The following is a 144,179-nucleotide window of genomic DNA, read 5'->3' on the forward strand; positions in this document are numbered from 1 at the left end:
CTGGAACATGAGGCATCGTCGTGAGAGGCTACCACATCGCACCGTCAGCTGTTACAGCTACCAAATACCGTTACTGTGACGTATAGCGAGATAGGATTCATGTCAGTTAATGTGGAGCCAAATTAACAGTGATACGCGTAGAGTGGAGAACAGAACTTAGGCAAGCAGTCATGATCTTTCACCTTTCTCTTCTTGTTCTATTAGAGCCTAGTGGTCACTCATTTAATCAGTCAAATTTGTGAGAAAACCTCTCGTGGTGATAGAAGAAAAGTAATCAAACTTGTTTCCTGTCTTCCTTCAACCCTAGTCTTTCTTTGACTACTTATGAATAAAAAACAATTATAATTCTTCCTTTTTGTTGTTGTATTTGTATTAGAAGTTCAGGATCGCTTTTCTTTCAAGCTTATGTGACGCTTGTGGCGAGTCTAACATTGGGTCGTCTTTATAAATAAACTGATGTTTCTGGATCATGATTTTTAGTTTCATAATTTGTGGGATTACTTAGATTATAGTCGATACGTTAATACCCACTATAACATAATTGTTAATTGACATTTAGTAACTAAAATGCCTTGAACAACTCAGTTGAATTTCCTTAAGCGTAAACAAATTTTTTACGACAAGATCAACGGACTTACCATCAATTAAACTGACTTTTTCCAGCCAGGATAATGTTAATTTGGATTGTAGCTTCTTCTGGACATTAGTCAGAAAGCTTTTATGTTAAGCATTTGGAAAAATTTCGATGATTAGGAATGAAAGAGGGCAGTTTGTGAAATAATTAATGGTAAGTTCGGTGCATTTACTAATTTATATTCTTATTCCAGCTTCTGAGTTTGTTCTACTCTTTGCTTTCTTTCCGTGTTGACTTGTGTAACGGCATTAATGATCACTTACTGTACGTCATAGGATAGTAGACAGAGTCGATGAGATGATAGAGACATAATTAATTAGGGAAATTGAGTGAATGAAGACGAATTGGAGTTAAAAGGAGAAGTGTATAGAAAATTCAGTCGCGTTTCTGATGCTCGTGCACCAGCATTACTGTCCATCCGACCAGTATATATAGTTGGTTCACAAGTGGCGAAACAGTTATTAACAGTAGAGAATATTTTGGCCACACTATGTGTGTGGATAGCGAGTATAGCCGGTAATGCTGAAATGTAATTCATAGGGACTTTGGGAACCATGTACTCGGACGGTGCAGACATTTTGTTCATTGAGTTCGGAAGTATGGACACCTTGTGACTGATTTCGGTGAGTGGGCCTAGTTGAAAATGCGTCTTTGGAAGTAGGTATAGCAATGCTATGTCGAAGGAAGGAACAGCTCCATTATAATTAAGAGTGTTAGTGTGGCGGTAAAAAAAAAAAAAGAAATGATTTATATTTTCGGTCCAAGTAAAAGCGGTTGTTGGGCCTCAGTGTCACAAATAATTGTAACCGAATTATGAAAAATGAGGTGGATTTCAGAGAGAGTGCAGGTAAAGAATCATTCCTTTCGTACACGGCACATTTAATCTTGTTAAACAGGGGCGTTAGAGTCACTGTGCAAGATTATGCACTTCTGATCTTTGGGAACTAGAACTGTGTGTTTTCCTGAGAGAAGTTTACCATCTAGGTGTGCCAGACACCTAGCGTTCCGATGTGAAAGTCGCACAATATGCAAGACGTTGGAGTAATCGACTGATTAGACGCAGCCAATTCACTCATGCGTGTAAGACGTTTGACTGAGAAATTGGTGAGTTAGCAGGTCTTGATGACGATGGCTCTGACGGTCGAAATGAGGAGTGTGTTCCTGAAAACAGCTGAAAATATTTAGTATTGTTGCCCATTACGTGTTTATATATAAAATTTGACAATATATGTTTTCTTAATATGGATTCGTTTATTAAAAAAAATTCTTTATTCTGTCCAATAGTTTTATGCATCATAACCCACCACCTTATACATTAGTGGGTCTTAAATCTGCATTACATTTTTATCAATGTTAGCAGCATTTTTACTTTTATTTCTAGTTGTTAGTGAACTTACTTTCTACAGGAAATGATGAGTTAGTTTCTTAATGGGTAAGATCTAATGTCTAGGCTTAACTAACTAATCTAGGGGCTACTTCCTGCAGCGTTACAGGCGTGCCAGTTATATAAACCTACTTTTTAGGCTGTGTCCACTGAGCTAAACCCAATGGGCATGCCCCTGGCACCGGGCTGGTCTTTTGGAAGATCGCTGCAGGTTCTGTTTGAGACGTTCTTTCTACTATTTACTGAAAAAGATTAATAACTACTAGGTCAGTATCGGTGCGCAGTTGTCATATTCGGGTGTTTGCGCTCCCTCCCCCTATTCCAGAGCGTGGCGGATTCGTACCGTCACGGCGATTGGCCAGTCTACGCCCTGGCGGAGTGGGATGGGTCGCCTTGAGTCATGTCGTATTTGGTGGTTCATGTATTTTCCCTTCGATATCCTCGCAGAATGTTTGCTGACACCTCGCTGGCAAGGCGGTCTATTATGTCGAATGTGGTAGGGTCTCCGATTAGCTGATATGTGTCGTTGTTTGGTAGCTGGTTTCTTAAATCACTGGCTACGTCATCGAAGATAGGGCACTCGTAGATCACGTCATCCGGAGTACCCTGTTCGGCTCCGCAGTCATACGAGGGGGTAGCCCTTTTCCCGAATCGGCAAAGGAATGCCGGGTGTCGTCCATGACCTGTGAGGAAGTGCAACAGTCCCTTGCTCGGTTGGAGATGCGAGAGCTGGAGGCGTTCTTTGATGTTTGGGAGCAGTTGGTAAGCCCTTCTGCCTGTTTCCTCTGTGTCCCATAGTTTTTGCCATAGCTCTTCTCCTCTCCTCTTAATTGTAAACTTGTCCCCCACCCGCACACCCAAGATGCTCTCAGTTTTTTCTACATCTCTCCTTTTTACCCAATACCAGACTGCCTGTTCCCCGATTTTAATGTCCAGGGGACACACCCCCATGAGTGTTAGTACTGCCCCTCCCGGACATGTTGTGTATGCTCCAATGGAGCGTAGAAGCATGTTGCGTTGCACCGTCCTCACAGCCATAGCGGGCACGACCATCGTGAGCCTGTGTGCCCAGACTCCAGATCCGTAACTCACGATGGAAACGAGAATGGTGTTGTGGTACAGATTTGTGAGTTCTGGTGGAAGATGAAATCTGCTGTGATGAGACTGTTCAGGGCTCCTAATGATCTTTGTGTTGCAGTTTCAATGTGTTTGTCGAAGTTCCACCTTTCATCAATTATCACTCCTAGATACTGGACCTCGCGACGCCGAATCACCGGTGAGCCCTCAATTCTTACTCTAGGATTCCTGGCGAATTGGCCTTTCAGTAGTAGATATGTCGACTTGTTAGGGGCAATGGTCATTCTCGTGCTCTGGCACCACTATGTGAGAATTGTTAGTGTCCTATTGATTTTTGGTTCAAGGTCTTCGCGATTCCGGCCGCCAACCAGCAGAAGGAGGTCGTCTGCGTAAGCTATCGCCTCTAGCACATCCACACTGTTCTCCAAGCTCTCCAGGAGAGGCTCCATATTTATATCCCGAAAGAGCGGCCCCAGGACAGAGCCCTGTGGACACCCCTTCGTAATTTTCTTAGCAATTCGCCCGCTAGGGGACGACAGCCAGACCTCCCTTTCCGTGTAATAGCTCCTAAGACAGCCGTATAGCGGCCCTGGACACTCTTTCACCCGCAGGCAGGAGAAGAGCGAAGGCCACCACAGGTTGTCGAAGGCGCCACTGATGTCCACCATGATGCCAACTATGTACTTATGCGGAGACGACCCACAGACCTCGGCCGCCAGGGCAATTGCATCACACGCAGATCGCCCCTGCCGAAAACCGAATTGCCTGTCACTCATCCCGCACAGCACTCGGTGTGCCGTCAGTCTGTCAGCTAGTAACCTCTCCAGCAATTTGCCTAACAGGTCCAGACAGACAGATAGGTCTGTAGGACTTCCTTCGGATCTTTGTCCTGCCCTTTTTTGAAGATTACGACTTTGGCCTGTTTCCAGATTATGGGGAATGTTCCGAGGCGCAAGGCCTCATTGTAAATTCTTGCTAAAGGTGTCACTAGTTGAGGAGCGAGGTATTGCTCCACCTCCGCAATGATGCCGTCTGGTCCCGGGGCCTTTCGTTTCTTTAGTGATTTTATGTGTGCCGCCACTTCCTCTTCTGAGAAGGGGTAGACCATGGTGTTGTTCTGGTATTCTGCCTGCATAGCCTGCCTAATTAGGCGTTGTTCTTCAGTGTCTTCTTCAACTCTGTCATCAGGGAGGAAGGATCGGAGGAGGACCTCAGCAGTTTCCTGCCAAGACCCAGTCATCCGGTTTCCATCCCTGACAGTGGAGAGCACCATTGGCGATCTGATTTTTTCCCTTACTATTTTATAAGGAGTGCCCCAGGGATCCATAGCCAATTGGCTGTGCACGTATTTTTCCCAGCTTTTCAGCCTAACTCCTCTCAGTTCCTTCTGAAATGCTCTTTGGCTTCTCTGTACGTTTGTAGCCGTATTTGTTTTTCTGCCCCAGTCGACAGTTCGCTGGTAATACCTCCTCGCCCTCCTGATAGACTGACGCATCTGCCCTAGCTCTGCAGACCATGGTGATGGAGAAGCCGCAACGGCTCTCCTCCTGGTTGGTACAGCAGCCTTTACCGCCCTGGTAAGTGCACCCACCAGATCTTCGGCGTGTTTATTGACATCATCGTCATCTTCTGGCCATGTCGGGACGTCAAAGTCTCTTGCAAGGTGCTCCCAGTTGGTCTTGTTGTAATTTAGTTGTCCTTCCCACCCTATGTCGAAGTGGCACTCTCGCTCTGAGATTGTAAATGTGATCAGGTTATCGCTGGTTGTATCTCCGTCACTGACAATTCATTTTTGTACATTGGCAGCGATGTTGGCTGTCATCTTCGTAATGTCAATGTTGGTTCCCTCACCTCCACCTCCCGTGTAGGTGGGGGGAGTTTCCTGGTCTCTTGGCAATGAGAAGTTGTAGAGACATGATAGTCTCTTCCAGCTTGCCTCCTCTCTCATCTGGAGTGCCAATGTGCCACAGGGGGGATTTGGCATTCACATCCGCCACCACAACTGCCTTTCAGCCCCTCAGCACCGTTGCCACCTGCGTGAGTTGGTCGAGGTACACTTCAATGTCTGTACCGTACTGAAAGTACATATTTATTAAATACATGTGAAATGCCCCTTTGAACAATTTATACAAGACTGTGCTTAAACTGACACACAATGTTTAGCACCGTTGCCACCTGCGTGAGTTGGTCGAGGTACACTTCAATGTCTGTACCGTACTGAAAGTACATATTTATTAAATACATGTGAAATGCCCCTTTGAACAATTTATACAAGACTGTGCTTAAACTGACACACAATGTTTTTAGCGCAACGCAATCTATCAAAGATCCCTGCAAAAGAATGGCCCTGAGTAACTTTAACCTATACCTTTCACAAATCACTTACCTCACAAAAATCTTCGTTATTCGAACTACTGCAATACAGCGAGCGCCACTATTGCCAGCTAAATAAAAGATTCAAACTACAGAAGGCACTAACTACTGATAGGGATAGTTAGCAATATGTAATTTCAAAACTCCGCCATCTCTCTCCTCACATCCACCACTGCTGGCGGCTCACCTGTAACTGCGCAACGCTACGCGCTGTTCACATCCAGCTGCCGCTGCCCAACACTACAATGGCAGACAACAATGCAAACTAGCCACAGGGTGATTTTCATACAGAGCGCTACGTAACGTTGCCAATAAGAAAATATAACCAGCCTACTTACATAGCCCCCATGCTCCCCACAAAAAAATTTTACAAAATATTTTTGGGCAGTGGCCAATAATGATTTGAAAAATTTTTTCATAATTACAATAACAAAGATGTCAAATGCACACACTTATTTATACAATGTTGGTCAAAAGCTAAAATTTTCTCACAGTCTGTGGGGCGGCGAGTGAGTAAGCAAATTGCTTGTGAAATAAAGTTTGTTATTTAAACGTGGGAAAAACACTGCACTTCCCGGCTTTTGGAATGTTGTATAATGCTGTCTTTCGCCGTTCTCAACACTGGCTCTCTCTTTGCTTTTTGGCACCCAGAAAGTGATTTAACGAAACGTGGAGCCTGTAATGAGAGTTCCTAGTGCCCACTTAACCTGAGAATATTATTATAGCTGCAGCTTATAGCTCTGAAGAAGTAGGAGATTGTTCGGGATTTCTAATCAAAAACAATTTTCCAAAATAGTTGAGTATATTCTGAAATTCACTGATAACATCACAATTATCCCAACAGCCTAACAAACAGAGCAGTTCAGAGTCTAATTCGCTGATGCAACTATAAATGTCCGAATTGAATGTCAAAAGAATGCTCGCCAAAATTTGATGATAAAATCTCATCAAACGCCACGCTAAAATGATTGGTAGAATGTCTGTCCCGCGACGGCACGTGAAAATACAACAACACGCAAACTGAAGCTAGATAATGAAAATCATTCCAAAAATAATCCTTCATTTGAAATGTTTTCACAGTTACGCGTATACATCGTAACTCAATACGGCACCCGAGGCAGTTTGTAGCAGCGCTACCGTAGCGAAGCGACTCCCGACACAGCTGACGTGCTAGTCAGCGTCTGGAGAGAACTGGGGCCTTCCTTACTCGCGCAGTGCTCTTATATATATATAGCCTCGGTGCGGACGGCTAAGAGAACGCCGGCTCTAACTTGGCTCTCACGACTGGCCGCTGGGCTAGTAACGCACCACTTCAAGTTACATAATAATTTATAGCTTCTTTTGCTGATGGCTTATGAAACTGTTAATTTAATCGTGCATTTAGCACACAGGTAAGTATTTATAATAAAATTATGACGTGGCTAAGTTAAATATCTTGGGCGAGAGAAATAATTAAGTTACGCTGCACGCAGCAGATGAGCTCTGAACTGGTCCTTTTGAGATCCGCTATCGCTATAATTTTATAGGTATTCAAAAGAAACTTTTCACATCTTCATAGTCATAGCGGACCTCCAACCTATTTAAATCTAAACATCCTAGTCTTATTCATTAGCCTACTTAATCTATCTTGCTTCCTTCAGTTTTGAGATGAAAACCAGAAAATCATGAATTTCCACTAAAGTCTTAATTTGTGAAATCCAAAGTACTGTTTTTATTAAATCATTATGAAAGATGAGTCTAAATATAAATTTTGAAGTCTCTAGCTCTTTTCTGTTGCGCCAATGATTTTTTCAGAAAAACGTCCAAATTTCAAAAATGGCTGAAGTTATCGAACTGATATTTAATACACATTAATTTAGTATTATTCCTTACATGCTGGAAAAGTTTCAGATCATTTGCTTGAATTTTAAGGTATTGCGCAACATTTATGACGTCAGAGCTAGTTACAGCAGACTGGCTGGCACACAATGGAAACTGATATGAATTTACTACAGCGTGAGTAGGCTGCTTCCCTACATCACCCTCTACTTAAATTTTTTGTTTATGAATGTTAATGAATGAAAAAAAATTTAATTACAAAAAGGGAAGCAAGAGTACAGTTTAACTCCCTAAAAAAAGTCAAAATTGAAATATAAACATGTAGAAACATTAAAGAAAACTGATTATCTACATTAATTATTTAAATTGTGGGCATGTTCACTGCCTTTTAAACAATGTCAGTACTCAAAATTTTAACCGAAGTCACTGAAATATTTCGGCATACATATTGCCTTAGACCAACAAACACATAATAATTGAAAAATTATGAAAATCTTAGACCCATTAAATACATTAAATACACTTTTACATACATAAATTCAAAGAAAATAACATGATACATAAACAGATGATTATCTCTTAGCAGTCTTTTCTAAACCTGAAAGAAAAGTTCACAAATAATTTTTACACACGTGGTTGTAGCCGCTTTGGCTGGCGTCCTACACTTCCATTCACAAGGGTAGAGGAGGGGAAGTTGCTATGGTGTGCGTCCTTCACGTTCTCTCTAAATTACATGGGAGAAAGGGGAGGGGTCACTGTGAGTTGTGTCCAAGTCACTCCACACTTTCACGCAGCTACCAGGCTACCATTATCTGGTGTGTCCTGTATAACAAACAAAAAGAGTGCCTCAGACTCTGTTCACTTAACATCTAAGGGTGGGTCACAATGAAATGGGTATATGTACATTTTATCCTTCAATATTTTGCTGGAACAAAGTTAACAGAACTTTTTCAACATTACTCTCGCGGTTACTTAAATGTCATAAAATCGGTACACAAATGGCTCAAAACGCCGTTAGTCACGTACGAGAGGAAAATCTATGCTCAAGGCATACAATCATGAATCCTATTTAACATCAATTTATTATTTCTGGGCCGGAACACTGAACCAATGCTCGGTACATTCCTGACAAATCTGCATTTTATTTACTTAACTGACTCATCTTTGATTACCTTATTCTTAGAGATAGTATGAGTATATTTGATTAGTGGTTGTTTTCTCAGCTTCTTTGTACATGTGAGTAACTTTTGGTAATAGTACAGTTCTGAGTGTTCAAAACACACTACGTTTAGTTGACTACAAAATCCACTTATTGGTCCTCTGCTGTTGTGTTAGTTCCACATCTGCAATTAGGTACTTACTTACTTTGAAGTGTATTTATGCTGAGCTAAAATTAATGTTTCACGTCTGTCAGTATGTTACTTACTTATTTTGCTAGTGTATGTACTTATTTAACACTCACTCTATTAATTTTTAAGGCATAGGATAGCACGTTTATTTCATATTCATAGTGTATTGCAGCTGATTAGTTTGCTCACGTGGCAATCCATTTCCACTTGATCGGACGCTGAAACCTCAGGTAGTCTCTCTCAGACCTACCTCTAAAGTGCCTCAAGTAATTATGGACGAGCATAATGCTAAATTCCTTAAACCTATAGGACACCATGAGCTGCTCTGTCTCATCTAACATAAGGGTACCTATGGTCGCATTCACGCCTCCAACTCATAACCTCAATACGTGTAGGTGTATCCTGTCACACACTACACTAAAATAATGGCCAGCTCCAACCTTATAAATACTTCAGGGACGTGTCCTTCACGTCTCAACCACAAACACTGCTCAGTTCTATTACACTGCCTTTCCTTGCTACACCAAGTGAGTTTAATCTTACAACTTATCTGCATATTTTTCACAACACTAAGCAATCTCTTTTACTATTTCTTAGTTAGCTCTAATGCATACACTAGGTTTCACTACCACTTCAGATCCTGCTTGTATATGAACTCATATATCTTTTTAAATTACTGTTGGTGGACCATTTCCAAATAAAACAACACTTTATACTTACTATATTACCAGGGTACTATACATAATTGTTACTCAAATACATTTGCATCTTAATTATGTCATACTTCTCTATTGTTTGTCACTATTAGGTTTGTCACATTAGGTATTTTTCTTCACTAATCGGTAGATAGAATGGTTACGTAACTCATGGCTTGATAGCCATGACAGAAAAATTTCATGTCTGGAAAGAAGAGGTCGAAATTTTTTTGTGGATAGGAAAGATGAAGAATGAGTGAGACCTGAAAGGGAAAGAAGATCTCACACAGCTGGGACTGCACAGCTGCCACACTGTGTAGAGGTTACAGAACAACCTCCTCCCTACAGCCTTCATTAGCTGAATGCTGTATTAATATACATGACGGAAAATTTAGTATTGCAAAGAAAAGGTCGAAATTTTTTTTAGGACAGGAAAGAGGAAGAATGAGTGAGACCTGAAAGGGAAAGAAGATCTCACACAGCTGGGACTGCACAGCTGCCACACTGTGTAGAGGTTACAGAACAACCTCCTCCCTACAGACTTCATTGGCTGCCTATGAATCTCTTTAGGTCAATCACGTTCCTTAGACCTAATAGCTTCTTACTTTTAGGGTATTCTAGCCTATATGCATTGGCATGTGGTTTTCCTATGATTCTGAAAGGTCCTTGGTATATGAACATGAATTTCTTTGTTTCTGCATTTACCTTCTTGGATTTTTCTTTGGTTTTAACAAGGACTAATTGACCTATTTCAAAGCTAGTAGGTACAGCTTTTGCGTCATGCCGCTTCTTCCTTTCCAACGCTCTTTTTCTCATATTAGCCCTAGCCTTTAGTTTCTTTTCGTCTGTGGATATTTGCGTTAGAATAGGGAATTCTACCATATCTGCTATCACATTGTGAGGTTCTTGGCCAAACATCAATTCGCAAGGTGCAAAACCAGTTGCATCATGTCTTAAGTTGTTAATTACATTCTCAAAATACTTAATGTGCTCTGCCCTACTTGAGTGTTTCCGAGCACAATAAGTTCTACAAAGCCTATTCAATTCCCTCATAATACGTTCACTCATATTTCCTTGGGGGAAATGTTTCACGCCGGCCTTATCTAGACATTCCTTAAATCTATCAGAAGTAAATTGAGGCCCATTGTCTGACAGCAAATTCTTCGGAACGCCAACGTTCACGAAGAAGTCTTTTTCCAACTTTTCAACCAATGTTTTTGCATTCGCTCTTTTAATTGGGTATAGCTTAACATATTTACTGAATCCATCCACAACAACAAAAACATGGGTACAACCACCTCTCCAAACAGGAAGAGGGCCAAACAAATCACAAGCCAGTAATTCTAGGGTTTCAGTGGGCTCTACTGAATGCATATCCCCTTGTATTCTGCTGTTAGCAGCACGGACCTTCTGGCACACTACGCAAGATGCTAGACGCTTGGCCACACGGCGGTACATGTTGTCAAACACAACCTTTTCCTTTAATTTTGCAATGCACTTCTTTGCACCGTAGTGCCCATACCTCAGGTGTACATAGTCGATTAGCAAGTCTACATGTTGTGAGGGAAAGCACAGCTTCCACTCAGAAACACCTATCTTTTTCCTCCTAAACAGAATACCTTTATGCAAACAATAGTATTGTGAAACCTTAGGATAGTTCGCATTTCCTAAATAGCTCTTCACTAATTTCAGTTGGTCATCTGCATTCTGCTCACGTCTCAAGTTCTTAATCACTCTCTTTAATGCACCTTCTTCCTTTACTTCGTGCAATGCAAACATTCGGACTTCATTTAGGTCTGTTGCTGTAATCCCCGCGTCATCACAGAGCTCCGCACTTCTAGATAACCCATCAGCTACCAGATTGTCTTTCCCTTGAATATATCTAACCTCAAGGTTAGAGATACAATGACCATCTTACCAACCGAGAATTCCTCAACTTACAGGTTTTTAAAAAGGTCAACGCCTTATGGTCACTGTAAACAATTATCTTGTGACCTAATAAATACTGCTCAAACTTTTGTACTCCAAATACAATGGCTAATGCTTCCAGTTCGGAGATGCCATAAATTCTCTCTGCTGCCTGTAAAGATCGACTTGCGAAAGCTATAGTCTTGTGCACCTCTTGCTCGTTCTCTATTTCTACCTGGAATATTTCCACAGCTATACCATAGCCACTAGCATCAACAGACATACAGAATGGCTTTTCAAACTCAGGATGATGTAAAATTGGACTATTAATTAAAGATTGTTTAAGCACCTCAAACGCCTGTTGACATTCTGCTGTCCAAACCCAAGGGGTATTCTTTTTCAGCAGGAGGTGAAGACAGGGAGCATTAAAAGCCTGGTCACTAACAAAACGCCTATAGAAGCCGAAAAGACCGAACATTGATCGCAACTGCTTCTTGTTTCTGGGAGCCTCAAATTTTTCAATGACTGCTAGCTTGCCTGGGTCAGGCAGAATACCTTTTCCACTTATCCTATATCCCAAGAAACCTATTTCCTCTTTAACGCACTCTGTCTTTTCAATCTTTAGTTTCATACCACCTCTCTCAATTGCCTCTAACACTTCCTCTAATAAAGCTATGTGTTCTTCCCAGGTAGGAGTTGCTATTAACAGATCATCTACGTAGACTGTTATTTTATTACTTAAAGCTGGTCCTAAAACATGGCACATCACACGTACGAAAGCACAAACAGAGATATTAAGTCCGAAAGGTACCACACGGTATTGGTAACAAACTCCTTCGTACAAGAAAGCTGTGTACTTTCTTGAACTCTCCGCCAGTGGCAAGTTCCAATATCCACACGTGATGTCCATAGAAGTTAAGAATTTTACTCCCCGGAATTTTTGCAATAATTCGTCCATATTCTGCGGTCTATCACTTTCCCTAACCACTATTTCATTTAACCAACGAGCGTCCAAGACCAATCTGACACTCCCGTCTCTTTTTGGTACAACAACAAGAGGATTATTGTACTCACTGACCGCTTTCTCAATCACACCCCACTCCAGCATTCTCTGTATTTCCTTTCGAACCGCCTCCTTCCTAGCTACATGTATTTGGTATGGCTTCCTGAAAAACACTTGGCCGGGTTTCACTTTTAATTGACATTCATAACCTTTGACTATGCCAGGTCGATCTGAAAATACCTTATGATGCCTTTTTAGAACCTGTCTCAGTTCTTCCTTTTGATTGGCGGAAATCTTATCTATTTCCTGCAATTTAGCTTCTATTTTGTCCAAAATAATTGCTTCTTCTTCTTCTGTGTTCAACTTACTGTTACTAAGATTAACACCTTCGTCCCAATACCTCCTATTTTTCAGAACTCGTATAGGCAGCTCCCAAGTTTCATGATCAGTTACTACATGTTTATCACTAAAAGGTACTATAATTACTCCGGTTATTGGCAAGACCATTTTTAACTGGCTTCTTTCAAAGTCAACAACACTCTGATGTTTTGACAAGAAATCTATGCCAATTAAAACCTCAATACTGAGATTGTTTACAATTAAACATGGATGATCAATTAAATTACCATTAATGTTAAAGGGTAGTAAAGCTTCTTGCTTTACCGTTTTTGATACCTTGCCAGTAGCACCAATTATTCTTAGTCCTGATACCCTCATTACCGTAAGCTTGTCTTTACCAGGTAATGCATCAAAGAAGGACTGAGATATTGCACTCACCTCACTTCCACTGTCTAAGAGACAACGTACATTGATGCCCAACATATTCACTATTATTATAGGGTGGCTTATTCTAGGTTGTACAGGTGGTTCCTCAAATTCATCTAGTAGTTCCTTTTGGATTTGTCTCCAACTAAAGTGATTGACATCTGTCTTCATTACATTTAGGTCACAGTGTGTAGGGGTTTCCGGAATTATATTTTCAGCTGCCTTTTTCAGTCGGTCTATTAATTTTAAATCGAAACACCGCACGACTTCATTACATTTCGTTTGCTGAACATAACCCAAATTACTGTAGTCTGAGCGATTCTGCGTCTCCAGACCGGGCATAGCACTAGTTACAGCTAAACCACTTTCACCATTATCGTCGGTTTCCTTCTCAAGTGACAACTGGTCACAGCTACTGGGTTCATCGACCCTCAACAGCCTACCCTCTACATTCTCACTTATCTCCTGTCCTAAGTCTATTAGTACATTATCAACATCCTGCACAGGCACTTTAGATAAGAGCACATCATCCTCATCGTAAATATAAGCATGAATTTCTTCTGCTTCTTCACCTGTCAATTCAATATTTTGTAGCTCTTCCCTATTGTTACACTGCTGCGCCTTCTCTTTCTCTTCCCACTTAGAAAGTGTTTCTAACACGGTATCTATCAAATACTGTGAGTGATCTAATATTTCTGTTGTATCTTTAGATGCTACCGACTCTTCATCCACATTTTCAGTTTGAGTATTCTGATCTGTCTTACCAATTCCCTTAACTACTGGCTTAGGAAAAGTAACCGCCTGGTGAGCGCCAGTGTCCTCATAGACGGGAACTAGTTTTCCTGCCTCGGCCTATTGCTGTTTTCTTTAGTTTCATTATAATTGACTGGCACAGCATTGCTTTCCGTACTGTTGTTTACATGCATATTTCTGCTCGGAACAAAATTATTATCTTTTGGACGCCATTGTTGGTTCTGATAATTATTTCCCCAATTCCTACCTCTCTTAGGATGGCGAATACCTACTGTTCTGATGTTTACATTACCATTTTGCTCATTCCTAAAATTACTATTATTGTTAGTGGCATTTCTGTTATTACGTGCCTGCTCCTCATTGGCAGCAACACGTTCTACACGTTCCAAATATTCAATGAAACGATCAAGATTGTCTCTAGGGGCCGATATAATTCTGGTTTGCCAATACCATGGCAGTTTGGCTTCAAGACCTAATATAATCATTTCTGGCCTTAGCTTTTCCGCCAAATGTGACAAACGTGAAATCCATGACCTAGCAAATTCTTTAATTGATTCCTTGCCTGCACTGAAGCGTTTTCCACTCCAAAATTCTCTTAACACTTCATTTTGCTTATTACTAGACCAATATTCATTAATGAAAGCTGTTTTAAACTCCGCTAAAGTTTTACACTTCAACATAACATCAGCGGACCAACGCAAGGCGTCACCTGCTAAATGGCTTTTAATAAATGAGAGTTTCTCTCGTACAGACCAATTTGGTGGAATTACATCTTCAAAATCGTTCCAGAAATCTAGCGGGTAGATATTTTTATCTGGATCAAACCGCAAGAACTGCCGACACCCGATAAATGCGGCGTTTGCAGCTACAACTTGTTGTACACTACCATTACCAGAAGTTACTGAAGCTACTTTACTCTCAATGTTAGCAATGTTAGTATTGATATTTTCTACTCTCAATTCAACATTATCTACTCTTTGTACAATATGAGTAGTATCACTTTTGATTGCATCTACGTCTGCTTGACATATGTTTACTTTAATATTAACATCTTTAAATCTATCTGAGCACAGTTCAGATTCCGACTCGATCTTTTCTGTTAATTTGTGCTCCAGCTTCGCATCTTCCATTTGAAAGTCTTTGCGAACCTCAGCAACTTCAGATTTAACTGTTTTATACATTTCAGAAAATTGTTGAGCAACCTTTTTCTTAATATCCTCATGGTTGTAATCAATTTTATAATTCAAACTGTCTAGATCCTCTTTCAACTTATTGCAACCAGCCTTGAATGTATCGTCCATTACCTCCAATCGTTTATTAAAATTAGTTTGACTGGCCACAATCCTGTTATTTACCTCAATTATATCAGATTTTAATTCAGCATTACTGTTTTTGACCTGTTCACTTATTTCAGATTTTAATTCAGCTGTCATTTGTGCATTACTGGCAGCGATTGCTTGTAATATAACATTTAGATCAACAGCCCCAGCATTTTTGGGTTGCTCACTAGCTGGCTTTTTATCACACTCAGGTGACGAAAAACTAGCTCCAACACCAGAATCATCAAAATTAAATGAAACTTCTGATTGATTAGTCCTGTCTAACTTCTCCTTCTTAAACTCTACCATCTCTGATGACTGTTTCATTTTTAATTCATCAGAGAAACTATCATCCAATAAATTTACAATTTCTACTTTCTGCTTTACTACAGGGGTCTCTATTATTGAATCATTACCCCTTCCCACACTACTGTCAGGAGATAATACTTCATATTTTACTTTAACATTACCACTTTTATGCATATTTACACTTGAACCGTTGTCTGGATTTACAGTTCCCTCCTCAGACATAGGTTCTGATATAAGTTTAACCTCAGTTTCTTTTGGCGGTTCCATTGCCGACAGTCTCTTAGTGCAGGTTAGTAAAATTTTTAACAGTTTTCCACTTAACTTAGTTCCTTCTGCACGACGTTGCCGTAGCCAGCGCGGCGTACCAGGATTCCTGATGCGACGTGGCACGTTGAACTGCAGACGGCACTCCGACGGCTGTGGTGTGTTTACGTGGCCCGTAACTGCAGGCGCGGCCCCCGGCTGCTGCGGCGGACGACTGCGGTACGGCGAAACTGGCTTCTCGCGATGCCAGCCGCACCGCTAGACTCAGTGCCAGCTCCGTCAATCTAGATGCGTTGTTGATTCAACTGCGTTGTCCACCTGCCTATGTAACACTTTCACTGTTCTATACTCAGTTGCGTGTCGCATTTCACTCGCGAATCCGAATAGTTAAAAATCACTTTCACTTAGTTGATTTCCCGGCCGATGCACCATATGTGGGGCGGCGAGTGGATATGCAAATTGCTTGTGAAATAAAGTTTGTTATTTAAACGTGGGAAAAACACTGCACTTCCCGGCTTTTGGAATGTTGTATAATGCTGTCTTTCGCCGTTCTCAACACTGGCTCTCTCTTTGCTTTTTGGCACCCAGAAAGTGATTTAACGAAACGTGGAGCCTGTAATGAGAGTTCCTAGTGCCCACTTAACCTGAGAATATTATTATAGCTGCAGCTTATAGCTCTGAAGAAGTAGGAGATTGTTCGGGATTTCTAATCAAAAACAATTTTCCAAAATAGTTGAGTATATTCTGAAATTCACTGATAACATCACAATTATCCCAACAGCCTAACAAACAGAGCAGTTCAGAGTCTAATTCGCTGATGCAACTATAAATGTCCGAATTGAATGTCAAAAGAATGCTCGCCAAAATTTGATGAGAAAATCTCATCAAACGCCACGCTAAAATGATTGGTAGAATGTCTGTCCCGCGACAGCACGTGAAAATACAACAACACGCAAACTGAAGCTAGATAATGAAAATCATTCCAAAAATAATCCTTCATTTGAAATGTTTTCACAGTTACGCGTATACATCGTAACTCAATACGGCACCCGAGGCAGTTTGTAGCAGCGCTACCGTAGCGAAGCGACTCCCGACACAGCTGACGTGCTAGTCAGCGTCTGGAGAGAACTGGGGCCTTCCTTACTCGCGCAGTGCTCTTATATATATATAGCCTCGGTGCGGACGGCTAAGAGAACGCCGGCTCTAACTTGGCTCTCACGACTGGCCGCTGGGCTAGTAACGCACCACTTCAAGTTACATAATAATTTATAGCTTCTTTTGCTGATGGCTTATGAAGCTGTTAATTTAATCGTGCATTTAGCACACAGGTAAGTATTTATAATAAAATTATGACGTGGCTAAGTTAAATATCTTGGGCGAGAGAAATAATTAAGTTACGCTGCACGCAGCAGATGAGCTCTGAACTGGTCCTTTTGAGATCCGCTATCGCTATAATTTTATAGGTATTCAAAAGAAACTTTTCACATCTTCACGGTCATAGCGGACCTCCAACCTATTTAAATCTAAACATCCTAGTCTTATTCTTTAGCCTACTTAATCTATCTTGCTTCCTTCAGTTTTGAGATGAAAACCAGAAAATCATGAATTTCCACTAAAGTCTTAATTTGTGAAATCCAAAGTACTGTTTTTATTAAATCATTATGAAAGATGAGTCTAAATATAAATTTTGAAGTCTCTAGCTCTTTTCTGTTGCGCCAATGATTTTTTCAGAAAAACGTCCAAATTTCAAAAATGGCTGAAGTTATCGAACTGATATTTAATACACATTAATTTAGTATTATTCCTTACATGCTGGAAAAGTTTCAGATCATTTGCTTGAATTTTAAGGTATTGCGCAACATTTATGACGTCAGAGCTAGTTACAGCAGACTGGCTGGCACACAATGGAAACTGATATGAATTTACTACAGCGTGAGTAGGCTGCTTCCCTACAAGTCCATGAAGACAGCCCAGATTGTTCATCACAATAGTAATTACAGTTTTTTTTTCACAAAGTCTCATTAATAAAATAAATTGCACACAGAAGTAGTGGATTTCCATGCAGTCTTGAAGAAGTAGTGTTGTCCTTCCAACGGAAAGACAGTGCTGACTCTTGACATGCTGACAGGTAATGGGCCACAACAGAGCAAACCCACAGCAGAGTCATTCGACGTTTTGAAGAAGATTTTTTGGGTAGGTCATCACAGAGTAGACCCACTGTAGTCCTGGTAGAGATTGTGGTATTGGTGGGCCACCAGAGGTGCAGACCAACTGCAGTCCTCGTAGAAACAATGGTATTGGTGAGTCAGCAAAGGTGTAGACCCACTGTAGTCCTGGTAGAGATGGCCAGCAGCCATCCGTTGTGACTGTGCGGGTGCACAATCACCATCGAAAAGTCTTGCAGAGAATATAGCAAGTCCATAATCACCACTTGTGCACTCACAAAGTTTTTTGGAATTGTCCTTAGAACCAGCAATGCTGTTATCCAGTCCCTTGCTGAATTATTAACACATGTGAAAACACTAACAGTCACAACTTCTCACATTTTGTGCATTACTATGACCAACAGAAATGTGTGCAGTGAAATGAACGCTTACAAGTTACATAATTTTATTAAATGGTGTCAATTACGATGTTATAACATAAGAATACAATTACAAAGATACAAAATACACCATTAAAAACATAATAATACAGATAACATTTGTGGTAATATGGGCTTTACAAAGGAATTGAACTAACATATACATCAGTGTTACAGGAATTATGACATGAGTACATACATAAAAGATCAGAATAACTTGCGAAACATCAACTTCACACATGAGCATTAAAACGAAACTGAATACATAATGTCTAAACATCTTTACAAAGAAAATACCATATTATTAATGCAAAGTATATTTGAGGATAACAGTATTCCTCATCATAGTGAATGCAGCTGAGTATTAGAAAAATTCTACAACATAAGTCTTATCAGATAAACATATAAAGACAGGAAGAACATAATTACACACGGGTACCCAAACACATAGTGGGATAACACAAAAGGAAAGGACAGGTTTGTTTCATTGCAGTATTTTGCAAACAAAACTTTCTTTGCTTCTTGGAGATCTCCCTTCATTCATCATTATTCCCAAAAGTCCTATCTAAGCCTGCCTTCTGTATTCTGTTAACATCCTCTGTCAAAAATAGTTTTTCTCCACTGTACAGTATCCTTTTTTTTTGCCCAAACCATTTTCATATATCTTCTCAATACATTTCTTCCAAGTCATCATAGTTAGTTTCTTATATAGTCTACTCCCTCTTAAGCTAACTTAAATCTACTGAGCTCAGATATATATACCAAGGGACGAGGCAATGCAGCATCACATAAAACAATTAATATAAACAGCAATGAGAAAAACGCAGATTTGCGAAGCAAGCAGCATTAAGAAATTAGCAAAGCAATTGTAATATTACAACTAATCTAAGGCTATGTGCAGCAAACAGTAAAAATAAATTAGTAGTAAACTGGCTTAACAGCGTAATACAAAGTCAAATTCAGTAACACTATGCCTGGCAAACAGCAGTAACTTATACCTAAATATGACATAGCTCAAGCAGAAAAATATTACAGTAAAAACAACAATGCAGATAAGGGAAATGTATATTCACATCTTAATGTCTATGTAATTAAAGTGGTGCACCGCACCAACTTATTGTAAAAAAAATTTTACCATATACTTGAAAAGAAAATTGTGTGTCCAGTTACTGTTACTAGTCCCTTCTTATTGTTCTTTCCTTTCCAAGTCCTCCTTTTTTAAAGAATGTGGATTACAAAATAATTTAATAGATCTGTTGACAGAAAGTGTTCAAATTAGCAAATGCATCTAAGTTTATTTTATAAAACTAATGCTGCAACACAGCTGGAAACCAGATACCAAATGAAATAAGCAACTACGAAAAGCAAAGCATAAAAATATCATTCAATAGTCATGTGACATTTCATAAGTTAGTAGAAATGCTCTCAACTCTCATAGAAAAACGCTTGTCGTAATCAGGTGTGCAGATGTAAAAATATTTCTCGTAATTTCATTAGGCATTTCAGTAAATATCATAAATTACGAGCTCCACAGTATGCTTTCAACAAGGAAATGTCAATAGCGAAGATAATGGCCTCCCTTTTCTTTTCTACCTGTGCTTCCGGAAAGGCACACCCTAATGGCTTGTTCTCCAGGTGTCTGACACAGCTGTGTGCCAACGACGCACGTGCAGGTGGTCACTTAACTTTCTTACGGAAATATTTACGACAGCAGTTTCTGCTACAGTGACAGTCTCATATAAAAATTTCACAGGTCGAGAATTTACATTGCAAATGTGTAGAAACAAAATCCTATGAATATAACAGTGTCCAAAAAAATTTTCGCCGGCATTGTGATACATTCACACATTTACACACATTTCATAACTCAAAGTACGATTCTTGTTTTCCAACATCCATTTTCACAAGTCAAGAGTCCCTAACTTCTATTCATTATTCATATACATATTTGTCGACACTTTTTCAATATTTCATCTTAATAAGTATGTAGCATAATCTAATTCCTCATATAACATCGGCTTATTGATCATAAACATATCTCAACAGCATAATACACATTGTCGTCGTAAAAATAACATCATCACACCTCAGTCAAATCTCAAAATCTTCGTAGCTTCCTCCAATAATTTCAAAACCTAAAAATAATTCTCTGCTCATTTAAATAGTGTCATCTACCTCAAACGCACTTTAAAAACCATGATCTCATACCAAATATATCATTCAAAGTTCTCATAATATCACAATGAGTCTGAAAAAATATGAACAGTTCACAAAGTACAGACAAAATACAGTTTCGTAAGTGTGAAGTTATAACGGTCTAATTACGTAAACATCTGTCACTGACGTAAGAAAAAAGTTTGTCTCTCTCAGTTAAATGATCAGATAGCTGTGTAATTTGTGTTAGAGAAATATGGTACCGATGTGTAAAGTTGTATAAGCAGATACCATATTAGCTAGGGTTCCTTGTGCTTGCCAAACACATGGTACACAAAGTAAGCATGTACCCCCCTGAGGATTAATGTAATTATACCCTCAGATGTTACAGATTACAGCAATGGAATGAAATGTATCAGGGAAAACCTTTGTATCATTGTACTTCAAATATCTTTAAAAATAAATGATTTAAGTACAAAATTAATCACTCAAGTACGTGTCATGTAGCGCTAAATATGCGTCTTGCTGTAAGATAATCTCTGTGGAAGTGTCGTAGTTATCGTCCCCCAAAAGCTAAGTTCTGCAGAAGTCAATGTACTGACCTCATGATAAACAAAAGTGAAATGCTTTGCATATAGATATCATACTTATTACGCTTATTGCCGTGATGAAGAAAGTACTGTGCTGTAACGTATTGTTGTGCTACAGAAAAGGCTGTCTCCTTGTAGCTACACCACAAAAGTTACTACTAAAACATGTTTTACTTTCCAGAATAATACAGAAAAACTGTGCAGATATAAAACAGAAACACCGCAAAAGCAACATTGTAAATTGTTGCTCATTAGTAGCGTCATGATAAAATCGTGTAGCTGTCACATAAACTAACCACTGTCTCATCTGGCATCTCACTGAAAGTACCTTAAATCCAGAATCCACACTCAAGCAAACCAAAATGTTGCATGAAAATTTCATTAGCAGTGCCGGTATATGTTCCAAGTATGTGAGCCTTATAGTCATTACATAATCATGCAACTAACAAGCAAGAATGCACACACACAACAACACTGTGTCGTCTGTTCACAATAACAATGCGTTCGTAATTTCTGTTTAAATAAGTTCTCTTGGTTCTTGACTGGATTTTTAACTTCAAACATTGTTGCATGGTAACAGTTTCTGAAGCATACTAGTAACGTGAAGTGAAACGTTTTATGTCAAAGACAAAGTTAGAAAGCAGATTATCTTTCAATAAGCGGTTTTACATGTGAAATGTGGTGTAAACCTTTTCCTCTTCTCAGTATGCAGAGTTTCAACTTGAATGCAATTATCATGCGGTATTCGTCCGTAAAGAATACGGGAATTTTGCTCGAGGCTAGCGTCAATGTTATTTTTCCCTGAGCCAGCCGGCGCACTCGGGTGCCTGCGGTGCGAGTCATTGTCTGTTTCTTTGTTGGCGCGCGTCGTTACTGGGATTAGGAGGCCTAACTTCCACAAATTCGCCTTGCTGAGAGGGCCCAGCTCTGTTTAAAGCTCGCCAGTTCTGATGGAATTCAGGTCTGTCGTTTTGTCGGTGGTTTCCATAGTTTCTTTCTTGTCGGTCACGTGGTGAAGAATTTCTCCCTGAATCGTAACTGCGCGCTGGACCGTTTTCGTCTAAAGTTATTCTGTCTCCCTTGATAATAATTATTTTGGTTCCCATATTGTCTGTTTCTCTGATTGTCTCTGTGATCGTCATTACTGCGGAGAGGTGATCTTTCCCTGTAATTATTACTACTCTACCAACGGTTGTCATACGGGTGGTGTCTATTTTGGTCACGATTTGTGTGGTGAGAATAGCCTTGTCGCGTCCAGTTATCGTTTCTATCGTCACGGAATTGTGACGGATGTGACCTGTAGTGATTGTTTTCCTGTTTTCGCATCCCGGCACTGTCTGTGTCAATTTCTAATTCTTGTAAGAGTCCCTGAAAAGCTTCAATGTCGTCTTTGCAACGTCCTGCTAAAATAATATGTCGTAAATGTTCAGGCAGTTTGATTAAGCAAATGCGGATGAGTTCTGAGGGGCTGTATGGGTTTGACAGGTACTGATTCTTGTGCAACATGTCTTCAAAATATTTCACAAGACTGGAAACTTCAAATTGTTCGAAATGTTTCATCATTATGATGCCATGTTTTACTCGGTCTTGTGTGGCTTGAGACCAATATGCTGAGAGGAAGGCATGGTAAAATTCTCCTTCACTGTGGCAATCGTGAATGACCGATCGCATTCTTACAGCTGGTTCATTCTCCAAGTAGCCACACATAAATTCTAATCTGTGTTCTAATGACCAGTTGGGAGGGAAACAATGAGAGAATTGATGGAGCCACGCTTGTGGATGAATGTCGTCGGCAGAATTTTTAAATGTTTTGAATTTATGTATAGTAATGAACAGCTTATAGTCAAAGTCATCGTGTCGGCGAGTAGCATATCAGTCATTATTACGTCGTGTCGGCGGTTCCATCTCAAAATTCGGTCCACCTTGCCAATTCCTTTCATAATTACCGAAATGCCCTGTGTTATTATTTTGTGGCTTTTCCGTATTTCTAAGTTCCTCTTCCCGTGTTGGAGTGCGAGTGTCCTCTGAAATATGTAATTCTTGTATTACCTGCGTCAACTGATCTTGTACTTCCCGGATTTCTCTTTTGTACTGTGTGTTGATTTGATTTTGATTTTGTTTGAATTTTCTAATTTGTTCGTACTCTTCTGTGTCAGTGGAGGCTACGGGTCTTGGGTCATTCAGATCATCATCTACCTTTGTAGATAAGTTAGTGACCTGATCCGAAAGTTCCGCTACTTTCTCCGATAGTGAACACATTTCCTCAGTGTGTTTATCTGAACCAAGTTTCAGAGTGTCCATTTGTGTTGAAATCGAATCTACTGTGTTCTTTAAGTTTTCCTGAGTTTTTGCCAGTTGCGTAACCGAATCGGTAGATGCAACTGAGTCAATTTTAGCCCACAAGGTCTCATGATTTTCATGAACAATGGTTTGCAGCTCTTTTATGGCTTCTTCGTGATTCTGTAATGCATAGGCTGAAAATGCTCACAAATTTGTGTTTTTACGTCATTACAGACTTTTTGACATTTCGATTCGATGTTATGTAACTCAGCAGTTAAATCTTCACGTGTTTGTTCAAGTGTGGTGTCTAACTTTTGAAGATTTTGTTCCATTGTGTCTAACTGTTGCTATGTTTGTCTCTGGTGTTGTTTCATTGTGTCTAACTTTTGCAGCTTTTGCTGTGTTTGTCTCTGATTTTGTTCCATTGTGTCTAACTTTTGAAGATTCTGTTCCATTGTGTCTAACGTTTTAAGATTTTGTCCCATTTGTTGCATTAATTGTAATAACAATGCATTAGTGTCTGGAATCTGTTCCTCTACGCTTTTCGGCAGTGCATTTGCACCAGCAACATTCACATTTTGACAAGCAGAACATGTGTCTTGACTTATTTGAGAAAACGGTGAGGACGCAAAACCTGAATCTACAGTATTTGCAAAATTGTGTCCTATCATTTCGGATTCCTGAGGCGAGCTGTTGCGGAGCGATCGATCGACAATGCTTCCCTGTTCACTACCTGTTTGACTGTCTACACCATTATTTGCCGCCCGCTCCATTTCCTTATGCACAATTACCAAATTACAACTTCGAATGTCTGTTAATTCACTACCCAGTGGTGCTGATAAGCTACGCTCGTCGTCACTATTATTTCTCATTTTACTTTGAAGCCTAGTGTTACGTTTTTCACACGCCATTATTGTCACAATATTTCACACGATAACACAGAAAAGCACAATTTGAAGAGCAAAAATAAGAGAACACATTAACAAGGTACTGAAAATAATATCTAGTTAACTGCAGCTGCGAAATACTTGGTGCAAATCTACATGCATGCCACAACTGTTTTACTGCGCAACAATGAAAAACCACAACTACCAAGGAAATTCTCTCTATAATTACGCGCTAGCAATAAACAAAAGCTACACTAATTACACAAACTACAAGAAAAAATCAGAAGATTCCAGTGAGGTATCCTCGGCTAAGGGTCGACACATGAAACGTCCACTTAGAAGAATTGTATACGAGACTGTGCTTATACTGACACACAATGTTTTTAGCGCAACGCAATCTGACTATCAAAGATCCCTGCAAAAGAATGGCCCTGAGTAACTTTAACCTATACCTTTCACAAATCACTTACCTCACAAAAATCTTCGTTATTCGAACTACTGCAATACAGCGAGCGCCACTATTGCCAGCTAAATAAAAGATTCAAACTACAGAAGGCACTAACTACTGATAGGGATAGTTAGCAAATGAAAGATATTAATAGAGAACAAACAATGTATTTACCTTAATATCATCACAAGTCATAATATATGTAATTTCAAAACTCCGCCATCTCTCTCCTCACATCCACTACTGCTGGCGGCTCACCTCTAACTGCGCAACGCTACGCGCTGTTCACATCCAGCTGCCGCTGCCCAACACTACAATGGCAGACAATGCAAACTAGCCACAGGGTGATTTTCATACAGAGCGCTACGTAACGTTGCCAATAAGAAAATATAAACAGCCTACTTACATATAAGTAGGCTGTTTATACACTCGTGGAAATGGAAAAAAGAACACATTGACACCGGTGTCTCAGACCCACCATACTTGCTCCGGACACTGCGACAGGGCTGTACTAGCAATGATCACACGCACGGCACAGCGGACACACCAGGAACCACGGTGTTGGCCGTCGAATGGCGCTAGCTGCGTAGCATTTGTGCACCGCCGCCGTCAGTGTCAGCCAGTTTGCCGTGGCATACGGAGCTCCATCGCAGTCTTTAACACTGGTAGCATGCCACGACAGCGTGGACGTGAACCATATGTGCAGTTGACGGACTTTGAGCGAGGGCGTATAGTGGGCATGCGGGAGGCCGGGTGGACGTACCGCCGAATCGCTCAACACGTGGGGCGTGAGGTCTCCACAGTACATCGATGTTGTCGCCAGTGGTCGGCGGAAGGTGCACGTGCTCGTCGACCTGGGACCGGACCGCAGCGACGCACGGATGCACGCCAAGACCGTAGGATCCTACGCAGTGCCGTAGGGGACCGCACCGCCACTTCCCAACAAATTAGGGACACTGTTGCTCCTGGGGTATCGGCGAGGACCATTCGCAACCGTCTCCATGAAGCTGGGCTACGGTCCCGCACACCATTATTCCGTCTTCCGCTCACGCCCCAACATCGTGCAGCCCGCCTCCAGTGGTGTCGCGACAGGCGTGAATGGAGGGACGAATGGAGACGTGTCGTCTTCAGCGATGAGAGTCGCTTCTGCCTTGGTGCCAATGATGGTCGTATGCGTGTTTGGCGCCGTGCAGGTGAGCGCCACAATCAGGACTGCATACGACCGAGGCACACAGGGCCAACACCCGGCATCATGGTGTGGGGAGCGATCTCCTACACTGGCTGTACACCACTGGTGATCGTCGAGGGGACACTGAATAGTGCACGGTACATCCAAACCGTCGTCGAACCCATCGTTCTACCATTCCTAGACCGGCAAGGGAACTTGCTGTTCCAACAGGACAATGCACGTCCGCATGTATCCCGTGCCACCCAACGTGCTCTAGAAGGTGTAAGTCAACTACCCTGGCCAGCAAGATCTCCGGATCTGTCCCCCATTGAGCATGTTTGGGACTGAATGGAGCGTCGTCTCACGCGGTCTGCACGTCCAGCACGAACTCTGGTCCAACTGAGGCGCCAGGTGGAAATCGCATGGCAAGCCGTTCCACAGGACTACATCCAGCATCTCTACGATCGTCTCCATGGGAGAATAGCAGCCTGCATTTCTGCGAAATGTGGATATACACTGTACTAGTGCCGACATTGTGTATGCTCTGTTGCCTGTGTCTGTGTGCCTGTGGTTCTGCCAGTGTGATCATGTGATGTATCTGACCCCAGGAATGTGTCAATAAAGTTTCCCCTTCCTGGGACAATGAATTCACGGTGTTCTTACTTCAATTTCCAGGAGTGTATTTTCTTATTGGCAACGTTACGTAGCGCTCTGTATGACAATCACGCTGTGGCTAGTTTGCATTGTTGTCTGTTATTGTAGTGTTGGGCAGTGGCAGCTGGATGTGAACAGCGCGTAGCGTTGCGCAGTTAGAGGTGAGCCGCCAGCAGTGGTGGATGTGAGGAGAGAGATGGCGGGGTTTTGAAATTACATATATTATGAGTTGTGATGATATTAAGGTAAATACATTGTTTGTTCTCTATTAATATCTTTCATTTGCTAACTATCCCTATCAGTAGTTAGTGTCTTCCGTAGTTTGAATCTTTTATTTAGCTGGCAGTAGTGGCGCTCGCTGTATTGCAGTAGTTCGTGTAATGAAGATTTTTGTGAGGTTAGTGATTTCTGAAAGGTATAGTTTAATGTTACTCAGGGTCATTCTTTTGCAGGGATCTTTGATAGTCATATTGCGTTGCGCTAAAAACCTTGTGTGTCAGTTTAAGCACAGTCATGTATAAATTGCTCAAAGGGGACGTTTCACATGACGCCAATTGGTGATTGAAGTTCAATAACATTGCAGTGGTCGTCCGAAAGATGTGAGAGCACTGTTACCCGCAGTACCTTATTATAATGGTGGCTTTCGGGTCATCCCCGAAACTTACTACTTGCCAACTCTCCTCCACCACTCTCCAAAGCTCCTGCATGACTATCCTGCTGTTGTGTGCGTCCAGCTGCCCTATCTGTATTTCTGTAGTCATGGGAAATATGTATGTACGTATGATTCTGGAAAGGTTTTCGGCCAGTCGTAAGCTATTCTCCCATTAGATAGAACAGATTGATTGTATATTTCGTTTACGTTGAAGGCTTCATTTTTTCTTTCAAACACCTTTTTTACCAGGTCACGCAGGGATTCGTTTAAGCAATTTGACTTCTTTACTTCGTTATAATTGTATTTTCGTACTACTGCTCGTAACGCGTCTCTGTCTTGCACGATGATGTGTCGCCAAACATTGAAAAAAATCCCCTATCATATTTTGTACATTTCAATGACATCATTTTCCAACGTGTAAGTTATCATAATGCAACCCATAATATGAGCGGATAATCTTGAAAATCTAATTTTAAGTGATATGTTGTAAATTCTGCACCTCAGAATTTCGCATGAAAATAATCTTGTTCCATTTATTGTAATTTTGAATATTCAATACGACCCTGAACACTATAAAATGTTAGGCGTTCTTCACGGTCGGTACCACAGGAATGAATTTATAAAGAAAGCACCGTTTTCGTATTTTGATTTATTAATTTTATTTGCTCATAATTAGTTTCAGAACCACAAAATGACTTGAGAATGGTCTAGTAGGCAAAAGCTAGTTGGGAACAAATGAAATTAATATTTCAGACTTGTGATCGTGGCCTTCGGACGTAAGCTACTGTTATGGTTGGCAGATATTTTGTAAGTCAAGGCAGATACAAGTTTATAGTGAGGTGCAACTGCGGTGATATCGCCAAAGCTTAGCTTTCTCTCCAGCGACTATGATTTAATAAACGAAAAGCGACAGAGGTAATGTTACAGCTGGTGGTTTGGAATGCATTGTTTAAAAAATCATTAATACAGTAGAAGTGAAAAATGCCACCTTCTTTTAATCTGATGTTTGTTGGGAGCGTTAGCAATGTCAATGGACACTGCCTTCAAGCAACTGTACTCCGGGAAATATGTCGACGCCTCTTAAAGCATCATCTCGGCAGTGGGTTAGGAGACCTCTGCTACCTACTAACTCACTACCTCACTACCTCACTACCTCAAACTGATTTTCAGTTTACAGTAACTTTTATTATCACCACTTAGTAAAAATTTGAGACATGCATTATTAGTTTTCCGATTATTAAACTGAAAATGGAACTTACCCGTCTTATCCTAGTGGAAAGAGGAGGATCTAAAATATTGGGCACTATTCGATTTTCAGTAGAAAATCAGTTGTAAAACTGTTTTTAAAGTTAAACTTAACATAGACAGTGCACTGTAAGTCATAGGTATCCCATCTTCTAGCTTTCAAACTAGAAGTGCAGCACACAGGCCACAGTGAGCCGTAGTCTCAGTTTATAAAATAAACTTGCAAAAATGGAAAAATTAGTCATATTTGTTGTCATTGTCAAAATTCGATGACCTCAATTACGGCCAATTAATGTTTTATATTAATGATATTCCTTAATATTTTGATCTGTTATGTAAACATGTGGTTTATTTTTTTAAAATGTTGAGACTATGGATAATGCCTGTACACATTTGTCAATTGCCGTTTTGTAGAACACCACATAAAGTTTCATCACTTTATGTAACTTCAGTACGACCCTATCGTGGTATCGTGACATTATCAGTTGAAACCCTCTTTTTTCAGTAATATGATGAATTGTACGGAAGTTAATAATTTAGCCACTAACAAGTGTCAAGCATTTCTTTTATATTTTATTAACTTATAAGCATTTGCGTAATTAGATAGTTGACTGCCAACGCCGTCTAGCGATCATCGCCTCATCAGCTTACAGAAGTTAGCCCCCTCTTCACTATAGTACTGGCCGATAACCTTTACACTGTGTGTTTTTCAAATATTATATTTCTTGATCATTGTTATGGTCATCAACTACAGTACTATTCTAAAATACACTATGTGATCAAAACTATCCGGACACCCATCAAAACATACATTTTTCATATTAGGTGCATTGTGCTGCCACCAACGGCCAGGTACTCCATGTCGGCGACCTCAGTAGTTATTAGACATCGTGAGAGAGCAGAATGGGTCCTCTGCGGAACTCACGAACTTCGAACATGGTCAGATGATTGGGTGTCGTGCCATACGTCTGTACCCGAGATTTCCGCACTCCTAAACATCCCTAGTTCCACTATTCCGATGTGATAGTGAAGTGGAAACGTGAAGGGACACGTACAGCACAAAAGCGTACAGGCTGACCTCGTCTGCTCGTCTGTTGACTGACAGACATCGCCGACAGTTGAAGAGGGTCGTAATGTGTGTAAGTAGGCTGTTTATGTTTTGTTTATGTAAGTAGGCTGTTTAGATTCTTATATTGGTAACGCCGCCGCCACGTAGCGCTCTCTGTATGAAAATCACTGGCTGTGCTGTGTGCAGTCTGTGGCCAGATTCCAGACACTAATACATTAGTATTGCAATTCATGCAAAAAATGGAACAAAATCAGAAACAAACACAGCAACAGTTAGACATAATGGAACAAAATCTTCAAAAGTTAGACACAATGGAACAACATCAGAAACAAACACAGCAACAGTAAGACACAATGGAACAACACCAGAGACAAACACAGCAACAGTTACACACAATGGAACAAAATCAGAAACAAACACAGCAAAAGCTTCAAAAGTTAGTCTCATTGGAACAAACTCTCGAACAAACACGTGAAGATTTAACTGCCGAGTTACATAACATTGAATCGAAATGTCATAAAGTCTGTAATGACGAAAAACACAAATTTGTGAGCATTTCCAACCTATTTTTTCGCGTCATGAAAATGCATTACAGAATCATGAAGCAGCCATAAAAGAACTGCAAACTATTTTTTATGAAAATCGTGAGACCTTGCATACTAAAATTGACTCAGTTGCATCTACCGATTTGGTTACGCAACTTTCAAAAATTCAAGAAAACTTAAAGGACACAGTAGATACTCTGAAAATTGGTTCAGAAAGACACACTGAGGAAATGTGTTCATTATCAGAGAAAGTAGTTGAACTTCCGGATCAGTTAAATAATTTATCTACGAATGTAGATGATAATCTGAATGACACAAAACCGGTAGTCTTTAATAACGCAGAAGAGTGCGAACAAATTAGGAAACTGAAACAAAATCTCAATCAAATTGATACGCAACACCAAAGAGATATCCGGGAAGTACAAGATCAGCTGACACAGGTAATACAAGAATTACATATTTCAGAGGACACTCGCGCTCCAATACTGGAAGAGGGACATAGAAATACGGAACAGCCACAAAGTAATACCACAGGACACTTTGGAAATTATGAAAGAAATTGGCAAGGTACACTGAATTTTGAGATGGAACCGCCGAAACGACGTAACAATGACCGACATGCGACTCGCCGACATGATGATTTTGACTATAAGCTGTTCATTACTACACGTAAATTCAAAACATTTAAGAATTCTGCCAACGACATTCATCCAGAAGCGTGGCTCCATCAATTCGCTCATTGTTTTCCTCCCAAGTGGTCATTAGAGCACAGATTAGAATTTATGTGTGGCTATTTAGAGAATGAACCAGCTGTAAGAATGCGATCGGTCATTCACGATTGCCACAGTGAAGGAGAATTTTACCATGCCTTCCTCTCAGCATATTGGTCTCAAGCTACACAAGACCGAGTAAAACATAGCATCATAATGATGAAACATTCCGAACAATCTGAATTTTCCAGTCTTGTGAAGTATTTTGAAGACATGTTGCACAAGAATCAGTACCTGTCAAACCCATACAGCCCCTCAGAACTCATCCGCATTTGCTTAATCAAATTACCTGAACATTTACGACATATTATTTTGGCAGGACGTTGCAAAGACGACATTGAAGCTTTTCAGGGACTGTTACAAGAACTGGAAATTGACACTGACAATCGCGGAACGCGAAAACAGGAGCACAACAATTTCAGATCACATTCGTCACAATTCCGCGATGACAAATAATATATGACAAGGCTATTCTTTCAATGTAAATCATGACCGAAACAGACACCACCCGTATGACAACTGTTGGCAGAGTAGAAATAATTACAGGGAAAGATCACCTCTCCGCGGTAATGACTATCAGAGAGACCATCAGAGAAATAGACAATATGGGAACCAAAATAATTATTATCAAGGGAGACAGAATAACTTTAGACGCAACGGTCCAGCACACAGTTATGACTGAGGGAGAAATTCTCCACCACGTGACCTACAAGAAAGAAACTATGGAATCCACCGACATGACGACAGATGATATGATCGTAACGACAGACCTGAATTGCATCAGAACTGGCGGGGTTTAAACAGGGCTGGGCCCTCTGGGCAACGTGAATTTGTAGAAGTTAGGTCTCCAAATCCCAATAACGATGCGCGCCAACAAAGAGACAATAGGCAATGACTCACACCGTTGGCAGCCACAAAACGTACTTATGAAACTAACAACGCAGCTGCTGTAGCTAGTAATTACGTAAAAATGGAAGACATTAGGGACATCTTACTCCAGGAACACGACGTAAAACATAACAACATTGCATATCCTGTGATTCACATTACTGTAAATGACGTAAAATTTATGGCAGTACTTGACTCTGGCAGTCCCATTTCAGTAATTAGTAAAACAGCTTTTAGCAAGTGCAACAAATCGAACGATTGCCCCACACTTCCGTTACGTAAGATTAAATTACAAGGTGCAATCTTTGGAAAAAGTGTAGATGTACGCCAACAAACCAACTTAGAATTCTTTTGTCAAAGCCACTGTTTCTCTATGAACTTTCTTATTGTTCCATTATTGTCGACGGAAATTATATTGGGAGTAGACTTTTTGAATGAATACAAAGCAATCTTAAACTTTCACGATGCTGAAATAAGTTTAGAGAAAAAAGGTAAGTCAATAGTTTTGAAATTTGAAGATTGGCTCTCAAACCATGACGAGGAAATTAATCGGCTTTACCTTCTGTTAGACAACAGTTCGGAATTTTCTACGGAACTAGACACTAACAATCACTCTGCAAGTACTGACAGGGATGACATCGACGGCATATTTGAAATTAATGAGTTAATTCAGAATAAAATTCAAACAATTGAGAACTGTAATGACACTGATAGGCAGGACCTTTTTGAGATTTTACAAGCACATTCCACAGTTTTTACTCACAAAACAGGAACAATCAAGGGATTTCAATACCAATTTCGTGTTTGTGAGCATACTAAATTTTGTGTTAGACCATACGTAATTCCAGCACCTTATAGGGACCGTGTTGTAACAGAAATCCAATCAATGCTTGATGAGGGCATTATTGAGCCTGCAGTAAGCTCATACAACAATCCGTTACATGTTGTTGAGAAGAAAAATGGATCGATCAGGCTTGTCTTAGATTCGAGACAAATCAATACTATCATTATTCCTGAAACAGACAGGCCACAGACGATGGAAGAACTTCTTCAAAAATTTAATGGTGTAAAAGTGTTGTCTTCCATTGATCTCAGATCCAGCTTTTATCAGATCGAACTTCATCCAGAATGTAGAAAATACACAGCTTTCCATTGTTTCGGCGTTTGTTATCAGTTTCGAAAACTTCCTTCTGGTTTGAACATTTCTTCGGCAGCATTCATTCGTGGGCTAAATTCCATATTACCTGAGTTCTTAAAACGTCACATCGCCTTATATGTGGACAATATTCTGATAACAGAAGCCTCATGGGAACAACATAACCGCATCCTCAACAGTTTGTAACGCCGGAAATGCATATCCTTCTATTTCCATCTATTGTGCTATTATTTTTTTTCCTTGCTTTGTTACTTCAAGATATGACATTTCTGTCTCTTTGTATATTGTAATTGTTTTACTATTTGTATATTTATGCATTTATGTCGATGTATAATTGCTTTGTTTCGTAAATATTATTTGTATTTTTACGCTGGGTCTGGCCTAGGGAAAACTGCTATCGAACGATTACATCGATAGGTCATGTGAAGAATCAAAGTGTGTAGGATCTTTGATAGTGTTAACTCTGCCGCGTGGAGCGCGGGCTGAGCAGAGAGAGTGTGGCGGGAGTAGCGAGTGGAGCAGGTGTGTTGTGTGACGCTCCCGCGAGTTGCCGCGCTTTCGGGGTTTGGCAGCATGTAATTGCGATCGACTTGCGATGATAGTTTCTGACATGGTGTCGCGGACGGGAAACATTAACTAGCGCACATCAAGAGCCCGTTTCGTCTGGTGACCGTGTCGAGAAGAAGGCGCGCTAACATCCAGCTTCTGCAACAGCGACGGCCGACAATGAGTGACTGTCGCCACCTCCTCGACCGACGGCTTCAAATCTTCAATCAACCGACGAGGAAGACTAGACGCACGTAAAGTTTTAGAACTGTATGGCAGACCTCAGCCTTTCAAACTGTTCCATTTTCGTCACTATAATTACAGCAACTTAGCATGAACTTTTGTTGCTCATTGTCCCAATTGCATTACCAAGCAGAGTCCCTTCCTTTTCCGAAATGAACAAGAGTGTCGTTGAAATTCAAACGCCAGCATTAAAGTAATATAGCTAACTCGTTTTCATTGCTTTAATTTCAAAGTTCAATTATGGCATTAATAGCTGGCTACAATATTTAGATTACACTAGCACAAATTAAGAGTGCGAGTTTGGTTACCGTATTTTAGCTTACCTGTGACTGCAGCTCAGCTTGGTACGTACTAAATTTTACTATTGTTAATTGTTCAGAATCATTTAATTCAAGTTCAAAGTTAAATCTCTTATTTCTAAATTGCGTAGATTCAAGTAGCTTTTGAAATGATTGTTGAGGTAGTCCAAGACTAACCGTATTTTACTGAATTTCGATGTGCTTCAGAAAGAAAGCTCACTATTAACTTCAGTCACTAAATTAACTTTCGATTTTCCGGTTTTATTAATTCTTTTGCTAAATTAAGTCAGGGTGTAGCGAAATTTATTACTTCTGACAAACTTTCAGTTTTCACACTACACGTGTCAACCTTCAGTTGCCACGCTTCTAGTGCTAATTATATGTGTAATAACCTTTCTTTTTCAGTTACTATAGTAATTGTCCTTAGGACTGGCGACCGTGATTTCCCCCAAATCTCAAATACCTAATTACCGCTAGTTAATTGTTAATGTAACGGCTGCACATTTACTTTCTTCATTAACTTTACCCCTTTTCAAAATTAATTTCCACCAGTTTCATTAGCACATTTCCTTTCATTTAGATGTAACCCTTTCCTCCCTCTTTACCGTCAGGTTAACTTCGGTGATGATTGCTTTTCCAAAACTCCCATTAGGTACACGCGGTTTCATTTTTCACTGTCATTAAGGTCGGTAAGTGAGGGGGAGGTTATACATGGCGACCTGGTGACAGGACAATCTTCGGATTTGAGGTTGTTCTGGACACGAATTTTGCATTGTGCAAATCTCGTAACAAAGTACTGGTTACGTACAGGCCGTTACGTCAGTGAGAATAACTAGTGGGAGTAATCCTAATTATATTTGAGATTTGTCATTTATATTGAAAATTATTAAAATGAGTGAAGGCAACAATTACCAAAATTTGGTAGACTTGGATACGGAACAATCGGTCGAACAGTGGGAAACGCGCACGGCGGTTCCCATTGTTCAGAGGCAGGCGGCTAGCATGAAAGACGCGACCACCGAAACGCAACAAAGAGCAGAAGTGGCATTCAAAACTTTAGAAAATGTTTCGGAATCGGAAGCGAAAAGCAAATCTGTACCCCTTGATGATGAATACGGGGGAACATATATAGAGGAAACAGCTACGGAAGTAAAACCGGTAGTCTCCGGGAATTTAACTGATTTATTGAATGTTTTGATTAATGAAATCAAGAGTCAATCGGCAGAAATTATAGCTATGTCTGCCAAGCAAGAAGCTCAGTCTGCCAAGCAAGAAGCTCAGTCTGAAAAAATTGAACGAAAGCTAGACAATCAGAACAAAGCTATTAATGTTGTTAACAACAATGTTGGAGTTGTTAATACAAAAGTTGATAAAATCAAAGAAGATATTGTTGTAATTAATACCGAAATCGGTAATCTTAAACAGGAACTGATAGGCGTTCAGGCGGAAATTGTGAGCATAAATACTCGTTTTGATTCCGAAATTAGCAGAATCGAGAAAAGTGTAGGAGAAGCAGTTGCTCCGATCATCGAGAATAAGGTGACGGAACAAATTCAATTAGTGAAAAAAGAGGATCAACAGAAGGTGGAAACTTTAAAGGCTTTAGTGTCCGAAGTAGACACTAAAGTGAGGGAGCAGGCTAATACCTGCGAAGAGAAAAAGAGGGAAGTGGAAACGCTTGCGACAACCACTTGCCAAGTAATTACGAGAGTGTCGGAATTAGAAAAGAAACTTGACGAAAAACAGAGCTATGTGCCAATCTGTGCACATAGTTCGGAATTGTTGACGAAAGAGGAGCGGTTCGACCCCTTGAAAAAAGGCGGTATACACGCGACGGATTTCATTAAAAATTGTGAAAGAGTTTTACCCAGATCATGGACTAATGAGAGAAAAATTAATGCGGTTATTGATGTGCTGTCTGGTGATGCCAAGCGTTGGGGCTTAAACCTCAACATTACGAACCTGACTTTTGACGAGTTTAAAAATTTGTTTCTGGCTGAATACTGGTCAGAGCAAAAACAGCAAAGTGTCTGGCGCGAATTTGTCGTATCGAGGCCTTTCGATGCGAATTCGCGCGGTTCGATGAGGGAGTTTTGTGAGGGCTGGATCCGCAAGTTGGAATATTCGCGTGATCGCCGCACGGAATCCGAAATAGTCTGAGAACTCTACAAGAAGCTTCCAGATGATACAAAACGCTACGTAGGAAGCAATTACAGGACAATCAATGATTTCCTGGAAAGAGTTGAGGACGAGGACAATTGGCGCAATAATCGCGACAGTGGTAGAGGCCGTGGTAACAACAACGGGTACCACCCCAACCATAACAACGATAACCATGGGAATAATGCATACCGCAGCAATAACAATAATGGTTCGGACCGTAATAACAATCGGTACAATGCAAATAATAACAGGAATGACAGAAACCAGTATCATACTAACGTGATACGGGCTTCACAGAGTAGTAATAACGCCAGAGGGTGTGATCAGCCGCCTCAGCAGCATCCGGGGAGCGTATCTGCTGGGACGAGACAGGGAAACCATTAGCCGCGCCGGTGAGGGGCCGAGCGGGCGTGGAGAAATTTTGGCGGCCCAATAACATGAGAAAACCCAGGTATCGTCATTATGAAAATTCCGTGTGGAATAATCAACGGCGGGAGTGTGTGCCAGTGTTAGGAGAAAGGAGTGCGCCCACAAGTAGTAGATCAGCTGTATACACGGCAGTAGGTAGTACATTCACTGTCAGTGAGAACAATTTAAGTAGTATTCCGGAAATCGATTATAAAGTGGCAGCTGTAATACCCACAGCGGAACTGGAGATTGAGTTTAAGAATGATTCGCAATTGTTGAGAGAAGATCAGATGTCGGATAACACGTCCGTCATCGAGCGAGGGGATGCAGAGAGGGATGAGGTCTGGTTAAGGCAGTTCGGTCGCTTATACGACGAACTAAGAGATTATAGGGGTCTGTATGGGAGAAGTGTTTATGGGGAGCGCGTGCAGGATTTGCCGCGTCTCGTCCCGCAGGAAGATAGTGTTTATGAAGTGATAGAAAGTTCTGGCCCTAACCGGCAGACTTTACCAGAAATAGTTGATGTTAATGGGGAGCACGAGCAAGATTCGTCGTGTTTCGTCCCGCAAGGGTTGGATGTTGAAGTAGTAACGGAAAGTTCTGGCCCTAACCGGCAGACCTTACCGAAAGTTGTAGTGGTAGAAGTAGCCGACCCATCCGACGCAAACCTCCAGTTTAAACATTGTGAAAGTAATAAGGAGAAAGATTACGAAAATTTTAGTGGCAGCCGGACACGATTGGTAGAAAAGCACGTAGATTACAGCGTGTATGAGGTTAGGGCTGACGTTATACGGTCGGACGATAGCAGTGTGGGTTGCGCAGATCCAGAGGAAGTAATTGCAGATACTACTGAGCACATTCCTCCAGGTAGATTGGCAGATGAGATCAATCTGACCAAAGAGGAATCAACGAAGGTGTCAATTAGTGAACTGATAGGAAAGCAACACTCGCTGGATGACGAGTTACAGTAAAAGGTTTCGGTATTGGAGGCGAAGCTACAGACTAAACCTCAGGACAAACGTGTTGAAATTAAAACTGTAAGTGAACAGAGGCTGAAAAAGCCGCCAGATAAGCCGGATTTAGGATCAAAGCCGGATGGTTTTTTCTGGAATGACCTGGATATAGACGAGGATTTACTGTGGGAAAATAAAGAAACAGTCGAGGACAAGTGTAGACAGATAGTAGTGTCTGTTAATATGCACGACCTACAACTAAACGTGTTGATTGACACCGGTGCAGAATTGAGTGCTGTATCTGGGAAAATATTTGAGTTACTGAAAGACAGACCTGGCATCGTAGTTATGCCAGTAACAGGAGTGAAAATTATCGGAGCTACTGGGAAGGCCAGTAAACCGGTCACAAAACAGATTTTTGTCAACTTCGAGATATGTGGGGCACGATTTCAACAAGAGTTTGTCGTCGTGCCAGACTTGACTACGGAAGTAATTATCGGGTTAGATTGGCTATTAAAGTACCGTGCAGTGATTAACTGCGAAAGCAAAACTTTGACATGTACGTCACAAGATAAAACAATAGTAGTTAGTTTTGACGAGGCAGGAGACGGTGTGCATAGGCAATACCAGCCTATACACATTGTTAACTGGCCGGATGCTATTGACGTAGGTATGAATTTGAACTACTGTAATGTGAGGAATCTCGGCATTGACAATAATGTAGAAAGTGAATTGGAAAGTATTGTAGACGGGGTGTCAAACGTAACACACGAACAAAGACGAGGCCGACTTTCCCGTACCTATTGCCATCACAACCATAGGGCATGGGGCAAATATGAAGCAGAATTTAAGAGAATTATGAACACCTTGAGACATGAATCGACGGGATTTTCTCCAGAGGAAATCCTGTTGGATGACAGAAGTAAAAGTTTAGTGGAAGAGATAATCAAATTCCCTCCACGGATTGACATTAGTATTGGTGTGATAAAAAGATCGTTTGCGAGAAGTAATGAAGCTAAAAGCCGATGCTCGCATACGTCGTAATGACGCTAAAGCGCGTTTTGCTAAGTTTGCAATCGGAGACTTAGTACTTGTAAAAGCTCATGAGAAATCGAGCGAGATAGACCATGAAATCTCTAAATTTAAGTTTGTTTGTAATGGACTATATAAAGTCATTGGTATACCTCACACAAATGCTTATTGCTTAGAGTATCCAAGCTCTGGAAAACGATTAGGTATACGGAATATTGTAGACTTGAAATTGTACCAACCTAGGATCGATTAATACCACACAATGGGTAATTTGTACAGTATGTATATATAGAGTGTAAGATTTAAGGATGTGCCATGTTACGATGCTTTTGCCTGACCTAGAGGTAATTAAACAAGTTGTAATTAATAAATAATTAATTTTGACTAAATGATTTAAGAGTAACTGATTAGTAATCATCTGAAAAATCCAAGCTGCTAGTTTAAGTTTTCAGCTGAGTCACAGTAGATTAAGGAATGTAAATATGATTTTGTAACTTGCTGTAATATTTCATGAATGTGTGTTTTTATTAGTCATTGCCGATGTACTTAGATGCTGTTTTAAGTTTCAGGCTAGTACATGCGTGCGATGATGGACAGTGTTGAGTTATCCACTGTGATAGTGTTTATGGACTCCTTGAGATTACTCGGGAGTGAGTTTTTCCGAAAGAATTCAGTGAAACGGACGTTCTGGAAACGCCGTTACAAGGGCGAGTGAGATCAAGCGTGCCGCACAGGCGGGCGCAACAATACTGGCAAGGCTGAGCCGCTGTCGGCACTTGTGTCCCTGTCGGCTCTTGTGCCGCTGTCGGCATTCTTTGTACTCGCGAGTACGGAATGTGGAGTTGCTTTTCTTCCCGGACAGCTGATGTGAAAGAATTCTGCTGTCAATATTTATGTTTTTGTCGATCTGCTGTATATTATTTCTTGTTTAGCGTGGACTTTCATGGCGAGATTATTAATTATGAAAAGGTTATAAAAATGTGTATTCTATGTAATTAATAATTAATTTGTGTATTTAGATCTACTTGTTTTTATGACCATGTGCTCTGATTAATTTTGTAAACAGTATTCCATTTCTTGATAGTGTTACGGATTTTGACGATTTTGGGATAGCTAAATCATTTTCTATATTTTCTATGAATTTTAATATGTTGTCAACCTGTTTTATTTTGATCAAGATGACAGAGTGGAATAAGATTAGGAGTGTCTCCACTCAATTATTATTGTCTAAAAATTGGTTTATGGTTGATTAGACGAATGCTAAATTTTTTTGATGTTTTGAGCATATGCATTTCCGCTGTTTCTTATTCGGGACATTTTCTGAGTCTGTTTACGTTACACGAACATCCTCAGACAATGTGGGGCACGTGTAACGCCGGAAATGCATATCCTCCTATTTCCATCTATTGTACTATTTTTTTTCTTTGCTTTGTTACTTCAAGGTATGACATTTCTGTCTCTTTGTATATTGTAATTGTTTTACTATTTGTATATTTATGCATTTATGTCGATGTATAATTGGTTTGTTTCGTAAATATTATTTGTATTTTTATGCTGGGTCTTGCTAGGGAAAACTGCTATCGAACGATTACATCGATAGGTCGTGTGAAGAATCAAAGTGTGTAGGATCTTTGGTAGTGTTAACTCTGCCGCGTGGAGCGCGGGCTGAGCAGAGAGAGTGTGGCGGGAGTAGCGAGTGGAGCAGGTGTGTTGTGTAACGGTCCCGCGAGTTGCCGCGCTTTCGGGGTTTGGCAGCATGTAATTGCGATCGACTTGCGATGATAGTTTCTGACATGGTGTCGCGGACAGGAAACATTAACTAGCCCACATCAAGAGCCCGTTTCGTCTGGTGACCGTGTCGAGAAGAAGGCGCGCCAACATCCAGCTTCTGCAACAGCGACGGCCGACAATGAGTGACTGTCGCCACCTCCTCGACCGACGGCTTCAAATCTTCAATCAACCGACGAGGAAGACTGGACGCACGTAAAGTTTTAGAACTGTATGGCAGACCTCAGCTTTTCAAACTGTTCCATTTTCGTCACTATAATTACAGCAACTTAGCATGAACTTTTGTTGCTCATTGTCCCAATTGCATTACCAAGCAGAGTCCCTTCCTTTTCCGAAATGAACCCGAGTGTCGTTGAAATTCAAACGCCAGCATTAAAGTAATACAGCTAACTCGTTTTCACTGCTTTAATTTCAAAATTCGGTTGAAGTATTTATAGCTGGCTACACTATTTAGATTACACAAGCACAAATGAAGAGTGCGAGTTTTGTTACCATATTTTACCTTACCTGTGACTGCAGCTCAGCTTGGTACGTACTAAATTTTATTATTGTTAATTGTTCGGAATCATTTAATTCAAGTTCAAAGATAAATCTCTTATTTCTAAATTGCGTAGATTCAAGTAGCTTTTGAAATGATTGTTGAGGTAGTCCAAGACTAACCGTATTTTACTGAATTTCGATGTGCTTCAGAAAGAAAGCTCACTATTAACTTCAGTCACTAAATTAACTTTCGATTTTCCGGTTTTATTAATTCTTTTGCTAAATTAAGTCAGGGTGTAGCGAAATTTATTACTTCTGACAAACTTTCAGTTTTCACACTACACGTGTCAACCTTCAGTTGCCACGCTTCTAGTGCTAATTATATGTGTAATAACCTTTCTTTTTCAGTTACTATAGTAATTGTCCTTAGGACTGGCGACCGTGATTTCCCCCAAATCTCAAATACCTAATTACCGCTAGTTAATTGTTAACGTAACGGCTGCACATTTACTTTCTTTATTAACTTTACCCCTTTTCAAAATTAATTTCCACCAGTTTCATTAGCACATTTCCTCCCTCTTTACCGACAGGTTAACTTCGGTGACGATTGCTTTTCCAAAACTCCCATTAGGTACACGCGGTTTCATTTTTCACTGTCATTAAGGTCGGCAAGTGAGGGGGAGGTTACAAGTTTGTTACGTATTTTTGCAGAATCTGGAATTACAGTTAGCTTGGAAAAGTCTGAATTCGGTAGGACAAAGGTGAAGTTTTTGGGACATATTATTTCTTCTGAAGGCATTCAGCCGTATCCTGAAAAGTTAGAAGCAATCAGAGCCATTCCAGTTCCATCCACAAAAAACCAAGTCCGCAGTTTTCTAGGTCTCATAAATTTTTACCGTCGTTTTCTGAATACGCAAATTCTAGTTACACCAAAACTTTGTTCTCTCACTGGAAAAAATACTATTTTTAACTGGGACGAACAAGCACAGTTGGAATTCAATTCTTTGAAAGAATCGCTACTTAACGCGCCAATACTAGCTCATCCAGATCTGTCACAAGATTTCTGCCTTATCACGGATTCTTCTAAAGTCGGTCTTGGTGCCAACCTATTTCAAGAAGCCATTGAAAATGACACTACTGTTCAGAAAACCATTGCTTTTGCTAGCCGAGTGCTAACAAAATCTGAAAAAAATTATCCCGTTACTGAATTAGAACCTTTAGCTATCGTTTGGTCATTTAACAAATTCCGTTTCTTTCTTTCTGGTAAGCACGTAAAAGTATACAGTGATCATCGTGCATTACAATTTCTTATGTCTTCAAAATTAAATCATGACAGGTTAAAACGTTGGGCATTGTTTCTGCAAGAATTCCGCTTCACAATAGTCTACATTCCCGGCAAGGAGAACATTGTTGCAGACGCGCTGTCACGCGCACCGGCTGGGCTTGAGAAAAGTAACACAGAAGGCAACCTCGAGAAAAATTTCAGTATTCTTTATATTCAGAAAGTCGCCTTTGAAAACTTCATCACCACATCTTTAAAGGACATTGCTCATGAACAAGATAAAGATCCGATTTGGAAAGACATCAAGAGCAAATGGCATGAAAAGACACACACACAGATTCGGCATTATTATCTGGTTAGAAACAACATTCTGTTCAAACGCTGCACTGTTGATGACAAGCTATGGGCACTTTGCATTCCAGACGATTTTGTTAATAAGCTCATTTGGTACATTCATTTCAGCTACGCACATTTTGGCCCACGAAAATGTTATCATATTCTTCGAAAGACTTGTTATTTTAACAATATGGAAAAGCGAATTCGATGAGCCTTGTCTATTTGTAAACTTTGTCAAAAGGCGAAACCATCTACCATCTCACATCGTGCTCCGTTGTTTCCTATTGTTCCTTCTAAATTAAAAGAATTTGCTGCTGTTGATCTCTTGGGACCCCTTGTCAGAACATCGAATGGATTTTCGTATGTTCTAGTCGCTGTTGAACTTACTTCAAAATTTGTTTCTTTCACTCCGTTACGTAAAGCCACTGGACGGTCTGTATCCAACGCCTTTGTTAAAAATTTCTTACGTGAAGTTGGCCACGTTGCTAAAGTCATTTCAGATAATGGACCGCAATTCAGATCTGCTGTTTGGTCACGCATGCTTCGGAATCATAAAATCAAACCTGTTTTTATTTCATTGTATTCACCACATTGTAACCCCTCCAAACGGATTATGAAAGAAATCAATAAGCTTTGCAGACTTTATTGTCACAGAAAGCATCAGCATTGGGACAGATATTTACACTTATTTCAAAACGTGCTGAATGAAATGCCTCATGACTTCACTGCTTTACCACCTACTCTTGTACTGAAGAATGAAGAACCACCGAACAGAATCAGAGAGCTTGTACCTTTCCCGAATACACGTAAACTTTGACACAAAGACATAATTGATTTGGCTCTTAAAAATATAAAATCTGCAGCAGATAAAAGGAGAAAACTACACGGTAAATCAAATGCAAAGAAATTATATATTGGTCAGAAAGTTCTCATTAAAGCTCATTCATTGTCACATAAGAAGAAACACTTGAGTCACAAATTCTTTCTAGTTTACAATGGACCTTACAGAATCCGACGTATACCACATGATAATTGTGTTGAGGTTGAAACTCTGCGTACTACAAAGAGTAAAGGTTTACACAACATTTCACATGTAAAACCGTTTATTGAAAGATAATCTGCCTTTTAACTTTGTCTTTGCCATATAACTTTTCACTTCACGTTACTAGTATGCTTTGTCAGACTTAGAATCTGTTTGCGGTGTTCCTGTTTCATATCTGCACAGTTTTTCTGTATTATTCTGGAAAGTAAAACATGTTTTAGTAGTAACTTTTGTGGTATAGCTACAATGAGACAGCCTCTTTCATAGCACAACAATACGTTACAGCACAGTACGGTCTTCATCACAACAATAAGCGTAATAACTAAGATATCTATACGCACAGCATTTCACTTTTGTTTATCATGAGGTAAGTACATTGGCTTCTGCAGAACTTTGCTTTCGGAGGAAAATAACTACGACTTTTCCACAGAGATTATCTTACAACAAGATGCACATTTAACGCTACAGGATACGCATTTGAGTGCTTAATTTTGTACTTAAACCATTTATTTTTCAAGATTTTTGAAATACAAAGAAAGTTTTCTGTGATACATTTCATTCCACTGCTGTAATCTGTAACACCTGAGGGTATAATTACATTAATCCTCAGGGGGGTACACGCTTACTTTGTGTACTATGTGTTTGGCAAGCACAAGGAGCCCTAGCTAATATGGTATTTGCTTATACAACTTTACACATGGGTACCATATTTTTCCAACACAGAATTACACAGCTACCTGATTATTTAACAGAGAAACAAACATTTATCTTTACTACATCAGTGACACATGTTTACGCAGTTACAGAGTTGGATTACTTCACACTTACGAAATTGTATTTTGTCTGTACTGTGTGAACTGTTCATATTTTTTCGGACCCATTGTGATACTATGAGAGCTTTGAATGATGTATTTGGTATGAGATCATGATTTTTAAAGTACGTTTGAGGTAGATGACACTACTGAAATGAGCAGAGAATTTTCTTTAGGTTTTGAAATTATTGCAGAAAGCTACGACGTTTTTGAGATTTGACTGAGGTGTTATGATGTTATTATTACAACGACGATGTGTATTATGCTGCTGAGGTAGGTTTATGATTAATAGGCTGATGCTACAACAGTTATTTGATTATGCTACGTATTTATTCAGATGAAATATTGAAGAAGTGTCAACGAATAAGGTAAGGAATAATGAGTAGTGGTTAGGGACTCTGGTTAGTGATAAAGGATGTTGGAAACCAAGAATCATACTTTAAGAGTTATGAAATGTGTGTAAATGCATGAATGTATCACAATGCAGGCGAAAATTTTTTGGACACTGTTATATCAACAGCATTTTGTTTCTACAGATTTGTAACGCAAATTCTTGACCTGTAAAATATTTTGTATATGTGACTGTCACTGTAGCGGAAACTGCTGTCGTAAATATTACCGTAAGAAAGTTAAGTGACCACCTGCACGTAATGCGTCGTGGGCTCCCAGCTGGGCGACAGTCACCTGGAAAAAAAGCCATTAGCGTGTGCCCCTTTCAGAGGTACAGGTGGAGAAAAAAAAAGGGAGGCCTTTATCCACGCTATTGACGTTCCTTTGTAGAAAGCATCGCAAAAACGACATGGTCGAACTTGAAAACATATGATTACACTGTGGAGCTCTTAATTTATTATATTTACTGAAATGCCTAAAGAAACGACGAGAAATATTTTTATGTCTATACACCTGATTATGACTACTGTCTCTCTAGTTGAGAGATTTTTCTACTAACTTATGAAATGTCACATGACTATTGAATGATATTTTTATGCTTTGCTTTTCATAGTTGCTTATTTCGTTTGATATCTGGTTTCCAGCTGTGTTGCAGCATTAGTTTTATAAAATAAACTTAGATGCATTTGCTAATGTGAACACTTTCTGTCAACAGATCTATTAAATAATTATTTTATGAACCACATTCTTCGAAAAAGGAGCTCTTGGAATGGAAAGAACAATAAGAAGGGACTAATAACAGTAACTGCATATATAATTTTCTTTTCGAGTACTTGGCAATTTTTTGTAGAATTAGATTTTGTGGTGCACCACTTTAATTACATAGACATTAAGATGTGAATATACATTTCCCTTGTCTGCATTGTTGTCTTTAGTGTAATTTTTTTCTGCTTGAGCTATGTCATGTTTAGGTATAAGCTGCTGCTGTTTGCCAGGCATACTGCTACTAAATTTCACTTTGTATTACTCTGTTAAGCTAGTTTTACTACTGATTTATTTTTCTTGTTTGCTGCACAGTGCCTTATCTTAGTTGTAATATTGTTGCTTCACCAATTTCCATTTTTTTGTCATTGCTGCTTGTGTTAATTGTTTTATGCTGTAGCATTGCCTTGTCCCTTAGTTTAGCATCTGATCTCAGTAGATTTAAGTTAGCTTAAGAAGGGGTAGCCTATAAGAGAATGAGTTGCGATGAATTTGAAGAAATGCACTGGGAGGTTATATGAGAAAAATACAGAAGGCATGCTTGGATAAGATTTTTTGGTGGAAACAAAGGATGAAATAAGAGGAAAGAAGTTTTGGGGTGAACTGCAGTACCAAATGTTACACTGAAAACAAACCTTGTCCTTTCCTTTTGTGTTATCCCACTATGTGTTTGTGTACCCTTGTGTATTTGTTTTCTTCCTGTCTGTGTAGTTTCATAGAATTTCTTCTTCTTCTAATACTAAGCTACATTCACTATGATGAGGAATACTGTGAATGTATGCTTTCCCGGCGTATACAGCTGGCGAAGAGTTCTCGGGCTTCCAGCCGGGTGGCGGTGTCTTCCAACTGCGACGTTTCGACGAGTGACATACTCATCATCTTCTGGCGAAGTGCCGAGACTTTGCGGATGCCGGTCCCTTTATACCTGCGGTGTGCCCCCCACCACCTGGCCGCGGGAGGCTGGGTCCAGAGGAGCCGGCGGGCGAAGTGTTTCATGGACCACGACCTTACATCCCGGAAGGTTTACCAGAAGCTATCCCAATAGCTCCCGGCTCGGCACAGCACCCTGGTGTTTTCGAAGTCAAAGGTGTGGTTTTCTTTGATGCTATGTTCCGCTATAGCAGATTTCTCTATCTGTCCAAGTCGAACATGCCTGATGTGTTCTTCGCACCTTTTAGAGATGCAGCGCTGCGTTTGACCAATGTACTGCACACCACATTCGCAGGCAATGTTGTATATACCAGGTGTGTTTAGTTTGAGTGGGTCTTTAGCTGAGCCCAGCAGCTCTTTCGTCTTCGGCGGTGGTCGGAAGACGGTATTTATGTTAGATTTTCTTAATAGCCTCCCGATTTTGGCCGATGTGGGCCCCAAATATGGGAGAAAGGCGAGTCTCTTGTTCACTTCCTCTTCCTCAAATTTGTCAGCCTGTCTCCTCTTGAAGGCCCTGTCAATCTGTGTTTCACTGTACCCGTTTTTCCGAAATACCTCTCTTAGGTGGTGTAATTCGTCTGAGAGGCTTTCTTTGTCACAAATGACGTGCGCCCTATGTACCAAGGTGGTCAGTACTGACTGGCGTTGCGCCGGATGGTGGCAGGTGGTTGCATGGAGGTACAAGTCTGTGTGCGTCTTTTTTCTATATACTGAATGGCCCAGCCTGCCATCCGCTTTCTTCCTGATCAGTATGTCCAGGAATGGAATACAGCCATTCTCTTCTACTTCCATCGTGAAGGTGATATTTTCATGTATGCCGTTTAGGTGGTCCATAAACTCCTCCAGTGCCTGCCTGCCATGCTGCCAGATCACGAAAGTGTCGTCCACATAGCGGAAGAAGTGCCTGGGTTTACGGTGAGCAGTTCGTAGTGCCACCTCCTCAAAGTGTTCCATATAAAGATTCGCGATCCCTGGAGCAAGGTGAGATCCCATGGCCACTCCATCCACTTGTTCGTAATGCTCTCCATTGCACTTGAAGTAGGTGGTCGTAAGTGCATATTCAAAGAGCTTCACTGTTTCAGGCTCGAAGTGTTGATTAAGGAGCGCCAAGGCGTCTTGTAGCGGTACTCTTGTGAACAAGGAGGTGACGTCGAAGCTCACGAGTAGGTCATCACTCTGTATTCGGATGTCCTTCAGTATTCTAACGAAATCCGCGGAGTTTTTCACGTGATGACTGCAGTGTCCCACCAGTGGTTTCAATAGTGTCGCCAGGTATTTGGCCAGTCCATAACTGTGCGAGTTGATAGTGTCCAGAATCGGCCGTAGAGGCACCCCATCTTTGTGGATCTTGGGCAATCCATACAGGCGCGGTGTCGTTGGCGCTCTGGGATACAGCCGTTTCTGCACTGCCTCTGGTAGATCTGAGTCCTTCAGTAGCGCCACGGTTTTCCTGGTCATCGTCGATGTAGGGTCCTTGTTGAGTTTCCTGTAGGCTGGGTCTTGCAGCAGAGAGCAGATTTTCTGTTGGTAGTCGACTGTGCGAATCAGCACCAGTCCCTTGCTGAATTATTAAAACACATGTAAACATTAAGAGCCCCAACTTCTCACATATTGTCCATATACTATGACCAACAGAAACGTGTGCAGTGAAATGTAACTTACAAGTTACTTAATATGATGAACTGGTGTCAATTGCAATTTTATAACAATAGAATACAATTACAAAGGTACAAAATATATCATTAAAGAACATAACAATACAGATAACATTTGTAGTACAGGCTTTACAAAAGAATAGAAAGAAACATATACATCAGTGTTACAGGAATTATGACATAAGTACATACATAAAAGATCAGAATAACTTTTGAAACATCAACTTTACACATGAGCATTAAAACAAAACAGAATAAATAATGTCTAAGCATCTTTAAAAGGTAAATAACATATTATTAATGCCAATTATATTTGAGGATAACAGTATTCCTCATGGCGGAGAGTTCTCGGGCTTCCAGCCGGGTGGCGGTGTCTTCCAACTGCGACGTTTCGACGAGTGACATACTCATCATCTTCTGGCGAAGTGCCGAGACTTTGCGGATGCCGGTCCCTTTATACCTGCGGTGTGCCCCCCACCACCTGGCCGCGGGAGGCTGGGTCCAGAGGAGCCGGCTATTGTAAATTTGACAGATAAGGTGCTAGATGCAGCCACAACTTCTGTCCTCACGAAAGGGTTAAACTTTGCACCTGTACCAAGGACCATACCGAAACGGGACATCATCAGCAGCGTAGAGGAAGCAATCCGGGGCCTACCCAAGGAGGAAGCTGAGCAGATCCGAAGGGAGACCTGCAGGATCATCGACAAGTCACGACTCCCTAAAGCTAACATTTCTGCGCCGGAGCGAGAGGCTATCCGCGCACTGAGGGATGATGCTGACATCATGGTCCTCCCAGCAGACAAGGGAAATGCGACGGTGCACCCGCACAGTCACAGCATATGGCTGCTGGCCATCTCTACAAGGACTACAGTGGGTCTGCATCTTTGATGGCCCACCAATACCCTTATTTCTACAAGGACTACAGTGTGTCTACACCTTTGCTGACTCACCAATACCGTAATCACTACCAGGACTACAGTGGGTCTACTCTGTGATGACCTACATACCAATATTCTTCAAAACTTCGACTGACTCTGCTGTGATTTGCTCTGTTGTGGCCCATTACCTGTCTGCATGTCAAGAGTCAGCACTGTCTTTCCGTTGGAAGGGCAACACTACTTCTTCAAGACTGGATGGAAATCCACTACTTCTGTGTGCAATTTCTTTTAGTAATGAGACTTTGTAAAATAAAAACTGTAATTACTACTATGATGAATGATCAGGACTGTCTTTATGGACTGTGAGAAAATTTTAGCTTTTGATTAACATTGTATAAATAAGTGTGTGCATTTGATATCTTAGTTATTGTAATTATGAAAAAATTTTTCAAATCATTATTGGCCACTGCCCAAAAATATTTTGTAAAATTCTTTGTGGGGAGCATGGGGGCTATGTAAGTAGGCTGTTTAGGTTCTTATATTGGTAACGCCGCCGCCACGTAGCGTTCTCTGTATGAAAATCACTGGCTGTGCTGTGTGCAGTCTGTGGCTAGTTTGCATTGTTGTCTGCCATTGTAGGGTTGGACAGCGGCAGCTGGATGTGAACAGCGCGCAGCGTTGCGCAGTTGGAGGTGAGCCGCCAGCAGTGGTGGATGTGAGGAGAGAGATGGCGGAGTTTGAAATTTGTAAAAATTGATGTCATGAACTGCTATATATATTATGACTATTAAGGTAAATACATTGTTTGTTCTCTATTAAAATCTTTCATTTGCTAACCATCCCTATCAGTAGTCAGTGCCTTCAGTAGTTTGAATCTTTTATTTAGCTGGCAGTAGTGGCGCTCGCTGTATTGCAGTAGTTCGAGTAACGAAGATTTTTGGTGAGGTAAGTGATTTGTGAAAGGTACAGGTTAATGTTAGTCAGGGCCATTCCTTTGTAGGGATTTCTGAAAGTCAGATTGCGTTGCGCTAAAAATATTGTGTCAGTTTAAGCACAGTCGTGTACAATTGTTCTAAGGGGACGTTTCATGTGTAATAGGCAGACATCTATCCAGACCATCACTCAGGAATTCCAAACTGCTTCAGGATCCACTGCAACTACTATGACAGACGGAAGGTGAGAAAACTTGGAATTCATGGTCGAGCGGAAGCCACACATCACCCTGGTAAATGCCAAACGACGCCTGGCCTAGTGTAAGGAGCGTGAACATTGGATGACTGAACAGTGTAAAAACGTTGTGTGGAGTGACGAATCACAGTACACAATGTGGCGATCCGATGGCAGGGTGTGGGTATGGTGAATGCCCCAGTGAAAGTCATCTGTCAGCGTGTGTAGTGCCAAGAGTAAAATTCGGAGGCGGTGGTGTTATGGTGAGGTCGTGTTTTTCATGGAGGCGGCTTGCACCCCTCGTTGTTTTGCGTAGCACTATAACAGCATAGGCCTACACTGATCTTTTAAGCACCTTTTTGCTTCTCACTGTTGAAGAGCAATTCGGAGATGGCGTTTTCATCTTTCAACACGATCGAGCATCTGTTCATAATGCACAGCCTGTGGCGAAGTGATTACACGACATTAACCTCCCTTTAATGGGCTGGCCTGCACAGAGTCCTGACCTGAATCCTAGAGAACACCTTTGGGATGTTTTGGAACGTAGACTCCTTGCCAGGCCTTAACGACCGACATCGATAACTCTCCTCAAGGCAACATTCCGTGAAGAATGGGCTGCCATTCCCAAAGGAATGTTGCAGCACCTGACTGAACGTATGCCTGCGAGAATGGAAGCTGTCATCAAGGCTAAGGGTTGGCCAACACCATATTAAATTCCAGCATTGCCGATGGAGGGCGCCACCAACTTTTAACACATTTTCAGCCAGGTGTCCTGATACTTTTGATCACATAGTTTATCACTTTCTAATAACGTACTCATGACGCTCTCTGCTATGAGATAATAAAAATACTGATTAAACTGGGTTAGTTATTAAGTTTAACCATATAACGCCTAACATAAGATGATAAATTCTACATACATATTCATTCTAGTGGACAACTAATTTTCAATTGCCCTTTCTTATCTTAATGTACATCTTTCTGTTTTTTTCCCTTCGTTCAAGTTGTCAAAGATATGAAGTTATTTTACATATACGGTCTGTATGGATGTTGTTATATTAAAAAACTTTATGTACACGCTATGAAAATTATAATAATCTAGAATGTCTTTATGGTACTTGTCCTGCATCTACTCCCTATACACTTTTGAATGTTACTATAATTTTATGTGCAGTTTGTAATTTGGTGCTGTAATTTTGATTTGTCTAAGCTGTTACACGTTGCTGTGTTGTTATGTGGAGTTTTATATTGTATCTAAGATCTGAAGATGGCTCACGCGTAGCTGAAACTAATAACCAAAATAAATATTTATTTGTGGTCTTAGCTTTGAGGATTTCTAGCCCTTTACATAAAAAAATGGTAAATGCTGTTGGTGTCCCAATCAGATCAGAGTGTGCGGAAGGGCTTATAGGTCTCTCACTATCCTTTAGACAATCTTCCAACCTACCTGGATAGACTTCAGGTTGTCTGCCCCTTACGCTGCGATGATAGATACTGGTTTAGCCGATAAAAGCAGCTTTACGAAAAGTCAACTAAGTACCTACCGCGCAAAGGCCACATAACTCTAGTCCATGGGCAGTCGCTGAAAGTTGGTGAAGCTACCGTGAGTTCGAAATTATTGTGCGAGTCATTTGAAAAAAAATGTCTAAAGCATCCTTTAAGTTTTTTTATTGTATTTAAAACGTGGAAAATGGCTATCTAGTCCGTATGTAACATTCCGACATCAATTATTCAGTGTTACTGACAAGTGCATATAGAAATCAGCCAGAAGATATTTAGTCCGACCAGATATTTTGAACGTCCTGAACAGGCAGTGACCCACGACTAAAAGCGAGATGACACATTAAGTCGTTCAGCAGGCTTCTTGTAATGAGGTGCTCGCCAAAATGTCTCGGGCTGTACGAAATACGCCACGAGGAGTTCGTGTACTACATGAAATGTTCATATGTGAATATCTACTAAAATTAGTTTTGCCACGTTCTTCACAAAAATACGAAGCCCTATTTCTTCATATCAATATGGTATTTTGAAACTGATTTTGCTTTATGTAGGAATGTACTGTCATTCTTCAGCTGGTTAAAAAAATCTTTGCGGGACATGTCAAAATTTATTACTATTTGAAGCTCTGATTTTGTAAGTTCTAGTGAACACCTGTTCCTAACATCAGTCTACTTGTTCTTCATCATCGAAAACACTCGTTCCACAAATGCATTTGAACGTGGTATACTTAGTATAAAACACATGAGCCGCGAAATACACTCCTGGAAATTGAAATAAGAACACCGTGAATTCATTGTCCCAGGAAGGGGAAACTTTATTGTCACATTCCTGGGGTCAGATACATCACATGATCACACTGACATAACCACAGGGACATAGACACAGGCAACAGAGCATGCACAATGTCGGCACTAGTACAGTGTATATCCACCTTTCGCAGCAATGCAGGCTGCTATTCTCCCATGGAGACGATCGTAGAGATGCTGGATGTAGTCCTGTGGAACGGCTTGCCATGCCATTTCCACCTGGCGCCTCAGTTGGACCAGAGTTCGTGCTGGACGTGCAGACCGCGTGAGACGACGCTTCATCCAGTCCCAAACATGCTCAATGGGGGACAGATCCGGAGATCTTGCGGGCCAGGGTAGTTGACTTACACCTTCTAGAGCACGTTGGGTGGCACGGGATACATGCGGACGTGCATTGTCCTGTTGGAACAGCAAGTTCCCTTGCCGGTCTAGGAATGGTAGAACGATGGGTTCGATGACGGTTTGGATGTACCGTGCACTATTCAGTGTCCCCTCGACGATCACCAGTGGTGTACGGCCAGTGTAGGAGATCGCTCCCCACACCGTGATGCCGGGTGTTGGCCCTGTGTGCCTCGGTCGTATGCAGTCCTGATTGTGGCGCTCACCTGCACGGCGCCAAACACGCATACGACCATCATTGGCACCGAGGCAGAAGCGACTCTCATCGCTGAAGACGACACGTCTCCATTCGTCCCTCCATTCACGCCTGTCGCGACACCACTGGAGGCGGGCTGCACGATGTTGGGGCGTGAGCGGAAGACGGCCTAACGGTGTGCGGGACCGTATCCCAGCTTCATGGAGACGGTTGCGAATGGTCCTCGCCGATACCCCAGGAGCAACAGTGTCCCTAATTTGCTGGGAAGTGGCGGTGCGGTCCCCTACGGCACTGCGTAGGATCCTACGGTCTTGGCGTGCATCCGTGCGTCGCTGCGGTCCTGTCCCAGGTCGACGGGCACGTGCACCTTCCGCTGACCACTGGCGACAACATCGGTGTATTATGGAGACCTCACGCCCCACGTGTTGAACAATTCGGCGGTACGTCCACCCGGCCTCCCGCATGCCCACTATACGCCCTCGCTCAAAGTCCGTCAACTGCACATACGGTTCACGTCCACGCTGTCGCGGCATGCTACCAGTGTTAAAGACGGCGATGGAGCTCCGTATGCCACGGCAAACTGGCTGACACTGACGGCGGCGGTGCACAAATGCTGCACAGCTAGCGCCATTCGACGGCCAACACCGCGGTTCCTGGTGTGTCCGCTGTGCCGTGCGTGTGATCATTGCTTGTACAGCCCTCTCGCAGTGTCCGGAGCAAGTATGGTGGGTCTGACCCACCGGTGTCAATGTGTTCTTTTTTCCATTTCCAGGATTGTTTTTGTCACTTTTTGTGGAGGCACTAGTGTGAAGAATTTTCCCACTTAGACGCAACATCACCATCCTTAGTGATACAGTTAGTAAAGTTATCTTTCACTTCACAAAATTCTTCATATAGCTGATCAAAGTTGATCCATCTTGTAAATTAAGTTCAAAATCACAATATTGTAATTCCCCATTCGAAGAAAGAGGTTCCAACCTTGCATACTTATTACTAGCTGAGAAGTCATAATGGTTTTCAAGATATTTGAACAATGTGTCATAGAAACAATCAAATCCACATGAAATCTTATTAAGAGGTGTTGATGAAATCTCTCCCATTAATTTCTTGGTTTCACTCCCATAGAATTTATCCTCATTTCTTTGTGTAATCTTCTTATACATCATGCACAGAATGTTATGTGATTCAATGACGCTTAGCTCCTTTTTCTCCAGGTATCTGGATACTGTTTGCTTTTGACCTATATTTGACACAAAATGCAAGTAAAAATCAGGAATAATTCCTTTCACTGGGACTTCAGCTAAAAATACTGATGCAAATTGCTTTGCACAGGCACCAATGCTCCTGAAATAGCTCTTTATAGCTGGCCAGAACTCAATCAATCTTTTAATGGCAGGAGTTAAGGACAGCCATCTTGTGGGCACATGCCTTTATATATCAGACCACTCAAAATCCATAAGTTCAAAAAATTATTTCAGTTCCTCACGCCTTTTAGCTGATACTGAGAAATGATTATAGATCTTCAAAACAAGATTCTCTACATCCATTTCCAGCTCTTCCAACGGCATGCTTCATATCATTATGGACCATGTGGTTTGAACAACTGGCTTTCTGCAGATTGGAATTTAAGGAAAGCGTAATTGATAAACAGATTGTTTCCTGAAACTTCCTGGCAGATTAAAACTGTGTGCCCGACCGAGACTCGAACTCGGCACCTTTGCCTTTCGCGGGTAAGTGCTCTACCATCCGAGCTACCCAAGCATGACTCAGGCCCCGTTCTCACAGCTTTACTTCTGCCACTCTCTCGTCTCCTACCTTCCAAACTTTACAGAAGCTCTCCTCGCAGGCGAGCTTCTGTAAAGTTTGGAAGGTAGGAGACGAGATACTGGCAGAAGTAAAGCTGTGAGGGGCTGGTGTGAGTCGTGCTTGGGTAGCTCAGATGGTAGAGCACTTACCCGCGAAAGGCAAAGGTGCCGAGTTCGAGTCTCGGTCGGGCACGCAGTTTTAATCTGCCAGGAAGATTCATAGCAGTGCTCACTCCGCTGGAGAGTGAAAATCTCATTCCAGATTGTTTCCTGCCAAAATTCTCATTAGCATTGCCGGCACTATATGCAGTTAAATTACTAATATTTAGTGAATGGCTCTTCAAACTATCAACAATTAACTTTGCCACTGCATCTGAAGTTTCACCAGGCTGTTCAAGAAGTGTCTACAGTTTGTTCTGTACACCTAATAAAGGTTCACAGTATCTTATACAAATTGGGAACATCATTCTGTTGCCTCTATTCGAAGCGTCTGAGAAAAACTGATTTCGAAGCATCTGAGAAAAACTTACTATTTTCAGGAGATTTTAGAATATTAACAAAGTCACTGACACTTTTAGGTGCTAATACGTTTCAACATTTCTGCCTTCGTCTTGCCACAGAAAAGTTTTACAGCGGTTTCTGAATCTGTGAATATACATGACGTCAATTTATTGCTACAATCCAAACTTGAATAACTTATGTTGTGTTTGACTGTGTGATACAAAAGTCCTAACTCACAAGCTATGACAACGTTGTCTTCAGATTTCTTAGAGTTCACAAATTATTTGGAAACTTTCGTGGTTTCACTACTTGCTTTCTCCTTTAACTGATTTCTTTTGTACTGAGCGTGTTGCTTGAGATCAAACTGTCCACCATCAGAAATGCTGGATTCCTTCCTGCACAACGAACAAAAAGCATGTTTATCAGAAGTTAAACCATGCATAACCCACGCGAAAGTATCTTCCCATTTCTTTAAGTGCACTAGACTGTACTGCTGTTGCTTGCCGCGTTTCTTCTTCACTGGTGAACTCATTACAATTCTTGAACAAAAGTAAATGAAGAAAACTAGACTTTCCACAGTATGGATTCAAGAAATTATCCGTGAAACGAAGTTTATTAGTTTACAAACATCTGTAGATGTACACATAAGAATCGGAAATAAGTATATCGACAACATTATCGATTATGAGATCGAGTGATCGTCAGAAGTACCAATTTAAACGTAGACCAGCCTGAAATCTATATCTGAACGGTAATAATAACAAATGTAACGAAATTAATGTGAATTTTTGTTATATGTATATTAAGGGTGGAAAATTGTGTTGGGTTCTGCGATAGTTTAGAGCCAAATATTTAAAAAACGGAAGAAAGTGCTGTACGGGGAAATAAACGTAAGGCGAAATTAACAGTAAGGCGAAATTAACAGTAAAAAATCTTAAGAATACGGGAAAAACGTACAACCTGGCAACCCTAACTAAAATAAACCATTCGGAAGGAATAATCTTTCACAAAACACTCAGTACTGTAGTCGTTCTTCAACGACACGACAACCAATCAAAATGCGCCAATTTCTTCATTTTGGTACCAATTTTATCAGCACAGTTCAACATACGTTTTTACTAGGAGACGGCTCCCGAGCGGCTATCTCGATTCATAGATCTGAGGCACGAAACACTACTCAGCGGCGCGAGAAATGCTGAATTCCTATTGGCTAGTATGTTAAGCAGCCAATCAGATCATTTCGAGCACTTCTATACTCGCGGTATTTCCAATGTCAGCAAATCAGATTGCAACAATCAATTTAACTAGAAATCTCGTAATTTCGAACGTAAATAAAATTTAATGAAAACAAAATACTATTCCTTTCCACAAATAAATTCCTAATAAATTTAATACTCAACTCCCCTTCTTGCTGCCTTTTACAAAATGTATCTCATTCGGATATACGTCATAAATTCTCCTATTGCACAACAACATTCTCTCGTATACCTTTACATAGTTTACAATATCACGTTCTCACTCTACGTATGTCAAAAAAATTTGTTGTTCAAATGCGTGTGAAATGATATGGGACCTTTTAAGTAGGCTGTTTAGGTTTTCTTATTGGTAACGCCACGTAGCTCTCTGTATGAAAATCACTGGCTGTGCTGTGTGCAGTCTGTGGCTAGTTTGCATTGTTGTCTGCCATTGTAGTGTTGGGCAGCTGGATGTTAACAGCGCATAGCTTTGGGCAGTTGGAGGTGAGCCGCCAGCAGTGGTGGATGTGAGGAGAGAGATGGCGGAGTTTTGAAATTTGTAAGACTGGATGTCGAACTGCTATATACATAATGACTTTTGAACACTATTGAGGTAAATACATTGTTTGTTCTCTATCAGAATCTTTCAATTGCTAACTATACCTATCAGTAGTTAGTGCCTTCCGTAGTTTGAATCTTTTATTTAGCTGGCAGTAGTGACGCTCGCTGTATTGCAGTAGTTCGAGTAATGAAGATTTTTGTGAGGTAAGTGATTTGTGAAAGGTACAGGTTAATGTTAGTCAGGGCCATTCTTTTCTAGGGATTTTTAAAGTCAGATTGCGTTGCGCTAAAAACATTGTGTGTCAGTTTAAGCACAGTCTTGTATAATTGTTCTAAGGGAACGTTTCAACCTAACTGCTAAGTTCATCAGTCCCTAAGCTTAGACACTACTGAACCTAAATTATCATAAGGACAAACACACACACCCATGCCCGAGGGAGGACTCGAACCTCCGCCGGGACCAGTCGCATATTCCATGACTGCAGCGCCGTACACCGCTCGGCTAATCCCGCGCGGCTCTACGTATGTCCTCCATTCACTCTCTCAGTCCCTCCAAAACACAAACAACCAAAACGCATTAAAAGAGTGACCTTCCGAAGTACTACGAATTACGTCAAATTTGTGGTAATGAACCCACACACAATTGCCGAACATTCCTCTTGGTTATAGTTTCAATTGATACTATAGTTGAGTTACCAATAGAATTTGGTATACGAAGTATGAAAAATATAAAGTTTAATAGTACTTCTTCAAATGAGCAAAGAGTATGTGAAACGTACTGCAAGCAGCGCTAAGCAAGTGCACGGCTCGCAGGGCCCAATAGCCAGCGTCGGCTGTACCAGAGTGAGAACCAATCATCTGCCCTCCTCCAGGCTTCGTGGCAAGCTGCGCTTTAAATGCAAGATGACAACTCGCTATGATGTGCTACGTTACAACTGCCTACCGCAATTTCCCACTGGTGTAGCAGAAATCTGATGGCACAGTGGTTTAAAAGTCCGCCGCTCGTGGTCTCGCGGTAGCGTTCTCGCTTCCCGAGCACGGGGTCCCGGGTTCGATTCCCGGCGGGGTCAGGGATTTTCACCTGCCTCGAGATGACTGGGTGTTTGTGTTGTCCTCATCATTTAATCATCATCCAGGAAAGTGGCGCAATTGGACTGAGCAAAGATTGGGTAATTGTACGGGCGCTGATAACCACGCTGTTGAGCGCCCCACAAACCAAACATCATCATCATCACAGTGGTTAAACATTTGGACTAAGGGAATTTGCAATTTGCAGAGTAGTCGTTTCGACATATTCGGTGATTACGCACCACTGCCCCAACGGGAGACCATAACTGTAGGTGGTGGTGGAGATGGGAGTCACTTTCTGGGTGTACATAGCGGACACCTGCTTCTCTAGTAACTCGACGACCCCCGCTGCAGGCGTACAGTTCGACGCTCAGAGGCGGTCTCCGGTCGCTACGTGTTCAGTAATTACGCCGGGCGTCCGCTCATCAGGCGACGCTAACTGCGGCGCAGTTGTACGCCGTCGCTGCGGCCCATTAATCATGCGGTAATTAACACACGAGGCGCCGGACTGGTGGCCTCGCCAGCTCCGAACACCGCCCCCCAGCCGGCATCGTCGCCTCTGCAGGCGGAACAGAAGAACGCCGCGGCGTAAGGTGCGCTAAGGCGTGCTCTGTTCGAAACGCACTTGCACAGCATGTCTACGTCTACAGCTACGCTCCTCAAGCAAATGTGCTGCGCATTGCGAGGGAAGGGCGGCGTATAGTGTAGTACTAAAGTTTTCGATTTTCTTTCATATCCAATTTGCTAATTTGAGCGTGGGAAAAAATGAGTGTCGTCATTCATCCAGATAATCCTACTTACGTTTTCCCCGTTACTTCTGAGTAGTTACAATCCTAGAACCGCGTCTTTCAATTCATTCGACGTTTCTTCTCATAAAGGGTGTTTCAAAAATGACCGGTATATTTGAAACGGCAATAAAAACTAAACGAGCAGCGATAGAAATACACCGTTTGTTGCAATATGCTTGGGACAACAGTACATTTTCAGGCGGACAAACTTTCGAAATTACAGTAGTTACAATTTTCAACAACAGATGGCGCTGCAAGTGATGTGAAAGATATAGAAGACAACGCAGTCTGTGGGTGCGCCATTCTGTACGTCGTCTTTCTGCTTAAAGCGTGTGCTGTTCACAACATGCAAGTGTGCTGTAGACAACATGGTTTATTCCTTAGAACAGAGGATTTTTCTGGTGTTGGAATTCCATCGCCTAGAACACAGTGTTGTTGCAACAAGACGAAGTTTTCGACAGAGGTTTAATGTAACCAAAGGATCGAAAAGCGATACAATAAAGGATCTGTTTGAAAAATTTCAACGGACTGGGAACGTGACGGATGAACGTGCTGGAAAAGTAGGCGACCGCGTACGGCAACCACAGAGGGCAACGCGCAGCTTGTGCAGCAGGTGATCCGACAGCGGCCTCGGGTTTCCGTTCGCCGTGTTGCAGCTGCGGTCCAAATGACGCCAACGTCCACGTATCTTCTCATGCGCCAGAGTTTACACCTCTATCCATACAAAATTCAAACGCGGCAACCCCTCAGCGCCGCTAGCATTGCTGCACGAGAGACATTCGCTAACGATATAGTGCACAGGATTGATGACGGCGATATGCATGTGGGCAGCATTTGGTTTACTGACGAAGCTTATTTTTACCTGGACGGCTTCGTCAATAAACAGAACTGGCGCATATGGGGAACCGAAAAGCCCCATGTTGCAGTCCCATCGTCCCTGCATCCTCAAAAAGTACTGGTCTGTGCCGCCATTTCTTCCAAAGGAATCATTGGCCCATTTTTCAGATCCGAAACGATTACTGCATCACGCTATCTGGACATTCTTCGTGAATTTGTGGCGGTACAAACTGCCTTAGACGACACTGCGAACACCTCGTGGTTTATGCAAAATGGTGCCCGGCCACATCGCACGGCCGACGTCTTTAATTTCCTGAATGAATATTTCGATGATCGTGTGATTGCTTTGGGCTATCCGAAACATACAGGAGGCTGCGTGGATTGGCCTCCCTATTCGCCAGACATGAACCCCTGTGACTTCTTTCTGTGGGGACACTTGAAAGACCAGGTGTATCGCCAGAATCCAGAAACAATTGAACAGCTGAAGCAGTACATCTCATCTGCATGTGAAGCCATTCCGCCAGACACGTTGTCAAAGATTTCGGGTAATTTCATTCAGAGACTACGCCTTATTATTACTACGCATGGTTGATATGTGGAAAATATCGTACTATAGAGTTTCCCAGACCGCAGCGCCATCTGTTGTTGAAAATTGTAACTACTGTAATTTCGAAAGTTTCTCTGCCTGAAAAAGTACTGTTGTCCCAAGCATATTGCAACAAACGGTGTATTTCTATCGCTGCTCGTTTAGTTTTTATTGCCGTTTCAAATATACCAGTCATTTTTGAAACACCCTGTATCTACTTGTTAAAGATTTCAAATACTACAAAAATACTGCATAATTTGTTGCACAGGCGACTAGCACACAAATTCCTTTACAGATGCATTTAATTTTCCAAGAAACCTAACTAATCTTGTCTTTCATCCGAAATCCCGAGTACCAATTTTGCGTTATCGGGTCATTTCATCTCACTTCTTAAAATTATGCCTAATAACTTATACTACGTGAGGTGATCAAGATGTTCACCAGTAATTGTTTAAACAGATATTATGTGCTACATTAATTATTGGTTTTATCTCATACTAGATGAGTACACCGTGTTACCAGAGTATGTGTTTATTTCAGTCTTATCGTATTACTCCATCGCCTACTTCCCTTCACCTTCCCCTCACTCTCCATCAACTTCTTCTTCTCCTCCAACCCACCCCCTCGTCGTCCATCTGCTCCACTATTACTCTACGTCCATATTCCACTGCCCGGTCTCTCAGTCTATCTCCTCCTCTCCTTGTTTTTCTCCCCCACTTTCCATTCTCTGACCATCTCTTCCTCACCCACAATTATACATTTTCTCCTCTCCCTCTCTCTCTCTCTCTCTCTCTCTCTCTCTCTCTCTCTCTCTCTCTCTCTCCATCTCCTCCTACAGCTATCGATGCCGTTCTTCTGTTCCCCACGCTGTCTGTACATTTCTTCTTCCCGTCTTCTCTCCCCACATTATCACGCCCATTGCAGTAGGAGGCTGGCGGTTTTTATCTCCGCAGCATTTCATTCCAGACTGTAACTGAAACGTGTACCAAATTTGACTGAGATTGTTCCAGGGCATTAGGATCAGCTTTTTACCTGTGGCTTTGCCCGCGAATATACGTGTGAAATATGCGTCACATACATATTTAACGTATTTCACATGAATTTGTACACATCTTTCACCTGTATCCGTAGCGAATTTCGCAGTACTGTATAGTTTTCACGCAGATCAACATTTATGACTTCACATCTTCTGAACAATAATATAATTTGGCAGGTACATTCAGTAGTACATTTTAATATCGTTATGCGAAATGTGTTGCGAACAGAGTTAGTAGTAAAGACGACAAATTAAAACGTCTTGCATGATGATCAAGTTTTTAAAGCGTCTCAGAGTTCGTGACATGTCTGCTGAACTAAATGTCGTACAATTATACACACATGTAAAAAGTTTTGCATCACCTCGGTTCCGAGAGTTCCGGAACCTCGACAGAAAACTGGAACAGACATTAACATAAACATCATTTGCGCCCTTTTTATTGCCCATGAAAACCACACATTGCTTGTTGTAACACCACACAACAACAACATCAGAGTTGGTGGTCCCGATTGCTGTACACACTGCTACCTCTAATACCCAGTAGCACGTCCTCTTGCATTGATGCTTGCCTTTATTCATCTTGGCATACTATCCACAAGTTCATCAAGGCACTGTTGCTCCAGATTGACCCACTTCTCAACGGCGATTCGGGGTAGATCCCCTAGAGTGGTTGGTCGGTCACGTCGTCCATAGACAGCTCTTTTCAGTCTATCCCAGGCATGTTCGATAGGGTTCATTTCTGGAGAACATGCTGGGCACTCTAGTCGAGCGATGTCGTTATCCTGAAAGAAGTCATTCACAAGCTGTGCACGATGGGGGCGCAAATCGTCGCCCATGAAGACGAATGCCTAGCCAATATGCTGCCGATATGGTTGTACTATTGGCCGGAGGATGGCATTCACGTATCGTACAGCCGTTCCGGCGCCTTCCATGACCACCAGCAGCGTACGTCGGTCCCTCATAACGCCACCCCAAAACATCAACTATCCTCCACCTTGCTACACTCGCTGGACAGTGTGTCTAAGGCGTTCAGCCAGACTGGGTTGGCTCCAAACAAGTCTCTGACGATTGGCTGAAGGCATATGCGACACTCATCGGTGTAGAGAACGTGATGCCACTCCTGAGAGCGGTCCATTCGTTTTGTTTTTGGGCCCATCTGTACCGCGCTGGTTACAAAGATGGACCTCTCCATGGTTGTTGGGAGCGAAGCTGCGCATCATGCAGCCTACTGCGCACAGTTTGAGTCGTAACATGCCGTCCTGTGGCTGCACGGAAACCATTATTCAACATGGTGGCGTCGCTGTCAGGGTTTCTCCGAGCCATAGTTCGTAGGTAGCAGTCATCCACTGCAGTACTAGCCATTGGGGGGCCTGAGCGGGGCATGTCATTGACAGCTCCTCTCTCTCTCTGCATCTCCTCCATGTCTAAACAACATCGCTGTGGTTGATGCAATACAGTTTTTGAAGTGTGAATAATAGTTCTGGTTTACTCAGTGATTTATCTGAATACTGTCTGCAAACTATGCGGCGAATACAGTTCTTAGTAAAAAAAAAAAAAAGGAGAGAGAGAGAGAAATTAAAACGTAATGCTTCATGCAAAGACAGCAAAAATATATTAAGTGATCAACTTCTTTCCTTTCGTCATTTTGTCGGGGCCGTCAGCGAGAAGTTTCGTTAAGATTAGAAATTATGTATAAAGTTCGTTTCATGTCTCTAATTGCTCTCATCCTCAAATACTGGATGACTCAACGATGGGTATTCGCGCGTCATGTCCTATACTGTTTTTCGCCCCACCAGTTTGTTAGATAGGTACTTCTTACACCCGTAGGAATGTGTTCCAATCTATTGTTTAGGAGCGGATGTGGAAAATACATGAATACTACATACGTATACACACATCCATTTTTATAATATGTATTGCAATACAAATTATTGCAGGCAAGTCTTCGAATGAAGCACTTAACATTCAGTTTGAATTCACGATATCCATGAATATATTGCACAACATGAAAATATCATTTATCTTAAAGAGATGCACATGGGACCTGAAGATGACATAGTGGAATGCCGAAACTGGTAGTTAAAATAAAATGAAGTAACATCTCAATTACACGGCTCTTGGTGAATTTCACTGATCATTACTTGCCCACTGATGTCCCCAGTCCATGATGGATCAACAGAGACTTTTAACATGTCTTCATCCACATTATTTCGCATTCAGGTTGTACTAGCTTTGCTAGGTACTATAGCAGAGTTTACTGCTATTAACATGTCTGCACTAATGGCGTTGGACCCGTCTTCACGGTATACATTACGTTTTGAATTTAGGATTTCGTTGCTGTTAACATCTTGTACAGGTAGGATTCTGTCCCTAGTAGTATCTCGCCATTGTTACCGTTCATAAGCGATACAAATTCTGAGACCTCCCTAATGACGCTCCTGCAATTAATTAATCGTATATTAACAGCTTCTGTGATCTGCCATGACGAATGCCATTCCTTTGAACCAATGACGAAAATGTTCTTTAGCTTCTGATACCAGACTATCTTATCGAGCCTGTAGAGGGATTTCGCTATCGTAAAAAAAACCCACATGCACATGAGACATGTACTCCACAACCCTAGTGTCTGCTGCCTGCTTGTTGTGCTCGCCGTGATCTATTACGGGTCCCCGACAATTTCCCACTCGATAGCGGAGGTAGACAAATCCACATCCAAGAGCGACACAGAATCTTCTGAGCCTCTGGTTTAAGCCTTTCACTTGGTTCCAAACTAGACTGCGATCTGTTATGGTACCGATGATGCAAAACGCTATCTGTGCTTCGACCCAGCGAACGGAGCTAGCAAATCAGGCAACAGCCCATAGGAATCAAGGATGGCCTCTGAGTCTAGGTGGCAGTAGTCCATGCTGACTTGAGAAACAGTTTGCAGCTGGATGCCACCAGAGTTCTCAATCGCGGCTGGCAGGACCTCCTTCATATCTCTTACGTTCCCCATCTGCTCCCCCTGCAGCACTGCCCTCTAGGACAGAGGAATAGAATTAACAATGGCAGTCTTTCCCGACCTGCAGACTGTTTCCCTAAGGCGCTCCACCACCTGCGACACTTTGGAGCCCCTAATGATAAGAAATCTCAGTTGCAGTTGTTCGAACCTTTTGGAAAGATCAACCCCCAGTATCCCTGAGGTAACCCACGAGGGTGCAGATGAAATTTCAGCAGTGAGCAATACCTCAGACCTGTTTTCAAAGCATAGGGAAACAGCCATATGTGCAGTACGCACTTTCGCTTTCCACCCAGAGATTCGTGACGATGCCACTGTTCGCTGTGCAGTCAGGGGCCCTATTCTGTGTCGTTCATACCGATCGGTGCTGTAGGTTAGCCTCGGTCGTGACGTCATTTTCAGTTCTTCGTCCGAAGTTACTATTCTGTAAATTTCTGAGATCGGTTACCGATCGGTCGTCCTGCCGATTTTTCGACAACTGTACCTGGAGGTTTTGAATTTCGGTATGGCGACATGTCGAGACTTTTAGACCATCTCGCGTCACAACTGCGGTATGTGGACTAACGTTATCCTGTTAAAAAACACCCCCCCCCCTGGTAATTCTGTTCATGAATGGCAGAACGAGAGGTCGAATCACCAGACTGACGAACAAATTTGCAGTCAGGGTGTGTGGGATAACGATGAGGGAGCTCCTGCTTTCATACGAAATCGCACTCCAGACCGTAACTCGAGATGTAGATCCAGTGTGTCTGGCACAGACAGGTTGGTGGCTGGCCCTCAACTGATCCCCTTGTAACCAACAAATGACTGTCACTGGCACCGAGGCAGAACCAGTTATCATCGGAAAAAACAACAGACCTCCAAACTGCCAGCCCATTAGCTCTTGATTGACACCACTGAAGTAGCAAATGGCGGTGGTTTGGTGTTAGTGCAGTGCACACTGCTGGACGTCAACCTGGAAGCTGTCGTTGAAGTACGCGATTTCTAATAGCTTTTTGTCACTGTGGTGCGAAGTGCTACTCACATTGGTGCAGCAGATGCAGTATAATACGCCAGAGTCATATACGGAGCACGATGGTCTTCCCTCTCCGTAGTACAAGGTGGCCGTCCGTAGCTCGGCATTGTTGCGACCGTACCTTCTCGTGATCACCACTACCAGAAACCATATACAGTGGCTGCACTGCTGCCAAGTGTTTCCGCAATATCGCAGAAGGGACATCCAGTTACATGTAGCCCTATTACACGACCTCGTTCGGACTCAGTGATATGTTGGTAATGGCGTCTATGTAGCCTTAAGGGCATTCTCGAGTAACATCAACTCACCACGTCCAGTCTTAAAGGTAACTAACTCTCACGGCCGCTACAGCGCATATTGCTACGGCAGATATTTAAACTAAACTTCATTAGTATCATAAATGTGGCGCTACTAATGTCACTCAGATGTAAGAACACGCCTACCAACTTCCGTTTACATCGCTCAACTTCTTCGTGTTGCGATTTCTTTTTCCGTCAGTGTATTTGTAGCCGACAAGGCTACAACGACATTACCTCAGTCTGATGGAACTGTGTCACCTTTGCGTACATTAAGGGAATTATGTAAACTTGTAGACAAATCGAAGCAATGTAGTACCACACTGCTCACACCGTACGAGCGATCAGCCGTTCTGTAAGGACATCATGGGCCAGTGGCTCCTCTGTACATCATCACAGCCCTTTGGAGTGCAGTGTGAACGCTGTTTTGAAGCTGGTCGATAGCATGGACCTCCAACGATCGTTCAAAGCCATTCAACGAAATGTGAACGCGATCCGAAGCAGTAGTGGGTTCTTGGGCTTTTTCAGCCATCCTAGGGGCTTGATGACTGGGTGGCTGGCGGGGTGGGATGGGGGGGGGTTGGGAGGACTAGCAGTTCACAAGTTCACAATATGTTCAGTGTCACCCGCCCGCCTTTACTGAGCACTTCAAAAAAAGAGAAAATGTTGATGAGAGCCCTAAGCCCTTCCGATCATGCTACGCTGTTGCTCTCCCACCTGCTGCATCTACAATTACATCCATACTCCGCAAGCCACTTGACGGTGTGTGGCGGAGGGTACCTTGAGTACCTCTATCGGTTCTCCCTTCTATTCCAGTCTCGTATTGTTCGTGGAAAGAAGGATTGTCGGTATGCCTCTGTGTGGGCTCTAAAATCTCTGATTCTATTCTCATGGTCTCTTCGCGAGATATCCGTAGGAGGGAGCAATGTACTGCTTGACTCCTCGTTGAAAGTATGTTCTCGAAACTTCAACAAAAGACCGTACCGAGCTACTGAGCGTCTCTCCTGCAAAGTCTTGCACTGGAGTTTATCTATCATTTCCCTGATACTTTAGCGATTACTAAATGATCATGTAACGAAGCGCGCTGCTCTCCGTTGGATCTTCTCTATCTGTTCTATCAACCCTATCTGGTACGGATCCCACACTGCTGAGCAGTATTCAAGCAGTGGGCGAACAAGTGTACTGTAAGCTACTGCTAGCAGGGTGTCCGAAGTGAATCAGCAATGTTGAAGTTCGTAACCAACGGCCCCAGGAGAGTGGTAGCTTCATTGACACACCTTGTGCCATCTACTAGACCATTTCGTAGCGGTTCTGAGGCGGCATTTTGTCTGAACTGTTTTCCATGGGCACCCACAAGAAAATTAGGTGTTTTTAACTCTGTGCGTCGCAGTTCTGACACCCATCGCAGAGGCGTTAAAAGAAGGGTTGAAATTTGAGTAAGAAGGGGTATTGTAACACCAAAATGAATATCCTTCTATTTCCATCTATTGTACTATAGATTTTTCCTTATTTTGTTACCTGGACATATGACATTTCTGTGTCTTTATATATTGTAATTGTTTTACTATTTGTATATACATATTTATGCATTTATGTCGATGTATAATTGTTTTGTTTTGTAAATATTATTTGTATTTTTACGCTGGGTCTTGCCTAGGGAAAACTATGCTATCGAACGAATACATCGATAGGTCGTGTGGAGAACCAAAGTGTTTAGGATCTTTGGTAGTGTTAACTCTGCCGCGTGGAGCGCAGGCAGAGGGGAGTCTGGCTGGAGTAGGGCAGTGGAGCAGGTGTGTTGTGTGACGCTCCCGCGAGTTGCCGCGCTTTCGGGGTTTGGCAGCATGTAATTGCGCCCGACTTGCTATGATAGTTTCTGACACGGTGTCGCGGACGGGAAACATTAGCTGGCGCTAGTCAAGAGCCCGTTTCGCCTGGAGCACGTGTCGAGAAGAAGGCGCGCCAACATCCAGCTTCTATGCCTCTGAGCACTATGAGACTTAACATCTATGGTCATCAGTCCCCTAGAACTTAGAACTACTTAAACCTAACTAACTTAAGGACAGCACACAACACTCAGTCAGCACGAGGCAGAGAATACCCCTGACACCGCCGGGAATCGATCGCAGCGTATCCAGCTTCTGCAACAGCGACGGCCGACAATGAGTGACTGTCGCCACCTCCTCGATCGACGGCTTCAAACCTTCAATCAACCAACAAGGAAGACTGGAAGCACGTAAAGTTTTAGAACTCTATGGCAGACCTCAGCTTTTCAAACTGTTAGTTACATATTTACAGCAACTTAGCATAAACCGTTGTTGCACAGTGTCCCAAATGCATTACCAAGCAGGGTCCCTTCCTTTTCCGGAATGAACCCAAGTGTCGTTGAAATTCACACACCAGCATTAAAGTAATATTATTTCATTTCACGGCTTTAATTTCAAAGTTCAGTTAAAGTATTCATTTCTGGCTACTATATTTAGATTACAGAAGCACAAATTAAGAGTTCGACTTTTGTAACCATATTTTAGCTTACCTGTGACTGCACCTCGGCTTGGTACGTACTAAATGTTACTATTGTTAATTGTCCAGAATCATTGAATTCAAGTACAAAGTTAAATGTCTTATTTCTAAATTGCGTAGATTCAAGTAGCTTCTTAAATGATTGTTGAGGTAGCCCAAGACTAACCTTATTTTATTGAATTTCGTAGTGCTTCAGAAACAAAGTTCACTATTAATTTCAGTCACTAAATTAACTTTCAATTTTCCGGTTTTACTAATTCTCTTGCTAAATTAAGTCAGAGTGTAGCTAAATTTATTACTTCTGACAAACATTCAGTTTTCACACAACACGTGTTAACCTTCAGTTGCCACGCTTTTAGTGCTAATTATATGTGCATTAATCTTTCATTTTCAGTTATTATAGTAGTTGTCCATAGGACTGGCGTCCGTAATTTTCCCCAAATCTCAAATCTCTAATTAACGCCAATTAATTGTTAACGTAACGACCGCACATTTACTTTCTTTACTAATTTTACCCTTTTCTCAAAATTAATTTCCACCAATTTCATTTGCATTTTTCCTTTCATTAAGATATAACCCTTTCCTCCCTCTTTACCGACAGATTAACTTCGGTGACGATTGCTTTTCCCAAATTTCCATTAGGTACATGCGGTTTAATTTTTCACTGTCATTGAGGTCGATAAGGGGGTCGATGAGGGGTAGGTTACAGTATGACGAACGTACCATAGGTTGTCATGTCCTTGGTTGGTTGTGCAGTATTTTCATGAAATTCAGAGGCAATGTGATATAACTTTTGAGCTAATTTCTCGTGGAGAATTGCGGTCAGGCAAAGAGTACTTTAAAACTGTACACAAATAGTCTCGACCGCAAAAACTTTGGTTCAGATGGAAATCGGTTTCGATCATTTTTGACCATCCTCAGAGCGTCGTAGTGAAATACGAATACAGATGCATTTAAAGGGGTGTCTGATGATATGACGACCTAAGGACGGTAAAAAACTAACCGAAACCAGTTATCATGAAACAAACTTTTTGCAGTCGAGGCTGTTTGTATCCATTTTTCAGCCAAAGTGATATGTTAACCCACATTACAGCTCATATGACATTCTGATCACTTTTTTTTCGCTTGTGTCAAAATATTGCTGCTCGAAGCGTCGCAGAGTCCGAGGGTAGGTTGCAGAGGGCCACGCTTTTGTTCTATTACACAAGATGTTTTCAGGCACGTTTAAGCCAAATCTGATGCTTCTACGTCTTAAAGGGAGACAATTTAAAAAAAAAATTGTTCAAATGGCTCTGAGGACTATGGGACTTAATATCTTAAGTCAGTGCCCTAGAACGTAGAACTACTTCGATCTAACTAACCTAAGAACATTAGACACATCCATGCCCGAGGCAGGATTTGCGTGGTTCCGGATTGAAGCGCGTAGAACCGCTCGGTCACCGAGGCCGGCGAAGACTATTACTTTTCCGTCAACATGGTTGTAAAATTCTATGTACCGACTTCACAGAAAATTCTAGGAAGTTCTGGTCTTCCGTTAAATCAGAAAAGTGGCTCGAAACAGCATATCCAGACACTCCGGGATGATTATGGCATTGGAACAGAGAATGACACGCGTAAAGCTGAAATACTAAAGACCTTTTTCCAAAGCTGTTTGAGAGAGGAAGACCGCACAGCAGTTCCTTCTCCAAATCCTCGCACAAACGAAAAAATGGCAGACATCGAAATAAGTGTCCAAGGAATAGAAAAGCAACTGGAATCACTCAACTGAGGAACGTCCACAGGACCTGACGGGATACCAATTCGATTCTACACAGAGTACGCAAAAGAACTTGCCCACCTTCTAACAACCGTGTACCGCAAGTTTATAGAGGAACGGAAGGTTCCAAATGATTGGAAAAGAGCACAGGTAGTCCCAGTCTTCAAGAATGGTCGTCGAGCAGATGCGCAAAAGTATAGACCTATATCTCTGACGTCGATCTGTTGTAGAATTTTAGAACATGTTTTTTGCTCGCGTATCATGTCGTTTTTGGAAACCCAGAATCTACTCTGTAGGAATCAACATGGATTCCGGAAACAGCGATCGTGTGAGACCCAAGTTGCTTTATTTTGTTCATGAGACCCAGAAAGTATTAGATACAGGCTCCCAGGTAGATGCTATTTTCCTTGACTTCCGTAAGACATTCGCTACAGTTCCGCACTGTCGCCTGATAAAGTAAGAGCCTACGAAATATCAGACCAGCTGTGTGGCTGGATTGAAGAGTTTTTAACAAACAGAACACAGCATGTTATCAATGGAGAGACGTCTACAGACGTTAAGGTAACGTCTGGCGTGCCGCAGGGGAGTGTTATGGGACCATTGCTTTTCACAATATATATAAATGACCTAGTAGATAGTGTCCGAAGTTCCATGCGGCTTTTCGCGGATGATGCTGTAGTATACAGAGGAGTTGCAGCATTAGAAAATTGTAGTGAAATGCAGGAAGATCTGCAGCGGATAGGCACTTGGTGCAGGGAGTGGCAACTGACCCTTAACATAGACAAATGTAATGTATTGCGAATACATAGAAAGAAGGATCCTTTGTTGTATGATTATATGATAGCGGAAAAAACACTGGCAGCAGTTACCTCTGTAAAATATCTGGGAGTATGCGTGCGGAACGATTTGAAGTGGAATGATCACATAAAATTTATTGTTGGTATGGCGGGTACCAGGTTGAGATTCATTGGGAGAGTCCTTAAGAAAATGTAGTCCATCAACAGAGGACGTGGCTTACAAAACACTCGTTCGACCTATACTTGAGTATTGCTTATCAGTGTGGGATCCGTACCAGATCGGGTTGACGGAGGAGATAGAGAAGATCCAAAGAAGAGCGGCGCGTTTCGTCACAGTGTTATTTGGCAACCGTGATAGCGTTACGAAGATGTTTAACAAACTCAAGTGGCAGACTCTGCAAGAGAGGCGCTCTGCATCGCGGTGTAGCTTGCTCGCCTGGTTTCGAGAGGGTGCGTTTCTGGATGAGGTATCGAATATATTGCTTCCCCCTACTTATATCTCCCGAGGAGATCACGAATGTAAAATTAGAGAGATTCGAGCGCATACGGAGGCTTTCAGACAGTCGTTCTTCCCGCGAACCATACGCGACTGAAACAGGAAAGGGAGGTAATGACAGTGGCACGTAAAGTGCCCTCCGCCACACACCGTTAGGTGGCTTGCGGAGTATAAATGTAGATGTAGATGTTGTGGAGATGGAGAAGCGATTAGTATGATTAATCAATTATTCAAAAACAGTCTTATGTCTTTATCGCATTTAGTAATTTTATACTGCCAACCGGTTTCAACTCGACATAGTGGTCATTTTCCATTGGTAGACTGCTGGTGGTGTCACTCCTAGTTTCCTGCCGTTATGTAGGCAGGAGCGACACCATCAGCAGTCGACCAATGGTGTAAACGCCTAGAAGATGACCCGGCGTCGGGTTGAAACCGGTTGGCGGTAAATAATAATAATAATAATAATAATAATCCCCGTGGAGGCCCGGGAGAAGAATAGGCCTCCGGTATGTTCTGCCAGTCGTAAAAGGCGACGAAAAGAACAAACCACTAATAGGGCTAACCCCCCTTTTAGTGTGATTACTTGGTTCAGGACAGAACTAAAGAAGCCTCGGACAAGTGCCGTCATGGTCGGGGACGACGCTTGAACCCTATGCCCGCCCACAATGGTAACGACACTGCTAGCCAACTGGAAAAGGATTTAAATCCGAATAGAGGTGTTTTGCAGGATATGCTTCCTGCAACCACCCTAGAAGGAAAACAAAGACAGAGGATGAGATGGTCAGATGAAGTTAATCGACACCTCATGTTCTGTTATTACCAAGCAACAAACCTAGGAACCAACACAACTGGATACAGATCACAAGTATACACAACGTTTATTACCAGATACCCGGAATTAAAATTTTTAACAGAACAACGACTAGCTGATCAGATCCGTGTAATAATCAAAAATAGCAGGATACCCCAGTCAGAATTAGAAAACATCAAACAACAAGTACAACAAATACTGTAACAAAATAATGTGCAATCAGAAGAGGAAGAAAACACAGTAATGGACTCAAACATCCCAGAGCAAACAAACAAAGACCAACACGCATCAATTAAACAATCAGAGGAAAACGAAATCTTAAGACAGCCACCAGAACAAGCACAAATAGAACACGAAGGTTAGGTTAGGTTAGTGTTGTTTAACGTCCCGTCGACAACGAGGTCATTAGAGACGGAGCGCTAGCTCGGGTTAGGGAAGGATGGGGAAGGAAATCGGCCGTGCCCTTTGAAAGGAACCATCCCGGCATTTGCCTGAAACGATTTAGGGAAATCACGGAAAACCTAAATCAGGATGGCTGGAGACGGGATTGAACCGTCGTCCTCCCGAATGCGAGTCCAGTGTGCTAACCACTGCGCCACCTCGCTCGGTGGAACACGAAGAGAGACACGTGTTAGATATAGAAGAGAAATTTCAGCTGACATATATAGAATACAAAGACACAAATACAGACATTAGACCATTCTTGCATAGACCGCCAAATAACCCACAAGTCGAAACAATAAAAACTATCAACACAATCATACACAACAAAATAAATGAAAACACAACTATGGAAGAGTTACAACTACTGGTTTATATAGGAGCACTCACTACACTAAATATACACACTAGGCAGAGATCAGAACAAACCAACACACAGAAGAAACCCACAAAACCAGCATGGCAACACAGGTTACAGATCAGAATAGAAAAACTGAGAAAAGGCATCGGACAGTTAACACAATTTATAAGAAATGAAATATCAGACAAAAAACGAAAAAGGTTAGGTAAAATCTCACAACAAGAAGCAATAGAGCAATTAGATGAAAAAAAAGCAGAAATTGCAAGCATTGGCCAAACGACTTAGAAGATACAAAAAAAGTGAAAATAGAAGGAAACAAAACCAAACATTCAACACAAACCAAAAGAGATTTTACCAAACAATGGATAACACACACATTAAAATAGACAATCCACCAAACATAACAGACATGGAACACTTCTGGAGCAGCATATGGTCAAACCCGTACAACATAACAGGCATGCACGGTGGATACAAGCAGAAACAGGCACATACAAGATGATACCACAAATGCCTGAAGTGATAATTTTGCAACATGAAGTCACCCGAGCAATTAATTCTACACACAATTGGAAAGCCCCTGGAAATGATAAAATAGCAAATTACTGGCTAAAGAAGTTCACCTCAACACATTCACATCTAACTAAATTATTTAACAGTTACATTGCAGACCCATACACATTCCCTGATACACTTGCACATGGAATAACCTATCTGAAACCTAAAGATCAAGCAGACACAGCAAACCCAGCTAAATATCGCCCCATAACATGCCTACCAACAATATACAAAATATTAACTTCAGTCATCACACAGAAATTAATGACACATACAACACAGAACAAAATTATAAATGAAGAACAAAAAGGCTGCTGCAAAGGAGCACGAGGATGTAAAGAGCAACTGATAATAGATACAGAGGTGACATATCAAGCTAAAACTAAACAAAGGTCCCTACACTACGCATACATTGATTACCAAAAAGCCTTTGATAGTGTACCCCACTCATGGTTACTACAGATTTTGGAAATATACAAAGTAGATCCTAAATTGATACAGTTTCTAAACACAGTAATGAAAAATTGGAAAACCACACTTAATATCCAAACAAATTCAGATAACATCACATCACAGCCAATACAGATTAAGCGTGGAATATACCAAGGAGACTCATTAAGTCCTTTCTGGTTCTGTCTTGCTCTGAACCCACTATCCAACATGCTAAATAATACAAATTATGGATACAATATTACTGGAACATACCCACACAAAATCACACATTTGCTATACATGGATGATCTAAAACTACTGGCAGCAACAAATGAACAACTCGACCAATTACTTAAGATAACAGAAGTATTCAGCAATGATATAAATATGTCTTTTGGAACAGACAAATGTAAGAAAAATAGCATAGTCAAGGGAAAACACACTAAACAAGAAGATTACATATTGGATAACCACAGCGACTGCATAGAAGCGATGGAAAAAACAGATGCCTATAAATACCTAGGATACAGACAAAAAATAGGAATAGATAATACAAATATTAAAGAAGAACTAAAAGAAAAATATAAACAAAGACTAACAAAAATACTGAAAACAGAATTGACAGCAAGAAACAAGACAAAAGCTATAAATACTTATGCTATACCAGTATTGACCTACTCATTTGGAGTAGTGAAATGGAGTGACACAGACCTAGAAGCACTCAATACACTTACACGATCACAATGCCACAAATATAGAATACATCACATACATTCAGCAACAGAAAGATTCACATTAAGCAGAAAGGAAGGTGGAAGGGGATTTATAGATATAAAAAACCTACATTATGGACAGGTAGACAATGTAAGAAAATTCTTTCTAGAACGAGCAGGAACTAGCAAAATACACAAAGCAATCGCTGATATAAATACATCAGCTACACCATTGCAATTTCATAACCACTTCTACAACCCTTTAGATCACATAACATCAACAGATACAAAGAAAGTAAATTGGAAAAAGAAAACACTACACGGCAAGCACCCGTATCATCTAACACAGCCACACATAGATCAAGACGCATCCAACACATGGCTAAGAAACGGCAATATATACAGTGAGACGGAAGGATTCATGATCGCAATACAGGATCAAACAATAAACACCAGATATTACAGCAAGCATATTATTAAAGATCCCAATACCACAACAGATAAATGCAGACTTTGCAAACAACAAATAGAAACAGTAGATCACATAACAAGCGGATGTACAATACTAGCAAATACAGAATACCCCAGAAGACATGACAATGTAGCAAAAATAATACATCAACAACTTGCCATAAAACATAAACTAATAAAACAACACGTTCCCACATACAAGTATGCACCACAAAATGTACTGGAGAATGATGAATACAAATTATACTGGAACAAAACGATTATAACAGATAAAACAACAACACATAACAAACCTGACATCATACTCACCAATAAAAAGAAGAAATTAACACAACTAATTGAAATATCCATACCCAACACAACAAATATACAGAAGAAAACAGGAGAAAAAATTGAAAAATACATCCAACTGGCTGAGGAAGTCAAGAACATGTGGCATCAAGATAAAGTCGACATTATCCCAATTATACTATCAACTACAGGAGTCATACCTCACAATATTCACCAGTGCATCAATGCAATACAGCTACATCCAAACATATATATACAACTACAAAAATCTGTAATTATTGATACATGTTCAATTACCCGAAAGTTCCTAAATGCAATATAACATATACCATACAGTTACAAGGAAGTCACGCTTGACCGAGGTCCGCGTCACGTTCCATTTTTAACCAGACTTAAGTCTGAGAAAAAAAAAGTCAAAAAGATAATAATAATAATAATAAATGCGATTAAGACTGTTTTTGAATACTTGGAGACAATTAGGGTTCGAAGAAGTGACCCTTCAACTGATACACTCTGTAATTCATATCAGATTATTACTGTTAACGCCTATCTGTCTGTTCACACTCTGCCAAGGAATTTAAGCACTTATCGTGTTTTTTTTTTTAATTTATCCCCATCTGCGTTCACGAACAAATGAAAAGCGATTGATACAGCAAACTGCTGTCTCGGTCTTTCGGTCTGATAGGCGTGAGGGTACAGGGTGGGCTCTGCGCTGCAGGGAACACCGCTGGTGTAGGCAGTGGAGAAACTCGGCGAAGAACGTCCGGAGCAGAAACTGGGAAAATTAAAATTTGCGGCCGCACTGCGTGCGCTAGCAATTAAACCGCGTTACGGCGTCCGTCGGGCCGACTTTTCCGGCTCATCAAGTTTTCAGGTTTCCATCAGCGGCGCACCTGACTGCCGCCTTATTCCCATTACATTATGCGGCGCCGGCCTTACAATATTTAAGTGGAGGCGGCACTCTTTGGGCCACCGCAGGTGCCTCGTAATTACAGCCGCCACTTCAATTATTCAGCGCGCGCGTCCCACACCGCGCTCCTAGCGGCGCCGCCTCCCACCCCCCGCTTGTGCGTCGTCACGTGTACTGGAGCCGGCAGCTGGGCCGTGACCCGTTACCTGGAACCGTACGAGCATTCTGCGTGTGAAGTTAATTGTAAAACAGTATACATCGCAAAGGCACCGTTATTACGGGGTGATATGTTTCGGCCATCGCATGATCATCTTCAGACTTTCAACACAATACTGATGAAGAGGTATGACGAACGTACCATAGCGTGTCATGTCCTTTGATGGTTGCGCAGTATTTTCTTGAAATTCAGAGCCAATATGGTATAGCTTATGAGAACATTTCTCGTGGAGAACAGCGGTCGGGCTAAAACTGAACACAAATAGTCTGCATATGGACTATCAGACCAATTATGTGATTGGATTGAAGAGTTCCTAGATAACAGAACGCAGCATGTCATTCTCAATAGACAGAAGTCTTCCGAAGGAAGAGTGATTTCATGTGTGCCGCAGGGGAGTTTCGTAGGACCGTTGCTATTCACAATATACATAATTGACCTAGTGGATGGCATCGGAAGTTCACTGAGGCTTTTTACGGATGATGCTGTGGTATATAGAGAGGTTGTAACAATGGAAAATTGTACAGAAATGCAGGAGAAACTGCAGCGAATTGACGCATGGTGCAGGGAATGGCAATTGAATCTCAGTGTAGACAGGTGTAATGTGCTGCGAATACACAGAAAGAAAGATCCCTTATCATTTATCTACAATATAGCAGGTCAGCAACTGGAAGCAGTAAATTCCATACATTATCTGGGAGTAGGCATTAGGAGTGATTTAAAATGGAATGATCATATAGCCCGCATCTCGTGGTCGTGCGGTAGCGTTCTCGCTTCCCACGCCCGGGTTCCCCGGTTCGATTCCCGGCGTGGTCAGGGATTTTCTCTGCCTCGTGATGGCTGGGTGTTCTGTGCTGTCCTTAGGTTAGTTAGGTTTAAGTAGTTCTAAGTTCTAGGGGACTGATGACTATAGATGTTAAGTTCCATAATTCTCAGAGCCATTTGAACCATTTGAACCATTTTGAATGATCATATAAAGTTGATCGTCGGTAAAGCAGATGCCAGACAGATTCATTGGAAGAATCCTAAGGAAATGCAATCCGAAAACAAAGGAGGTAGGTTGCAGTACGCTTGTTCGCCCACTGCTTGAATATTGCCCACCAGTGTAGAATCTGTAGAAGAGAGAGAGAAGATCCAATGGAGAGCAGCGCGCTTCGTTACAGTATCATTTAGTTATCGCTAAAGCGTTACGGAAATGATAGATAAACTCCAGTGGAAGACTCTGCAGGAGAGACGCTCAGTAGCTCGGTACGGGCTTTTGTTGAATTATCGAGATCATACCTTCACCGAGGAGACAGGCAGTATATTGCTCCCTCCTACGTATATCTCGCGAAGAGGATAGAATCAGAGAGATTAGAGCCCACACAGAGGCATACCGACAATCTTTCTTTCCACGAAGAATACGAGACTGGAACAGAAGGGAGAACCGATAGAGGTACTCAAAGTACCCTCCGCCACCACCGTCAGGTGGCTTGCGGAGTATGAATCTAGATGTAGATGGTCAGTGCCTGTACACGGAACAGGAATCGCTGAACTACGATGGTCAAATGGGCGTCTGAAGATGGTCATGTGACGATCGAAACTGGTCACCCTGTAGCATGCGTGCCTTTGCCATATAGACTGTTTTATAATTAATTTCAAATATTCTCGCCGGCCGCGGTGGTCTCGCGGTTCTAGGCGCGCAGTGCGGAACCGCACGACTGCTACGGTCGCAGGTTCGAATCCTGCCTCGGGCATGGATGTGTGTGATGTCCTTAGGTTACTTAGGTTTAAGTAGTTCTACGTTCTAGGGGACTGATGACCACAGCTGTTAAGTCCCATAGTGCTCAGAGCGATTTGAACCATGTTTTTTTCAAATATTCTAATTTCATTGATAACTTTCTCCATCAATATTTTCAAACGTCTTACGTTAATGTGTCGTGCAACCTTGCTGCTTACATATCGGCACATCAGTCTTTACTGACTGACAATTGCTATATTACTTTTATGTCCACAACGTCTGCGTGGCTCATAAAGGGTGTTCCTAAATTGAAATTGCAATCCTGAAAATCCGTAAAAACTTATTCGCACGACTTACAAACCTAGCCTTAGAGTAATTCTGTTGCAAAGTAGATCTAGTTTTGACTCGGCAAGTAGGGCTAGTTCATTTTACACCTCAGCGAGCGCCAGCGAAAGTTTTAGCAAAGATTGTTGTCTTCACTAGTGCTTGGAGTGCTCGTTGCGAGTTTTAACTTGAAGAATCAAAGTCTGGGACAGCTGTAAAACGTAACTTTCGTACTGGGAACAGACAGAAAATGGGCGAAAGCGTTGTGATTAAACTATATTCTTGGCAACCAATGTAAAAGTCCTCAAATCGACTGCCCGTGCCTCATGACGTCGTGAAGTAAGTGAGGAAACCTTAGTTAACGGTCCAGAGCAAGTGATGCAAAGCTTTATTAACAGACCCTGCACAGTATGACTGACGTACACCTCGCGAACTGTGTCTAACAAGTGACTATTTGGCGTGTGTTCAGAAGTCATGTGCTTCTTAAACCGTACAAATCACCAGTTGTTGTTGTTGTGGTCCTCAGTCCTGAGACTGGTTTGATGCAGCTCTCCATGCTACTCTATCCTGTGCAAGCTTCTTCATCTCCCAGTACCTACTGCAACCTACATCCTTCAGAATCTGCTTAGTGTATTCATCTCTTGGTCTCCCCCTACGATTTTTACCCTCCACGCTGCCCTCCAATACTAAATTGGTGATCCCTTGATGCCTCAGAACATGTCCTACCAACCGATCCCTTCTTCTGGTCAAGTTGTGCCACAAACTTCTCTTCTCTCCAATCCTATTCAATACTTCCTCATTAGTTATGTGATCTACCCATCTAATCTTCAGCATTCTTCTGTAGCACCACATTTCTCTTCTTGTCCAAACTATTTACCGTCCATGTTTCACTTCCATACATGGCTACACTCCATACAAATACTTTCAGAAATGACTTCCTGACACTTAAATCTATAGTCGATGTTAACAAATTTCTCTTCTTCAGAAACGCTTTCCTTGCCATTGCCAGTCTACATTTTATATCCTCTCTACTTCGACCATCATCAGTTATTTTGCTCCCCAAATAGCAAAACTCCTTTACTACTTTAAGTGTCTCATTTCCTAATCTAATTCCCTCAGCATCACCCGACTTAATTCGACTACATTCCATTATCCTCGTTTTGCTTTTGTTGATGTTCATCTTATATCCTCCCTTCAAGATACCATCCATTCCGTTCAACTGCTCTTCCAAGTCCTTTGCTGTCTCTGACAGAATTACAATGTCATCGGCGAACCTCAAAGTTTTTATTTCTTCTCCATGGATTTTAATACCTACTCCAAATTTTTCTTTTGTTTCCTTTACTGCTTGCTCAATATACAGATTGAATAACATCGGGGAGAGGCTACAACCCTGTCTCACTCCCTTCCCAACCACTGCTTCCCTTTCATGTCCCTCGACTCTTATAACTGCCATCTGGTTTCTGTACATATTGTAAATAGCCTTTCGCTCCCTGTATTTTACCCCTGCCACCTTTAGAATTTGAAAGAGAGTATTCCAGTCAACATTGTCAAATGCTTTCTCTAAGTCTACAAATGCTAGAAACGTAGGTTTGCCTTTCCTTAATCTTTCTTCTAAGATAAGTCGTAAGGTCAGTATTGCCTCACGTGTTCCCATTTTTCTACGGAATCCAAACTGATCTTCCCCGAGGTTGGCTTCTACTAGTTTTTCCATTCGTCTGTAAAGAATTCGTGTTAGTATTTTGCAGCTGTGGCTTATTAAACTGATAGTTCGGTAATTTTCACATCTGTCAGCACCTGCTTTCTTTGGGATTGGAATTATTATATTCTTCTTGAAGTCTGAGGGTATTTCACCTGTTTCATACATCTTGCTCACCAGATGGTAGAGTTTTGTCAGGACTGGCTCTCCCAAGGCCGTCAGTAGTTCCAATGGAATGTTGTCTACTCCTGGGGCCTTGTTTCGACTCAGGTCTTTCAGTGCTCTGTCAAACTCTTCACGCAGTATCGTATCTCCCATTTCATCTTCATCTACATCCTCTTCCATTTCCATAATACTGTCCTCAAGTACATCGCCCTTGTATAGACCCTCTATATACTCCTTCCACCTTTCTGCTTTCCCTTCTTTGGTTAGAACTGGGTTTCCATCTGAGCTCTTCATGTTCATGCAAGTGGTTCTCTTATCTCCAAAAGTCTCTTTAATTTTCCTGTAGGCAGTATCTATCTTACCCCTAGTGAGACAAGCCTCTACTTCCTTACATTTGTCCTCTAGCCATCCCTGCTTAGCCATTTTGCTCTTCCTGTCGATCTCATTTTTGAGACGTTTGTATTCCTTTTTGCCTGCTTCATTTACTGCATTTTTATATTTTCTCCTTTCATCAATTAAATTCAATATTTCTTCTGTTACCCAAGGATTTCTACTAGTCCTCGTCTTTTTACCTACTTGATCCTCTCCTGCCTTCACTACTTCATTCCTCAAAGCTACCCATTCTTCTTCTACTGTATTTCTTTCCCCCATTCCTGTCAATTGTTCCCCTTTTGCTCTCCCTGAAACTCTGTACAACCTCTGGTTCTTTCAGTTTATCCAGGTCCCATCTCCTTAACTTCCCACCTTTTTGCAGTTTCTTCAGTTTTAATCTACAGGTCATAACCAATAGATTGTGGTCAGAGTCCAAATCTGCCCCTGGAAATGTCTTACAATTTAAAACCTGGTTCCTAAATCTCTGTCTTACCATTATATAATCTATCTGATACCTTTTAGTATCTCCAGGGTTCTTCCATGTATACAACCTTCTATCATGATTCTTAAACCAAGTGTTAGTTATGATTAAGTTGTGCTCTGTGCAAAATTCTACCAGGCGGCTTCCTCTTTCATTTCTTAGCCCCAATCCATATTCACCTACTACGTTTCCGTCTCTCCCTTTTCCTACACTCGAATTCCAGTCACCCATGACTATTAAATTTTCGTCTCCCTTCACTATCTGAATAATTTCTTTTATTTCATCATACATTTCTTCAATTTCTTCGTCATCTGCAGAGCTAGTTGGCATATAAACTTGTACTACTGTAATGGGTGTGGGCTTCGTATCTATCTTGGCCACAATAATGCGTTCACTATGCTGTTTGTAGTAGCTTACCCGCATTCCTATTTTCCTATTCATTATTAAACCTACTCCTGCATTACCCCTATTTGACTTTGTGTTTATAGCCCTGTAGTCACCTGACCAGAAGTCTTGTTCCTCCTGCCACCGAACTTCACTAATTCCCACTATATCTAACTTTAACCTATCCATTTCCCTTTTTAAATTTTCTAACCTACCTGCCCGATTAAGGGATCTGACAAATCACCAGTACAACAACTAAAAGACAATGGAATGGGGAACTGTTACATTGACCGGATAAGGACGAAGATTTCATTAGAAACATTAGTGATGAGTCGACGTTCCGCTTAACTGGTGACGTTCATAGCAACAACACAATTTCGACAGTCAAAATTGACTACAAACCTTCGAAGGAAGGAACCAAGATTGGAGTTTAACGTCCCATCTGCACCGCTATCTGCAGAGAAGGAGAAACCTTGGAACATGTTCATGATAATCTAGGCATTACGTCTTCCGGCCCATTGAGCAAGAATAAAGATTACTGTCCTTATTTTTCCAAAGGGAAACTGCAAACCCTGTTAATGCAGCCGACTGACGAGGCAAGAATGCTGTGCAAACTTCATGCAAGATGCTGCGCAGCACTACCTCACCCACGTCCGGGATTTCCACAAAACCGATTTCCAGACAAGTGGATTCGTTAACGTATCTTCCAACTGTGGACGGTGTCAAGGTAAATGGATTGGCTGACATATGCATGTCCACACGTTCATCGGATATATCCTGCTTATTTCTTGTGAGGATACGTCCCGTTTACAGTGTTTGCAACACCCTTGCTGGAGTCTCTAGAAGAGATCAGAGTGTAAGCATGCCCCTCAATTGACCACACTGTGCCTGACATGATGCAGAGCTCCATATAACCAACACAAGCCTTACTCAACCTGTTCATCTATAATGCAAAACCATCTCGTGCAGTTTGCTAAAAAATGACACGAAAACTACGTACGTAAGTCATGTGAATAAATGTATACGAATTTTCGAAGCCCTTTTAGAAAGAGCCTGCATATGCCTGAGAGGCCTGCAAAAATCGGCCTGTTGTAGAACTCTTAGTAATTAGCGACTACGCCGATAACCACCATGTTTATAAGACGCTGCTTACGAAGTGTAAAATACGTAACGTTACAACTTGGAAAAGATACCAACATACAGTGTTTTTACGAAGGGCTCTAAAGCAGAAACTGTAATATGTGTCAGAAATTCACATTCCTATTTGCTTCCCTATTGAATATTGAATTAAACTACACAGTTCATCTTTAAGAACTTCGTGAGTGTGAGTGAAACTCAACGATAAATTATGACATTCACCGCGTTATGGAAATAAGATGAACTGACCAGACAATTTTTAGAAAAAGTTATTTTTACTTCAAACCTACATCAGCTAATAAAAAAAAATAGTTCAAATGGCTCTGAGCACTATAGGACTTAACAGCGGAGGTCATCAGTCCCCTAAAACTTAGAACTATTAAACCTAACTAACCTAAGGACATCACACACATCCATGCCCGAGGCAGGATTCGAACCAGCGACCGTAGCGGTCTAGACTGAAGCGCCTAGAACCGCTCGGTCACAAAGGCCGGCCATCAGCTAATCCGGATGAGATATATATTGTTGAAGTTAGCTGTCACAAAACTTGGAAAATATTTTACCACCTTGTTGGTACTATTTTCCAATAGTAAGAGCGTAGGTAATGTGGTGTCACCGCCAGACACCACACTTGCTAGGTGGTAGCTTAAATCGGCCGCGGTCCATTAGTACATGTCGGACCCGCGTGTCGCCGCCATCAGTACTTGCAGACCTAGCGCCACCACATGGCAGGTCTAGAAAGACGGACTAGCACTCGCCCCAGTTGTACGGACGACATTGCTAGCGACTAGACGTACGAGGCATTCCTCTCATTTGCCGAGAGACAGTTAGAATAGCCTTCAGCTAAGCACATGACTACGACCTAGCAAGGCGCCATTAGCCTTACCTACTTTGAGAGTTATAGTATAAATGTCTCAAGAAGAACGCTGTATTCATCAGAGAATAAAGTTAAGTATATGAGACGCTCCGTTCTTTTCTTTATAGCATTTATGAAGTATCCTGTTTCAGACTTTACGATCTTCTGGGGGAGCTGATAGCGTGCCTATTCGGCCATTCTAAATAACACTGTGTCGGCACTTCTTCGACACACACAACATTGGCGACGAGGATGGGATCCAAATTGGCGTGACCACTCCGGCCATGTTTCCTGCGCCGCGTCAAAGTTGCGTGATGCGGTCGCAAGAACATTACACGATTTAGAATCCCAAGGTGTCATTGAACGTGTGCAGGCTTCTCTCTGGGCCTCACCCTTAGTAATTTTGCAAAAACCTTCCGGCAAATTGAGACTTTGCGTGGACTTCAAGGCAACAGTGAATCCACAACTAGTGACTGCTACTTTTCCTTTGCCCCGCCCGGAAGATCTTTTTGACAAACTGTGCCCGGGAAAATATTTTTCAAAGTTGGACCTAGCAGATGCGTACTTGCAAATACCGGTGGACGAAGAGTCCCAGCGCGTATTGGTGGTCAACACGCATCTTGGATTGTACAGATTCAAAAGACTGCCATTCGGGTGTGCATCCGCCCCTGCATTGTTTCAGCAATATTTACAAACTATTTGTGCATCGGTCCCTACTGCAGCAAACTATCTGGACGATATAGTGATCTCCGGAAAGACAGAAGCGGAACATTTACAAAATCTCCGGACATTATTTCAGGTTTTGCGACAGAATGGTCTTCGCTTGAGGAAGGACAAATGTGTGTTTTTTGCTCGTGACTTGCCATATCTGGGCCATGTCATTAATGCCCAAGGCATACATCCGAGTCCAGAGCACCTCAGTGCCATACAGGACTTGCCTTCGCCGCAGAATTTGAAGCAGCTACAGAGTGTGTTGGGAAAAATTAATTATTATCATCGCTTTCTGCGCAATGCATCTTCCATTTCAGCTCCGCTTCATCGCTTACGCCGTAAAGGTGTTCCGTTCGTCTGGTCGACGGAATGCGAACGCGCCTTTCGCCAATTGAAATCGGCGTTGCTTTCAAATACTTGCCTTACGCCATTCGATCCCCAGAAACCCCTTTTGTTGATGGTAGATGCATCGGATTTCGGGATCGGTGCTGTGCTTGCGCACAAAGATGGTTCGCATGATCGCCCTATTGCCTTTGCGTCCAAATTGCTCTCGTCAGCGCAAAGAAATTATTCCCAGATAGAGAAAGAAGCTTTGGCTCTCGTGTTCGGTGTTACGAAGTTTCACGATTTCTTGTATGGTCGTCACTTTACCATCATTACAGACCACAATCCTTTGACATCGCTTTTTCATCCGAACAAGCCTGTACCTCCACGTACAGCGCAGAAATTCATTCGCTGGTCTCTTTTCCTCTCGCAGTACCGCTACGATATCTTGTACCGGTCCACTGCTAAGCACGGAAACGCAGATGCGTTGTCCCGTTTGCCTGTTGCCGAGGATAAAGCATTCGATTCTTCCGAACTTGCTTGCATGTTCATTGATGCGGACACTGATGACGTGGTCGAATCGTTTCCGATTGATTTTCGTCGTCTAGCTACAGCCACAGCTGCAGACCCTGTCCTTGCTACAGTTTTGCGTTTTGTTACTACGCAATGGCCCTTGTCGAAGTCACGGATCGAGGATCCGATGGTTCGCCGATTTTTTGCTCACAAGGAGAGACTTTTTGTACGACGTGGTGTTTTGTTGTTGCGTTCTGATAATGATCAGTCTAGGGTCGTGGTCCCACGTTCGTTACAGTCATCTGTCTTAAAGCTTCTCCACCAAGGACATTGGGGTATAGTGCGTACGAAACAACTTGCTCGTCAGCACTGTACTTGGTTCGGAATCGATGCTGCGATTACGAATATGTGCTCTTCTTGCATGGCGTGTGCCGAACAACAATCCGCACCGCCGCGGAAATTCTTTGCTTGGCCGAAAGCCGCTTCCCCTTGGCAACGCTTACACATAGATTTTGCTGGTCCATTCTGGAATGCTCGATGGTTGGTTGTTGTCGATTCCTTCAGTAATTTTCCTTTTGTTGTCCGGATGTCTTCCACGACGTCCTCTGCCACCATCCAAGCGTTGTCTGCTATCTTTTGCATTGAAGGTCTTCCGCAGACTATTGTTTCTGACAATGGTCCACAATTCATGTCCGCAGAATTTCAGTCATTCTGCAAGGCCAATGGTATTCAACATCTGACATCCGCGCCGTTTTCGCCTCAGTCAAACGGTGCCGCTGAACGTTTGGTCCGGACTTTCAAGTCACAGATGTTGAAGTTGAAAGAGTCGCATTCTCGGGAGGACGCGTTGTTGCTCTTTTTGTCTTCGTATCGCTCTCAGCCCCGCGATGGTCGCTCGCCGGCTGAGTTGCTTCACGGTCGTCCTCATCGAACCTTGATGTCTTTGCTGCATCCGCCGCATCAGGTTCCTGTGCAGCGGCAGACTCCTGCTTTTGCTCCTGGCGACGTTGTATTCTATCGTAACTATCGCGGTTCACGGCGTTGGCTCGCAGGGCGCATTCTTCGCTGCCTCGGCCGCGCGATGTATTTGGTTATGGGGGCCTCTGGTGAGGTGCGTCGGCATCTCAATCAGCTGCGCCTCTGTCGTCGCCTGGGTTCTGCCGCTCCCCGTCTGCTTTCAGCGACGGAGCCGTCCGGTCAGCGCCCTGGGGACCCATCTACTGGCTCGCCTCATCCCCAGGTGTTACCGACGATGCCTTCCATTCTGCCCCATGGCGTCGCGCCGCCGCTGCAGCCGCCGCCGCTGCCGCCCGCAGAGGACGCTTCGCTGCAGCCGCCAACCGCCTCCCTGGGTCACGCGCCGCCGATCGCTTCCCGTGACCAGCTGTCGTCCGCCCTGGACCTCTGGCCCGCTCCGGACCACATGGCGTCATCGCGTGTCGGATAACCCGACGCAATGGAGGTCGACCCTGTCTCATTACGGGCGCATACGCCGCATGTTGACGTGCACCCTGGAGTAGGTTTCCAGGCGTTTCCTAGCTCCCCTCGGACCGAATGGCCGGGTGCGGGTGGCACAGCCTCGCCTGTTGTTAGGCTCCCCACCTCATCACATACGTCAACATGGGGCCCTCCCCACGGCGGGCGGAAGCCTTATAACACGACCGTTCGCCGATTTGCGGGGGAGGAATGTGGTGTCACCGCCAGACACCACACTTGCTAGGTGGTAGCTTAAATCGGCCGCGGTCCATTAGTACATGTCGGACCCGCGTGTCGCCGCCATCAGTACTTGCAGACCTAGCGCCACCACATGGCAGGTCTAGAAAGACGGACTAGCACTCGCCCCAGTTGTACGGACGACATTGCTAGCGACTAGACGTACGAGGCATTCCTCTCATTTGCCGAGAGACAGTTAGAATAGCCTTCAGCTAAGCACATGACGACCTAGCAAGGCGCCATTAGCCTTACCTACTTTGAGAGTTATAGTATAAATGTCTCAAGAAGAACGCTGTATTCATCAGAGAATAAAGTTAAGTATATGAGACGCTCCGTTCTTTTCTTTATAGCATTTATGAAGTATCCTGTTTCAGACTTTACGATCTTCTGGGGGAGCTGATAGCGTGCCTATTCGGCCATTCTAAATAACACTGTGTCGGCACTTCTTCGACACACACAACAGGTAAATGCTTTATTTTATATTTGGGACAGTAGTATGTCACCAACAACTCTCTCTCTCTCTCTCTCTCTCTCTCTCTCTCTCTCTCTCTCTCTCACACACACACACACACACACTAAGGCAATAAACACTGACAGGCTCATCGGTGCGAAGGAATAATCCGAATGGAACGGAAATCGGTAGGTATGACGTACAAACAAAATGATTACAATTTCAGAAAAGTTGTTCAAGATAAGGAACTTCACAAACGCGTTGGTCGCCCTCTGGCCCCTATGTAAGCAGTTTTTCGGCTTGGCGCTGACAGAGTTGCTGAACGTCCTGAGGGATATGGTGCCAAATTCTGTCCAATTAGCGCGTTAGGTCGCCAAAATTCGTATCTGGTTGAAGAGATCCGGCGACCCGCTGTCCAAGGTAGGGTCGTCTTATGGCGGGCGACAGTTAAGCCGAAATCTCACCGCTATCCATGGTGTCTTCAGATACGTCTTCGACCTGGAATCTCATTGACTGGAATAGGATTGTCTTCAGTGATGAGCTACACTTCGAAATGAGACCCGAAGATCAGAGAATACGCGTCGGTACGTTGTGTGTTTGTTTTCAAGTAGATGTATTCTTAATTTGTAACGAGCATTATTTTGCGTCTGGAGCGAAGTGCAACACAACTAATTTACTTATTTACTTCATATACGAATGTTTAGTTTCTAGTCTTTTCACCATGATCCATACATTTTTCCAAGATCTTCAAATTTCGTCGTTCAAAGCTTTATCATAGGCAACAGTAAATTTCCGTACTACGACTGTCAAAGACTGAGGGATAAATGTATAGAGCGATATTGCAACACGCACTGAATACTACTGTTAGAATCTTTAAAGCGCATCACCCACCTTTTTTGTCAGCATGGAAGGGCAGTGTGTTGCGATGAGAGAGGAGAATCTGTCACTGCCGTGTCGAACGTCAGCTGAACAAAGTGGCTTTCATGAGAGGAATAGGTGTTCAAGAACACCAAGGGGATTGAAAAAATCTCCAAAAGCGCGATCGAAACATGAGGGAAAATGTCAGGAATGTGCCTGCATCCTTTGCGATCTCTGCTTATAACCATCGAAGTACTTTTGGCATCGACATTTGTCTTATCATTGCATTACGCCCGTACACGAGTGACAGACACCTATCTAGCTCTGTGTGACATCCTCTGTTACGCCTACGTAACAGTGGACTCCACGTAACACTGAAGACAGCAATCCACGACTCCTATCTACAGCTGGTAGAGGTTTGTAGAAACTTGATCCAACTCACGAAAATCTAACTTACATGCCAGACTTGTTCAGTAGGACTTCTGGCACCAGGTAAACAGATGAGGTGGGGCAGTGACAGAGAAGTATGGTCATGTCCGTAATTGTCAGACCATTATCATACCAGCGATAGGTGTTTTGATGAAGGTAGAGTGACAGTGGGATGCTGCAAGCGAGGAAATCGATGCAAGTAATAGGACAGCAGAGTCCTTTATCTTTCATGACGAGAGACGGTTGCGCACACACTTCAGGAGGCCTGCTTTATAAAGTGTAAACAACTGCCACAGATGCATACCCCGCACAGCTGACTGAATGGTGCTGTCTTAGCTCGCAGAATCTACTGCCTCAGCTGGTTTTTTTCCGGTACCCGTGTGCTGGAATCGACGTGGGCGCTCAGAGCAACGACCCTCTCTCAGCTTGAGACATTTCTGTGGCTGTATTCGCACGTCCCCGCTTATGTCTGTGCCCTGTGGGGTGCAATGAGCAGCGAGGGCTTTGGATGTTGCGGATACCCATGGGTCCGGAAAATACCTTTGAAACAGAAATGGCACGCCATAACCACAGTATGTATCTACAGTTTCACAGCGAGACTCCCAGTGGGACACAGACCACACATTATTGTCCACAGTTGACATGATTGTAATTGATTTAGTGACTTCTACCTGTCAATGACATGATCCTTCACATAGAGTGCTGTTGTCTTATTTTATATTCGTGATTTCTTAGTAGGAAAAAGACACATATGAAAGCTTCCTAAACTTCATTTTCTGGTTCATTTCTCCTTATAGGATAATGGCACACAGAGGCTGCGCTTTAGGGCTTATATCGGCTCTTAAAAGCCCATTTAAAGAAACGTAACTATTGTTAAATATAGGAGGAATATGTACCAAATCGTCGTTTAACCCCTACAATTCTCAGTATTTATATTTGTGATGCAGTTCGCAGATTGAATTCTAGGATAAACACCGTACATTTCAATTACCACTATATGCTGATGACATTACACTGATTTTTTCAAGAGAATAAAACTTATAAAAAGGAATTTATGAACTAATTGGAAAATGTACTGGATAAAATATGGAAATATGTTTTAGTAAATTTGAGTCGACGACATTTTGTGGAACATATTCACTGACAACTAAGATAGTATTCGATCCAAAAACAATAAAAAACATAAAATATTTGATTGTTGTGGATGTAAAATATTTGATGAAAACGAAGAACAAAGACACGTTAACTTGAATAGATTTGAAAGTGTCTGTGGAACTATTAACAGAGCTTTTATTAGACAGTCGCATTGCCAACTGCATTACAAGGAGCTGAATCATAGGTATTGGAAAAAAGACAAGAAACAAATACAAAGAGAGGAAATGTAATTTCCTAGAACTGTGGAGATATGTAAAAATGGTTCAAATGGCTCTGAGCACTATGCGACTTAACTTCTGAGGTCATTAGTCGCCTAGAACTTAGAACTAATTAAACCTAACTAACCTAAGGACATCACACACATCCATGCCCGAGGCAGGATTCGAACCTGCGACCGTAGTGGTCACGCGGTTCCAGCCTGAAGAGCCTAGAACCGCACGGCCACAACGGCCGGCGGAGGGATGTAAAATAAAAAATAAAATACGAAATGAAGATATTTGAAAGGAGTTTAAACTTGGAGTTTGAAAAGAAAAAAAAGGCGAAGTGAAATGCAATGAACATATACAAAGACTGGATCCAGGGGGATTACCACGTCAGATAAAAAATTTTGGATCAGAAGAGAGTCGTGACAGGAGACAATTAGCCTAATACGGGCAGTGCAGAAGAAGGCGGATCTTCTAACGCAAAGGAATGATCTACATACAGAAGAAATGTAACAGACATACTCCATTCAATATTAAGGCTCATTGTATGTATGGAAATTCATCGACTTGTTGCTCGAAACTCAAAGCTTCTGAAGAGGATATGCCGTTACTAGTCGAATACAGATGAGAGAAGTGAAAACGAATAAGGAATGGTACAGAGACTTCTGGCTTTACGTTGTATGACAAATACAACCTTGATAAGGTGGATAACCGGTTTAGTGTTTCGTTTTAAGATGCAGCATCTTTGGATAACCGTCCCTCTGCTTTCAGAATTCCTACAAAACTCACCTTTTAGTTAAGCAGATAAGAGTCGTTAATTGTTCAGAGTCATAAGTAACAAAAAGTAGTTTAGAAGAGTTATTCCTTTACTCTAGCAGATAGGAAAGCAAGAAAACAGGTACAGTACGTGTGGAATAAAGAAAAGAGAAGCTGAGGGAATATTGAATCAACGAGTAACAGTAACAAACAAGAAGAATAAAATTCAGATAGTGAATAAACGTGATCATTTTAATTTAAAAAATGAAACATTTATGCAACAAAAAAGTATCTTTTAATTCGACTCAAAAACCTTTATACTAGAGCAAATATTCTGGGACAGGTTGTAGCCAAAGAGATTTTCGAAAATGAAGGTGATAAATGTACCACAGGATAATTTTATGTAAAATAAAGTGGTTACTAAGTTTAATAGATAGCGTCACTCGTTACATTTTAAATTCCATGCTTTATCTGCGTCCAAACTGCGCTCGTTGTAACAGCGAAGCGGTGCAGCTATTTACCTCGCGCGCGCGGTCACTGCCCTGAGAGTTATGGTTTCATTACGCAGCGACAACACGACCCTGTTAACGCAGCTCGTTAAGAATAGGTATGAGGCGCAGCCGAGACGCAATATTGTCCGAACGTTGCTGTGAATATTCAGGCACGTGCTACATCGTGACGTTGAGCTGATTGGGCGTTATGAATAATTCTCAGCAGTCATGCAGTTTCCTGGTTGGGTTAGAGTGGACTATGCTACAAGAATCACACGTTAGTATAAGTCCTCAGAAACATTTTAATGACACCACGACATCTTATAAGCGGGGTTTACTTGATAGTTTAGACAATGTATTTTCGTGGAGCAGATAACACAGTCATAAAAAGTTTTTGAAATGTCGAATTTTCCGCCTCCGCATGTAACTGTTGTTTGCTTTTCGACTATCGCCCACTTTCGACTCCTGTACCATTCTGAAGCAGCAGCTCAAGTGCACGACGGCAGGCAGCCAATATACCCAGCCAGTAGGGTACCGGTGGCAGCACACCACCATCCTCGTCAAGTACCACTCGAAAATGGTGCAAAAGCCGAAAGTGGCCAACAGTCGAAATATAAACAATAATTATTTTCGAAGGAGCAAATTTTCTCATTTCAGAACCATTAGAGAAATTTCATGTCCTTCCTCACTGGCCTACAGATAAAATATTTAGCTTGGCTCTAAATAACATACAAGGTATTGGTTCAAATGGCTCTGAGCACTGTGCGACTTAATTTCTGAGGTCATCAGTCCCCTAGAACTTAGAACTACTTAAACCTAACTAACCTAAGGACATCACACACATCCATGCCCGAGGCACGATTCGAACCTGCTACCGTAGCGGTCGAGTGGTTCCAGATCGTAGCGCCTAGAACCACTCGGCCACCCCGGCCGGCATACAGGTTACTGGTTACTCTGTTTTTCATGAGCATCGGAGCTGAATTTTTGAGCTAGGTCTCTATGCTCTCTATTTGAGTTATTAGTTTCTCTTTGCACTCTGCAAGTTCCACATAATTTTTCAAGATTTTCCATCGTTTAAAATGACTTGTACAGATCGTTTCACGATCCTATATCAGCTCAGTGACTTGATTTTCATAACTGGTTGAGTACTTAGCTTCGCCAGTCTAATATTAATTGATTTTCTCCCTCTTCCCCATCTGTGAAAGTCCTCCACCCCGTCTCTCTGTTCACCTGCTCCACCCTCACCCCATATACTTCTGCACCTCTGTCAATCTCCTACAACTATTTCTGACCATCTCCGCCTCTCCGCTCTCTCTGCCCATGACATCCTCTTCCCTTACTCAATTTATTCCTCTTTCCATCTCCTCCTCCCCCCTCTCTGCCCATCTCTTCTTCCTTCCCCCATATATGTCCATCTCCTCCTCTTTCCTTTCTCCGTTTCCTCCTGTCCCCACCCTCCCCACATTTCCCGTTCTCCTCTGGGTCCACTTCCTCCTCTTCCTCCCCTTACCTATGTCCATCTTCTTCTCCCTCGCTGTTCATCTCCTCCTGTCCACTTCTCTCCCCATGTTTTCACCCCCACCCCAGCAGGAAACTTTGAGTTCTTACCCACAGAGTGCTTCTTACCATTTTGTGACTAGTACATTGCCAACCCCCATTCCCCACCAACAAGAGCGTCGTGGTTGTTATCCCCACAGTATTCCTTACCATACTGTGAATAATATATGTACCAAATTTGGTTGAAATCGTTCAAGGGGGTTAGGATGATCTTCCTAACCGTGGCTCCGCTGGTGTACGTGTCAAAAACGTTTTACAAATATTTAACATAACTAACTCCGTCCGAAATGGCCCTCGGAAGGCCCAACGGTACCGACTGGTCGCCGTGTCATCCTCAGCCCCCAGGCATCACTAGATGCGGATATGGAGGGGCATGTGGTCAGCACACTGCTCTCACGGTCATATGTCAGTTTCCGAGACCGCAGCCGCTACTTGTCAGTCAAGTGATTCCTTAGTATGTATCACAAAGGCTGAGTGCAGCCCGCTTGCCAACAGCAGTCAGCACACCGGATGGTCGCCCAGCCAAGTGCTAGCCCAGCCCGACAGCGCTTAACTTCGGTGATCTAACGGTAATTGGTGTTACCACTGCGGCAACGCTGTTGGTAAATTTAACATATTTCACATGGACGATTGTTGTCCAGAAAGTAAGTTCCGATCGGTAGCGAAATGGAAACTACAGTGAAAACCAGAAACGTTTTATTTGCAACATGTAGGTACACCTTCCACCTAATTCTCTACATAGTCGCCGCTCCACTTGGAGTTTTGTCGTATCAACTTTCCAATATCCTCGTCATAGAAAGCAGCCGCCTGTGCTTTCGGCCAGTTTATCTACACTGGTCTGCAGCTCGTTGCCTGTCGAAAATATTTTGTGTTCATAGCCAGAGGTTCTTGAGAGCAGAAATGAGACTCAGAGGAAGCCAATTACGGACTGTACTGTGGATGACCAGACAAAACATTTCTCATCGGAAACGCTGCAGGAGCGTCTTCATTGCCCCTGCAGTTTGCGGTCGAGAACTGGCATGAAGAAGGAACTGCTCGACAGTTGTGTTATGTGGGCTGCATGACACAGGCGAGTTTTTTAACAAGGCCCTCATACTGGGCGGGAGACGCTATTTCCTACTCATCTTTACGTGCTCACTGCTCACCCCGAACTGAAAAGGGTGACGCGACAAGATAGACAGGCATACTAGAGACACTGGCCAACACATCTGTGCAAAGCTTTACTGGATTTTCCCAGTGGATTCCATTTCGTGGCCGATCGGAACTTACTTTCAGGACAACCCTCGTATTTCTACACATATTCACCAGTACGTCCAACAAATTTCGACCGGAACTATGTCTCGTACAATGATACAGCCTTGCACATACATGTATTATATGTGGCTATTGTCTGCGATATGTGTTGGATGGTTGGATGTACAGTTAGTAATAAAGAAGCAATCAATCAAAATGCTATGCACGATGCTGCAGTTATTCACGTATTTCAGTATTTGACATCACGCCTCCTCAACTATGCGTTCTACAATAATTTTTGTTTTGTTTTGTTGGGGTTTAAGGGTGCTCAACTACTGAGGTCATTAGCGCCCAGTCACAGTTAATAGAGCACAGGGAATCTAGTAAAACTCAAGGGGAGGGGAGACACCAGAAAGGCTTGACAAACATGCAGTAAAATAAGTAAAAAAGTTAGATGTCTTTGGACAAGCCAGTCAAAGTTATAAAACGCAGAACACGAGCAGCTGCTCGAGCGTCATCAGCTAAAATATCTGGTAAAGTAGATGGCAGGGACAGGACAACACGAAATTGACTAAAGCGGAGACACGACAATAAAACATGGCGCACTGTTAATGCCTGACCACAAGGGCACTGCGGGGCTGGGTCACCGGAGAGCAGGTAGCGGTGGCTAAACCGGCAATGCCCAATCCGCAACCTGGTCAGAAGGACCTCCTCTCGCCGAGATGGTCGGGAGGAGGTTGTCCAAGCAGTTGGGAGCGGTTTTACTACCCGGAGCTTGTTTCCTTGGAGGGATGACCAAGCATCCCACCACAACGCCACAAGCCTCTTACAAACATCCCCACGAATGTCAGATGACGGGACACAATGGGAGGCTGGCCGAGGCAGGAGTACTGCAGCCTTGGCCGCAGCATCCGCAGCCTCATTCCCAGGCACCCCTACATGTCCGGGTACCCACAGAAAGCGGACAGGAGAACCATTATCAGCGAAAGAATGGAGGGACTGCTGTATTTGTTGAACCAAGGGATGGACCGGATAGGGAGCTCCAAGGCTCTGAAGAGCACTGAGTGAGTCAGAGCAGAGTACATACGATGAATGGCGGTGGCGGCGGGCATACTGAACGGCCTGATGGAGAGCAAAATGCTCGGCCGTAAAGCTGGAACATTGGTCGAGGAGCCGGTATTTAAAGGTGGCGGCCCCGACGACAAAGGCACAGCCGACACCATCGTCAGTTTTGGAGCCATCGGTGTAAATAAAGGTGTGACCGGCAAGTCGAGCACGAAGTTCGACAAACCGTGAGCAATACACTGCAGCCGGAGTACCCTCCTTTGGGAGTGAGCTGAGGTCGAGATAAATATGAACCGGAGCCTGGAGCCAAGGTGGTGTCGGGCTCTCACCCTCTCTGAAGGTGGTAGGGAGGGCAAAATCCAATTGTCGAAGCAGGCGATGGAAGCGGACTCCGGGGGGCAGCAGGGCAGACACATACAACCTGTACTGACGGTCGAGAGAATCGGCGAAGAAGGACTGGTAAGAGAGGTGGTCAGGCATAGACAACAGCCGGCAGGCATACCGACACAGCAGTACGTCGCGCCGGTAGGTCAATGGTAATTCGGCAGCTTCAGAATAAAGACTCTCGACAGGACTAGTGTAGAAGGCTCCGGTTGCAAGACGTAACCCCCGATGGTGGATGGAGTTGAGACTGCGTAAGAGGGATGGCCGAGCAGACGAGTAGACGAAGCTCCCATAATCCAGCTTCGATCGGACTATGGACCGATACAAGCGAAGCAGGACAGTGCGATCCGCTCCCCAAGATGAACCACTAAGAACTCTGAGGATATTAAGGGAACGTGTACAACGGGCCGCCAAATGAGAGACATGCGGAGACCAACACAGTTTCCTGTCCAACGTGAGCCCTAGAAACTTAGTTGTTTCCACGAATGTGAGAACAACGGGACCGAGATGTAAGGATGGCGGAAGGAACGCTTTATATCGCCAAAAGTTGATACAAACCGTCTTCTCTTCAGAGAACCGGAAGCCATTTGCCACGCTCCATGAGTATAGGCTGTCTAGACAACGCTGAAGGCAGCGCTCCAGGAGGCATGTTCTCTGGGCACTGCAGTAGATCGCAAAGTCATCGACAAAGAGAGAGCCTGAGACATTAGGTGGAATGCAATCCATAATTGGATTGATCGCGATGGCAAAAAGGGCTACGCTCAAGACGGAGCCCTGAGGCACTCCGTTCTCCTGGAGGAAGACGTCGGACAATACGGAGCCCACACGTACCCTAAACTTTCGATCCCTTAAAAAGGAATCAATAAAAAGGGGCAGGCGACCGCGTAGGCACCACCTGTGCATAGTGCGGAGGATACCTCCTCTCCAACAGGTATCATAAGCCTTCTCCAAATCGAAGAACACGGCTACCGTTGGCGCCTTCGCAAAAAGTTGTTCATGATGAATGTCGACAAGGTCACAAGGTGGTCAACAGCGGAGCGGCGGCGACAAAAGCCGCATTGGACATTGGTAAGTAGCCGTCGAGATTTAAGAATCCAGATTAACCGAGCATTAACCATGCGCTTGTAAGAGAATGGGGCGGTAACTAGAAGGAAGGTGTCTATTCTTCCCGGGTTTGGGGATAGGAACAAGGACAGCGTCACACCAACGCATGGGGACCTGACCTTCGGTCCAGACGCGATTGTAGGTATGAAGAAGGAAGCGTATGCCCGCCGGAGAAAGGTGTGCCAGCATCTGAACGTGAATGCCATCTGGCCCCGGAGCAAATGGCCGGGACAGTGCAAGCGCACGTTCGAGTTCCCGCATAGTAAAGGGGGCATTATAAGTTTCCAGATCAGCGAGTGGAAGGAAGGTCGCCGAGCCTCTTCTGCCTCTTTCCTGGGAAGGAAGGCAGGGTGGTAATGGGCGGAGCTTGAAGCCTCCGCGAAAAACCGGCCGAAGGCGTTGGAGACAGCCACAGGATCAACAAGGACCTCATGACCTGATGTCAGGCCAGGTACCGAGAAGTGGGCCTTAATGCCCGACAGCCGGCGCAGGCTACCCCAGACGACAGAAGAGGGAGTAAAACTGTTAAAGGAGATGGTGAAAGAGGCCCAACAAGCTTTTTTGCTGCCTTTGATGACTCTACGGCAATGCACTCGGAGTCGTTTGTATCCAATACAATTCGCCAACGTAGGATGGCGGCGAAAGGTGCGTAAAGCGCGTCGTCGAGCACGGATAGCGTCTCTACAAGCCTCATTCCACCAGGGACAGAAACGCGACGTGAAGAAGAGGCAGTACGAGGAATGGAACGTTCGGCAGCATTGATGATAACAGCCGTGAGGTATTCGACCTGACTGTCACAACTGAGAAAATCGTGGTCCGGAAAGGTCGCCAGGGAGGAGTAAAGACCCCAGTCGACTTTTGGTACGTTCCAGCTAGAAGGACGTGGGGATGGGGTGTGGTGCAGGAGACGAATGACACAGGGGAAGTGGTCGCTCGAATAGGTGTCAGAAAGGACATACCACTCGAACCAACGGGCAAGAGTGGTAGAACAGATCGAGAGGTCCAAGTGGGAGTAGGTATGAGTAGAATCCGAGAGGAAAGTTGGGGTGCCAGTATTGAGACAGACAAGATTGAGATGGTTGAGGACATCGGCCAAGAGTGAGCCTCATTGACAGGATGCAGGAGAGCCCCAAAGGGAATGATGAGCATTGAAGTCGCCGAACAATAAATACGGCGGAGGAAGCTGAACAATCAGGTGCACCATGTCAGCCCGACTAACTGCGGATGATGATGGAGTGTAGATGGTACAAACGGAAAAAGTAAAAGCAGAAAGAGTAATACGGACAGCTATTGCTTGGAGTGGGGTGGTCAAAGGGATGGGATGGTAATAGACATCATCCCGAACGAGCAACATGACCCCACCATGAGCTGGGATACCGTCCACAGGGGTGAGGTCATACCGCTCCGAGGTATAGTGGGTAAAGGCAATACGGTCAGTCGGGCGCAACTTGGTTTCCTGGAGACCAAGGACGAGCGGACAGTGCAGGCGGAGGAGCAGTTGTAATTCCTCCCGATTAGAGGAAATACCTCTTATGTTCCAATGTAACAAGGCCATCGCTAGTCAAAGAAGAGGGGGAACGAGACGGGGGAAGAGCTGGTCACCTCGACGGCCGCGGAGGGCCAGGTTTTGAGGGAACAACGCTACAATCGGCGGGAGGCGGATCCTGTTACATCGAGTCGTCGCCAGCTGCGGCCGCTGTCCCTGGTGGTGTAGGAGGGGCAGCATCATTTGCCGACGAGAGGCCAGCTGAGCGCCTGGCAGCAGAACGTCCCGGCGAAACTGAGGACGGCCGGGAGCAGCGACTCACGGATGGAGCGTCAGATGAAACGCGCCGGGGTGGGGAGGGGGAGAGAGACTTCTTCTTGGAGGCCTTCTTGAAAGACCGAGGAGGCACAGCGATGGTGGGCTGGACCCGAAGAAGGTCCTCACGTGCGGGGTCCGTTTTGGAACGCCGGACCTCGGAAGCTGGGGTCGCGAACGTTTCCCCGATGGACGCCTGGGAAGAGGATCGCTTCTCAGGCGGTGGGGGGGGGGGAAAGGAGGAGGAAGAATGGTGGCCCCTGGGGCAGAGGGGGCGGGGGCACGGGGGAGGAGGATTTGGAAGGGGGGGATTTGGGAGGCGGAGGCAGAGACCCCGGATGGGGGGAGGAGGCGGAGGGGGGACAGGATAGGGGTGAGGATACCGCAGAAGGAGTGGACGCAACTGAGGCAAACGAAGTGGTCAACGGCACGGGATGGAGGCGGTCATACTTCTTCCTGGCCTCAGAATAAGAGAGACGATCCAAAGTTTTGAGTTCTTGTATCTTCTTCTCCTTCTGATACGCGGGGCAGTCTGAGGATCTAGGCGAGTGGATGCCAGGACAATTAACGCACCGAGGTGGTGGGGTGCATGTATGTTCCTCACGAAGAGGACGTCCACAATCGCCACAAGGGGGCTCAGCCTCACACCGTGACGACATGTGCCCAAAGCGCAAACAGCGAAAGCAGCGCATTGGAGGCGGGACGTAAGGTCGCACGCCGCACTGGTAGCACTTCACCTATACCTTCTCCGGGAGAACGTCCCCGTCGAAGGCGAGGATAAAGGCCCCGGTGTCGATGCGACGGTCTTTGGGGCCGCGCTGGACTCGCCGGACGAAATGCACGCTTCGGTGTTCCAGGTTGGCCCTGAGCTCCTCATCAGATTGCAGCAGGAGGTCCCGATGAAAAATAACCCCCTGCGTCCTATTTAGTGCCAGATGCGGGACAATGGACACTGGGATGTCCCCGAGGCGGTCGCACGCCTGGAGCGCCGCCGACTGTGTGGCGGAGGTGGTCTTTATAAGAACGGACCCTGAACGCATCTTACTGAGAGCCTCGATTTCCCCGAAGATGTCTTCAATGTGCTGAACAAAGAACATGGGCTGGGGTATCGGCGAGGACCATTCGCAACCGTCTCCATGAAGCTGGGCTACGGTCCCGCACACCATTAGGCCGTCTCCCGCTCACGCCCCAACATCGTGCAGTCCGCCTCCAGTGGTGTCGCGACAGGCGTGAATGGAGGGACGAATGGAGACGTGTCGTCTTCAGCGATGAGAGTCGCTTCTGCCTTGGTGCCAATGACGGTCGTATGCGTGTTTGGCGCCGTGCAGGTGAGCGCCACAATCAGGAGTGCATACGACCGAGGCACACAGGGCCAACACCCGGCTTCATGGTGTGGGGAGCGATCTCCTACACTGGCCGTACACCACTGGTGATCGTCGAGGGGACACTGAATAGTGCACGGTACATCCAAACCGTCATCGAACCCATCGTTCTACCATTCCTAGACCGGCAAGGGAACTTGCTGTTCCAACAGGACAATGCACGTCCGCATGTATCCCGTGCCACCCAACGTGCTCTAGAAGGTGTAAGTCAACTACCCTGGCCAGCAAGATCTCCGGATCTGTCCCCCATTGAGCATGTTTGGGACTGGATGAAGCGTCGTCTCACGCGGTCTGCACGTCCAGCACGAACGCTGGTCCAACTGAGGCGCCAGGTGGAAATGGCATGGCAAGCCGTTCCACAGGACTACATCCAGCATCTCTACGATCGTCTCCATGGGAGAATAGCAGCCTGCATTGCTGCGAAAGGTGGATATACACTGTACTAGTGCCGACATTGTGCATGCTCTGTTGCCTGTGTCTATGTGCCTGTGGTTCTGTCAGTATGATCATGTGATGTATCTGACCCCAGGAATGTGTCAATAAAGTTTCCCCTTCCTGGGACAATGAATTCACGGTGTTCTTATTTCAATTTCCAGGAGTGTATATATAGGGTGTCCCAGCTATCTTGTCCACCCATATCTCTGGAACAATAACAGCTATTGGAAAACGACTTTCACCGGTATAAATGTAGGGCTGGGGCCCATGAATGTACATATTTGGAAACATTCTAAAACGAAAGCATATGTGGTTTTTAACAAAAACTTATGTTTTTTTTTAAATGGACCTCCTATATTTTTTATTCAGCAATCCATACCATGACAAAGCACATACACAATGGCGTTGATTGCATCGCAATATTCCCATTACATCCCGAGATATTGAGACGCGAAGTTGACCCTTGAAACACCGGACATGCGCTGCTAGCGCACGTCCTGAGGCTCAGGCGTGATCCCAATGCTGCCCGTAATCGCGATGTGATTGATATGTGTAATCACACCTCCATTCTTCTCAAGAGGTCATAAACGAATAATACGGTCTGCTGCCATCAACTCTCATAAGCATATAATGGTTTCCCTTCTTGCACGTTTTACGTATCTGCGTACACAATATGAACCAGTACCGATCGGTGTACATCCGTCAGGTTGTCTTATTTATCCTGCACACCCAAAATCAGGTTTATCTAATGCGTTATAAGACCCATTGTGCCTGTCGCGCAGGGCCTGGCTCTACCTAGTCAAGTGTCCAACGTAGTTCCCACTACTGCCACAGTTACCACTTCGCCTTGTTTATGATTTGCGACCCATGCAAACTCCTGTACTCCACCACACTCCGAGCATCCCATTTGTTGTTGCTTTGGCATGCAGTACACCACTTGCCAGTGTAGTCGTGCATCAGAGTAATCTAGTGACGGCACGGAGGTAGTACACATTGTGAGTAAACGTTGTGTAGTGGAACTTATACTGTACAGTATAATGTACACACATGAAGATATGGTAGAAATGCTTCTGATCTATGGAGAATGTACGTTGACGGGTAATACGTTATGAGATTGCTTGTTTGTTGATAGTGCTGTTAGCGAACATTATGATTATTAAGTTTATATGTTTTCTACCCTGCTCTACATACCTGTACTGTACCCTGTTGTAGGTTGACGAAATGCTGTTCAGACAGAACGACTGTACAGAAGACGATTCCCTGACAAGCCATCGCCTTCGCGCCGGATGTTTGGTCGTCTCACATCTCGTCTACGTGAAACGGGAAGCTTAAATCCAAGACCTCGACATCGTTCTAGAACATGCACAGATGAACGTGCTGAAGTTGCTGTGCTCGCTACCAATGCTGTGAATCCTCAAATCAGCACAACTCAAATTGAACGTGAAGTTGGCGTGTCGAAATCAAGTGCACAGCGTATTCTTAAACGTCATAAATTTCATCCTTACCATGTTCATTTACACCAGGATCTGCATGGAAATGATTTTCGCAATAGGGTAACATTTTGTCGGTGGGCTCAGCAAAAACATCTGACTAATCAAAATTTTCTTGCAGATGTTTTTTACCGACGAGGCATCATTCTCCAACAAAGGACTTGTCAATATGAGGAATATGCATTATTGGTCCGCAGACAATCCAAAATGGCTCCTTCAGGTAGAGCATCAACGTCCGTGGAAAGTTAATGTTTGGTGCGGGATTATTGGAGATACCATTAACGGACCTTTCTTTATAAATGGCATCTAAAATGGCAGACAATACTCCAGATCTATACGACACAATCTTCCTGTTCCCTTGGACACCGTACCTCTGAACCGGAGAATGGTCATGTGGTATCAGCATGACGGATGCCCTGTACATAACGCCTTACGAGCACGACGACTTCTGAACCGTAAGTTCCCTGGTAGGTGGATTGGACGAGGTGGCCCAGTTAGGTGGCCTGACCGATCTCCGGACGTTACACTGCTGGATTATTTTCTTTGGGGAGCAGTGAAGGATGCTGTTTACCAACATGAACCAACAACCCCAGAGGACATGCAGCAACGCATTATTGTTCCTTGTACAGCGATCAAAGAGCAAACAGTAGCACGAAGTATGGCATCCTTCATCCGCAGAGTGACCCTATGTATGTAAGCCAATGGGCACCACTTTGAGCATGAGATGTGAACGCTTTGTTTAGTATGTAGTGCTGGTATCACAGTGGAAGATCCTACAAAGGGCCATTGTACCCAGTGATGTTAAGAAACATTTGTTTGCAACAATTTGTCATTTAACGCACTAGATAAACATAACACTGATAATTATACGATAATAAAAGTAATTGGTTAAACATGTTTACATTCATCTTCTATGTCCTACCTGAACTTCCCAAATCAAAACATTTTTATCTAAACAACGGTAAAACTTTTAGTCAACTTGCTCGTTTCACTAAAACCATCAACATGAATTTTACTATTACGAGTGAATGATTAACTGTCACTTGCGCTAGATCTACAGTGAAGTAAAGTTTTAACGTTGAACGGCATTACCTTTTCAGTAACGGATTAACGATAAGCGAAGTTAACTTTGTGACTAACGTTGCGGTACACAGATATGTTACAGAACCGCATCGCCCCTAGCCTATGGGATAAATACCTGCTGGAATGAACGACGTTAATGCAGGATTGCAGCAGACCGTATTATTCGTTTCGGACCTCTTGATAAGTATGGATGTGTGATTACGCATGTCAATCACATAGCGATTACGGGCAGCATGGGGTTCACGCCTGAGCCTCAAGACGTTCGCTAGCAGCGCATGTCTGGTGTTTCAAGCGACAACTTCGCGTCTTAATACCTCGGGATGTAATGGGAATATTGCGATTCAATCAACGCCATTGTGTGTGTGCTTTGTCATGCTATGGATTGCTGAAGAAAAAATATAGGAGGTCCATTTAAAAACACATACGTTTGTGTTAAAAAACACATATGCTTTCGTTTTGGAATGTTTACAAATATGTACATTCATGGGCCCCAGCCCTACACTGATACCGGTGAAAGTCGTTTTCCAATAGCTGTTATTGTTCCAGCAGTATTTTGAGTGGACAAGATAGCTGGGACAACGTGCGCAGCAAAACCTGTTAGATGTTGTCTGAAAGGCTCTCACAAAAGGAAACACATTCTGGGACAACCTGTGTTTGCTGTGGAGTAGCAGCAAGAAGGAGTGCTTCAAGTTGGGAGGAATTCTGAAGTGGATCCCTAGGCCTGCTGGGCGTATTGCGAAGTTTTGGTTTCCTAGGGTTAATCCCTTACGCAGCACGGCCATATGGGTGTCTTGGCTCACTTGAGATGTAGCAAGTATTTATTCAGCATGGACGTCAACAAAAACACCGCCTTTTTCGATCCCATGAAAAGTGAAAAGTTCTCAACATGTTAACAGTACTTCTGTCCTTCAAATCCTGTGTATTGCCTCCCTAATAAACTTTGTGTGCTACGTCAGCCAATAGTTAAGAACTACTCAAACTCCGTACGAACCTATTAATTTTTTCCCTATTTGTTCGCCATATCACGGAATATTTCTCAGCGATTCCCTCTATTTTCATGCTTTGAAGCACTTTTACATTCTTCAGATTGGTTCCAGGCTTGCTGTCACCCATCCAAAGATAATTTGGGGTGAGTGCAGAGAAATCAAAATTCCTATCATTCGCTTCCCAGCTGTCGTCCGATGCTGACTGAAAATTGAAGGTGTAACTGTCGCATTTGCTGATAGGATGAGTTGTTAGTTTCATATCTCAGTGCCCGTCCTCTCTGCTGCTGGTATGTGAATGGTTCTTTGTGCACTTTGCATGTGAAGTTTATTTTAATTAGAAAATAAAAATGGTGCAGTAGAGGAATTCTGGTTTAGTTCTTCTTTCAGTCTCCTTCGTAATAATGTTAAAGTTCCAAATTACTAACTTTCGTATTTCATGTCATCCACTAACTTAGACTCTTATCAGTCTTCCTTGGTTCGATCTCACCATGATACTTATGTGGTATTTCATCTCGTTCACTTGGATCATTGAGTGAGCTTTTCGTAACATAGTGCAGCAATCATATTGATATCGTAGCCCTGACCTTACAGGATTCTGTTGAAGTTTTATTTTTGGAACGGTGGTAGGCTAATACACTTAAACTGTAAATTTTATTGGTACTAACATACGGAGCTGAATTCAATATTATATATAGAAGGCTTGCTGAAGAGTAATTCCTTCTTTTTTTTTTTTTTAACCCTTTAAAATTTTTTGTGTAAAACAATGGTTATTAACATTCTCCATCTAGATTACATACTTATTTCTCAACATAGAGCCCTGGCAACGAATACATTTCTCCCAACGAGAGACCAGTATGTCGATACCGTCACTAAAGAATGTTTGACTTTCCTGACGGAGCCAGAACCGCACCTCTGCTTGCTCGCTTTAACACTATCCAAGGGAAGGCCTCGAATGGGTTCGTTAGGTTTTTGAAGCAAATTAACATCGGATGGAGCCAAGTCCGGACTGTATGGAGGCTGGTCGATGGCAGCGAAGCCAAGGTGTCGAATTGTTGCAGATGTCGCAGTGCTCGTGTGTGGTCTAGCTTTGTCCTGCTGAAGGAAAGGGTGTTCCATGTGTGGACGAAAGCTTAGAACTCGAAACTATTACAGCATTCTGTTCTCAGGCAGCGGCATCTTTTAGTTGCACACTGCCATGTCACACGGTACAATTCGGAGACCTCTAGCGGCAAAGAGCTGCAACTTGTGTCAATGAAGCGGGAAAATCGAGCGAGTAATATGCATGTAATGTAATACCTAAACCGACGCGGAGAACGAAATAAAGAAATCGGATGCGTTACTTCTCAGCACACCATCATAAAACAAAACTTTTATCAGAAATCCGACCAGTCATAGTCGATAAAAGAGATTCTCTTTTCTGTTCACACACATTGAGCACACTAAAGGATGTATAGGGAAAAAAAAAACAGTTCATACATCATAGTTTGAACTGCAATGATGACGCCAGAAAATAGCAGGTCGTGAGGTGGTCACATTCACCTCAGCTTAGTCCCTGACAGGTGTTAATGTGGTGACGTTAGCTTTCTAGTCTTGTGGTGATGGGTGAGCCGTGGTAAAAATTGCTGTTTTGAAGAGCGTGCCGCAGCGCGTAGTGTGAAGCAGTCGTCCTCCGTATCTGGCGGTGGCGCCGCTGTGGCAATCGCAGCTTTCTGTCTCCCTCTGGTGGGAAAGACGAAAGGTTGCCTGTTCACGCGCATTTAAGGGGCGCGATGAGCTCGCCAGCGGCTCCTCCCCAACACCCAATGTGGCTTTCGACCTTCCTTCTCTGCCGATGACCAACTCCTCCGCCTCACTCATCTCCTCTCCCTCCAGCTTAATTCCCGTCGCTCCGCCATATTTATCTCCCCCGACCTCGAAAAGGCCTACGACCGTGTCTGGCATCGCGGTCTCCTGTTTAAACTCCAAACGTACGCCCTTCCTGTCAACCACATCCGTCTGATGGCCTCCTTCCTCTCCCACCGCCCCTCCTATGTTACCATCCATAATGCCAATTCCCACACCTTCCGATGACACCGCATTCCTCGCCCTCGCTCCTACCCTCCAACCGTCCCAACACATTCTCCAGAATCACCTTTACCTTTTTGCCGCATGGTGTAACCAGTGGCTCCTGAAAATCAATCCTTCCAAGACCCAGGCAATCATCCTTGGTCGTACCACTCGCTCCTTCCGGCTCCTGGATTTTTCCCTTACCGTCTGCGCCCGTCCTGTCCGCCTTACCCCCACCCTCACCTACCTTGGCCTCACCATTGACCGTCACCTCACCTTGATCCCTCATCTCCACTCCATCCAATCCAAAGCCCACAACCGCCTCCGACTCCTCAAACTCCTCTCTGGCCGGACATGGGGGTTGCACCCTTCTACCATCCTCCACACCTACAAATCCTTCATCTGTCCCATCCTCTGTTATGCCAGTCCCGCCTGGATATCTGCCCTCCCCTAATTCTGTAAGTCCCTCCAGATTCCTGAGCATTATGCATTCCGCCTCTCCTTCCGTATACGACTCCCGTCCCCCACGCAGATCCTCTATGACCTCACTCCCTTCCCCCATCTGCTCCTATTCCTCGAACATATCAGCTTACACTAAACCTCCCGCCACCTTCATCCCCCTCACCCCCTGGTTGCTCCTCTCCTCTCCTCTCCCATCCCCGCCCCCTGCCACGCCTTCACTGTTGTGTCCCCCCTACCCTCCATCTCTACACCCTTCATTTCCTTTCCCAAGGTGGCTTCCATCAACTCCCCTTCCCGGATGATGCCCTCTCTCCCTCCATCCATCCCTCCTATCAACTCTGATACCCACCTCCCCCCTCCTTTCCTCCATCCTTTCCCTGGGCTCCCTCTTCCCCACCCTTCCATCCTGTTTTCTCGCCACCAAACCTTTCCCTACCTCCTTCCCCCCCCCCCCCCCGGAGATCGTTTTTATTCCCCTCCTCTGCATTCCCCTCTCCCTGTTGCGTCTGCCCAGGATCCCCCACCCCTCTTATGGGTCCTTATTCTCCATCGGCTGTTTTCCCGCCTCCTCCCCTTTGCTTTTCCTCTCCTTCCCTCCGTTTTTATTTTCCCATCATCTGTCCAGTCACCCCCACTTGCTCTCGGCTGTGGTATGTCACATTTGCCAACTTTTTCGTGCAGTGTTCCAGTGACTGTTCAGTGTTGTTCATCTTTCTCGTGTTGCGAACAGAAACCATGCTGTCGCTAGGTGTGAATTTTATGTCTATTGCGAACAGAAACCAGACTGTCACCGTCTTTTTTTAATTGTCTGTCTATTGTTTCACCTGTCGGCTTCGTATGTATTTTATTAACACCATCATCCCTCTGTTCTTTGTTTTACGTTCCACTATTTCTTTTTCGCCATGTTACTCTAAGTCTCCGATTTTATCGCCTGTTTTTATTATTTATTCTCTTCATCTTTTTAAGAAAGTCTGTAGGCTGAAGAGGGGCATACTAAGCTACTGACAGGGCGCCGCCTTCGGGGGGAATTGAAATTCAATAAAGAAAACAAAACTCGCCAGCGGGTCAGTCTGGGTCAGTCTCTCGTTCCCTGCTTGCTAGTCTGTCTCTCGTCCGCATTTGTTAGGCAGTTAGTGTCTGTCGTGCGAAGTACTAGTATGTCTGTCGTTCGGATCAACCTTCAAAGTCAGCAATATGAGAGTATTTCCACTCCGCCAGTGAGAGAACTCAGCGAGTGATTGCCCGGTCGGGGCTTAGTTCCTGCATCTGAGTCTGCGCGTTAGGCCGCCAGTCTGCTCGAGTTTGCTCATAAAATGGTCATTGGCGGTTGGGACGATTGGTTGGTCGGTCGCCCACTGAGACACAAGGTGACCTGTCCGTCTTGAGCGTCGGCGCATGTGAGGTCGCCACGTGAGTCCAGCGGGCCGCGGTGTATAGCGAGGGGTAGTGACTTCGCGGTCGACACGAGAGCAACAGGAGTCAACCCACGACATCAGTCTGGCCGGTGCGAACTGCAGCGCGGTGAGACGGGAGATCGGCGCGCCTTCCTGCGACCGTTGAAGCGGCTGGCAGCGGACGGTTCGGGAGAGCGTTTTGGGGGTGCTGCGCCAGGTCTGCTCGAGAAATCGCAGCTTATTGGAAGTTAACTGATTGGTGATATGTTGTTTGATTTACTCTTATTAAATTCTACTTGTTTTCTTGGTGAGGTCACCAGCCGTTTTGCTTTGGGGTAGTCCCACCATTCTTCTCCGTTTGCCCACCCGTGGGAAGGTGGTTGTTTATAAATTGGGTGGTCCGTTTTTCCCTTGTGGAGTAGGGGCGGTTTAGAGCAACCTGTGGTTCTGGTCTTTCGGTAATGTCCCTATCAATCTACCGTACGTTAGTAACTGCCTGTGTCATGTTTGTCGGATTTGGTGTGTTAACGAATTTATTGCTTGGAATGTAACGGCCTAATACCTGAAATATGTTTTGATCTTTGGAAACTTTGATATTATTGCCTATGGTCTTGAGAGGTGGTATCTGTGTACTGTAGAGCATCTTAACAACTGTTTGGCCAACCTTGTAGAATTTTATATATGATTGCATTTCATGGACTTTTATTTAAATGATCGTTTTAGTATATAAAGTTGCCACCCTTTCACCATAAGCCTTTTCTTAGAAGTTAAAATCAAGTTTCACCTTCGGTGGCAAGGTTAATATTTTAATTGTTAGTGTTTTGTACCATTTCCATCGCTCCTACGGAGGTTGCCTAGCTTGTGTGCTTGTGTAAATTGTTAAAACTTTTAGTTTAAATGTTATCTGGTGTGTTGCAGATTTGCACCAGTGTAGTCTTTCGGAGGCTGTTGTGAGCGGTCGTAAATACGGCCGTGTCAAAAGGGAGCACCAAGGTTGTCTGCCCAAAAGCTCATACAGTCAAAACTTGTTTCTTTCTGCCTCTGAATATATCGCAACTTTGATATTTGGAGGGTGGTTTCTGATTATAATTTTAAATCTGTATCTTTTAAAAAATGATTTTAGGCACTATTAAACTGAATAAAATTCCCATTTGTTAAAAGGAATTTGGTTATGATTTCATCACTTAATCCCTGGCAACTTCTTCCATGCTGACATAGTGTGATTAAATGTGTTAATGTACTTGATGAATCGCTAGTAAATAAAATAAATTCTTAAGAATATTCTTTGAAAATAAATCACGGTTCATTGGGTATACGTGAATTTTTAACATCGATTTTAACAAGCAACACCCTGATCTCGATTCCATATTCCACAACTTTCAGGACTCTGTAACCTCCCCCTCACTTATCGACCTTAATGACAGTGAAAAATGAAACCGCGTGTACCTAATGGAAATTTGGGAAAAGCAATCGTCACCGACGTTAATTTGTCGGTAAAGAGGGAGGAAAGGGTTACATCTAAATGAAAGGAAAAATGCTAATGAAACTGGTGGAAATTAATTTTGAAATAGGGGTAAAGTTAATAAGGAAAGTAAATGTGCGGCCGTTACGTTACCAATTAACTAGCGGTAATTAGATATTTGAGATTTGGGGGAAATTACGGTCGCCAGTCCTAAGGACAATTACTATAGTAACTGAAAAAGAAAGATTATTACACATATAATTAGCACTAGAAGCGTGGCAACTGAAGGTTGACACGTGTGGTGTGAAAACTGAAAGTTTGTCAGAAGTAATAAATTTCGCTACACTCTGACTTAATTTAGCAAAAGAATTAATAAAACCGTTTAATCGAAAGTTAATTTAGTGACTGAAGTTAATAGTGAGCTTTCTTTCTGAAGCACATCGAAATTCAGTAAAATACGGTTAGTCTTGGACTACCTCAACAATCATTTCAAAAGCTACTTGAATCTACGCAATTCAGAAATAAGAGATTTAACTTTGAACTTGAATTAAATGATTCTGAACAATTAACAATAGTAAAATTTAGTACGTACCAAGTTGAGCTGCAGTCACAGGTAAGCTAAAATACGGTAACAAAACTCGCACTCTTAATTTGTGCTTGTGTAATCTAAATATTGTAGAGAGCTATGAATACCTTAACTGAACTTTGAAATTAAAGCAGTGAAATCGAATGATGCTGGCGTTTGAATTTCAACGACACTCGGGTTCATTCCGGAAAAGAAAGGGACCCTGCTTGGTAATGCAATTGGGACAATGAGCAACAAACGTTCATGCTAAGTTGCTGTAATTTTGTGATGCAACAATTTTAAAAGTTGGAAAAGCTGAGGTCTGCCATACAGTTCTAAAACCTTACGTGCTTCCAGTCTTCCTTGTTGGTTGATTGAAGGTTTGAAGCCGTCGATCGAGGAGGTGGCGACAGTCACTCATTGTCGGCCGTCGCTGTTGCAGAAGCTGGATGTTGGCGCGCCTTCTTCTCGACACGGTCACCAGACGAAACGGGCTCTTGATGTGCGCCAGCTAATGCTTCCCGTCCGCGACACCATGTCAGAAACTATCATCGCAAGTCGAGCGCAACTACATGCTGCCAAACCCCGAAAGCGCGGCAACTCGCGGGAGCGTCACACAACACACCTGCTCCACTCCCTACTCCAGCCAGACTCTCTCTGCCCGCGCTCCACGCGACAGAGCTAACACTACCAAAGATCCTAAACACTCTGGTTCTCCACACGACCTATCGACGTATTTGTTCGATAACATAGTTTTCCCTAGGCAAGACCCAGCGTAAAAATACAAATAATATTTACAAAACAACCAATTATACATCGACATAAGTGCATAAATATATATATATATATACAAACAGTAAAACAATTACAATATATAAAGAGACGGAAATGTCATATCTTGAGGTAACAAAACAAGGAAAAAAAAATATAGTACAATAGATGGAAATAGGAGGATATACATTTCCGGCGTTACAACTCCCACCTCTGTTATGTTGCTATATATACTTGGTCCATATTCAAATTGGGGAGAAATGTGGGGCATTGTCATGACTTACGTCGTACTCCCGAGTTAGGAGACACAGACGTGGATGTGAAAAGTCGAGAGCGAGAGCCCATTCTAGACATACCAGAGCGGAGATTGGACCAGAGGGAAGGAACAGCCTGTTCACCGCAGGGAAAAGCAGCTGCCCCATAATACGAAGAACTTTAAGCTAATGCAAAATGGTTCTGCAGTTAATTGCCAGTTATGAGTGATACCAGAAACGAAATGGATGGAAGATCGAACGTCAGATATTTCAATATATTCATCAAGAGAACTTTACCATCAATCATATTGTAGTGCATAACAATAAATAATCAACTCTTTTCAAGAATACCGGCGCCAGTAGGGAACACCATGTATGAAACGAAAAGCCGACCAGTACGGAGTGAAGTTCCGGCAAATAGCACAAAACAAACAGGATTGGACGTTATGATCGGCTCCACTGTACAAGTGCACAGCAAAAGGAAATTTTCTGAAGCCTTCTCACCAGATTGAGTTCTCTTTGGATGACTGGGATCTGTTCGAAGGGGTAACTGGTCGCACTCCTCTACTCGGCGATTCCTTTGCTCCGTGTTCAGTCGCTGCTCCGCCCCCCTCCTGCACTTTCGCTTAGACTCCGCTTACGTGTCGCGCACTAGACCACACACTGCTCTGGAGGCACCCGCTCACTGTGTCCACTCACAATCGACTTCACGGTCCTGTTGCCAGGTTGAGCCTTCCCTATTGACCGCCAGACAGACGACTCTGTCTACGAGTCCAGTACACCTGTAAAAGGCTCGTATGTTACGCCGAATGTGTTCTTGTACGGCACGCGCGAATCTGTTGCTGGGTAACAGCCAAAGAGTCTAGGTACTCGCAATATCGATAAGGACCGACACAGTTCAATTTCCCGCTAAACTAAATCACCCCTGGAGTGAGGTTTACAAAATATTAAGTAACAGTATCAGTCTTAACTAGGTTTAGGCGTACTCACTTCATCTTACCGGTGGAATGGTCCTCAACCAGAATGTTTAACGGGGATGAGTAGTTCCACTATTTGCCAAACCCCACAAAATGAGTAAGAGTTTATTCGAATTTTTTGTCGGCTTTCCCTTGGGCTCCAAAATTCTTAATAAAAACTGTCTCGAATATTTCAGTTTGGTAGGGTACCCATCCCAGTTGTACCGCTCCGCATCTCTCTGATTATTAATCTTCGCTCTCCTCCAGTTATCTGTAATGGCTTCAACAGTCTGCTGTTGCAGGAGGAGGCTGCTCACAGACCAAAGAATGGACAGAATAAGCGAACATTAAACACACTGGGATCGCCTTAAGGGCCTCGTGAGTATCAGTATTAAATGCTAGGTTCCACCAAGGAATAGGTTGGCCCATTTTGTCTGAGTTTGTGTGTTATTAGAGGAGATAACGATTCACCCTTTCAGAGCAAGAGGGCCTACACTAACGAGGAATGGTTGGAATATGAAATATATTCCATTCTGAAAGCAAAATCTCTTAAATTCTCTCGAAACAAAAGCAGGTGCAGTGTCAGTCACCATAGCCTCAGGTGTCTCAAATCTGGAAAAGATGTTAGCAAGAGGGCTAATCGTAAATCCTTCTGATACTCTTCCAGTAGGGATTATCCACAAGAAATGCAAAAAGGCATCAATGACGATAACTACATATTTATAACCATTCTGCATACAAAGCAGTGCCCCTACATAATCAATTGGAATGAAGAAAATCCTTCGTGTGTTGCAATCTGGTTGAGAAACTTACAATCTTGACACTGATTCACAAATCTCCTCACGTCTTCGATTAGTGATAGCCAAGTGAGATGTTCCTTAACTTTCTGAGTGGTCTTATATATCCCCACGTTCCATCTGGGCACCGAATTGTGGAAATATTTGAAAATTTCTGGCACCAGCTTCCATGGAAGGCAGATTTTCAAACGCTAAGCCACACAGGCAAGGTGGCAGAGCAATCCCTTTAGTAGATAGTAACCAGGCACTTCCTCCACAGCAGTAAGTGACAGCCTCACCCCATGGTGGCTATGGTCCTGTTCTTTTCTTTCTTTGAGGGCTCCAAATAAGGAGGGGATCTCAGCTGAAACGTCAGAACAGCAGAAACCCAAGCCCCACTCTCGATGTCTTAGAGATTACCAAGATATCCAACATCCGGCTTAGAGCATTGCACCGGATTGTTCGAAACAGTTATGACTTTAAAAAAAGAAAAGAATGCGGAAATAGGAATGACCCAATGACAAAGTGATCTATTTTACGTTTTTTCAAGGAAAAACTCTCTATGCTTAAGACAGAACTTTAATTTTTCTAGTGCGAACAGGATCGCCAACTTCCCTAGTTCATAGACCAAATATTTTACCTCGGCGGTAGAAAAAGATCTAATTTTGAAAGTATCTCAGCCAGAAAGATGAGATTTTGCAACCAACTTTTTTTTATAAGAAAAGGCTAAATATAAATTTTTTCGAAATGGAATAAGATTTAGTATAGTTTACTTAGATTGTTAAGGTTCTGAATATTCTGTCGCTGGAAGTGACACATGTAGCGCTTTCCACGGTCGTGCTAGCGACAGGAGCGAGTGAATGACGCCCAAATACAAGCGACTGTCACCGCCACCGACTCCGACTCCAAAGCTACTTTGCTTGCTGCAGTAATATGCTATTGGGGTTTGACACGTGACGTTACAGTGTGTGTGTGTGTGTGTGTGTGTGTGTGCGCGCGCGCGCGCGCGTCGGGGAAGGGAGGGAGAGAGAGAGAGAGAGAGAGAGAGAGAGAGAGAGAGTTTTGTAATGTTATCCTTTCTTTTATTCTAAAAACAAACAAAGTAGCGCATTTTTTATGTTTTGGTCAAAATGGTTTCAATAATTTTAAAACCAGTCGTTCTTCCATAAGATGTGTATGCATTTTAAAAATGCTTCGTTGAAAAGGGGGTTGTTGGTGGCGCTGACAGCAGAACCCCCTACTCCCCCCACCCTCCCAACCCCTATGTGGGGTGAGGCTCTTGAACGAAAATTGGAAAAATATCTCACTTTCGAATTCTGCCTGAAGATGTCTCCTCATTTCGTTTTTGTACGCCTGAGTTTGGAACGAAATGTCAAAATCATCAGGTTGTTCTGGAAAAGATACTTAGATAAAATTCGTTTACAGACACGGCTTTTCAGTTACTACATGTAAGTGTAATTTATTGTGTTCCTTGATGTTAATGTAAGAGCTGTTAATGATGCACACGACCAGAGTAGATCAATAAAATTGTGGGCAGACACGTAATATGTAATATAGTTGTATGTATTGTACTGCTTCATTATGTATCTCCACTGGAGTAAGTATATCAGATGACGAGGCTGGAAGCCTCTAAATCGATTACGGTATCATAAAATTCCGGTATGATGCGATTAGTCTTATTTTTTTCTTGAAGTATCTGAAGTATATGTGATAAGGCTTTAGTACAATTAGTTGCTGAAGACAAGAAGAGACAATTATTATCGAGAGCACAAATTTAAAAGAGTGTGTAACACCTCCGATTTAATTCGACCCGACCTGATCTGATCGAATAGCAGCCCAATATTTAATATTAATATGACCGTGTACCTAATGGGGCTGGCAATCTGAATTGACTGCTACGGAAGTTGTTACTTTCCAGTTTGTCCTTCTCAAATGCTGTAATAATGTAATGTCTGGTAACAAGAAAAACACCAACACAGTTTCACTAATTACGAACCTATATTCGTCTCAAAAACAGAAAAAGGAGGAGACAGCCACTGCCTTCGTCATACATATCTAGTTACGGCTAATCTCAGCACAGGCTTCTACATTTTTCATTATCGTCACACTGCAATCCAACACTGCAATCCAACACTGCAATCCAACACTGCAATCCAACACTGCAATCCAACACTGCAATCCAACACTGCAATCCAACACTGCAATCCAACACTGCAATCCAACACTGCAATCCAACACTGCAATCCAAAGAGATGCCGGTGCGGTAGACGCGAAACCAAAATATCGGCACTAGAATATCACTTATCACTTTCGTAACAATACTTCTTCACTTTCCCGGTATTATTCTAGTACAAAGGGGTTAAACCACGGGGATGGCAACTCCCTTTGTCGATAAAGCCTTGCATTACAACAACTGGCCTCCGCAAATCTCTACCCGCAACATGGGACTGACTCAAACTCCACCCTCGCTCTCGCAACACGACACAATCGATCGTTCGCCCTATCGACCGGTGCCGACTGCAAACTTATAGTAAGGGCCTACGGACCCCTTACAAGTGGCTTAGAAATAAAGTGTTACGGCTGAGGACCCAGAAAGAGTTTTGCAAAGGTGTTGGCCATCAGGCGGACGGCAGCTTTTCCGATACGGGTACGTACAGAGAGCGCACAACGATTGGTGCCTGTGGTGGTGTGGCACATCGCCGGGAACACTTGTTGCCGCGGCCATATTTACACGCCACGTGTGGGGCATTACGCTGGTGCTCTCCCCCTCAGATGCTGTGCTATTCTGCCCTCAAGCAGGGGCAACTGTGGCAGCAGGTAATGGGCACCTGGACGGCCTTCCACGGTGTTCCACTGGTCGCAGAATTTTGTTATCGTTTTCTGCTAGAAGGTCGGCTACCTCTTTGGTTCTTTGTATCGCTGGGCAGAGATGACGTTTGCTCCCTCCGGCGGAAACCAGCGTACCTATCAGCTCCGTGGACGGACGAGGTGTGGCGTGTGAACGGGGTGCGGGGTGCTGTGCATCAAGGGAGGCGAGGGCGGCAGCAGTGGAGGAAGCAGCCTGTCGTATCGGGCAAAGTGTGCACTAGAAGTTTTAAAATGGGCGTCACACTGCCGTCGAGCGTGCAGAGGCGGCTGCTGGAAATGTTTTTTTTATTTCCTTTTTTTATACACGCATGTAACGGTGGTCGGCTTGTGCCTAAACGAGTTGACTATCAAAAGAAAAGATCGGAGTAGGTATTAAAATCCATGGAGAAGAAATAAAACTTTGAGGTTCGTCGATGACATTGTAATTCTGTCAGAGACAGCAAAGGACTTGGAAGAGCAGTTGAACGGAATGGACAGTGTCTTGAAACGAGGATATAAGATGAACATCAACAAAACCGAAACGAGGATAATGGAACGTAGTCGAATTAAGTCGGGAGAAGCTGAGGGTATTAAATTAGGAAATGATAGACTTAAAGTAGTAAAGGAGTTTACCTATTTGGAGAGAAAAATAACTGATGGTGGTCGAAGTAGAGAGGATATAAAATGTAGACTGCCAATGGCAAGGAAAGAGTTTCTGAAGAAGAAAATTTGTTGACATCGAGTATAGATTTAAATGTCAGGAGTCGTTTCTGAGAGTATTTGTATGGAGTGTACCCATGTATGGAAGTGAAACGTGGACGATAAATAGTTTGGACAAGAAGAGAATAGAAGCTTTCGAAATGTGGGGCTACAGAAGAATGCTGAAGATTAGATGGGTGGATCACATAACTAATGAGGAGGTATTGAATAGAATTGTGGAGAAGAGGACCTTGTGGCACAATTTGACTGGAAGAAGGGATCGGTTGGTAGGACATGTTCTGAGACATCGAGGGATCACCAATTTAGTATTGGAGGGCAGCGTGGAGGGTAAAAATCGTAGAGGGAGGCCAAGAGATGAATACACTAAGCAGATTCAGAAGGATGTAGCTGCTGGGAGATGAAGAAGGTTGCACAGGATAGAGTAGCCTGGAGAGCTGCATCAAACGACTCTCAGGACTGAAGACAACAACAACAACAACAACATCAGGTGCTGAAAGCGTCTGCTTTGTGCCCTTGCTTAGTTGCAGGCTACAAGCAGTTTTCTTCACTGGAACCTTGTAACTTGTTATTTGTACTGCTCATTCCCAGTGGCCTGCTAGTACTGATTTGATGTATTACATGTTGATGTGTCCTGTCTTCAAGATCGAACTGTTTCCGGTAACCCTTTGGGTAATTGCTAATTTCGATACACATTACTAGAGACCGTGTTACATGCATTTCCATGTTGTATATGCATTTGCATCTTTCACTCCTTTTCACCGGTTATTGGATATTTTAAGTAAAAGCTAGTGACGATGCATATTTTCGCTCTATGTTTACGAAAATTTAAAAATTTTGATTGGCGGTTCTCTACCACGATCTTGTTTTCATGTCTCGCAGATCGACAGCGACCTAGAACTGCGTGCAGTCGCTAACCGAGAGGCCACTGCCTAGAGAAATAGTTACAGAAGAGGAACAGGAACAGGCAAAGAGGATCAATGCTCCTGCGCCCGCGCCCCTCCTTTGTCACACCGTACGCGTCGGCAACAGTTAAATTTAACTATGCAAGTTTTTCGTTGCATGTCCATTATTTCAGTTTAGCTAGCTATTTGCTTGTACACAGTTGAACGTGTTTAAGACACGTAGGGTGTAACGTGTTTTGCGCCATACCGCCTGAAAAAAGGAACGTAGTTTCGTGGAATGCTGACCAGCCTTGAACATATGACAGAACTGTTTTACACTGTCGAGTCTGCGAGAAAAACGTTCCCTGCAAAAAAAAAAAAAAAAAAAAAAAAAAAAAAAAAAAAAAAAAAAAAAAAAAAAAAAAAAAAGTTTCAGCTAGACCAGTATGTCAAGACAAGTCTTCATATCGCAGGAATGCAGAAGAATGAACCACGACAGAAACTTTTGACAACATCAAGTTGCAATTACGAGGATCTGTCCAAAGGTAACCAAGAAAGTTTAACATGGATCTATGTGATCCAATTATTGTAAACAATATTCCTCTTCACAAACTTACAACCCTTATCCTCAGTGTCTTCCTTCGCAAATATTGCTTAAATTAAAATAATCCAGATGAATCAACATTGCGTAAAAATTATATACCGACAATTAAAGTAAATTTTCTGGATGAAATACGCAATGAACTCAAGGACTGCATTATCTGGGTTTCAGTTGACGAAACTACAGACACTTGTGGCTGTTACCTTGCAAATTTAATTGTTCGTGCTTTAAAAGAAGAGCCTTCTTCCTATTTAGCGGCCTGCAAGGAACATGTAAAAGCAAATCGTTCTACGATTGCCACATTTGTGAATGAGGGTATTAGAAAAATGTTTGCAGTATCTCCTGCAGATGAAAGGGTGTTTGTGTTTATTTCAGATGCTGCTACCCGTATGATCAAAGCAGGAAAAGCCCTGCTAATTTTTCCCCAATTTCGTTCATGTAAGACACTTTGCTCATGGAGAACATCGCCTTGCTGAAGAAGTACGTTCGACGTTTGTGAATGTAAATAAACTGATTTCATCCACAAAAGAAAAGCAGTTTCTAAAGCCTCTTGCTCGCATTAATATCTACAAAGAAAAACTACCAAATGTGCCTTTACCTCCCGAAATGGTGGTGACTAGTCAGGGTACGTGGGTCGAACCTGCATTGTTTTACCTCGTACAATGAACATTTCGAGGGCATTAGAGGGGTAGTAAGCGACTTCGATAGTGTACAGGCTTTGGAAATTTGCCAATGCAAGTAAGCTTTCAATTATTCCGGTATTAAAAAAGACATTGCTGTGATTAGCAATCACTTTTTCCCATATACCTGCAAGTATCAAAAGTCTTGGAACTCAAGGTTTGGCGTTGAATGAATCTATTCTGTAATGAATAAAATTATTCTAATGAACTTCTCACTGCAGAAGGTATTCCCAAGAAAACTTCAAGAAAATTTTGAAAACATTTTAACCAATAAACCAGGATCTGTATCCTTGTGCCAAACTGATAGTTTTATTAATACGACGGGTGAACTTTTTACCAGAAACAATAAGTGCCAACATAGCACCCAAATTCAAGTACTGCCCAATTGCCACATTTTGATGTAGAGCGGTCCTTTATTTGTAACAGTACTTGGTCGTTTCTGTTTGCAATAGAACAATAATATAAAATAAATTGTAAATACTCCTTTAGTCCAATATCATTAATTAAAAGTTAATGCTGTTCAAAAATATTCATGATTGTAAGCTGTTTTTAAATAAAATATTGCTGTGATTTTGATGGTGCCCTGTGCGTGCGATGTATGCCAAAGCTGGTCCTGTACATATTGACTGTTTCGCTGCAACTCACTCACATCCAACGAATTATAATTTCATAGAGTGGCTGAGATACTACTTACAGCGCTCCTAGCAGCAACCAACGCTAACTCGGCCGCCATATTGTCCTTAGTCAAAACATTACGAAAGCGTTACTGTTTGTGTTGGAAGTGAATCAGCTATTGTGATATTACTGCAATATTTACCTTTTCTAGTTGACTTTTTTGTTACAAAATATAAAGTCAACATGGCTGAGTGTGTTCAGCATTCTACTGCACAAATCGCAGCGATAAAACAACAAATATTTCGTATTGTAGGTAAGTATATTAGTACCGAAATACGACACACGTTTTTTAATGTTTACTAAAGAGTCATTTGCATTGGAACTGTAATTATGCTTAAGACAAATGCAGGAAAGTAGTTTATTAATGTTTGATTACAGATGTCCATTAAAAGATAAGGAAATTACGAAAAGATGGGTTGTAAATATGAATCTAGAAAACTATAGCCAGCTCATTTTGAAGAGAAATATATGTACCACACCAATGTCCAGAGGCGCCTTTTGTCACAAGCAGTACCAACTATCTTTAAGTTTCAACCACATTTACAAAAAAAAAAGATAAAGTATTACGACCACAACCCGGAAAGCGATCTTTCGAAAATTTGCAAAACAGTGCTGTTAATGTGACAACATTAGCACAAAGTAAGTCAATAATTTAATTTTACTCCACGTTCTTATTACTTTGTATTATAATCTTATGGTAAATCTCTGTTATAAACTTATGATGTAACAGCATTCTTTCAGTGCCTATTGGACCCACATCTGTTTTTGCTGACCACAATTACTGTCTACCAAGCCCTAAGAAGTTGAAAACACAATATGACAGATTAAGCAGAGAATGTGCGACTAAGAAAGCGGATAAAGCAAATGAAGCAACTTGGTGTACAACACGAAAGAAGAGTAGTGCAGTTACAGACTTTAGTTGCTGGTTTGAGAAGAAGGCTGTGTACTCTAGTTTCTGATATGTTAAACAGTGGACATGTAGTTGGTCTGTTGAAGGAGCTATTGGAACTTCAGTGCAGTAGTAAAGTATGCCATTATCCTCAGCAAATAAGGACATTTGCCCTGACCCTACACTTTTATTCTGCCAAGGCATATAGCTACTTACTAAAATTTGTGAAATTACCCCACCCAAGAAAGCTTCGCCGTTGGACAATGTCAGTGGGTTGCCATCCAGGTTTTACTGAGGAGGGTTTCACTAAAATTGCCTCTGAAGTTCAGAATAGCACAACCAAAATTTTTGCAACATTAATGTTTGATGAGATGACTATTAAGAAGGACCTTGTTCGGGATGGGGAAAAAAAATAAGAGGCTATGTTGATTTTGGGGAGGGTGGCATAGAAAGTGATGATAGCAAGGCAGCAAAAGGGACTCTTGTGTTCATGGTCACAGCGCTAAACAGAAATTGGAAAATTCCTGTGGGTTATTGTTTAGTTCACTCCGTATCTTCTACTGTAAAGCTTAATTTGGTACAACAGTATCTCCGAAAACTTGAAGACACTGGTGTTACTATAGTAGCTGTGGTTTGCGATGGTACTGCCACAAATAGATCTTTCATGGAGAATTTAGGGATCAGATGTGATGATCAGGGAGCACAGTGTTGGTTTTCCCACCCTTCAAATAATGATATGAAGGTATTTTGCATGTTCGACACAGCTCACATGCTAAAGCTGGCACGCAATTTACTTGCAGAAAAGAATTTGTTAGATGGTACCATTTCAGGCAGTGATAAGATAATTAAATGGGAATATTTTAAAAAGTTTGTGGACTTGCATGAAAGGGAAGGTTTGCATGCTGCAAACAAACTTAGGAGGCAGCACATTCTGTACCATACTCAAAAAATGAAAGTGGCTTTGGCAGCATATACCCTTAGCAATACTGTTGCAAATGCCATGTTGTTTTGCAAACATTTATGCATTAAAGAATTGTATGGGTGTGAGGCAACAGTTAAATATATCAAAATGTTAGACAGTGCCTTTGATTTATTAAATTCTTGTCATACAATTGGCAAGAGCACTAAAGCACCAATTTTCAGAGAGGACAGAGACACAGTCTGTAAAAGGATCAATGAATACATTAATTATTTCAAGCCTTTATAACTTTCTGATGGAGGTCCTGTTATTCTGTCTAACAGAAAAATGCCTTTGTATGGACTTATGCTGAATTTAATGAGCATAAGGCAAATTGCAGAATTGTATGTTTGGAAAGAAAATGCAGAGGTCAAGTATATTTTGACCCGTAGAAGAAGTCAAAATAACTTGGAATTATTTTTCTCCATCATTCGTGATAGAGAGGAAACAGAAATAACCCACATGCCGTGCAGTTTAGATCAGCATACAGGAAATGCTTAATTGCACAGATAAAAGGTTCTCAAAATGGAAATTGCCAAGAATCAAATACTAGTATGCTACCTCCTGCTACCGTTCCATCACTTCCTTTTGCTAAGGTTGGTTTTTTTAGGTTTAAGGGACCAAACAGCAAGGTCATCAGTTCCTTGTTTCAAATAGGCTCCATTCCGCAAATGGGACTTCGCAGTAAAGTCAGAAAAATAAAACGGAAAAAGGTAAAAACGTAAAAGGGCAGTCATGTTGTCATTGGTAAAAAACAAAATGAGGGAAGTCGGCAAGAGAACGAACCCAACACTATGCTGAAGCAGCATTGGCAAGACCACCTGTGACGTAAATGGTACAACTGCTAGAATGTAGAAAGTACGTATGGGAATAGAAAGACTAACCAAGCCTAAAAAAAGGATAAAAATACAGTAAAAGAGGAAGAAAAGAGAATTTCGGTCAGGGAGGGGAATCGGGAATCTCCGAACACTGCTTACAGTGGGAGACACCCAAACACTCATCGCCCTGCCCCAACACCAGAGAGAGACTAAAAACCTTAAAACTGAGAATAAAAACCACTTTCCCGGAGGAAACCGAGAACCAGAGAGACCATCCGGGAATCGTCAGCCAACATCAAAGACGCAGAGCCAAAAGAAGGGGGCATTCAACCAAAATGTGGGCTACTGACTGGAAGGCTCCACAACCACATAGTGGGGGTGGCTCATCACGCAAAAGAAAACCATGGGTCAGCCTGGTATGGCCAATGCGGAGACGACACAGTGTGGTCGAGTCCTATCGGGAGAGGCGAAAGGAAGAACGCCACGGGCCTGGTGTCACCTTAATTGCACGAAGTTTATTAGACAGGGAAGTAGCCTCCCAAGAAGTGGCCCATGACTGTGCGAAGTTGGATTTGATGTGAAGCCGTAAATCCGCTGCAGGAGGGGTTACAGAAAACGGGGAGTAAGTGACTGCTTCCCCAGCCAAAAGATCAGCGACCTCATTACCCGGGATACCCACATGGCCAGGGACCCAAAGGGAGTCAATGGAACAAGCAGCACGGTGAATATCAGCGAGATGGTCATGGATGGAAGAGACCAAGGGATGGCGTGAAAAACACAGGTCAGTAGCAAGAAGGCCACTCATCGAGTCCGTACATAACACAACGCGGTTGTGTTGGGACTGTTTAATAAAGGTAAGGGCCTGGGAAATTGCCATCAATTCCGCAGTAAACACCCCACATGTAGGTGGCAGCAGATGATTATCCGTTCCGACAGAGGACGTGAAGGAATACCCCACAGGATCAGCAGATTCAGAGCCATCAGTGTAGAAAACAACAGCATCCCGAAACTCCCATAATATTTGGCGGAAAAAGGAACGGAACACCACCGAGGGGATGGAATCTTTCGGACCTCGCCGGAGATCCATCCGAATTCGAGGCCGAGGAACTAACCAAGGAGGGGTAGAGGGGAGGGAGCGAGGAAGACAGGACAAAGAAGGAAGCTGAAAATCACGGCAAAGAGACGCAAGGCGCAGCCCAACTGGTAAACCCGCCCGAGGGCGGGGGTCGGGTGGGCGACGTCCATGGTCTGGGAACAGGATACAATAGGAAGGATGAGTGGGAGAGGAACGGATACCGAGTGCATAAGACACCAGAAGCTGGGACCGCCGAACAGAAAGGGGGGGGGGGGATCCCAGCTTCAACCAGGAGACTATCAACAGGGCTAGTAGGGAAGGCACCGGTGGCCAAACGGATACCACGATGGTGGACTGGATCCAGCACGTGCAGTGTGGAAGGAGCAGCTGAACCATAAACTTGACAACCATAGTCCAAGCGAGACAGAACTAGAGCACGATAAAGACGGAGGAGGAGGGAACGGTCTGCACCCCAAGAGGAGTGGGCAAGGAAGCGAAGGACATTCAGTTTACGGAAACATCCTACCTTCAGGAGTCTGATATGGGGCAGCCAAGTGATCTTGTTGTCGAAAAGAAGACCTAAGAAACGAAACTGTGGGACCACAGGCTATCTTTGTGCAGCGAGATAGAGCTCTGGATCAGGGTGGATCATAGTACGGCGACAGAAGTGGACCACTCGCGATTTTAAAGGGGAGAATTGAAACCCGTGTGAGAGGGTCCATGCAGAGGCACGCCGTATAGATACCTGGAGCTGCCGTTTATAAAGGCACATTTGCATGTCGAGCGTGAGTTTCCTCGGAAACGCGAAATATTAATTAAATAAATAATCAGTGACAAATAAATAAAGCCTATGGCACACAACTGCAGCGCTGTGTCGCTGATAAAACAAAAGCACAATTACGTTACTCTTATGTTTGATTAAGAAAAGGGAGAGCTCTGGTAGAAGTGGTGCGAGAAGCACGTATTTTATTCTATTGTCTGGCACACCGCCATATTTCATGTTATAGAAGAATACTGCGAGTTGCAACCAGACTAGGCACTCGATTCTGTAAAGAATTTATATTTATAAAAGTAAGTAGGATTATGAACTGTAGGCTTATTCATTGAATATACCTGATTTAACTAACTGTGTAACTTTTTTATGTTTAGTAGACAATCACCTCTGTACGACGTATTGGCATGGCTGGCAAATTATTGAAATATTGAGATTTAAATTATGAGTCCGCACCTACCGCAGCAGTCTTTGGAAACGATTTATTTACGAAGTCCGATTATTTCAGTTTTATTTCACGGTCAACTACGAGTAACATTGTCTTTACGAGAAAGCCATTGTCAAGCGTCTGATACCGAATAATTAAACGTCCACGTTCCAGATAAGCAAATATTAATTACAATTACAATCACAATCACCATCATACAGATAGAAAAATTAATATTTAAATAATATTTTTTATTTTATTTATTTTAGACTGGAAGGTCATTGAACCATCCACCTCATCTTATTGTAGTCCTCTACTTGTTGTCAAAAAATCAAATGGAAGCATTAGGTTAGTGTTAGACGCACGAGCAATTAATGAAATAATTTTACCGGTTCACACAAAACCCGAAAATTTAGAAGAGCAATTACATAAATTTCTAGATGCAAAATATTTTTCCACAATAGATCTCGCTAATTCGTTTTGGCAGGTGGGTATCACTCCTGATTCACGGAAATATACTGCATTTATGTTCGGGGGGCGAACCTATCAGTTTTGTGTTCTACCTTTCGGACTGAATGTCAGCTCTGGGGTATTCATTACAGCCCTGGATACCGTGCTTGGCGATGATTTAGTTGAGACAGTCACACACTATGTAGATGATATACTGATAGCTACACAGTCTTGGAAGGAACACGTTGGCACACTTCAAAGAATTTTAGAAAAATACGCACACCGAGATCTTAGAGCATTTCATGCTGAATAATGTCAAAGTCATACCCATCGAAATATTGCTAAGCAACTCGAAAAACTCTGTTGTTACAACACAGATAATAAGTGGTGTAGAAATTTTCATTTCAGCGTTCCAGAGTCGCAGTTGAAGACAGAAGAACTCTTCTTTCAGCGCGCGCCTCCACCTGGAAGACGGAATATTAAAATAAAATTTATGATTACGTAGCAGTGAATGATATATTAATTTTTCACGGAACATTTGTTATTGTAGGTACCACTGACTTGGTATGACACCTGACGAACCGACAGACGTCATCTGTGAAGCGATCTTTTACTTTAAGAAATAGATTCGACGCACATCTCTCAACACGAAAAGCATCTATCAGTAGTCAAGGCAACACAGACACTCTACACACACGCACAAAACGCGAGGAATCGAACATTTTTTCTCTCTTACTATTTTGAATATTTATTGAGTAGTGAAAACGCCTGGTCTTGCCTACTGATGTAATGAATGTTGTGTCTAACCTATCTTAATTTCAGATGACATCACGTGACACAATGTAATAACCTATAGCTATCTAATGATGATGCAAACATGTTTATGTGCAACTGTATTATGTTTATGCTAAGAAAATATGTGACGTGTGTATGTATAATTACTTATTTTTTTAACTGATGTATCATGTAACTGTTACTATGTAAAAAATTTGAACAAAACGAGTGCCAAAAAGACATTGCATAGTGAACCTCTGTTCACGGACATTAACGAACATTACTAACTCTGCAACTACGCAGAAACCTATGTGAAAGAAACGGTTAATGCCATTCATTATGCAGCGTATCTATGTAAACGCGATGAATGATTTCTTTGATTAATAACTACGAACATTTAGGTGAGCTATATTCAGCAAAAAACTGAAAATGTGAAGGGCATAATTCGTGCATCGTCTAGTGACATTACTACAGTACCTAACTTCAAGATGTTAACTGCATTAAATGGACACAAAGTGCCTGTCCAGAAAACAACACGACGGGTGGAAGAATTTTGGTTGGAACTTCAGGGAATGAAATGTTCTCGAAATGTGAGAGACACTCTTACCTGGACTGTCCAAGGATCGACGCCAGCTATGTGCCGTCCGAGGTTGTGCAACCAAGCTTCCACGGATTGTAAAAAAAAAAAAACGAACTGCACATGGACCAATTACTCGACGGGTCACGTCTGATCTGTAATGAGCAATGCCTTTAGTCACAACGAACTGCATCACAACGACTATAATGGAAATGGGAAATGGACACGCTTATGTATTAATCACATTGTTATACAACGATGTTATTGTGATCAAAAAGAAAAAATACTTTACCACGACGATACTAACCTATAAAAAAAAATTATTGTGCAGCAGATGAATATGAACTGTAATAACGACACGATGTGTATAGGTCAACGCACCTGAAACATACGGACATTTTTCTTTGAAGTATTTCAAAACAATACTATGTAACTAAGAACATTCAACAATCTAAGTTGTATTGTGTTATAACAAATATTGTAAATTTAAAACTAAGTTACTTGTCATAGAATGTAGTCTTCATATGTAATCTTGGTTGAATATTTTCTTTGTGCAACGACTGAGAAACGCACGCACACGAACAATATGAACTGCAATACTGTGCCGCATGATCTAACTGTACGATATAACGGTAGTGCCGGAGTCACACAGACGCTTCTGCGCATGCGCACACTCTATCTGGCAACATAAGAACTTTTACGGCGCACCCGCGTCATTCAAATTTTGTATATAATGTGTATAATGTAAGTCATGTAAATAGTTGTAGATAACTTAGATTTTCTTGTGCCTTTAGGTGAATTGCTCGCCTGCAGGTGTGTCCTTTCGCCTCGCAATTCAGGGGCCAATATAAAGGCACATTTGCATGCCGAGCGTGAGTTTCCTCGGAAACGCGAAATATTAATTAAATAAATAATCAGTGACAAATAAATAAAGCCTATGGCACACAACTGCAGCGCTGTGTCGCTGATAAAACAAAAGCACAATTACGTTACTCTTATGTTTGATTAAGAAAAGGGAGAGCTCTGGTAGAAGTGGTGCGAGAAGCACGTATTTTATTCTATTGTCTGGCACACCGCCATATTTCATGTTATAGAAGAATACTGCGAGTTGCAACCAGACTAGGCACTCGATTCTGTAAAGAATTTATATTTATAAAAGTAAGTAGGATTATGAACTGTAGGCTTATTCATTGAATATATCTGATTTAACTAACTGTGTAACTTTTTTATGTTTAGTAGACAATCACCTCTGTACGACGTATTGGCATGGCTGGCAAATTATTGAAATATTGAGATTTAGATTATGAGTCCGCACCTACCGCAGCAGTCTTTGGAAACGATTTATTTACGAAGTCCGATTATTTCAGTTTTATTTCACGGTCAACTACGAGTAACATTGTCTTTACGAGAAAGCCATTGTCAAGCGTCTGATACCGAATAATTAAACGTTCACGTTCCAGATAAGCAAATATTAATTACAATTACAATCACAATCACCATCATACAGATAGAAAAATTAATATTTAAATAATATTTTTTATTTTATTTATTTTATACGTTCTGCAGATGCGATCGAGGAGGAACTAACCCAAATGCAAAAATCATCCACATACAGGGCAGATAGGTGGAAAGAATACATTGAAAGCCTCTATGAGGGTGAAGATTTGTCTGATGTGATAGAAGAAGAAACAGGAGTCGATTTAGAAGAGATAGGGGATACAGTATTAGAATCGGAATTTAAAAGAGCTTTGGAGGACTTACGGTCAAATAATTTCTAAAATCATTGGGGGAAGTGGCAACAAAACGACTATTCACGTTGGTGTGTAGAATATATGAGTCTGGCGATATGCCATCTGACTTTCGGAAAAGCATCATCCACACAATTCCGAAGACGGCAAGAGCTGACAAGTGCGAGAATTATCGCACAATCAGCTTAACAGCTCATGCATCGAAGCTGCTTACAAGAATAATATACAGAAGAATGGAAAAGAAAACAGAGAATGCGCTAGGTGACGATCAGTTTGGCTTTAAGAAAAGTAAAGGGACGAGAGAGGCAATTCTGACGTTACGGCTAATAATGGAAGCAAGGCTAAAGAAAAAGCAAGACACTTTCATAGGATTTGTCGACCTGGAAAAAGCGTTCGACAATATAAAATGGTGCAAGCTGTTCGATATTCTGAAAAAAGTAGGGGTAAGCTATAGGGAGAGACGGGTCATATGCAATATGTACAACAACCAAGAGGGAATAATAAGAGTGGACGATCAAGAACGAAGCGCTCGTATTAAGAAGGGTGTACGACAAGGATGTAGCCTTTCGCCCCTACTCTTCAAGCTGTACATCGAGGAAGCAATGATGGAAATAAAAGAAAGGTCCAGGAGTGGAATTAAAATACAAGGTGAAAGGATATCAATGATACGATTCGCTGATGACATTGCTATCCTGAGTGAAAGTGAAGAAAAATTAAATGATCTGCTGAATGGAATGAACAGTCTAATGAGTACGCAGTATGGTTTGAGAGTAAATCGGAGAAAGACGAAGGTAATGAGAAGTAGTAGAAATGAGAACAGCGAGAAACTTAACATCAGGATTGATGGTGACGAAGTCAATGAAGTTAAGGAATTCTGCTACCTAGGCAGTAAAATAACGAATGACGGACGGAGCAAGGAGGACATCAAAAGCAGACTCGCTATGGCTAAAAAGGCATTTCTGGCCAAGAGAAGTCTACTAATATCAAATATCGGCCTTAATTTTAGTGAGGAAGAAATTTCTGAGGATGTACGTCTGGAGTACAGCATTGTATGGTAGTGAAACATGGACTGTGGGAAAACCGGAACAGAAGAGAATCGAAGCATTTGAGATGTGGTGCTATAGACGAATGTTGAAAATTAGGTGGACTGATAAGGTAAGGAATGAAGAGGTTCTACGCAGAATCGGAGAGGAAAGGAATATGTGGAAAACACTGATAAGGAGAAGGTACAGGATGATAGGACATCTGCTAAGACATGAGGGAATGACTTCCATGGTACTAGGGGGTTGTAGAGGGCAAAAACTGTAGAGCAAGACAGAGATTGGAATACGTCAAGCAAATAATTGAGGACGTAGGATGCAAGTACTACTCTGAGATGAAGAGGTTAGCACAGGAAAGGAATTCGTGGCGGGCCGCATCAAACCAGTCAGTAGACTGATGACAAAAAAAAAAACAAAAAAAACAGGGCAGGGGCGACCAAGGGACCGACAGAGGCCACAAGTCCATCGATTGCAATGAGGAAAAGAAGGACACTCAAGACAGAACCCTGTGGGATGCCCGTCTCCTGGGTCCGTGGAGAACTAAAAGCAGTACCAACTCGGACTCTGAATGACCGATGGATCAGGAACTGGCGGATAAAAATCGGGAGTGGGCCCCGAAGACCCCACTGATGAAGGGTAAGTAAGATGTGATGGCGCCAGGCCGTGTCATAGGCCTTGTGAAGGTCAAAAAACACTGCAACCAAGTGGCGGCGCTGGGAAAAAGCCTGCCGGACTGCGGATTCCAATTCGAGGACCCAATTGAGCCGACATTCTACCATCCGTTCAAGTAACTTACAAACAACATTGGTCAAACTATTTGGCCGATAGCTGTCAACAGATAGGGGGTTCTTACCAGGCTTAAGGACAGGAACCACAGTGCTATCCCTCCACTGAGAAGGGAAGTCACCCTGGAGCCAGATACGGTTAAACACCCGAAGAAGATGTTGCCGTTGTGGAGCACTGAGATGTTGAAGCAGTTGGTTATGAATGGAATCTGGGCCAGGGGCCGTATCATGAGAAGAAGATAGAGCAGAAAGAAATTCCCTTTCAGTAAAAGGTTCGTTGTAAGATTATGACTCACAAGGGGTGAAACATAAGGTGGAAGCTTCAGCCCGCTGTTTTTGATGAAGGAAAGCAGCTGGATAGGAGGCTGACGCTGATGCCACTGCAAAATGGGTCGCTAGATGTTCTACAAGAACTAATGGGTCCGTACAAATGCCACCCGGGAGGTGAAGGCCTGGGAGGGTGGACTGCCGATGGCAACCTTGGAGAGAGCGAAGTGTAGCCCATACCCGTGACAGAGAGACATTAGAACCAAGGGAAGAAACGAATCGTTCCCAACATATCCGCTGGCTCTGTTTGATTAAATAACGGGCTTTAGCGCGAAGGCGTTTAAAGGTAGTAAGGCTGGCTACGGATGGCTGCCTCTTAAAGTGTTGCAAAGCTCGACGGCGATCACGGATGGCTATGGCAATAGCCGTACTCCACCACGGGACTTGCCGGCGACGAAATAGTCCAGATGAGCGCGGGACAGCAAGGCTAGCAGCGCGAACAATCGCGTCAGACACGTCATGTAGGACGTCATCAATACAACCCGACAAAGAGGGAGAAAACGCGACCTGTGCAGTGTATAGAGGCCAATCGACGCGTTGGAAAGACCAACGAGGCAACCTGTCCAACGGGGAGCGGGGAGGGAGCGTGATAATCAACGGGAAATGGTCACTATCACAAATGTCGTCGGGTGGCGACCAGTGTAAGGAAGGGAGGAGAGAGGGAGAAGAAAGAGAAAGATCAATGGCAGAAAAGGTACCATGACCGGCACTGAAATGAGTAGGGGAGCTATCATTAAGAAGGCACAGGTCGTGGTCTGCAATAAATTGGTCTATAAGAAGACCTCGTCTAGATGGAAAGGCACTGCCCCACAAAGGATGATGAGCATTAAAATCCCCGAGGAGGAGGAAGGGAGGAGGGAGTTGCTGAAGAAGGGCGGTTAAGGTAGCAAGTGTAAGAGTCCTGTCAGGAGGGAGATAAAGATTGCAAACTGTGATTGCAGAGTCAAAGTGGACCCTAACAGCAGCCGCTTCCAATGTAGTTTGAAGAGGAATCCACGTGCTGGCAATGTCTGTACGGACCAATGTACAAACGCCACCAGAAGCCCGCAGCGGTCCGACCCGATTTCGACAGAAAACACGGAAACCACGGAGGGTCGGTGAGTAGGCATCAGTGTAATGAGATTCCTGGAGAACCACACAAGCTGCAGAGTAGGACGAAAGAAGGGATTTCAATTCCGGAAGGTGGCGATAGTATCCATTACAATTCCATTGGAGAACCACAGAACGATGGTTTAAATGGGGGCTGAACACTTTAAATCCAGTCATACCGCCGGTTCCCCACCCGTCACCGACAAGGAGGGGGCGACATCCATGAACGACAGGTCAGAATCCGGTTGTGAAGTCAGGGAAGGGACCTCCGGTGACACCAGAGGCTCTTTGTCCCGGGACTTAAGTTTCTTCTTCCGTTCAGGCTGCGAAGGAGGAGGACTGTGTGGCATGAAGGAGCCAGCTGCAGCAAGATCAGGAACAGAAAGAGACCGGGCGCCCTGGGGGCCGACAGACCGCGGCTCTCGCGGTCGTCGCGCGGCAGCAGACCTTTGGCCTGGAAGATGCCGGGAAGGGGCATCCCGGGAGAGGCGCCCTTGACCGGCAGACGCCGAAGGAGTGCGACACTTCTCCAGCTGGGGAGGGGAAGCAGCGCCCATAGGAGAAGGTGTGGCAGCCGCAGGGGAGGGGGGGAGGAGAGGGGTCCGGGATGAGGGTAAGGAAGGGGGAGGAAGGGGTGAAGATGTAACCAAGGCGTAACTAGATGTCATGGACACAGGGTGGAGTCGTGCATATTTCTTACGGGCCTCCGTGTAGGTTAAACGATCGAGGGACTTATACTCCTGTATGTTTTTTTCCTTCTTATATACTGGGCAATCTGGTGAACGTGGAGAATGACTACCATGACAACTTACACAGACAGGAGGGGGAGCACAGGGCTCCCCTCATGGAGTGGACGTCCAAGTCACCACAGAGAGCGGCCTGTGAACAGCGGGAAGACATGTGTCCAAAACGCAAGCACTTAAAACACCCCATAGGAGGTGGGATGTACGGCTTCACATCACAACGATAGACCATAATCTTAACTTTCTCAGGGAGGGTATCCCCTTCAAAGGCCAGGATAAAGGCACCAGTATCAATACGATTGTCTTTAGGACCCTTCTGAACACGCCGAACAAAGTGAACACCCCGCCGTCCGAGATTGTCCCGAAGTTCCTCATCAGTTTGAAGGATGAGGTCCCTGTGAAAAATCACACCTTCTACCATATTTAGAGACTGGTGGGGGGTAATGGACACAGGTATTGTGCCAAGATGGGTACAGGCACGAAGAGCCGCAAATTGGGCAGCTGAAGCAGTTTTTATCAGCAACGAACCCGACCGCATCTTGCTCAGGGAGTCCACTTCGCCAAACTTGTCTTCAATGTGTTCCACAAAGAATAAAGATTTGGTATTGGTGAAAGTATCTCCATCAGTCCTGGTGCAAACTAGGTAATGGGGCAAAGGTTTTGCCCCTAGCCGACGGGCCTGACCCTGTTCCCAGGGGGTAGCCATGGATGGGAAGGCCGAAGGGGAAAGAGAAGCAGCACTTGAATCAGTTCCACGCAGAGAGACGGCCGCAGAAGAACGGCCAGAGTTCTGGACGCGTATGCGTTCCATTTGCATAGCGTCCGCCCTGATACCACCCACTCCGATCAGGGGCTCTCCTCACGGGCGCCACCCAGCCACAGCAAGGGCCCTCTGGCACGGCGGCCATTGCCAGGAGTTTCGATGCTCCAGGAGGATGAGCAACCACTCCAAGGCATGCATGAGGAGGTCACAGCTCAGGTATCAGAAGTGTGATCCCTGTGTGTTCAGGGGGCTCAACCAACAGGTTACATAGCGACCCCACCACACGGGCTGGCTACCGTGCTGGCTATGCACCCTAGCATCAGACGACGATGTGAAAGAAAAGATGGGATGTACTAGGAGGGCGCACGTCGGAGACACTAGGTAAGGTGCTCTTCCCCAAATGGCTCACACTACGGAGGAGAAATTTTGTAATGGAGGTCAAACCCCAGAGGGGGACCCAGGAATGCCAAAAGAAGGAGATGATTATGCAACAAAGCCGAATTGGAAAACCAACAGAACCAGGAGGATAGCGGGCCCAACATAACCAAGGACACCAAGAGAGGGAGAGGAGAGGGCGAGGGGAAAGGAGCAAGGAGGGGAAAGGAGGGGAGGGGAAATGAAATGCAGCCCTGGAGAGAAATAGAGCTGCAATGGCTTGGGGCCCCGTGCTCGCCACGCACGTATCCACAAAAGAGTTGTGGACCCCCTGGGGGGCTCAGTTCGGCGTAATCGCGCTGTCACCACTGTTTACCCTTTGCTACTTGTTCTTGGTTTGTAGGACGTTCACTGGTCCAATGGCAATCTAGCGATCTGTTGTCAGAAGCCTTTAAAAATGAATGAGAGCGACAGAAGAGGGGGGATGAGAATTCTCAGTATGTGTTGCGCAACCTGATAAGCGACGGGTAGGCCTACTGCAAAATTCCTATGAAACGGTATTACAATACTGTGGAGAAAGACCATCAAGATATAGTTGACAACGAAGGAACAAACAATTACAACAATCGGCAGATGTGATTTGTTGCTGAGTACATCGAGAAGCACGTTGTACTAAATATGCACACAGGCAGCACTTGGAGAGACTGGTGGTACGAGTAGTAAAATTTACTCCACTGTCAGTTGCAACAGTTTCCGATAGAACAGAACGAAGATTATGGAGACTTCATATACACTACTAGCCCTTAAAATTGCTACACCACGAAGATGACGTGCCACAGACGTTAAATTTAACCGACAGGCAGAAGATGTTGTGATATGCAAATGATTAGCTTTTCAGAGCATTCACACAAGGTTGGCGCCGTTGGCGACACCTACAACATGCTGAGATGTGGAAAGTTTCCAACCGATTTCTCATGCACAAACAGCAGTTGACCGGCGTTGCCTGGTGAAACGTTGTTGCGTAGTTTCGTGTAAGGAGGAGAAATGCGTACCATCACGTTTCTGACTTTGATAAAGGTCGGATTGTAGCCTATCGCAATTGCGGTTCATCGTATCGCGACATTGCTGCTCGAGTTGGTTGAAATCCAACGACTTTTGGCAGAATATTGAATCGGTGGGTTCAGGAGGGTAATACGGAACGCCGTGCTGGATCCCAACGCCCTCTTATTACTAGCAGTCGAGATGACAGACATGTTATCCGCATGGCTGTAACGGACCGTGCAGCCACGTCTCGATCCCTGAGCCAACAGATGGGGACGTTTGCAAGACAACAACCATCTGCACGAACAGCTCGACGACGTTTGCAGCAGCATGGACTATCAGCTCGGAGACCATGGCTGCGGTTACCCTTGACGCTGCATCACAGACAGGAGCGCCTGCGATGGTGCACTCAACGACGAACCCGGGTGCACGAATGACATGGACGCATCCGTGTTTGGCGATATCGTGGTGAACGCACATTAGAAGCGTGTATTCATCACCATATTGGCGTATCACACGGCGTGATGGTATGGGGTGCCATTGGTTACACGTCTCGGTCACCTGTTGTTCGCATTGACGGCACTTTGAACAGCGGACGTTACATTTCAGATATTTTACGACCCGTGGCTCTACCATTTATTCGATCCCTGCGAAACCCTACATTCCAGCAGTATAATGCACGACCGCATGTTGCAGGTCCTGTATGGCCGTTTCTGGATACAGAAAATGTTCGACTGCTGCCCTGGCCACCACATTCTCCAGATCTCTTACCATTTGAAAATCTGTGATCAATGGTGGCCGAGCAACTAGCTCGTCACAATACGCCGGTCAGTACTCTTGATGAACTGTGGTATCGTGTTGAAGCTGCATAGGCAGCTGTACCTGTACACGCCATCCAAGCTCTGTTTGACTCAATGCCCAGGCGTAGCAAGGCCGTTATTACGGCCACAGGTGGTTGTTCTGGGTGCTGATTTCTCAGGATGTATGCACCCAAACTGCGTGAAAATGTAACCACATATCAGTTCTAGTATAATATATTTGTCCAATGAATACCCGTTTATCATCTACATTTCTTCTTGGTGTAGCCAGTAGTGTATTACTGCAAGTACTCTGGTTAAGCCAAGCGGCGTACCTGGAACGATTTTTTCGGTTTAAAGCTCGGAGTTGTTGAATTTATTATGGAAAAGGAATGTAGCAACGAAAATGGAGATCTGGGATGCGTTGCTGACCTCGCATTTTAAATGGACTTGACTGCACACTGTCCATACTAAGACACGGCAAGGTGGGAAAAAGAACTTCATTCTGACTTGATGGGGACGCATTAAATAGAAAATTCACTGTAGAAGGGACACTCAGCCACATACATAGTCTTTTTCCCTAAGCTCACTACCGTTCAACAAAATGCCAACTCTGAAGATTTCATTGTGGCCTTCAAATAAATACAAGGATAGTTTTCTAAACGTTTTGGTAAGACTGTCCATCTCGCACCTGTTTTCGAACTGATTAGGAGACCGTTCGCCTTTTCTGCTAAAAGGGGCCCTGTGCATGTGCAGATGTATTGCATGTAACTGACGTGCAAGGTGATTCTCGTTAAAACTGGCCAGGAAGTATCCGTCCCTTTTCTCAGGTAGAGTTTCCATCTCTCCACAATGAAGTAGTAAAAGTGCTACGACATTTCGATCGTCGTATGTGTCGATTTTCGAACTAAATAAGTCTCTCTTACAAGGGGAATTCAGTGCGAAATTCTGTCAAATTGGCTGTATCTCTCAATACGTCAACAGTTTTAACCATATAAAAATTACTCTATGTCTTCAATGCGCGAAAAATAATTAAATAATTCCGAAAATCTGTTTGGTTTTTTTAACTGTGTTGTTCATAAACGTAGTGAAGTGCTGCGGCATTGCCCTTTAAATGCTTCAAATTCGCAGTTTTCCCCTCTCCTCCTCTCCAAGCGCTGAAACGTCTTTGCCTGGTGGTGGAAGAAATATGCAGTGAGGCTAAGCGCTATGGCAGTCGTGCCAAGACATGGCCTGCGAGCTGAAATCGTGGCTGCTCCTGCTCTAAAGACTCCTTTCACAGTAGTATTGTGCAGTGGCTCTTATATGGCGGCCGTAATCTGAGACCAGGCAAGCAGTAAGATGTCACGGCGTTCTAGTGCACGAAGTTGTAGAGAGGCGACACTGACAGAAAGAATGCCTCTTGCCTAACTCTAGATCAACACTAGTTACACATATGCAGGCCCCGACGCTGCTGATGGGGCAGTGACACTACCTACGCAGCGTCATGTGCCGGCCAGACTGTCGCACTGGTGACCTTGATTACGAGGGTCACTGCAGAAGAAATGCACTATTTTTTAATACATCTTTTATTCTACATGTCTGAAAGCTTTACAGTGTGTAGGTACATCCTTTAGCAACAATATTTTCATTTCTCCACATAATTAAAATCCCTGTCAACTGCCTCACGCCATCTTGGAACCAGCGCCTGTGTACCCGAACGGTAAAATTCTGGACCAACCTGCTGGAGCGACTGTTTGCCAGCGTGCACAAGGGAGTCATCATCTTCAAACATTGTTCCACGAAGAGAGTCTTTCAGTTTCCCAAGGAGATGATAGTCACACGGAGCCAGGTCATGACTGTAAGGCGGGTGTTTCAGTCTTGGCCATCCGAGTTTTGTGATCGCTTACATAGTTTTTTGACTGACATGTGGCCGTTCATTGTCGTGCAACAGCAAAACGTCCTGCTTTTGCCGATGTGGTCGAACACGACTCAGTCGAGCTTGAAGTATCTTCAGTATCATCACATATGCATCAGAATTTATGGTGGTTCCACTTGGCATCATGTCCATAAGCAATAGACCTTTGGAATCGAAAACCACCGTAGCCATAACTTTTCTAGTAGAAGATGTGGATTTGAATTTTTTTTTTCTTGGGTGAATTTGCATAATGCCACTCCACTGATTGCCTCTTCGTCTCAGGTGAAATATGATGGATTCTCGTACTGTTTTTTTTTTTTTTTTTGTTCCTTTGTGAGCCACTGTTAACATCCTGGGAACCCACCTGGCACAAAGCTTTTTTAATGCCAGCACTTTCAGTATTCTGCCAATACTTCCTTCCCCTATCCAAACGTAGCGTGACAATTCGTTCACTGTGATGTGTCTGTCAGCAGTCACCAATTCGTTTAGTCTCTGCACATTGTCTGGAGTGTGTGCAGTACGAGGCCTACCGCTGCGAGAAGAATCCCCAATATTGCCGTGTCCTCTTTCATCACGTAACCGGCTTGCCCACCGACTAACTGTACTGCGATCAGCAGCAGCATCTCCGTACACATTTTTCAACCTCTTGTGGATGTTTCCCACTGTCTCGTTTTCAGAGCACAGGAATTCTATGACAGCACGTTGCTTCTGACGAACGTCAAGTGTAGCAGCCATCTTGAAGACATGCTGTGGCGGCGCCACTCACGGAAACAGGTTGAACTAAGTTTGAAAACAAGCGGGAACGACATATCTACACACTGTAAAACTTTCACACATGCAGAATGAAAACTATTTTTACAAAAATAGTGGGCAATTCTTTTAGAGTGACCCTCGTACATCACGTCCGACATTGCGCCGCTTCGGGGTCTACATGGTCGTAATACGGCTGGTCCCGGGCATGGGTGTCTGGTTGTCTGAAGGATAATTTAGGTTAAGTAGTGTGTAAGCTTAGGTACTGATGACCTTAGCAGTTAAGTCCCATAAGATTTCACACACATTTGAACATTTTGTCGTAATAGAGGTCCTGTCACACGCGGGTGGGCTTGGGCGACCATAAATAGCGCTTGTCCTGACTAGGCAGTACCTGTCATCCGCAGCCAGCTCCAAGAAGCATAGCACGACAGTCGTCTACCTCACAAGGGCCATACGGCTTTCTAGTACTAGACTCCGCCTCCGCTGGCTCTGGGTCTTCAAGCTGCCTCTAGGCCTGATGCTGCCAGGAGTCGAACTGGTGTCTTCGAGCTACAGGCTAGATGCTGACTGACTTCGACCATCTACAGGACGCCTGCCTATGGGACCACGGTTCGACACGCACGTGCCTTTGTCCGAAGCCCTGCGAGTACACTGTCTGGAACCACAGCTTTTCATCCATGTGCCGCTCATGCTGTATCGTAAGTTGGCGTCAATTGCTGAACTCCACACTCTAATACTACCAGCATGCCCTCCATAGAATGTTACGAGGTCACGTCCCTGCACCAAACAGCGTGACGGACTTACTACGGAACCCGCTGTCGCTGCGAATCTACCGCCTTCCCAGACCTGCAGTACCTCTACAGTCGCAGAGGAGCCGACATCGCGACTTCATATGAAGCTGGTATTTGTACAGATACCATTGGTGATCTTGCAGCTCTCGAAGAATGAAATTATGAACAAATCCAGACCTTTAGCTGCTTACAGGCGTTGATAAATATCAACGGAGAAAGTTGAAATGTGTGCTCCGGCCGGGACTCGAACCCAGGACCTCCTGCTTACATGGCAGGCGCTCTATCCGACTGAGCCATCGATGGCACAGAGGATACTGCAACTGCAGGAACTTATCTCTGGCACGCTCTCCGTGAGACCCACACTTCTGACTTACTGTCCACACACTATATTCGTAGTGGCCCTGCCTAATGCACTCATTTCTCGCGGCAGTCAATCCACCGATTCCCATAAGATTTTGACCAATGTGAGTGTATCCTCACTGAAGAAGATCAGTGTGCGGTAAGCGTTATCTATCGGACCTGTCCGTAAGAACAGATACCATCCTTATATGGAGATAAGCCCCTGCAATTGCAGTATCCTCTGTGTCCTCCATGGCTCAGTCCGACAGCGCGTCTGCCATGTAAGTAGGAGATCCCGGGTTCTAGTACCGGTTGGGGCTCACGTTTTTCAACTGTCCACGTTGATATTTATCAACGCCTGTAAGCAGCTAAAGGTTTGGATTTCATTATAATTTCATTCGTGACTTCATCGCTGCGCGACTGCCCAGTACCGAGCGAGATGGCGCCGCGCTTAGCACACTAAACTCGCATTCGGCAGAAGGATGGTTCAAACCTACGTCCGCCCATCTTGTTCCAGGTTATCTCTGATTTTCCTGTGACAGGGCACAGTCGACTTCCTTCCCCATCCTTCCCTAATCCGATGGGACCGATGACCTAGCTGTTTGGTCCCCTCCCCACGAATCATTCAACCAACCGACCGGTAGAGTGTGGCGATTCTGTGAACCGGCTGCCTCCTTAAGCCGTCGGCACACGGACCGTGCGTCCGAACGTTGAGCGTGCCGAGTTTCTGACGTCATACCGTGGGATAGCACGTTCGGGGGTCTTTCCGAAAGTGCAGAGTAATATCTGGCATGTCAGATATTCTGAGCGTGCGTCTGAGCGTTGACCAATGAGATGTCACAACGCCACCTACGTCACACGCACGCCATCTCCCTTCAGTACAGAGTTGTGAGGCGCCATATTGGCATTCATTTCAAGCCTATATGTATACAGGGTGTTTCAAAAATAACCGGTATATTTGAAACGGCAAAAAAAACTAAACGAGCAGCGATAGAAATACACCGTCTGTTGCAATATGCTTGGGACAACAGTACATTTTCAGGCGGACAAACTTTCGAAATTACAGTAGTTACAATTTTCAACAACAGATGGCGCTGCGGTCTGGGAAACTCTATAGTACGATATTTTCCACATATTCACCATGCGTAGCAATAATATGGCGTAGTCTCTGAATGAAATTACCCGAAACCTTTGACAACGTGTCTGGCGGAATGGCTTCACATGCAGATGAGATGTACTGCTTCAGCTGTTCAATTGTTTCTGGATTCCGGCGGTACACTTGGTCTTTCACGTGTCCCCACAGAAAGAAGTCACAGGGGTTTATGTCTGGCGAATAGGGAGGCCAATCCACGCCGCCTCCTGTATGTTTCGGATAGCTTAAAGCAATCACACGATCATCGAAATATTCATTCAGGAAATTAAAGACGTCGGCCGTGCGATGTGGCCGGGCACCATCTTGCATAAACCACGAGGTGTTCGCAGTGTCGTCTAAGGCAGTTTGTACCGCCACATATTCACGAAGAATGTCCAGATAGCGTGATGCAGTAATCGATTCGGATCTGAAAAATGGGCCAATGATTCCTTTGGAAGAAATGGCGGCCCAGACCAGTACTTTTTGAGGATGCAGGGACGATGAGACTGCAACATGGGGCTTTTCGGTTCCCCATATGCGCCAGTTCTGTTTATTGACGAATCCGTCCAGGTAAAAATAAGCTTCTTCAGTAAACCAAATGCTGCCCACACGCATATCGCCGTCATCTATCCTGTGCACTATATCGTTAGCGAATGTCTCTCGTGCAGCAATGGTAGCGGCGCTGAGGGGTTGCCGCGTTTGAATTTTGTATGGATAGAGGTGTAAACTCTGGCGCATGAGACGATACGTGGACGTTGGCGTCATTTGGATCGCAGCTGCAACACGGCGAACGGAAACCCGAGGTTGGATCACCTGCTGCACTAGGTGCGCGTTGCCCTCTGTGGTTGCCGTACGCGGTCGCCCTACCTTTCCAGCACGTTCATCCGTCACGTTCCCAGTCCGTTGAAATTTTTCATACAGATCCTTTATTGTATTGCTTTTCGGTCCTTTGGTTACATTAAACCTCCGTTGAAAACTTCGTCTTGCTGCAACAACACTGTGTTCTATGCGGTGGAATTCCAACACCAGAAAAATCCTCTGTTCTAAGGAATAAACCATGTTGTCCACAGCACACTTGCACGTTGTGAACATCACACGCTTACAGCAGAAAGACGACGTACAGAATGGCGCACCCACAGACTGCGTTGTCTTCTATATCTTTCACATCACTTGCAGCGCCATCTGTTGTTGAAAATTGTAACTACTGTAATTTCGAATGTTTGTCCGCCTGAAAATGTACTGTTGTCCCAAGCATATTGCAACAAACGGTGTATTTCTATCGCTGCTCGTTTAGTTTTTATTGCCGTTTCAAATATACCGGTCATTTTTGAAACACCCTGTATATGCCGTTTGTGAGCACCAGCAAATTAAGAATCACTGGAAAACCAGTTAACTGCGTTATTCGTTCCAATAAAATAATGAGAAAAATCATATTCGTGACAAAATAATTGTTGTAACTTAGGTATTATGAGAGTAGGCTATTTGAAAGCAGCGACACACTGTAGATCCACCCAAAACGCATTGTTCCTGGCACAATTTGTTATAGTTAAATATCAATTAGTAAGATGTCTACGATTAAAGTTTCAGAATGGGGTAACATAATGTGATTAGAGGTACTACGTGTGATCTTAGTTTAGCGTAATGAGTAGCCTCACTCTTCAAAAACATGAGTTTTATTGACGGCGGTGGTTCGCTACTTGACAAACCCAATTTTTTTTCCTTAAGATTCGCGTTTTTATTAGGTTCTGACCCTTAATTATTTGTTTAATATAAGTATATACCATAATATTTGATGCTATGTAAATGTAAGTTCCTTTTTTTGAGGGGTGACTTTATTCGATTGGCTTAATCTACAGGACAGCTTGCGCTACTTGTATAAAGATATTTTGCTCCTTTTTCTTTTACGCTTCGTAATTCACATGTTGCAAGGATTCTGCTGCTGCGTAGGAACAGTTATCAAGTAAAACTAACCTTGTGATGTTACTAAAATGTGAGAATGATGAAATAATGTTCATCTTATGCGGAGAGGCATTCCAAATTTGTACCGCACTGTTTGTAATGGAACTTTTATAAGCCTGTGTCTTTATTGACTGGAGATGGTACTTTCCTTTTCGTGGACGAAGGAAAAAATGTTCGTTTTAATAGAGCTCAAGTGGGAATTTTACGCTCGCCCGTTGAGTAAACAGTGTGATTTACGAACTAGAAACATCCCGCAACTGCCGCTGGAGTGCGTTGCGATCGCGTTCACCACGTTGTGGCCCACGCACCGTATGCACAAGTCGCATCGTTCCTGAGCGTTCAGCAGCACGTTGAACTTGGCACGCTCAACGTTAACGTTCGACAGCACGGTCCGTGTGCCGACGGCTTTAGGCCGCGTGCAGAGGTGAGCACACGTCACTGTCCAGGGCCAGCCTGGCTACACTGGGCGCTGGTGCAGCCAGATGTGGCTCCGAATTCTGTGCTGCTTATAATGAGTAAATGGGTTTAGGTCTGCGGCCTTGCTGCTCCTGCGGCTTTACCTTGGCAGACCACCTGGCTCCTTGTACCGGCTGTCGCGCCAAACATCCTGCACCGACATCGTGATGTCAAACGAGGTCATCAGTGCCCAAGAAATCGTGACGTCTCCGACACCACTATTTATCACGACCCTTGGTGCTGTCAATACACAATTTCTCCAATTCACATCCTTCTTCCCGTCTGATTTGAAATAACGTTTCCATGCGGTACTAGGCGTTGCAGTCTGGAACCGCGCGACTGCTATGGTCGCAGGTTCGAATCCTGCTTCGAGCATGGATGTGTGATGTCCTTAGGTTAGTTAGGTTCAAGTAGTTCTACGTTCTAGGGGACTGGTGACTTGAGATGTTAAGTCCTATAGTGCTCAGAGCCATTTTTTTTAAATAACGTTTTGCCGCATCAAATTTCCTAGTTTTACAAAAAAGTGGCTCTGAGCACTATGGGACTCAACTGCTGTGGTCATAAGTCCCCTAGAACTTAGAACTACTTAAACCTAACTAACCTAAGGACAGCACACAACACCCAGCCGTCACGAGGCAGAGAAAATCCCTGACCCCGCCGGGAATCGAACCCGGGAACCCGGGCGTGGGAAGCGAGAACGCTACCGCACGACCACGAGATGCGGGCCCTAGTTTTAAAGTTCGTGAAAATGGTTCAAATGGCTCTGAGCACTATGGGACTTAATATCTATCGTCATCAGTCCCCTAGAACTTAGAACTACTTAAATCTAACTAACCTAAGGACATCACACAACACCCAGTCATCACGAAGCAGAGAAAATCCCTGAACCCGCCGGCAATCGAACCCGGGAACCCGGGCGCGGGAAGCGAGACCGCCACCGCACGACCATTACAGTTCCTCCTTACCAACTTTTGCGACAATTAAACTATGTTCTCTATGTTAGAATCGTATTGTTATTGAAACTCTTAGTGAAATTCAAGCGAATGGCCGAGAATATTAGATTACTTTCGAAATGCAGAACTGTCTAACACAGCAATCGATAAATGCAGCATGACCATGTCGTAATAACATGCCATATTGAGAGAAAATGGACACAGCTTGCACAAATGAAAAAGATTGTAAGACGTTAGAGAATGTCATACATCTTTTTTATAATTCAGCCTTTGTACAAGAATTGATAATGGGGTAAAGCAGCTGTTTCCAATCAATTTCTTCGAGCTCTTTAGTAGATATGTTAACTATTTCCTTCGTAATATGTGTTGTGACTTGGCAAGACGGCAAAGCCACTATGATTGGTAGCCGAAAAGCACGCATTATTGCTCACGCAGGCTGGCGTGAGGTCTGGAACAGGACAATGTAATTAATATAGCCAATAAGGTACGTTGCTGCTGGAATACTTTAATCCATAATTGGTGTACATCGGTCTGACGGTACAGGCATCACAAGATAAATAGCAATTGATAATGGCGCCTTGCTAGGTCGTAGCAAATGACGTAGCTGAAGGCTATGCTAACTATCGTCTCGGCAATGAGAGCCTAATTTGTCAGTGAACCATTTCTAGCAAAGTCGGCTGTACAACTGGGGCGAGTGGTAGGAAGTGTCTCTCTAGACCTGCCGTGTGGCGGCGCTCGGTCTGCAATCACTGACAGTGGCGACACGCGGGTCCGACGTATACGAACGGACCGCGGCCGATTTAAAGGCTACCACCTAGCAAGTGTGGTGTCTGGCGGTGACACCACAACATGTTGTTTGTATCAGGCACACTTTATAAAACAGTAATCTTTCTATAATAACAGGTACTAAGCTGATGATAAAAGAACTACCCTGATGCAGAGTTCACAGATTTCACTGACCGATATTATCTCGGGTAGCCAATGACGTCCCGGAATATTGCAATCATTTCTGCAGCATCTCGTGTAGCTTCTAATATGATTAGACTGAAATTAAAGTGAGGCTCATCGGATACGAAAATTTATTGCTAATGGGCACAAAGCGCCATAACGACAGTTATTCTTAGTGATAATAACGGATGTTCTAGTGTCATTAGAAACTTCCGTTTCGGTCATCGGTTTACCGACGGATCTTAAGCGATCCGCCTCGACTTATTCCTCTACGTGATGTAAAAGATATAACCAGAGTTTTAACTAAAATTGATGTTTATTTACTCGTTGACTGGTTCCGAGATACGCCCATTCTCAAAACAACCAATATTTGACAAGTAAAATGTCTGTCAGAATAGCAGTAAGCAAAGTGCATGTGATCCTACCTAGCGTTCCTCTACGCTAACCTTTTCATCTGGGGCTTACAGCCGGAACGAGTGGCCTAGGTTATTTGTTAGACATATTATAATCTCCCCCCGCTCTCTCTCTCTCTCTCTCTCTCTCTCTCTCTCTCTCTCTCTCTCTCTCTGCAGTTTTGTCGTCTAACAATCCGTAAGTTATTCCCCGATACCTTATCACACGTCCTATCATCCTGTTCATTGCTGTAGTCAGTTTTTCTCCTTTTCTTGCAATTCCTGCGGAGTACCGCACAGTATCTTATCGGTCCAATTTATTTCCAACATCCATCGGTAACAGCACATCTAAATCGTTTCGATTATCTCCTGCTTCCGATTTTTCGACATTCTATGATTCACCACCACAGATTGCTGTGCTCCAAAGGTACATTATCGTAATTTATTCCCCAAA

The 144,179-nt window shown here is 43.3% G+C and overlaps 1 non-coding gene across 1 annotated transcript; it reads right to left on the reverse strand.

Annotated features, from left to right (window-relative positions):
* Positions 1 to 137,775: 137,775 nt before the first annotated feature.
* On the reverse strand, positions 137,776 to 137,850 carry Trnat-ugu (transfer RNA threonine (anticodon UGU)). Its single transcript has one exon. It is a non-coding gene; the product is annotated as a tRNA-Thr (tRNA).
* Between the last annotated feature and the right edge of the window lie 6,329 nt (positions 137,851 to 144,179).

This window comes from Schistocerca cancellata, unplaced genomic scaffold (assembly GCF_023864275.1).
Source record: "Schistocerca cancellata isolate TAMUIC-IGC-003103 unplaced genomic scaffold, iqSchCanc2.1 HiC_scaffold_1104, whole genome shotgun sequence".
Lineage (NCBI taxonomy): Eukaryota > Metazoa > Arthropoda > Insecta > Orthoptera > Acrididae > Schistocerca > Schistocerca cancellata.